The sequence below is a fragment of the Loxodonta africana genome, chromosome 1, assembly GCF_030014295.1.
Source record: "Loxodonta africana isolate mLoxAfr1 chromosome 1, mLoxAfr1.hap2, whole genome shotgun sequence".
NCBI classification, from domain to species: Eukaryota; Metazoa; Chordata; class Mammalia; order Proboscidea; family Elephantidae; genus Loxodonta; species Loxodonta africana.
In genome coordinates, this window is record NC_087342.1 from 152,437,234 (window position 1) to 152,581,412 (window position 144,179).

Sequence of the window (144,179 nt, forward strand, 5' to 3'; positions counted from 1 at the left end):
CACAAACACATGGGTATCCACACACATATTCTATTTGTGCTCACAAAGGGAGGAGTCAGCAAATGTGACCTAAGAAGACCACTAGGTGGCAGTATATCAGACACTCCTAATGTGTTCAGGTGAACGAAGTTTGAGGATTGCCCAAAGTAGGAGCTCCCAAGAAGCCCGGTTGGCGCAACGATTAAGAACTTGGCTGCTAATCGAAAGGACGGTAGTTCAAACCCACCGGCCACTCCTCCGGAGAAAAGACTTGGTGATACGATCTGCTCCTGTAATACAGCCTAAAACCAGTTGCCATCCAGTTGACTCCGACTCATAGCGACCCTATAGGACAGAGCAGAACTGCCCACAGAGTTTCCAAGGAGCACCTGGTGGATTCAAACTGCTGACCGTAGTTCTTAACCATTATACCACCAGGGTTTCCGACTACAGCCTAGGGAACCCCATAGGGCTATAATAGTGTCCTATAGGGTCATTAGGAGCTGAAATTGAACTGATCATATGCAACAACAACAGGGGTTCCCCGATTTTGGTCTATAAAATTTAAAAAAAGAAAAAAAAGTGGAGCGGGGTAGGAGAAAGAGCTTGCCAAGTTTTTCTTTGCCAAGGAAGGTTATTAAGGTACAAATCAACATCCATTTACTATTACCATTGCTTCCAAAGAGGAGCAGCATTTTAACAATAGAGATAAAGGAAGGATAGGATCTCAGAATAAGTGATTGTCTAATAAATGTAGCTTTATGAAAAACTTACTATATTGTCCCTTTGTTCTCATTTTGATGCAGACCACTGAAAGAACCATCATGAAGAAGTGTTTGGGGAATAAATCTAGAGGACGATTTGGACTTCTGAGGTGTGTTTTCACAAGTGAAATTGAGATCCCTGGGCTCACACTATCTCATTTAGTTTTAAGACCTAAGTAGGGTTCAGTCCACAGGAGCCCTGGTGGTAAATGGTTAAGTGCTTGGCTGCTAACTGAAAGGTTGTTGATTTTACTCTGTCACATGGGGTCACTATGAGTCAGAATCGACTTGATGGCATCCAACAACAACAGGGTTCAGCCCAGAAGCACAAAGGGGAGGCAGCGCCTTCCATTTGATAAAACTCACTTGAAAGAAGGTGTGTAGGTAAGAATGCACGAATGTCTGCACGTGTGCTGGCTGCATTCGTTAAGCTACCCGCCCCTTCATCTGGATGGCCTAAGTCTTCTCTGGCTTGTCAGAATCAAAACTGATGATTGCTAAACCTTCCTGGCCTTAGGGATGGACCCATCTACCTGAACATCTGCTGAGCCAGGACTGCGGTAACTTCACGCAGGTCCCAGCCTGGTGGAGAGGACAACAGCAGCCCCAGGCCTCCATCTTGGCATCTCAGCTTGTCATCTACCTTACCAAAGAATTCTGAAGTAGAAAACGGGCCCTCATTTGCATAACTTCTGTGGCAGAGGTAGGGTGAGACATTATGAATTGTTAAAGATAAATGATAAGTTTTCACTTAGATGGACCTGAATTCAAACTAGCACTTGGCCAAGTTGCTTCACCTCACTAATCCTCAGTTTCCTTGTTTAAAAATAGGGATAATAATAACATATGCTTCCTATAGTCATTGTAAGATGAAGTGAGGTAATAGAGTGCTTGGAGCATACTGTTTAATATGTATTAACATTAATGATATTATTAATTTGTGTGCAGGGTGCTCCTTTCTAGAGGCAGCCAGGCTGGGGCACCTCCAAAAGATGCCCTTATTTGTGATGAGAATGTTATACACCATGGTTTGGGAGAAATTTGCTCCCCAGTAAATCCCCACCTCTGGGGCCTGTCTCCTTTTATCATCACTTACTTAGGAGTCCCTAAATGACACAAATGGTTAAGTGCTCAGCTACTAATAAAAGGTTGTCAGTTCAAATTCACCCAGAGGTACCTCAGAAGAAAGGCCTGGTGATCTTCAGAAAGATTAACATCACTGCCCCCCCAAAAACCTGACTCATAGAGACCCTATAGGACAGAATAAAACTACGCCATAGGGTTTCCAGGGAGCGGCTGGTAGATTCAAACTGCTGACCTTTTGGTTAGCAGCTGTAGCTGTTAACCACTGTGGAGCACAATTGAACACTGCATACATGCAGTCACTATGAGTTGGAATCTACTCCACAGCAACTGGGAAAAACAACGACGACAACTCTGTAGCTGGCTACAGCACTGGAAATAAGGACTGGAATGTTATGCTGCCTGAGGACCTGGTTCCGCAGCATAGTGAAAGGAGACCTGGAGCTTCTCCTTCTAGGATCCCAAGAGGCCTTGCTTATTCACAGGGATCAAAATTACTTGGCATTCAGAGATTCCAGCTAAGCTTCTGTAGGTACCTCCCCAGCAAAACTAGTCAGCCTCTAGTGAGGTCAGAGAGCACAGAAAAAAACCCAAGTAACCAAATACACTAAAACTGATACCACGACACTGGAGTTGTGGGATGACTAACCCTCGGCCTGGTTAGGAAACCCCTCGCCTTGGGTAGTCTCGGTTAATGAGTCCTTGAAAGGCTGTGCTTGTACTGCCACCTAGTGGTAAGAAGAGCCAGGTTCGCCCTGGGAAGGATCTTGGGCCCAGCCAGACTAAGCCGTGTAGCTATCCCCACGAAAATTTTATAAAGTGGCCATTTTATTCATACCTCTGCACCTTAATATCCTAATTTAATTTAATAATGCCCTCAATTCACTCAAAAGTTTGTGAGAGTCAAGGCAGGCATGAGAGTCTAAAAGCTCATTTGAGTCACGTACTCACTGTATAAAAAAAATAACTTTGGGGAAGTGGCTTAAAATTTGGTTTTCCCTAAGCAAAATGGAAATTAACAACACTGCGTTTACCTACTCACCACTTGGCTGTGAGATTCGAATGTGAAGCCACCTGGTAAAGTGAGTGTGTTTTTCCTGTTCCTAACATTCTGCCGCCCACGTCACCTGGATTCTGCCTCTCAGGTCCCAACCAACCAGCCAACCTTCTCTTGGCCAGGAAGTGGACGACGGCTTTCCGTTGATAGCACAAAAAATCTAAAAAACAAAAACAAACAAACAAACCAAAAACCAACGACAGAAACAGCGGAAAAGGTCAGGATGTGCACGTGGGGATAGGCTGAGCAGCACTCCACCACTCACAGCTGGGATTAGATAAGAGAAGCTGGACGTCCAGCGGGTCACTTACTAGAACACAACTCCATGCAGAGGACAATGCCTGCCCCGAGGTTAGTGGTCCACAGGCAGGACTTGCTGAACTTTTACCCAGTGATGGCCCTCTAAGCAGAGATCAGTCCTCAGTCCTGGCCCTGGTCCTGGGTGTTCCTGGTGACATCCAGGGGGTGGAAGAGCCTTCAAAATAATTTCCCGCCAGACTCCACCCCTCCTGATCTCTGGAATTCCCCTGGGATCCAAGTTTATGGACACCTGTCCCTGCCTCCCCTGAGCTCAGTATCCCCACTCCTCCTTGACCTTGCTGGCCTGGCCTGCTTCCCCAGCTCCCCTCTAGGGCAGAGGTCTCCAAATTTGCTTGATTGTGCACCCCCATCAGTTAGCACATACCTCACTATGTACATTTACTAAATATAAATAAACCTCAAACCCATTGCCATTGAGCTGATTCCGACTCATAGCAACCCAATAGGACAGAGTAGAACTGCCCCATAGGGTTTCCACGGAGCAGCTGATGGATTCGAACTGCTGACCTTTTGGTTAACAGCCGAGCGATTAACCACTGTACCACCTATTAATGTATTATGTATATTATGAAACATACAAAAATCAACATTTTAGAAAGATGAGAAATTAACATATAGATAGATGTTTTAATGCTTTCTTCCTGTACATTAGCGTATTATTTAGCCCAATTCCTAGAGTTGGGTGTACCCTTTCACAAAGTCTAGTGGCCTGGGGCCTGGATGCTGTCTCCGGCTGTAAGAGCTGCAGCTTGGCATGGGTGGTTGTATCTCAGAAGCTGGGATTAGGTAAGAGAAGGTGGACATACAAAACTGGATTCCTCCTCAAGCTCCTACCTAACAGGATTCTCCTACTGTGCCTCATTCTGGAATTGCATTTTCCTCAGGGATAGCTCAGCCTGGGCATAGCTATGCGAGGTGGAGAGCACTGGGCAGAGGCCTCTAGCTTTCTTGCCTGGTATTATGAGATCTCCTGATTCTCCTGAAAGGACCCTAGTTCTCCAGAACCTGCTTGGTTTTAGGTACAAGCATTACTGTGTTACTGTTTCATTTACATAGACCGTATCATTGTCTCAGTCATCTAGTGCTGCTATAACAGAAATACCACAGCTGGATGGCTTTAACAAAGAGAAATTTATTCTCTCACAGCCCAGTAGGCTAGGAGTCTGAATTCAGGGTGCCAGCTTCAGGGGAAGGGTTTCTCTTTCTGTTGGCTCTGGAGAAAGGTCCTTGTCATCAGGCTTTCCTTGGTCTGGGAGCATCTCAGTGCAGGAACCTTAGGTCCAAAGGACACGCTCTGCACTCGGTGCTGCTTTCTTGGTGATTTGAGGTCCCCCACTCTCTGCTTGCTTCCCTTTCCTTTCTTCTCTTGTAAGATAAAAGGTGGTGCAGGCCACACCCCAGGGAAACTCCCTTTACATTGGATCGGGACGTGACCTGAGCAAGAGTGTTACATCCCACCCTAATCCTTTTTAACTGCAGGCAGAGATTATAACACATAGGAAAATCACAAAAAATGGAGGACAACCACACATGGCCTAACCAAGTTGACATATATTTTGGGGGGACACAATTCAATCCATTACAATCATTTAATCTTCAAAACAATCCTGAGAGATAGGCCAGCTCCCCATTTCATAAGGAAGCTGAAGCTAAGAGAGGTTAAGTAATACCCTTAAGGTCACATAGCTAATAAGAAGTAGAGCCTGACTGTTTCTAAGGCCCCAAACTAATTTTGCAAGTTCACGGTCAGAATAGTCAGCTTTTGATAATGACATTAACAGAAAATCAGTTAATGTTCATGGAGTGCTTGTCCTAAACAGTGCTAAAGGCTTTACAAAGACTTCACGGTTGCATTTGTTCCTCACAAACCCACCATGAATTGATACTATGATTAGCCATTTTATAATTTTTATAAACTCAGGCTTAAGGAGGTTAAGTAATTTGCCCAGAGGTGCCAGTTCTAGATAGTTGTGACTCCACAATTGGAAATTGTAACTTTCACCTCTTTCTCTCGAGTCAACACAGTCCAGGTGTGCTGATTGGGCCTGGTCGATGCAGCATTCAACATGCACTGAAGGGTTCTCCCACACCTGAATGCTGCCTCTGTTGGGAGGGGTTTACATACAAGAGAATTAGTGTATCCGCAGAGTCAGGAGTCCAGTTCATCGTCTCTGTGACTCTCTGAACCTCTGTTTTCTTGCTGTGAAAAGCAGGGTCTGGAGAAGATACTCGCCAAGACCTCATTACCTCTAACTTCTATGGCTCTTATAAGATGGAAAATGGGCATTTTTGTGTGGTGAAGAGAAAAGTCTGAGACCAAAGGTGTGTCCGCTCTTTGACACAGAGTCAATTCTGCCCTTCTCCACCTCTTAAGCACATGCTGTATTTGGTTTTGTTTTTAAATATTACCTAAAAATCAATCCCTCATTTAATTCCTGAATTTCAAATAAATCTTCCTAGCTTCTGAAGAGTCCTTGGTTTCAGAAGGCTGAATCGTTCCCCTGAATCCGCTGCCCTAAGAATATCAAATAGAGCTGGCCTGGCCTTGTTCTCTGTGGGTGGTTTACTCCTTGATGCAACAGCATGAAGTCAGGGCTTCTTTCCAGAATGCGCACAGTCCCTGAGATGCAAAATTCAAGAGTTTATATTGCAGTCTAAATTCAAAATCTTTCCTATGAGTTAATAAGCTGTAAATATAATATTTTTACTGTTCTTACCTGCCATTTAGTCACCCCAACTCATGGCAACTCCAGGCACAATGGAACAGAATGCTGCTTGGTCCTTCATTATCTACGTGATCAGTTGTGGATCTGACCGTTGTGGTCCATGGTGTTTTCTTTGGCTGACTTTCAGAAGTAGATGGCCAGTCCTTTCTTCTTTGTTCATCTTCGTTTGGAAGCTCTGCCGAATCCTTCAGCAAGCCATTCTCAAGCCTCCACTGACTGATGGGTGCTGGGTATGCATGAAGTGCCTTGGCTGGTCTCCCATATGGAAGGTGGAAATTCTACCACTGATCCATCGATCGCCTCTAAATATGATTTTAGCTAATTTTTAAACTTATCAAGTGTTGGGTATCAGTAGGGAATGTTTACAGATAAAAACTTAAGCCTGCTTATAACCTTCCCATCATAGTTTTCTGTATCTAAACTGTAACACAGGTCAGTGAATTCTCACTCATCTACTAGACCATATTCTCCTGGAGGTCAGGGCCACATCTTATACATTTTGTTTTTCTACAGCCACTAGTTCAGTGTTGTATATATTTGTTGAATTGAATGGGTTTTCAGTGAAACGGAACTCACAGCTCTAATAGAAAGTTACTCCCCAGTAGAGCTAAGACATCCTTGCACGTAACCTGTACCTCATAGATAGGCAGAAGTTAGAGGATCTCACAAGTCTTCACTATTAGGGAGCAGGAGGAGACAGTAAGAATACTGGGACCCTGTGCAAACCAAGAGTTGTGGGAACTGGTCCCTGCTAATTCTTGGATATTTTAGCAGATGCCCACATTACACAAGCAATGTGCTGTGGAAATTGGCCAAATACGAATATATAACTGGGTTTCCTTGGCCTCACTATGATTGACAATAGAGAATTTTTTTTTTTTTATACCACCATTTACCTTAAGAGCAAGGAAGTATCCTGCATTTAGTCTCCAGGAAACTGTGGTTTTCCATGTGGTAGGATATGAGGGTCTCACATGTTCCCTCATCTTTTCCACTAACCTTCTGTCATATGAGCTAGAGGCTCTCAGCTTTACACTTTATCTTATTATCAGAACTCTAGTGATGGAAGGTGCTTAAGAGATAATCTACCTGCTTTGTCCAATACAGTAGCCACTAGCCACATGTGGCTATTTAAATTTAAACTAGTTAAAATAAAATTAAAAATATGTTCCTCAGGCACACTAGCCACATTTCTTCCAAGTGTTCCATAGCCAATTGCATGTTTAGCAGTGCAGACCTAGAATATTTCCATCATCACACCAGACTACTTACCATATAGGAGGTGACATATAAAATGTCCCAGGAGGGATTCCTCAGTGACATGCCAGTACACATCATTACAAATGAATAGACAGGATCCTCTAGCCCCTCCCTGGAAGAGGCCAGATCAGGCAGGGTGAAGAGCCAGGGAGGATGAGTCACAGGAGACGATGGTCCATCATGATTCAGAGGATGGAGCAGGCAAGCCCATATCTCATCCATCTCCGTATTCCCAGTGTTGGGCCCTAGAGCTGGGGCTCCGTTATGCTGAAATAAATGACTAGACGAGGGGTAGCACAAGAAGTTGGATACCAAGAAAGGGACTCTTAGAGAAGATTGGAGAACTCTGACCAAGGTCTTAGATAAGAAGTGGGGCATCCTTGTGCCAGCTTGTCTTGTCCTGGTTCTCCAAAATTACGTTCTACCTCCCGGTATGTATGGCATCATTCTGGAGGTGCTAACCTTTGCCTTAGTTCATATACCTACCAGGCTTGGTAGTGAATTTCAATCCACTGTGAAAATGTAGACCAGGGGTGAGTTAAAATTTTTTTGTTTTCAGTAGCTGTAGAGCCATTGAAGGAGTATAGGATAGGAACTCAAAAGGCTGTGGTCTAACCCCCAGCACTCTTTGATCCTGGATACCTCACTTACAATCAGTAGCCTCATCTGTGAAATGGGACCACAATAAGGAAAACTTGTCAAGATTGTTGAGGGGAGATAGTAAGTGAGACAGTTACTTGCAAAGGAGAGAGCTCTGTACAGATGTTAACTAGTTATTATTTTTATTATTGTTCCCTCTTTCGGCTTCCTCTTTCACAGCAATTACAGTACTGAATTCTGGGTGGCCACCATTACCTTAGGTTTACCAGATGTATGTGTTTCCCTCCCTCCTAAGATTTATTTTGTTTAAACAATTGATGGATTTACCTAATATGCTTATTTGAAGATGATGTAGTCATAGCCTCTTTGGTGTTATGAGCCAGCAAAGAATAGCTTAATGGTTCAATTAGCTCCTTGAGGAGATACACAGTACTTGAGATATGCCAAATAAGCAGCATGCAACCTCTGTGGGGAGAAAAGAAGTCAGACGACTTCTTGTGAAGACACAGCTTCCTGCAGAGCCAGATGTAGCTCGCCTTTTTCTCTTGCTTTCCCCCAATAGCAGTGCTCAGGGGGGATAAACTTTACTTAACCTAATTAATTTTAATCACAGCTTTCAAATCTCATACTGTGAAAAGAATTACAAATTGGAATACATTAATAGAAGCCATAGTTTATGCTGCGAGCTAATCATGAAATGTGCGTTTACATTTTCTGCATGAGTTTGCAATTACTATTAAAATAAAATTCTGTTATGTCCTTTTAAATTACCAAAATGTGAAGAGCAGATTGAGCCAGGCCCATTTTTGTGCTAAATGACTAGAAGAGCATGTGAATTTCCAAGAATTAGATGGCTTCCTCCATTTGAGTTACAGTGAGGAATGATTTCCAGCCATCGGCTCCCAGACAATTTCCATTTTTAAATAATAATCTTTTAAACTGATTTTGCAAACATCTTACTCGCTTTAGCAAGCAGTCGTTTGAGTTTAGTAGAGGAGAAATTATAAAAGTATATGATTATATATGCACATGTAAATGTATATATATATATACACACACGTATGTGTGTGTATACATAAGCATACAAAAAGAATTGCTGTTGAGTCCATTTTAATTCATAGCGATCCTATAGGACAGAGTAGAACTGCCCCATAGGGATTCCAAGGAGCAGCAGGTAGATTCGAACTGCTGACCTTTTTGTTAGCTGCTGTAGCTCTTAACCACTGCACCACCAGGGCCCCGTACATAAGCAGATATATATTTTACTTCTAGGTTACATATAGATTTTTATGGGTATATGTATATAAGTACAGGCCATCTCGTTCCTCAAAAGATCTGAGGCAGTTTAGAGGAAACACAGAGTATAACAATAAAAATTTAACATGGAATTAGTTCCTAAATTAGAGCAGAATGACGTGACATCCGTTGAATAAAGATCATGGCTTATACGTTTATAGGATTTGACAGTTTTTACTTCCTTCCACACACATCATCTCACTTGATCCTCACAGTAATGGTCCTGGAAGGTGGGCACTGCAGGTATGATTGTCTCCATTTCACAGGGGAGGAAACTGAGAGCCTGTCAGTGAGCAGCAGAGTGGGTCTTCCACTCTGGTCTGAGACACTTTCTATAGGAAGGGCTCTGACATCTATAAACACAATATTTGAACAAAGATAGCCCAAGCAGGAGTGATAAATAGGCATAAGGAGTGACTGAGTGCTGACGACATCCTGATGTCTGGATGTCAGACATGCAAAATATGAATGAATGATGCATCCTTCATCACACATTACGAAGCTTGGGCTGGCTGGTTAGGCCACTTGGATGAATTCATTCAGATCTTGATTTCTCAGGAAGATTTCATGTCTAGTGATCCCTAGCATATTGATGATTGGGGCTCTCGCAATGCATAGAAATGCAGCCAATAGTAACAACAACAATGTTTTTGCTATTGTTGTTGTTAGGTACCGTCGAGTCAGTTCCAACTCATAGTGATCCTATATACCACAGAAACAAACACTGCCTGGTCCTGAGCCATCCTCACAATTGTTGTTATGGTTGAGCTCATTGTTGCAGCCGCTGTGTCAATCCATCTCATTCAGGGTCTTCTTCTTTTCCGCTGACCCTGTACTTTACAAAGCATGATGTCCTTCTCCAGGGACTGGTCCCTCCTGACAACATGTTCAAAGTATGTAAGATGCAGTCTGGCCATCCTTGCTTCTAAGGATCATTCTGGTTGTACTTCTTCCAAGACAGATTTGTTCGTTCTTTTGGCAGTCCATGGTATATTCAATATTCTTCGCCAACACCACAATTCAAAGGCGTCAATTCTTCTTCAGTCTTCCTTATTCATTGTCCAGCTTTCACAAGCATGTGATGCGATTGAAAATACCATGGCTTGGGTCAGGAGCACCTTAGTTTTCAAGGTGACATCTCTGTTTTTCAACACTTTAATGAGGTTTTTTGCAGCAGATTTGCCCAATGCAATACATCTTTTGATTTCTTGAATGTTGCTTCCATGGGTGTTGATGGTGGATCCAAGTAAAATGAAATCCTTGACAACTTCAACCTTTTCTCCATTTATCATGATGTGGCTAATAGGTCCAGTTGTGAGGATTTTTGTTTTCTTTATGTCGAGGCGTAATCCATACTGAAGGCTGTGGCGTTTGATCTTCGTCAGTAAGTGCTTCAAGTCCTCTTCCCTTTCAGCAAGCAAGGTTTTGTCATTTGCATAACGCAGGTTGTTAATGAGTCTTCCTCCAATCCTGATGCCCCGTTCTTCTTCATATAGTCCAGCTTCTTGGATTATTTGCTGGGCATACAGATTGAAGAGGTGTGGTGAAAGGATATAACCCTGACACAGATCTTTCCTGACTTTAAACCAATCAGTATCCTCTTGTTCTGTCTGAACAACTGCCTCTTGATCTCTGTAAAGGCTCCTCAAGAGCACAATTAATTGTTCTGGAATTCCCATTCTTCACAGTGTTGTCCATAATTTGTTATGATCCACACAGTTGAAAGCCTTTGCATAGTCAATAAAACACAGGTAAATATCCTCCAGGTATTCTCTGCTTTCAGGCAGGATCCATCTGACTTCAACAGTGATAGCCCTGGTACCATGTTCTCTTCTGAATCTGGCCTGAATTTCTGGCAGTTTCCTGTCAATACACTGCTGCACCCACTTTTCAATGACCTTCAGCAAAATTTTGTTTGCCTGTGATATTGATACTGTTCGATAATTTCTGCATTTGGTTGGATCACCTTTCTTCGGAATAGACATAAATATGGATCTCTTCCAGTTGGTTGGCCAGATAGCTGTCTTCCAAATTTCTTGGCATAGATAAGTGAACACTTCCAGTGCCGCATCTGTTTGTTGAAACATTTTAATTGATATTTTGTCAATTCCTGGAGCCTTGTTTTTAGCCAATGCCTTCAGTGCAGCTTGGACTTCTTCCTTCAGTGCTATCAGTTCCTGATCATATGCTACCTCTTGAAAGGTTAAATGTCGACTAATTCTTTTTAGTATAATGACTTTGTGTATTTCTTCCATCTTCTTTTGATGCTTCCTGCATCGTTCAGTATTTTCCTCATAGAATCCTTCACTATTGCGACTCGAGGCTTGAATTTTTTCTTTAGTTCTTTCAGCTTAAGAAATGCCGAGTGTGTTCTTCCCTTTTGGTTTCTTATCTCCAGCTCTTTACACATGTCATTATAATACTTTACCTTGTCTTCTCAAGCTGCCCTTTGAAATCTTCTGTTCAGTTGTTTCACTTCATCATTTCTTCCTTTTCCTTTAGCTGCTCAATGTTTGAGAGCAAGTTTCAGGTCTCCTCTGACATCCATCTTTGTCTTTTCTTTCTTTCCTGTCTTTTCAATGACCTCTTGCTTTTTTCATGTATGATGTCCTTGATGTCATTCCACAACTGGTCTGGTCTTTGGTCATTAGTGCTCAATACGTCAAATATATTCTTGAGATGGCCTCTAAATTCAGGTGGGATATCCTTAAGGTCATACTTTGGCTGTGGAGTTGCTCTGATTTTCTTTAGTTTCATCTTGAACTTGCATATGAGCAATTGTTGGTCTGTTCCACAGTGCCCTGCTGGCCTTATTCTGACTGATGATATTGAGCTTTTCTATCGTCTCTTTCCATACATGTAGTCAATTTGGTTCCTGTGTATTCCATCTGGCAAGGTCCATGTGCATAGCCGCGGTTTATGTTGGTGAAAAAAGGTATTTGCAATGAAGAAGTCATCCATCTTGCAAAATTTATCTTGGGCATTGTTTCTGTCACCAAGGCCACATTTTCCAACTACTGATCCTTCTTCTTTGTTTCTACCTTACTCATTGTAATCACCAGTAATTATCAATGCATCCCGATTGAAATTCGATGAATTTCAGACTGCAGAACCTGATAAAATCTTCACTTTCTTCATCTTTGGCCTTAGTGGTTGGTGTGTAAATTTGAATAATAGTCGTATTAACTGGTCTTCCTTGTAGGCGTATGGATATTTTCCTACCACTGACAGCATTGTACTTCAGGATACATCTTGAAATGTTCTTTTTGATGATGAATGCAACACCATTCCTCTTCAAGTTGTCATTCCCATCATAGTAGACTGTATGATTTTCCAATTCAAAATGGCCAATACCAGTCCATTTCAGCTAGCTAATGCCTAGGATATCAATGTTTATCCATTCCCTTTCATTTTTGATAATTTCCAATTTTCCTAGTTTCATACTTCTTTGTATATTCCAGGTTCTGATTATTAATGGATGGTTGCAGCTGTTTCTTCTCGTTTTGAGTCATGCCACATCAGCAAATGAGGGTCTTGAAAGCTTGACTCCATCCATGACATTAAGGTTGACTCCACTTTGAGGAGGCAGCTCTTCCCCAGTCGTCTTTTGAGTGTCTTCCAACCTGAGGGGCTCATCTTCTGGCACGATATCAGTCAGTGTTCTGCTGCTATTCATAAGGTTTTCGCTGGCTAATTCTTTTCAGAGGTAGACTGCCGGGTCCTTCTTCCTAGTCTATCTTAGTCTGGAAGCTCAGCTGAAACCTGTCCTCCATGGGTGACCCCGCTCTTATCTGAATACAGGTGGCATAGCTTCTCTTGTCCCTTAGTTCTGGTCTTACTTAATTCCTGTCACAGCCATCTGGGCCCATTTTCTGAGCAAGCATCAGGCCCGTCCCACAATTCTTCCTTCCTTCCTTCTCAGTTCCACCTTCCAATTCTAGCTCCAGGAAGCCAGCAGCCCTTGCCTACTAGTCAGTTCTCTGCTTGCTTGGGCTCCTGGTGAAGGTCAGATCTGGACACAGTCCTCCACAGCCTCTGCACTGAGGAGTACTGAGTTGAGGGAGGTGACTTCTCTCCGATCTTTCTCAGTTGGCCTGCAGTCAAGACTGGGGGCAAGGTGATTAGATCCTAGCTACTCAAAGTGTAGTCTGTGCATCAGCAGCGTTGGGATCACCTCGGAGCTTGTTAGACGTTTAGAATCTCGGGGCAATGAATCAGAAGCTGCCTTTTAACAACTCTCTTATGATTCAGATGTACGTCAAAGCTTGAGAAGCCCTGGGTGCGGCCCCCGCAGGGCACCAGAAGCCAGTAGTCCTGGAGTCAATTCCATTTATGGTAACCGCATGTGTATCAGAGTAGAACTGTGCTCCATACGGTTTTCAGTGGCTGATTTTTTTAGAAGGAGATCGCCAACCTTTCTTCTGAAGCACCTCTGGATGGAATCGAATGTCTAACCTTTCGGTTGCAGCTGAGTATGTTAACTGTTTGCACCACCCAGGGACTCCCCCAGAGGGCACAGGGTCCCCAAATCACCTCTACAGAGAACTGCAGACCACCTGAGTTCTTCCCTCCAGAAATCAACGTTGGTATCTGCAGGGCCTCCAACAGGTGTGTGTGTGTATTTGCAACATGTACTAAAGTCAAATCTATTTGTGCAGTATTCATTCTTTTCTTTCTACAGTTTCTAAAGTAAACCTTTGAACCTCTTTCCCTAACACCCACGTGTAATGTAGGCTCCTATCAGTTTGTTGCCTATTAGTTTGCTGGTCCATCATGCCACTCAGTGATGCCCTCAAAGCACAGGACTCAGGTCCCTTCTTATTAAGGACTCAGGTCCCTTCTTACTATGGGAACCCAATTACATACACACACAAGCCATGCTATTTCCTGCCCCTGAGCCTGAGCTTATGTTGTCTCTTCTGCCTGGGATGTCCCCTCCTTTGGCTAAATTTTAGTCATCCTCGAAGTTTCCTTTAAACAGTCAGCTCTACCTGAGCTTCCCCTTTACTCCCCCAAGGCTCTATATAGCATGGTACACAAACACAGAAAAAGGTTGCCATAGGGTTGACTTCAACTCATGGTGATGTTATGGTATCGCTCTCATCACCACATTGCTTTATAATGATGGGTTTATGGCTTGATTATCTACTTGAAACACTGAACACAGCGAGGGCAAGAACCGAGTGGTGTTTATTCACCTTTGTATCTCCAACACCCAGCACTATGTCAGGCACGTTGGAGAAGCCCTGAAAATGCTTATCACATAATGAAGTGGAAAAAACAAAAAGCTTAGCATGTTATGATGGCTTTTCGTTTTGTCGTTTGAAATTCAGTCAGAATGAAATAAAATTACTGCAGACTCAAAGTGTTTGGGGAAATTCCTTTAAAACCTTGCAACCCAAGTAGAAAAAAAAGATCAAAGGAAAATTAGATGGCAATTTGTTAATTTTTTTTTTTTTTTGTAGCGGCATTTTAATTAGAGAATATTCTTCTTGTTGAAATGAGGAGCTCCCAGGGAAATACTTGATATGGTAGCATATCCCTCTTCACATTTTTTCGGCAGTTATTACAGGGTCTGCTGAGTAGCCTTTGTGAAGGAAATCTCCTAGGAGGCTGCACGAGAAAGACACTGAGCACTTACACAGCACTCACACAGCACTCCCACTGTCAACAATTAAGCCTTTCACCCCTCCTCGCCCGGTAGGGGGAGAGGGGAGAAAGCCGGCATTATTGACATGATTTGATGGCTGAAGTAAGAGACTGGAGAATAAGTGACTTGCTCAATTCCGCACGACTGGACTGTCACACACAGAATTCAGTTTTGAATCTTCTTCTCATGGTGAGCATTTCTTTTTTTCCTGCCTCAGAATTTAATCCCTTTTGACAAATATCATACATCAAACCTGAAGACTCTTCATAAGGAAGCAAGCGGGTTGGGCTGGATCTGTGGTTACTGGACTTTGTGGTGTCACACAGATGAGTAAAATTTTTTAAACTAAATTTGGGGGTGATTGTAGAATTACCAGCTTTTAATTTTGCTAATTAGGAATGCTAAGAAAACTTATTAGCAGAATTGTGTCATAAAAGGAAATAAATGTGGATGCAAAAAAATTTTATTCCAGAATAAAATTCACTATTTTACAAATACATTGAATATATTTAGCTTTAGGAAAAAGTCACCATGTTGCTGTTATTTTTCTCATTCCACAGTAGACCAATGGAAACCAGCAATAGTTTGGAGAAGTATTTGTGAACCACTAGCTTTGATGCTCTTTAATATGTGTCAAAGAAAATCACACCAGACAATGTAAAGCCGATAAGGGTGACTTTATTAGAAAGGATTATTGCAAACAAGGAGGAGGGGAGGGGAGACTATTGCAATAGGAAAGAATGACCAGAACTGAGTCTGATCTCAACAATGTTGAAGCAGAGGGTGGGATGGTTTTTAAAGACTGAAGTGAACTGGTGGAACAATACTGAAGTACTGAAGCACCTTCCTGTTGCAGTTGAGTCAATTCTGACTCATAGAGACCCTACAGGACAGAGTAGAACTGCCCCATAGGGCTCCCAAGGAGCGGCTGGTGGGTTCAAACTGCCAACCTTTTGGTTAGCAGATGTAGCTCTTAATTGCTACGCCACCAGGGCTCCACGAAAGGACGTTAGACGGAGGTTAAGCAATGGTATATGTCGATCACATGGGGTTATCTCCTGAACTTACTGTTAAGGTCAGACAAAATATGTCTCATCTGGATTCTGTAAGGGCCAGGGAGCAGGGACATCAGTCATTTTCTGGAGCACAAATGGTGGGAGGATTTTTTCAACCATCTCCGTTTTTCATGATCACGCGGATTAGGTATAATTCAACAATGTCACATGCCAAATCCATGCTTTTTGTTGAAACCCCAAAGCCAAGCTTTTGTAGCAGGATAGGGAGGTCAGGTTCACCTGCTTGCATTTCTCACCCAGGCCAGTTACCTATTTGTATAGGCACAACTCACTTGTGGCATTACTTTTCCAGACTCCGCGTGTTATGTTTCTGCTTTATGTTCATTAAAGAGAGAAGATGGAGGACTAAGAAAGCCTTGACATGATATTTTTAGTGAGTTTTAGGTGGTTATTGTTAGCTGCTGTTGAGTTCAGCCCCCAACTCATGGCTACCCCCCTACACAGCAGAAAGAAACCCTGTCCAGTCCTGTGCCATTCCTATGATCGCTTGCAGATCAGACTGTTATGAGCAATAGTGTTTTCATCGGCTGATTTTCAGAAGTAGATTGCCACACCTTTCTTTCTAGTCCATCTTAGCCTGGAAGCTCCACTGAACCCTGTTTTGCATAATGGCAAAGTGCAATCTTCCAATGACGGACGGGCGGTGCCTGCTCCTGAGGTGCATTGACTGGAATTTGAACCTGGGTCTCCTGCATGGAAGGTGAGAATTCTACCAATGAATCACCACTGCCTTCTCTGAGTTTTAGAAAGGATTAGGCTAAGCAAAATTTTGAGCTGAGGACATTATCCTGTGGTGTGCCCACTCTTACTTTTGCTTTGTCCACACAAGAAAAACAACTTACACTGTAAATTAGGGAAATTATGTGTTAAGGGGTTATAAAAGCACAAAATTCTATGCACACTAGGAAATTATGGAGGGAAAGGCTAAAAATAATTGCTGTGATTGGGTTATGGAGGGGATGGTGGACAGATTTTTCTTTTACATTTCTAAGTCTTGTTACTGTATTTACAGTACTCTTGGAATTTAAAGCAATTTTGCAATTATAAAAAAAAAATGAGAAAAATAGAGGACTTACATTTTTATCTTCTGACCTGTAGGGATGTCAGTGAAATACTGTAAGTGATAAAAGCAAGTTCCAACCAAATGTGTTGTGGCAGATTGTGTTTTCCAAAGATGGCAATAACATTATCTTCCCTCCCACCCGTTCTTCTTATAATGTGATCCTAAAACTCCTCCCACTGAGCTCCACCCCTTGGCCTTTTGTAACTGCTTCAATCAATTGAGCACTGAGAAAAGTGATGGAATGTGAATTCTGAGGCTGTCGTTGTGTGATAGTCAGTTGTGACTCATAATGACCCCATGTGACACAGAACTGCCCCATATGTTCCCTAAACTGTAATCTTTATGGAAGCTGATCACCAGATTTTTCTCCCGTGGAGTCACCAAGTGGGTTCTAACACTAATCTTTTGGTCAGTAGTTGAGCGCTTAACTATTGCCACGCTAGGGGCTGTATGTTGTAAAAATGCCATGTACTTCTGCCCTGCTCTCTTGGGACGCTCACTGCTCGTCCAGTTCAGCTGCTGAGCTCTGAGGAAGTTCAGAGAAGCAGCCCATGTGGGGAGCTCACACGCAGGTGTTCCGGTGGACAGCTCAGGCCCGGGCCCTGCAGACAGCCAGCACCAACTGGCAGAAATGCGAGTCAAGAAACCTCCAGATCATTCTGGCTCCCAACTACTCAGTCACCTCCAGCCTTTGAGTCGTCCCAAAGGAGGCCTCAGAAAAGCGACAAGCTGACCCTTCTATGCCTCGATCCCATTCCTAATCCACAGAATCCCTAATTCGAAACGTAACCAAATGGCTGATTTATACCATTCGGTTTTGGAGTTTGTACATAGGAATATGTGTATAATTCTCTTTTAGTAAAAGTAAGCAAAACCAAAACTGAAACCCAAAAAAAAAAAAAAAAAAAACAAACAGCAGCTGGTATATCTGTACATTTAAAAAAAAAGGTTTTTTTAAAATGTATACATGAACAAAGCACAAGCAGAGAAAAACATCCACTAGGGTATTATGTTAGGGTGCGTGTATTGGCGAAGGAGTCCTATGGTACAATGGTTAAGTGCTCAGCTGCTGAACAAAAGGTTGGAGATTCGAACCCAGCCAGAGGCAAAGACCTGGCCAACTACTCTCGTAAAGATTGCAGCTTAGAAAGCCCTTTAAGGCAGTTCCACACTGTAGTATAGTGTTGCTATGAGTTAAAACTGACTTGTTGACATACAAAAACTTGGGGGATGGAAGAACAGGAAAAGTGATCTGCCTTCACATGTCCTTGCGCTGAAGGCTTCCACTTGTCACTAGCATATGTTACCAATCAAATAAAGAAAAAAAAAAATTATCAGTAAGTTGCCATTGTACTGATCTCAAAATATCTAACTTGGGGTTTTTAATAGTTCAGCTAAGAAAATGAAATCCTTGAGCTCAACCTCCAAGCAGATTTCATTGGTAAAAAGAATTTAATAATGAGAAGAAAACTTCCCTTCATTGTTCTAGTCCCAGATCTGTGGCCTGCCTTCCCCGCCTCCTCCCTTCTGGGAAGAGCTGCGACTAGGAGGGGAGCCTGTCTCTCTGTAAAGAGATTATTTGTTTCCATGGTAACTTGCCTTCTTCATCTTCGGAGTTGTAAATTGGGAAATTCTATTAAAGGGTTATCCAGGCAGTTGCTTTTGAAATGGTGTCTGATACTAGCTGTTTGCTTCATTCACCTTGGACGCCCAGTAATCTTTTGAATTTGGTGTTTTCTGTTTCTACCAAATGAAGCAAGTAAAATCAAGCAATCTGAAGCTGATTATAATCTGTCGGCCTGTTGTGCGCTTTTGACAGAACGTTGTCAGGTATGGTCTCCAGGCTGTCGTGGTGGAGCCCCCTGGTGACCGTGTGATTTGTGCGACCCTGGACGCCCTGTGCTAGTTTCCGGCGTCTGGGCCAGTGGTGCGCTCCTAGGGCAGCAGAGCCGCTTGGAGATGGCCCGTGCGTTGTTCCGTGGGGGAACAAAGAGAAACTAGCTCTGCTGTCAAAAAAAAAAAAAAAAGACGAATTTGATTGTTAATGGATTTCAAGTCTTCTCTACGGTTTTTTTTTTTTTTCCTATGAGATTGTGATTTGGGTACGGTGGAGTTGTTTATACCCCTGCTGTGAAAGCAACTGTAACTCAGACAGGTGCAAATGAAGTAACCATATGACCCGAGGCTGCTTTTAATTTTTCCAGTAGCATCTGTGTTTGTAGAGCTACATTTACTGGCTATTGTAATAAAGGTTTGGGGGATATTTTTGATCAGTGTGGCTGATATGCATGAACGTGTATCAAGTTTTTAATCTCTCCAGACCCTTAACAAATGGCATTGTAATCACAGTTCGTGAACACTGAAAATATCTCTAAAGCATCTTTTGTACTCAGGAAATTCAGCTATTTTATTTCTCTTGAAAGTAACTTAATCTAATTATACTAAAAAAATTTTTTATTAGTTATCGTTTTTTATGACTAATCACTGATCAATACCTGACCTCCAAATTTTTAGCAGATTTTTATGTAAAATATCAGCATTTTAAAATAATATTTAGAAATTTCCAATTGGAAAATAAACATTTCTGCAATTGCTGAAGAAAAGCACATTAAGCAAAAACAATTCTGAGAGTTTTAGGCTCTTAGCTTTATATGAAGTTTTTCTTCTTACACTTAGGTTCTCCCAAGAAAACCCTAAATTACAGTTTAGGATCCTCTGACCTGGGGGATTCCTCAGTCTTAATGGAATGCAGAGACTACAGAACTCGGGTTCACCGCGGTGAGAAACACAGGGACTATCAGGGAGCTGGTGCAGAATACAGACATCTTAGACATGTGATAAATCAGAAAACTGGGCTCACTTTTGCTTTTTCTGAACAAGCTTTGTGTATATTAGTATTTCATCAAAATGAGGGAGTAAACCAAGAAAGACATGAAACCCAGGAGCCAGGAATCCAGCCCAGGAAAAAGGTAAAGGGAAGTCACAGAATGTCAGCTCAGCCCTGGCCCGACAGCATAGGCTCTGGAGGACGGACAGCTGTAGGACAATGTCTCCAGGGGGAGGGAGAGGGGTGGATTGGATGGGAGCTCTGTAACTGTTTGAGAATATGAGAAAAACATTGACAGATGTCTTAGTTACCCAGTGCTGCTACAACAGAAATACCACAAGTGGATGGCTTTAACAAACAGAAGTTTATTCTCTCACAGTCTAGTAGGCTAGGAGTCTGAATCCAGGCTGCCAGCTCCAGGGGAAGGCCTTCTCTCTCTGTCAGCTCTGGAGGAAGGTTCTTGCCATCATACTTCCCCAATCGTAGAGCTTCTCAGTACAGGGACCCCAGGTCCAGAGGACATGCTATTATCCTGGCTCTTGTTTCTTGGTGGTATGAGGTTCCCATGTCTTTCTGCAGGCTTCTTTCAAAAGAGATTGATTTAAAACGTGAATTTCACCTCATTCACATCATAGAGGTAGGATTTACAATACACAGGAAAATCATATCAGATGACAAAATGGACACACAATACTGAGAATCATGGCCTGGACAAATTGACAGATATTTTGGGGGGACAATTCAATCCATAACAATAGGCGTGGGTGATAAATCAGTTGGAGCATTGATTTTAAAAAGTGATAAATCTATAGGCAAATGAAACAGGAGAAACAAATAGTTTTAGGAGAAAATCAATATAATTATAGTAACACATTACTTGGCAGTTCACTCAGCAGTGAACATTAGTTATATAGTCAGAATAATGCAAACATATTGACGGTTGACTTAATCCAAAATTGTGATCTAACTAAATTGGGATGAAAGGGTAGGGGAAATGGGAGAGGTATGTGTAAACAAGCTAAATCCTCTGCTACTACAATAAGAAGTCAGAATTTGGTATGCAAAATTGACAAATCGAGAAATACCAGTGTAAATGTATTGTTAACTGTAGCTGAATTGAGGACCTTATGTCGTCATGGGGAGCTGCATCATTCTCACAATCACCAGTATGTTCAAGTCTATTGTTGGCGGCAAAAAAAAATAAACAAATAAATACATAAATTTTTTTTTATTTTTATTGTGCCGATCCATTCACCGAGGGTCCCTCATGCCCTAGCTGGCCCTCTACCTCACCAAACATGGTGTTTTCTTCTAGCAATTGTTCTCTCCTGATGTCCTTTCCAAAGCAAGCCAGTTGAACAATGTTGTGATACATAGGGTTTTCATTGGCTAATTTAAAGAAGTAGATCACCAGGCCTTACCTCCTAGCCTTAGTCTGTAAGCTCCACTGAAGCCCATCAACCATGGGTGACCCTCTTGGTATTTGAAATACGTGTAGCTTCCAGCTTCACAGCAGCATGCAAGCCACCACAGTACGACCATCTGGGTCGAGTGTAAACATATTATCTGCAACTGTGGGGTAAATATCAGAAGAAATAGGTTGAAAGAGGAGAGTGGGGCAGCAGCTGCTTGTATTGTGGAAGACTTTAAATGCTATTTGACTAGAAAACTATGTGCATGTTTTACTTTAAAAAATTAATCTTTAAAATGCATTCAAAAAATAAGGCAAATTGTTGCTGAAATGTATTCTGCTTCTTTGCTCTGAGGTTCCTTCCCTTCCTCCAGCCTGTGGCCATATCACCAAGGATATACTATAAACTCATGTCTCTTAATGAGCTGACCCAGCAGGCAGCAGTGGAGGATCCAGTCAGCATTTCGGGGCTTGTTTTGCCCTCTCGTTAAACAAGAGCCAAGTTCTGAGGAGTTTTAATTAAGCTCAAATTGGGAATGAAGGAGGGGGAGGAATGGGGAGAAAAGATGAAAACCCCACTCCTTGTTGCAGCATACCTTGTCATCCATTATTGCTTACATAGCAACGATCAGCCCTACTCAGCTACCCCTGGGGAAATTACCATATGTAAATATGAAACTCAGGATTACAAAAGGTCATTGAATTCTCGAAGTGATTACTGTTCAACTTAGTCTTCAGGGATTAGTTATTTACACCAAGTTAATAACTGAAAGAGTATTTCGTAAATGATCCATTTAGTCATAGTGTACATTTAAGGTTTTACAAAAATAATCACTACAATTTATGGTGATTAGAGTATTAAGTTCAATTTCCACTTCTGTTTGGAGGCAGCTGTTTCTCTCCAGTGTCCCTCAGGTTTAATACAGCAGGGTTCATGGGTCATATGTTGTATCTGCGACTGCTACCCTGCCGTTTTAGCCGAGAGACTCTTCCATTGTGCTGACCTCACAAACGGATCCCTCGCACAAGGCTGAGCCCAGCGCTGAGGGCAGTCACTCTTCCCACAGTTCTAGATCCTTCACTGGGAGCTTGACTTTGAAATTTGTTCACAGGATGTTCACTGATTCTTAAATTAAAGCAACATTTTCTTAAGGACTGTGAAAGAAGTTATGTTAATATTGTAGTAATTTGTGGGAGGATTTACAATCTTTTCTGAAAGGAGAAAACAACAAATCCATATAAAATTACATTTTTTAAACATTTTGATACATTTTTCTTTTATCGTCATCAGAAGTACAGTAAAACTTGTGAAAGCTGGAACCTACCTGTGTAAGACGGAAACTTATCAGAGAAGGAAAACTCAAATATTTTCCACTAAAAGGAGAGAGAGAAAAGTAGTAAGACTGTACCTTGTCAAAGGTGGAAAGCTTTCAAGACCCAGAAAAATAGGGCAGTCTGGTGGAGTTCTGGCTTTCACAGAACTGTCACTGTATATGTGACAGAGGAAATGAATTAGCCCTACTGGGGAATGAGTAAGGTTAACAGTACAGAGAGATTATAGAACTGGATCAAAATCATCCCTGTGAATCTGCAGATGAGGAAACTGGGGCTGGGCTTCAGGACTCTCCTAAGACCAAGCAGTGAGGAAGCAAGGCAGTGTCCAACCAGGACCAGAAGGAGGTTCTTCCCAGGTCTTTGCTAGTCCCTCCTACAGTCAGTTCCAATTCTCCAAAGCAAAGCAAAAGCCCAGTTGACAACTGCACCTCCCTCCCTTCATCCTGGTACAATTCTCAGAATCAAGTCTCTTCAGGGTGCAGAGCCACTTGGTCTTTGCAGCTAAGTGTGTAAGTACAAACTTCTTGGGAGGGAGAGAATATCAGAATGTCAGAAAATTTTGTCTATAATACGTGTTTTTACTTAAAAGATTTCCTTTAGCACTTTTGTTCCAAATCCTATTTTTGCTGAATGTTAGGAGCATTCAAACCCACCCAGAGGCACCTCAGAAGACAGGCCTGGTGATCTGCTTCCAAAGGTCCAAACAAAACAAAGCCATTGCCCTCAAGTTGATTCCGACTCATAGCAACCCTATCGGACAGAGTAGAACTGCCTCTTGGGTTTCCAAGGAACGGCTGGTGGATTTGAACTGCTGACCTTTTGATTAGCAGCCCATCTTAAACGATTCACCACCAGGGCTCCTCCTTGAAAACCCTATGGAGAAGTTCTACTCTGCACACATGCAGTGGTCATGAGTTGGAGTCGGCTTTTGACAACTAACAAGGAATGGGGTACTTTATTGTCCATTAAAACGTGACGTATCTACCTCACAAGACTGTCCACTTCAAGCTGATTTTGAGAACATACATTCCTTTAATTTTCTTTGGTAAGTAACCGTCTTTTTTTAATAAAGAAAACAGAGAAAAAGGAAAATCTTAGTAATGGGGAAAAAAGGTCAGACTATTCATTGACAAGACATTGGCAGTTCCTATCATTTGTAATCCCAAGGGAGACATGCCAACTAATGGATGTCATGGTAACAAGTACATTTCTACTTTCTCTTAAGTCAATAGTCTAAAAAATTGCTTTGTTTCCCAGTAACTCCTTGTGTAGAAGTATTTATTTCCAAATACGAGATCTGAGATAATAGAAAACCAAGGGACTAACCTACGAAACACTTCATAGAGAATCTAGGGCACGGTTTTGTCCTAAATGAAGCAGTGAAAGATGATTTTGAAACTATTTCCAAATAATACTTTATTGTGTTTCTGATGGTTTACACAGCAGTTTAGGTTCCCATTCAACAATTTCTATACAAGTTGTTTAGTGACATTGGTTAAATTCTTGACAATGTTGTGGACTTTCTCATTTCCATCCCGGTTGTTCCGTTGAAAACATTTTTTCTTTTTGAAATAATTTTTATTGTGCTTTAAGTGAAAGTTTACAAATCAAGTCAGTCTGTCACATATAAGCTTATATACACCTTACTACATACTCCCATTTACTCTCCTCCAATGAGTCAGCCCACTCCCTTCTTCCAGTCTCTCCTTTGGTCACCGTTTTGCCAGTTTCTAACCCTCTCTACCCTCCTATCTCCCCTCCAGACAGGAGATGCCAATACAGTCTCACGTGTACACCTGATACAAGTAGCTCACTCTTCATCAGCATCTCTTTCCAGCCCATTGTCCAGTCCCTTCCATGTCTGGTAAGTAGTCTTCGGGAATGGTTCCTGTCCTGGGCCAACAGAAGGCTTGGGGACCATGACCACCGGGATTCTTCTAGTCTCAGTCGGACCATTAAGTCTGGTCTTTTTATGAGAATTTGGGGTCTGCATCCCACTGTCCTGCTCCCTCAGGAATTCTCTGTTGTGTTCCCTGTCAGGGCAGTCATCGGTTGTGGCCAGGCACCATCTAGTTCTTCTGGTCTCAGGATGATGTAAGTCTCTGTTTCATGTGGCCCTTTCTGTCTCGGGCTCATAGTTACCGTGTGACCTTGGTGTTCTTCATTCTCCTTTGATCCAGATGGGTTGAGACCAACTGATGCATCTTAGATGGCCGCTTGTTAGCATTTAAGAACCCAGACGCCACACTTCAAAGTGGGATGCAGAATGCTGAAAACACTTTTTAAGTCATGTAAGTCCTTGTAAGCATTTTAATACTTCTAAGTCCCATTTTTTTTGTGTGTGTGTGCGCTAAAATAAGACGCCCCCTTCCACCCTATTGTCAAAGCACCCTCTCCTTTTGAGTTGAGGCATATTTTACCATGTCTGCTTAACTTTGGTGAATAAGACTTGCTTATTTATGGAATAGTCTGCTTAACACAACCTGCTTCAATCCATTGCACTGTGGACCCATCACCCCCGCATTTGTCATTAAGACAAGTTGTTATTTATGTGAAAGGGCAGGTTGTTTAGCTCCTAAAGGAAACTCTAAGGTACAATTACAGCAATGTTAAGACATTTCAGGCAGGAAAACTGGCTCAGGTACTAGCTTAAAAAAAAGAAAAATAAAGCTTGATTTCCTGTATTTTTTGGCTTAAAGATCTACCCAAAGAATGCATGATTTTTGTTGCTTTTAAGATTGAGTCACTTAAGTTACCAGCATGCAGTTTTAACTGTGATTGCTGGTATGGCTAATATTGGGAAGAAGTGGATTTGTCTCAAGTGTGAAAATAAGCTAAATTAGCTTATGAACTAAGGTATCACCCTGCAGTTTTTTCACTGGCCTTCTGTCATGTCCCCTGGTAGGCAATGTCATCTGATGGCAGGGCCTGAACAGGAGCACTGTGGAAAACTTCTCCTTCATCTACTTAAATGAATAAATAAGCAGAGTTAAATGCCGTTTCATTGCTTCTAAAGATAATGCAAGCATGAAGATGACTCAACTCCTTTGGTTTCTTTTACATTCCTGGATCCCATCCTGTCATTCTGAATCATAATTTCCAAGGTGGGGCGGGGAGGGGGGGAGGGGAGCAAAGTGTGTACCTTTTTTAAAGAACTTTTAAAGCCGTGGAAGTTCTTATTTATCACACGGGTACTGTGCTTCATCCTCATCAAATCCATGGGAGTACCTTTGGAATGAACCCGCTTTCAGATCCACCCCTACCTGCAGTGATTGAGGCTGGGGGCCTGTGGCGGGAAGGGAAAGTTCTCTCTCCTGTGGGACGCATGCAAGGGCTTCAATTGCTGTGCCCATGACAAAGGGTACTGAGTTCCTGGCCCACTCAGCTGTCATGCGGGGTGCCTCGTTCTAAGGAAACATAGCTGGAGTGGTGGCTAGAGTTTTCTCCCTTCCTGGTTTTTTTTTTTTTCTTTACTGCACAGATAATAAAAAGAGAGTTTTAAAAGGGAAAAATCACCACAATGCCAACATTTGAAGACATTAACCACTTTCGTTTTTCTATTTTCGTCTATAGTCTTCGTTATAATTATTCCATCCAATGGTATTATTTCTTTCCCATTACGGAACAGGTAGACTTTCGTGAATGGGTTTAGGAACCTAGCTCTCCCTGGCTTTATGATGTCTACAAGTAAATACATTCCAAGTCCTAAACCAAGTAAAAATAAGCTTTTTGTAGGCCCCAAGGCTTAAAAGCCCTGGGTTTGAAACTGAGTCCATCATTTACTAGCTGGGCAAGTTATTTAACACCAGAGTTTTAGTTTATTTCTGAAGCAAGAGTTGTTATTGTTAAGTGCTATCAAGTCCTCCCGGACTCATGGGGACCCTGTCTTAGTTTAAAATCTCCACTGAAACCTGTTCAGCATCAAGGCAACAGGTAAGCCTCCACTGATGAATGGATAGTGGCTTCCCATGAGGTGCACTGGTTGGTAATAGAACCTGGGTCTCCCTCATGGAAGAATTCTATCACTGAACCACCATTACCCCAGAGCAAGGATAAGAAATATCTGAAACATAGTATACATTAATAATGTTTTTTTTTGGGTCTCTTTTCATCATATCCTTACAACACCTCTAAATTTGTTAAAGGCGTTAAAGGTATCTAAGTTTTACCTGATGAATTTTGTTTCCTCTTAATATTTGCTACATCATGATAGAGTGCCTCCACCGAAGTCCCCCACCCTCCCCACCCCAAGGAGCATTGTCTGTTATTGAATATATTATCTCATTTCCAACTTAAAGCATATTTTGAAATTTTATTTTTCCAAGCTGCAGCAATTATAAAGACAGGAAAAGTATGCGTACAACATGTTGGTCAGATTTAAACATTAATGAAAATGTAAGTTGCTTTGTACATTGTGGTTGAGAGGCCAGCTTTTCACGAGACTCCTACTTTTACTATGGAGAACAGGGACAGGGGAAGTTGTGGAGGCAGTGGTCTACTTTTCTTCCCAAGGGACTGTGGCAGAGGCTGTCCTTGTCCCCTAGATCCTATAGACTAAGTGCTGGTCGATGGAACTTGAGTGTAACGTACATCTTCTGGATTGCATGTTAATAGGAAGGTGCAGGTGTTGGCCTTCTCTTTTCTTTCTTCCCTTTGACATTTTATATGAGAAAGAAATAACTGTTATCTTGTTTAAGCCATTATCTTGGGTAGCAGCCACACTTCTATCCTAATGAATACAATGAATGTATATCCTACCAAGATAGCGTACACTGTCTTGCGTACTAAGACTCTGGGATTTTCTGATAAGGGAAGAAAAAACAAAAAAAACAAATGTTCAGCTTAGGCCAAGGAAATCTATAGCAGTCCCAGAAAGCCTCTTATACAGAAAACTGTAACCCTGAACGGGCAAATAGGATTATGTAGTCAGACATGAGTTTTACCAAGATTTTTAAAGAAAGACCGTTGTCCAGTAATGTATTAATGGCTCTAATATACAAAAAAAGATGTTTTATATGCATATAAATTCACCAATTTCATATGCAGCTTAGAGAATAAAAGACATTTCCAATCCTCAAAGAACATCTGTTAAAAGATTCTCATGATAACACTGTAAAACGAACAAGAGTGGTATCAATTTTTGCAAGGAAGAAGATGTTCATCACACTTCGGATGGATATTTAGTCAAGGACCTTTGTAGGAAACTGATTAAAAAGCTAAAAGAGTTCTAGAGAGTGTAACAAGGGAATATCATCATTCTTCAACCACAAAAGAAGTTTCATCCATTTTCAGATGTTCCCAGTCTCTAATTTGAACTTATAAATAGATCAATCAGTGATTAATATAGTCATTCCTGTAGTAACTAAAGAATAAAAAACCAAAGAATAGGTATCCACAAATAAAAGTATTAAGTCTAAAAGGTAACTGCGTTTGGTAAATTACTTTCCTTTTTTCAGAAGATAACTAGCATTTACTCAGTAATGTTCTGCTGCTTTTAAAGCAATTATCCTGCTGCCACATGGCGTCTATATCACTGACCATAAATTACAGGATAAAGAATGCATTTCACTACTTGGAAATTTGGAAGCACCGTAAAACTCAGAGAAGTTAAATAATCATTCATTTTTCAGAAAAGCTTCATTTTGGAAGGTCCAAGTTACACATAATACAGAAGCCACTGATTTTGAAGGCTGCCCTGAAATAACTGACATGAAGGGCAGGTCATTTGAACAGAAGCTGAGTTCTCATGGGACCACATGGTAGGGAACATGAGAAATTGAAAACATCAGTCACTGATGGGAAAGGAGCACAGGTCCTGGTGGTAAGTGGGATATGGTCTGCCAGAGCAATCTCACCCATTTCTAGGTGCACACCTCTACCAGGTAGCACCACTGACAGGATCTGTACGAGAGACCATGCCAAATATAAATATTTTTAAAACTGTGTTCACTGTTACTTAATATACTGTTCTGCATACTTTTCTGTGGTGTAATGATCAACCTAGTCTTAAGATTCTGAACAAGCAGAAAGCTGTAATCTGAAAAAGAATGAAAGGCAGATTTTTTCTCTTTTTTTTCCAAGTTAAACTAATCAACCGTATTAGCTGAAAACTACCATGGACCTACCAATGTGCTACTTGCCATGCTACTTTGGGCAAATCTATCGCACTTCTATCAAGTAAAGCAATACAGATATAAACACACTTACTTTAACATGGATAACCAGTTTAACTTTGTGTGGATCAAATACAAGGGATTTTGTGAGAAAAGTATTAAGGTTCTATAAAAACAAAGCTGATCTTAGAAGTTTTAGAAGATATTACATAGTCAAGCTGACTATACTGAACATGTCTACAGTCTCCTAAAATCTGGTTTCTCACAGACTGTGCTAACAGTGAAAGATTTTCAAGTATTACTAAAAATGGTTTAAAAATTCCTTTCAAGGGAATTTAAAAGTTATTCAAGTGAGGAAAAAAGGCTTAAAAACTAAAGTCTCACAAGAGCATATACTGAATAATCTCATTCATGCAAAATTCTAAAAAATGCAAACTAATCTGTAGTCCTGGAAAGCAGATCAGCGGCTGCCTTGGGTCTGGGGTGAAGGGACAGGTAAGCTGCAAAGGAGCAGAGGGAACTTTTGGGGGTGATAGGAATGTTCAGTATCCTGATTGTGGACACGGTTTCACGAGCGTATATATATCAAAACTCAACGAATTGCACACTTTAAATGGATGCAGTTTATTGTATATAAATTATACCTCAATTTAAAAAACAAAGAATATATACATACATTGAAATATTACTCAGCCATAAAAAGGAATGAAGCTTTGATACATGCCACAACATGGCTGAATCCTGAAAACATTATGCTAAGTGAGAAGTCAGACACAAAAGGTCACTTATTGTATGATTGCATATATACGGAATATTCAGAACAGATAAATCCAGAGAGACAGGAGGCAGATCAGTGGTTGCCACAGGCTGTGGGGAGGGGGATGTTAAGACACTGCGTAATGGCTATGGGTTTTCCTTTTGGGGTGATGAAAAATGCTTCTGAACTAAATGGTGGTGTTTGTGTAACACTGTGAATGTAGTAAATGCTACGGAATTGTTCACTTTAAGACAGTTAATTTTAGGTTATGTGAATTTCACTTTAATAAAAAAGAAAAAATACAAAGACAAAAACTCAAACAAAACAAACCCCCAAAACCCCCAAACAAACCAAGCCCCCATCCCCCCCAAACAAAACCCAAAGCTAAGCCTCACTTTCCTGTAGAGTGGAGAACAAGTCTTCCAGACCAAGCCTGACAATACCATTATTTGTATTTTCACTCTTGGCACACATCTTTCAGCTGGGGGGGAGAGGGATGGACGAATGAAATGCTCCTCCTCCTCAAATAAAGGGATGAGAAAGCTGAAGGCACCTCAGAACTTGGTGAGCATTTAAAAATGCAGTACAGCAAAGTTGTTTAGAGCATAGACTTGGGTTTAAAAGACACACATGTGGGTTTCAATTCTGGCTTTGTCGCCATCTATGGACTGGTCACAAAGCTCCTGTGCCTGCTAGTTAGAAGTCACTTCAGTTAGAAGTTACTTCATGTTCCCCTTCCTTTGTCTGTCATTCGATTTAAAATTTTTCTTCATGTGCTGACAGTAGCCAGAGTCCTCATGCATGAGATTCTACCTAAAACAGATATGAAGGAAAAGCAGATTCAGGCACACGTCTCTTAATCTGTTTTCCCAATTGTAAAATGGGAATACCATCTAACTACTATGGGACTGAAATGGACATATAGCTCAGCATCAGCCACAGAAGCATGGCTTATGGCAGGTGCCCAGTAAATATCTGTTAATGAGTGAATAAGTGGATGGGATTATGAAGGTAGAGATGATGAAGGTAGAATGTGTGCATATGTATGGGCTGAGAGAGTGTAAGTTGACAAAGGAGTGAAGTACTTAGTACAACCTAGAAATGCTATAAGCATTTGCGGGTAGAGAAAATATCAGTTTTCTAATGAGAAGAATCATTTAGCAATGTATACCATACTGCAATTCATACATGTCAGATTTACAGAAATTATGAAGAGCACCCATTTAACCAAAAAATTTGAATTGGGAGGAGATAATGTGTTAACTGGCCAATCACCCAGCCTCTCAAAAAGCATGATTATGCTGAGTATTACAAGAATACATTTCATTTTTTATTAGATTTTATGTAAGGTAAACATACTGCTTAAGCACAACGCCTCACAGCTTCTCTGACATAAATCATTTATCATTTTTACGTACAAATTCTGAATTACAATCTGAATTTTATTAAAAACAAATATAAACCTAAAAAAGCTTCCTTCAAGTACACATTATGCATAATTTCTGCATTACATCTTACATAAAATGTTCTGAATGATTAAGTAGGACCTATTACCCTTTGAAGCAAAGAGTGGGGCTGGTGGCTGAAAACCACATACATATAACAGAAAGAGACAAACGTGCAGATGAGGAGGAAAGGCCTGTGATCTCTGGCTACAGGCAAAACCAAACCAAACCAAACCCGCTGCCGTCGAGTCGATTCCGACTCATAGGAACCCTATAGGGCAGAGTAGAACTGCCCCATAGAGCTTCCAAGGAGTGCCTGGTGGATTCGAACTGCTGACCTTTTAAGAGTTGAAACCAGGAACACAAAAGAAACTTGGAGAAAAAGACATTCAATACTCTACTTCAGCAGAAACAGTCAAACATTTGTAAACAACTTTTAAACAAACCTCTTCAATATGCTGTGTTGCTATATGGTAAATATTCTTAACTGATTTTTATTTGACTCAAAAAAGCTACTTTCACTGCTGAGGAGTGAGTACTTGCCCCTTAGATTTGGTAAAAGCTTTGCTTTCTTTCCTTGGAGGTAAGAATAAAATGTAATTAGTGCTTGTTCAGGGGTTGTTTATGAATTTCCTAGGCTAGGGTCTCTGGCCACTTGGTTTGCTTGTTTGCTATTTCCACCCAAAAATAGGTTTAAAATAAACTGTACAGCCAGAATTAATTAAAAGATGTGGCTCCTTGTTGACATCACTCTTTGAAAGTCTGACAGGCGAGGACACTGGTGATACTGGCTGTGGATTTTAATTATCCCTAGTATCCTTTTCCCAGGATTTAAAAAGTATGAGAATGGCAATGGCAACTACTTAAAAAGAGTAAGGCTGAATTGCACTTAATGTCCAGGACAACTACAGTACTAAAAATCCCAAGGAAACTGTAAACAAGCAAGCAACTGTTCAACAGCCTTTTGCATTTGGTACCATTACGTAAAGCTACTATTTTCTTCCATTTACTTCTTCAGATATTTTTATGAAGTGACTGCATGTAACAGTAACACAAGAATGAATTTTCCCTTTAAGTGTTATGATACAGCAAAAACACATTAATGGCTAGAAACAAAATCTGAAATCTCTAACGCTAAATCCTAATGGAAAAGTCAAGCCTTACAAATCCACACTTGGACACCTCATGCTCTGAGACAGAAGAAAAGCCTCTGAAACTGGCTAGGGCCCTTCTGGTGGAGTGACACACGTACATGCAAGCAGCAATGCTCTGGATGAGTTACGCTCCCCCTTAGTCTACAGTTTTCTGCAAATTTTATTTTACTATTATTATGTTGAGCCCAGTATCAGTTTCAGCTAGGTCATCAAATTATTTGGGAATCATAAACATTTTATTTAAGCAAAGTGACAGAAGACATTTAGTTCCCAGAAGCTTTCTAATAATAGATTTTGAAGAAGCTAAAAATGACACAGTTTAGTACAAACTGTCCTTTACCTTTATTGCTTGTATATATAAGGAATACATTATAAAACTCAGGGGGAGGGGGAAAAATAATGGAAAAAAAAAAAGGTTACCTGCTTTAGCATTTTTAAGAACAGTTTTGGTAACTTCTTAGACCAACTTGCTTATCTGAAATAGAGCAAAACTACAACACAATCGTAATTCTATTTATCACAGCCATTATGCTTTCACTTTTTATTTTCTCTTCATAAAATATTAATGCTATAAAAATGAGGTCAATGACATTCTTATTTAAAAGACACCTTGTATTGGTATCAAAATGTGATTGATTTAATGCCAACTGAAAAAATACAGCTTCTATAATCTATTATTTCAATGAAGTTTTATTATTATACTTTAAAGTTATTTTCAAGTTGGTAGCAAAGTTACTGTTAACAATATAAATTTTCTCTTTATAAGTGTTGAAATGTTCTCTTAAGTGTTGAAAGGCAGCAGGCGCTCTTGGAGGGCTTGCAAGGAAAATGAATTATCCAAATATCTAGGATAAGTAGGATACTTGATGAATTTATATCTACTTCTTTGACTTCCTCACTAGCTTTTCATGATTTGCCACGTTTATTCCTCCTTGGTATTGTGAAGAGAAATCGAAGCCCAAGTCTTTTACTGGAGCAAGTATTTCCATTTTCCACTATTTCACTTTCGTTATTCAAATACACAGTAAAACAATAATCACTGCAGGAAGGAATGATTATTTAAGCTGGATGACGTTCATTTCCCTTTTAATTTCATTTAAGAGATTAGTATTAGTCATAAAAGCTTTACAATTTCAACACACATCCACACAATCACAGAATCACAAATCTTTACCCCTTAAAAAAGACTTCCATTTTGTTCAATGTTATCGTAAGCTGATTTTAGTCTAATGAAATGAGGTAAAACTGCTTTCATTAAATACAACAGCCACCACTTACCTTTAAAGATTTTACAGGTAGAACTACGTTCAGTACTGATCCAAGGATGCTGGCATCAAGACCCTCACTTTGAATTATCCCTAAAAGTTTTATATCTCTATGATGTACCACCAATTATTCTAGAATTACAATACCCTGTCTTTAACTTGGCATATACTATTATTTTGGGAAAAAAAATATTAATGTTTTGAGATGAGATACAAGAACATTATTCTTGAGGTTCCACCTCTAATATGGAAAAAAAAAAAAAAAAGACAATGTTTGCACATAGCAGCTAGTTTGACATCCCCTGTTGCTGTTAGCCTAGCCTTCACACAACGAGCATGCATATACAGCCACGGTTCACTGCATGTGTTCTGACGTTCGTAAGTACTGCTGCTTATTCAAGTCACAGATGCCCCCGTGTTATGCAATGAGACAGCTGAGTTGCATGTCCACCATGAGAATAGGAAAATAAACGATGAAACAAATGCAGCAAATAGAGGCGGCTGGCATTCAGAACACGCCAAAAAAGCGAACACTCATGAACTGTCATTAAAAGGGCTTTTCTTTCCTTAAAAAAAAAAACCAAAAAAAAACCCCAATAGTCTTTCTTTGCATATTTTTAAAATTTAAGGGTCCCAGAGAATCATGAAGTGCCTTGTCGTTTTTGCTGCTGACTTCTGATGACTTCTAGTTGTTTTTTGCATTGCTGGTAGTAAGTAGAAAGACTTTTGTTTTCATCTAAAAGCTTTTTATGTTCCTGTACCAGACGAGATGTATTTTGCTGGTCCTTTTCATCCTGGTCCAGTTCTGCAACTAGTTCCTGCCTAAAAGAAATATCACATAATAAAATATTACACATGATGAAAAAATTCATACCTTATTAGCTGATGATGGAAGCTCAATTAGAACTTTTATTCTGAGTCTACCATGCATCTTAGGTAAGCTACTCACCTTTAATTAGGGGTGACATGGAAACTATCATCCACTCTCTAGTATAATCACACAAATATCATAATACTTCTAATAAGGAACTGTACTTAGACAATTAATGAAACAGATTAAATGGTACAATAAAAGTTTCAGAAATTTTCAATTGGTACCCTTTCATGCCAGGTAGAGGAAAAGGCTGGGAAAGGCTCCAGTGGGCTACAGGAAAACAACGTTTGAAGTTTTTATCATTCACTTTCTACTTGTATACTCATATTCTGAAGTCACAATCCTAATTACAGTGCAAAGTTGTAGCTAACAAAACATTTGCAAACTAATTAAAATAGATGCTATCCAACTTAAGTCTCTTTCCTATTTTAAAACAGTAAGAACAATCCAAAGTACTGCTTTTTAAGGCACTCACTTTCGTAAACATTTTTTAAAAAGACCCAATCAGAATCTTTTATAGTCTGGTGAACTTCTTTAATTCCTTATTATTTGGGGGATATGAAGTACTGGCTCTTAAAGTGAGCATACTGGATATAACTGAATCCTCAAATAAAATGACTTCTTAGTTAACAGTCCTCATTTAAAATGGATTCAAACTGTCATCATTTTCACATTCCGTCCTCTACCTCGCCATTTATTTTTTCTCCAATATAGGACTCCTGGTTAAATGATTCAAGTATGAAAAACAGTATAGGTTAAGAATGTGAAATAAGAAATACAGTCTATTTTTAGCATGAAGTGTCAGCAGTTCCATAATTAGTTCTATAATTTCTAGACATGAGCATTTCATTTCCTATCTAGTCTTATCTTTAAGTTACAAAGTTGAATTCATTTAAATTGTTATATCATTAAATTGGGCTATAGCTATTCTTTGTATTTTTTTAAAGCACAAAAAGAAACATTTTACAAATTAATTCATAAAACAAGTGTTTCCATTTATTTAAAGTTAAAAGAGGGAATTCTACTACTATATGTACATGTAGTTTCATGTTTTTCTCCTGTAACACTTCATTTTAATTAACACCATAAATCAGCTTCATATGTATAAAATTTCATGAGGGTTGTGCTTAAGAAAATTGACCACTTAAAAAAAAAACCAAACAAAAAGACCTGTGAAGGAGTGTGGAAACTGGGCTGTATTTTGTGAAAAAAAAAAAGGAGCAGGAGGCTGTTTCTGGACACTCAGAAAAAGCACTTGCGGGCATAAAGCTCTCCGGGAAAACACTCGGAGGGTGTGAAACAGAATCCCCTACTAAGGTAATTCTGCTCTTCCAAACACACGCCCGGAAAGACTGTATCTACAAAAATGTTTCTAAAATAAAGCACAACTGGAGATTAGTAAATCAAATTATCTTCCTACGTCCAAAGAAACAAAAAATCTTTACACAATAAATCTAAATAGCTTTTAACTTTAAAATTCTGAGAACATAAAACACATGGTTATATACAATCAGTTTATCTTCCTTAGAACTAACATAATATGATATAGTCAAAAGAGTCGAGCTCATGAAAAACAGCCAAAGGGTGTTCAAAACAAACATGAACATACATAAGATCTCCAGGCTGGAAATATACTTTACGACTGATTCTATGAATTATAAAATTTTCACATTTTCAAACAAAGTCACACTGTACTTTAATATATTTCAAACTCTAAATACTAATGTGTTTTTATTTTTATTCATAAAAACAACTTACTTTCTCTGTAATAACAATGCAATTTCTGTTTGAACTTTCATATATTCTTGTGCCATTTTACAATGCTGTTCAAACACTGCCATAGATTCTTTGGAGTTTGGGCATGGTGCTAGAGGCTGAAAATAAATCAAGAATGTTAAAACGTAATTAAATCAAATTCAATATCTAGCTAAGAGTAAGGCAGACTGTAATATTAATTTCTGTAGTACTAAAGTAGTGATCTTTTAAAAATAAACGTTAAACCATGCCCTAGAAGATCTCAGTGTCCTCTTGTCAGAGTTAACTCAGAACTCAATTTACACTTGCTGTTTTAACACTTTTGCTGTCATCGAGAATCACGATTAGAGTACTCCCTTAGCCTTTGGTAGTACATTTCAGGTGGCCAAACTGTTTGTATTACACCAAAAGATGTTTATGGCTCTCATAATCATGAGGAGGCCTGAAGTGTATTACTTATATTTTAAGTCACTATGAACATGAGAATGTATCACAAAATGTATTAAATAGGAAAAAGCTTATTTTTTTTTTTGAGTTTTATATTTTAATACACAAAAATAAAAGAGTGAAAACGCTATGGTTAGCAGTCATGAACAAAGATACAGCAGAGTAATTTGACTATTAGGATAAGAAGGAAACTCTGGTGGTACAGTGGCTAAGAGCTACGGCTGTTAACCAAAAGATCGGCAGTTCGAATCCACCAGTTGCTCCTTGGAAACCATATGGGTCAGTTCTACTCAGTCCTGTAGGGTCACTCTTAGTAGGAATCGACTTGACAGCAACAGGTTTTCTGATTATTAGGATAAGAACATATGATTTTGCCAATTTTAAAGGTGATTAACCTAGTTGAAAAAATAATTTGTTTTAACTAGGTTTTAAAAAGTTCAACAAGGCCAGTGAAAAGCATAAATGAAAATACAATGACAGATAGAATTCAATTGTCAGTTTTAAAGATAAACTCTCTAAAAAGGAAAAGTGAACATTTACTAAGGAAGCGCTCCTTTACCTGTAGTTGGTGATCCAGTGTAAGATAAGCCATTGGTATGGAGTTATCTGACCCATTCGTATCTGGAATTGAAGCATGTATTATATTTATTTTCTGTCATAAATAATTATAAACAAAAAGCAAAAAAGTATGCATCAAATTTGGTATATTTTCCTAAAGTAAGTAACATGGAGACTATAAGTTATTTTACTGGTAATGAAAAAAGTCTATTTTGAATTCTAAAGGTAAACAAAGGACAGTCAATGACCAGATAATTACAATGTAATCATACCTACAAACTGAGTTGGCTATAAACTGAATGGAGCCCTGGTGGCACTGTGGTGAAGAGCTTGGCTGTTAACCAAAAGGTCGGCAGTTCAAATCCACCAGCTGCTCCTTGTAAATAAACCTTACGGGGCAGTTCTACTCTGTCCTATAGGGTCACTAGGAGTTGGAATCGACTTGAAGGCAACAGGTTTTTTTTTAAATAAACTGAATAGAATCTAATATATTAAAATAGGGAAAGGGAGAAAGCAAGAGACACTTGGTCTTCCAATGAATCATTTTCAATTTATATAGAGTCTAACGTGACAATGCCCTCCATCCCACCTGTCCCAATAAGAGTCACCGCAGAAAATGAGTGGTGTTACAGATGAGAGCATATTACACATACGAACAGTATAGAAACAAATAAGGGATTGTTTACAACTGACATTCAATGGGGCTAATTCAAATAAGTAGCCAATCTTATCAAACTATTTGAACAGAAACCTTTGTATTTCAAAAGAGGAAAGATTGCCAAAACAACCATCACCAGAAGCATGGGATGGGCCTGTCTTAACAGTAATGCTTCTGTGGAACAGCTTCAGAAATAAACTGTGAAAACAATATTAACCAAAATTAAACCTGTTACCATCAAGTCGATTCCGACTCATGGTGACCTCGTGTGTTTGTAGGGTTTTCTTGGTTATACTCTTTATGGAAGCAGATCACCAGGTCCTTCTTCCATGGTGCTGCTGGGTGGGTTCAAATTGCCAATCTTTAGGTTAATAGCCAAGTGCAGCCAAATAAACTGTCTGTGCTGCCCAGGGGCCTTATATAGACAGACCACTCTATTTTAGTAGTTGCTTCCCCATTGTTAGTAGAGAATAAATGAGTGAGTCGTCCAGCACTTTTTCTGACAAGCAATTCCTTTATGGAGTGGTACTGAAAAAGGCAATGTCAGGAGGGGCACTACATTCAATCCAATAAAAACCTGAGAGAGTCTGATTGTTCAGTAACCTTATTTACTGTTGGCTGATTTTTTTTTTTTTTTAAGCCAAAGAAAATGTGCTTGCAAATAACTCCAAAACTAAGCTAAATCAGATCAAATGAGATAATGCATTAAGAAACACCATGCAGAGCTGACCAATCTTAAGCATTCAACTCGTGATTGTGGTGATGATTACTGTTATTATTGTTAATACTAAATGGAGAATCAGGAAGAAGGAAGGACAGTTTTAAAGTCAGGTTTTTGTATTTCGGATTGAAAAAGTAATGTTTATTAAATACTAGAGTGAAACAATAATAAAGTATTGCCTAGTAGAGTCTTAAGGTACTTAAATAAAATCATATTCTAACACAAATGCTTTTCTGAAATGACTAAGCAAGAAATATATTTAATTTGTTCTCTCTCTGACCAAATCTCTCTCAACTCCCAACAGTAGTCTTGAACTGTGCTCCCATAGAACACAGCTTTCCATAAACTAACACTGATTAAAAATGATTTCCCTCTGACTTTATAGTAATTAAGTGACTTGAAAGATTTTCCTCAATCTAATGCTTTCATTCCTATCTCTTTCTTAAATTTTTTGATACTTAATTTATATTATTATATCACCACCCTGTATGTGATACGTATTTGAGCAAAAAGTTTATCAATGTTTCATAGTATTTTGATGGCTGAAAAAATCCAAGGATTCTGCTATTCCAACAATTAGAGCCCCTCCATGGTGAGGAACTTAAGGTCCTTTATTGAGTTTCATCCTGTCTCTAAATCCAAGAAGTAGATTTCACTTTCTCACTTACAGTTTTCTAGAATGAAATTTAGCTTTTATCCCTAACAGCAATAATTGGTCCTAAGATAACAAAGTTATTCCATGAACGTTTATTTTCTTTTTTAATGTTTCAATTGCTGCTGTAATTTAGTTTTTTCCTCTGAATGTCAAGACTCACACTGGTTTGGTTAAATTAGGTGAAATATCTTTTTTTTGGCACACGAAACACAATGCTTACCATGATTGCAGACTTATACGTTCTGTTCCCACAGAATGCCTTTTTCTCCCTTCTGATTTATGATGAAATTTCCATCAATGTATTACAAAAAAGTCAGGGACTATGCAAGGTCTTATTTTATTGATTTCTCTTTTAACTATTAAAACACTCAGCTTGTACGGCAAATTTATTATATAACATGATGAGGTTATTTTTAATGGGTCAGTATTATTACTCTAATAGGACTGCAAGCAATAAGCCATGTCTTATAATTCCACCTTTGTAAAGTACTAAGCACAGGAAACTCTTATGAGCTCTTTTCCTCTCTGTAGCTCCCTCTACTGGGTCTAAGTATCTTTCTTACTATATCTTCTTAGATATGTATGTCATTCTTTATCCTCATTATGTTATAAATTGAAACTAAAGAGCATTTATTATCTGCTGATTATTACAGAGCCCTGGTGGCTCAGTGGTTAAGAGCTTGGCTGCTAACCAAAAGGTCAGTAATTTGAATCCACCAGCTGCTCCCTGGAAACCCTATGGGGCAGTTCTACTTTGCTCTATAGGGTCACTATAAGTCCGAATCAACTTGGTGGCAATGGTTTTGGATTTAGGTGTTTTAACTTCTACATGTACTCAACTTTTTTCTGGGTCAGTGGGCCTTCAAAGAAAAAGCCTTTACCTCTTTCTTCCTATGATTTATTCTACTGCTTGATTATCAGCACTCTTCTTAGAAATAGTACAAAACTGAACTTAATTAATTGTAAACATAAACCCAAGTCTTAATGATTAAAATTGAATCCAAAATTATTTAAAAGGATAACCATCCATTTATGACATATTTCAACGTAAAGACAAAATTTAGTTGATGGTACTGCAACTGAGGCTTAGGTAAGATTTCTAGTTACTGATATTTTGTGTACTGGAAAAGAAGAAAAATAAGAGGAGTTGGAAGGGTAGGAGAACACATGAAGTGGAAAGCCAGCAGTTAAGTGAGAGTACTTCACAGAAGTCTGACTTTATCATCATCATGAACCCCTCACCTGCCACATGGTGACCGGCATCCTGATTAGTCTAAATCGAGGTTAGGAAGTTCTGCCAAACTGAGAGACAGATTCCAGAAAATGCTGTTAATGTTAGGAGAGTACTCCTCACTGGAAGTTTAGGAACCAAACAGAGCTGATATCACCTGAAAGTTAATGACGAAATGTGGCAAGAGCATTTCCCTGTCTACCAAAGGGGAGAAGTACATCTATGATGAATTTTGCATATGTGCTGAGTGGTGAATGTCCTGGACAATCCTTGGCTGGACTGTGCTGGGATGAAACTTAGGAGTTTTGGCCACCACTAAATTTAAACTTAATAAAACTAGACAGCACACCCCTGGCTAAACTTAGTTCTATCTTATGTGACATAGAGAAAAGCCACTCAGTTAATTTTTTAAATTAGAAACTTGACTAAACCGTGTCAAAAATCTATAAATACATGGAAGCAGTACTTTGGTAAAAGCAAAAAGCTTTTGAATTTCAATTGCCATTATTAATAACATAGCTGATCTATGTTATTAAAAAAAACCCATATGGTTTCACTTTCTAAGGTCTAAGAGATCATCTTTCCCTCATCTAACTTAATTAGCACACCAAAAAATAGCTTTTATAGAAGTATACTGCTGGGTGTTTATCAAGGTATTCTTTAATACCAAGGAAAGTTAATTCCACATGGCATGTCATTCTCCTGTTGGCCTATAATAAATATCCCATTACTACCTTCAGACAGGTAGATTTTAATACCAATATTGTGACCAGTTACTATTTATGTTTGGGAGTTTCAGTAACTCTTAACAGGCTTTTTATAATCTATTCAAAAGAATATGTCACTGAAATGAAGCCCTCCTATCAGTTAGAAATGATTCAAAGGACTCAATGGTCAGCAATTTTTTTCTCATTAAGGTATATGATTAACTTGTGTCTTTAAAATAAACAGAGATGACGATATATGATGATAATTTTTACCATTCTGCTGATTTTAGCATTTTAACAGATAATGACTTTTTACTACTATCATTCAGTAGGATATATTATAGTAGGAAAATCACAAACCGAATTATCAAGCATACATATTTCCTAACTGGAAAAAACCTACAACTAACTAACTTCAAAAGACATGCTTAGAATCTGGAAAAAATGCAAAAACCAAGGCAGTCTCTGTCTGTCTCAGTATTCAAAAAGGCATTTTAAAATTTATTGCTAAATGTTTGGCCATAATAATATGAAGACCTAAATTACTATATAATGTCTGCCTTTGTAAAGATTATAGCAATGACATGACTAAATGAATATAAATATGATTAGTTCAACTACTTCATAATTAGAATGACAAAATAAACTGGTCACCTGTGGAATCGTCAGGTGTCCATGGATGACTTCGAGCTGGTTTTTCTGAGGTTGGTCCTGAGGTAGTGATCATTCTGACGCTAGGACTGGATGACCTACTGTTCACCTGTAGGAATAGGAAAAAATGTAATTACTGATTAAAAAAAATGAAAAGAGAAAATTTCTATTAAAAGGCAAAGGAGACGCTTCCATTTCTAGCAACAGAAGTCCAGAAACATTCTTGCAGAAAACCAGACCAAAGTTCTAAGAATACAATATATATACCTATGTATACGTAAACACACACAAAAATGTATAATTAAAAAAAATTGTAGGCACTCACACACATAATACCTCCTAAAAACTGATGAGTTTGCAAGAAAATAAATACTGAGACCAGAAACATATCAGGATCAGGAGTCTGGTGAGTACTTCAGCTGTGACTCCTGGGGATTTAAAGTAATCACCAATAGCCTAGAGCTTTCGTTTTGACTGCCTGCTGCGCTCTGAGGAACTGGAGATAAAGGCTTGAACCTTTGTAGGATGGGGAGTAAGACCAGATAATACCCTCCTGCTTAAAGCTAAAACACAGGGAAGGCTTCACCCTTAGGGAAAGAATGAACTAGGAAAAAAATCTACCCCACAGAAGCAGGCAGCAAGTAAATTTGTATTGGTCTTAATATTTTTTAACTCTAGGTGGAGGGGAAAGATGTCTCCACTGTGAATCCATAAAAACATTCCCAGAATTGATGGAAAATACAACAGGTCCTAAACATAACAAATCCCACATAGGAAAAATAAGAGAAAACCCACATATGAAACACATTATAGTCAAATTCTAGAAAACAAAAACAAATAAAAGATGCAAGAGAGGAAGGATAAGACAGATCACCCACTAAGGAATATCAATTGGTGGGAGGTGAAAGAAAGTTTTATGGACTCTGGAGAAAAACCACAGTATACCGGCAACAGAGAGAGGTGTTGGTTGCACATGACTGATGTAACTGGTGTCACTGAATTATACATGTGAAAGATGTTTGAATCAGCAAATGTTATATTATCTGTATTTTTAAAACAACAACAAAAAATATCAGTTAGGCTTTCAAAGGCAAGAAGGGAAGCTAGGAGAAAGCAGAATGGTATCTTCACAGTACTGAAAGACAACTGCCAATCTAGAATTGTTTAGCCAACAAAAATTTGAAGAACTAGGTAAAAATAACATTCTCAGATGAGCAAAAACTGAGTTTACCATCCACAGACCCTCACTACAGAAATTTCTAAACCAGGTACCTTAGGAAGAAGAAAACACTTTCCAGTGGAAGAACTACGATGCAATCATGAATACCAATAAAAATGGGGATAAATCTACACAATGACAATATTAAACAGTGACTAATTTATAGAGTTATCAAACAAATTAACTAGATAGCACTAAAATTCTGAATAACAGCAGCATGTAAGCAAGAACAATATTTTAAAATCCTGTATTGTTCAGGATGAAGGTAAAGATATTAACTTTAAACTTTATTAAGTTGTGTATGAGTGTTAAGATTTCAAAGGTAAAAGAACAGAAGCACAATATGTAACTCCCAAACCCAAGATACAATTGGAATGAGAAATATATTTATTCAATTTAAAAGAAGGTGAGAAAGGAAGGAAAAAAGAATAAAGCGAACAAAAGAAAACATAAGAGAATGCAAATTCCTCTGAAATCCCAATACATGTAAATAGATTACACTCTCCAGTTAAAATATCTTTAAAACAAACAAACACCCCATGATGTCAGTCTGGATTAAATGCTGGATTATTTTTATAAGAAACATAGCTAATTTGCAAAGACAGTGAAAATAATGTTAAGGGCTGAAAAAAGATAATGAAGCAAAAGCTATCCAAAAGAAAGTCATGCAGCTACGTTAATATTAGAGAGAATAGATTTTAGGGCCAAAAAAAAAAAAAAAAAAATTTATAGAGCTATAATGGTAAGTGGTTCAATTCAGAATTTATCAGTTCAACTTCATATGCTATACCTATTAACCACATCTTCAAAGTAGGTTAAGCAATAGAACTGCAAGAAGAAAGGGACATACCAATCATCACAGTGGGATATTTTAATACTCCTCTCTGTTAATGATAGACAAAAGCAGACCAAAACAAAACAAAATCATACCATATAACTTGAGCTTGATTAAAAACAACTTGGATTTAAACATATGTATGAATCCTATGCCTAACGTTCTTTTAAAGTACCTATGGAACATTTATGAAAACTGAACAGAAAGCATAAGGCCATAAAGCAAATCCGAAGGAAGTCTTTAAAAGTTGTTGTTGTTAGCTGCCATCGAGTCAGAGACCTTACGCACAACAGAAAGAAACACTGCCCGGTCCTGCGCCATCCTTACAATTGTTATGCTTGAGCTCATTGTTGCAGCCACTTGTGTCAATCCACCTCGTTGAAGGTCTTCCTCTTTTCTGCTGACCCTGTACTCTGCCAAGCATGTCGTCCTTCTCCAGGGACTGATCCCTCCTGAAAACATGTCCAAAGTATATAAGACGCATTTTCACCATCCTTGCTTCTAAGGAGCATTCTGGTTGTACTTCTTCTAAGACAGATTTGTTCGTTCTTTTGCCAGTCCATGGTACATTCAATATTCTTCGCCAACACCACAATTCAAAGGCGTTAATTCTTCTTTGGTCTTCCTTATTCATTGTCCAGCTTTCACATGCATATGATGTGATTGAAAATACCATGGCTTGGGTTAGGCGCATCTTAGTCTTCAAGGTGACATCTTTGTTCTTCAACACTTTGAAGAGGTCCTTTGCAGCAGATTTACCCAAAGCAATGTGTCTTTTGATTTCTTGACTGCTGCTTCCATGCCTGCTGATTGTGGATCCAAGTAAAATGAAATCCTTGACACCTTCAATCTTTTCTCTGTTTATCATGATGTTGTTTATTGGTCCAGTTGTGAGGATTTTTGTTTTCTGTATGCTGAGGTGCAATCCATACTGAAGGCTGTTGTCTTTGATCTTCATTAGTAAGTGCTTCAAGTCCTCTTCACTTTCAGCAAGCAAGGTTGTGTCATCTGCATAATGCAGGTTGTTAATGAGTCTTCCCCCAATCCTGATGCCCTGTTCTTCTTCATATAGTCCAGCTTTTCAGATTATTTGCTCAGCCTACAGACTGAATAGGTATGGTGAAAGAATACAACCCTGATGCACACCTTTCCTGACTTTAAACCAATCGGTATCCCCTTGTTCTAACAACTGCCTCTTGATCTATATAAAGGTTCCTCATGAGCACAACATAAGTGTTCTGGAATTCCCATTCTTCGCAATGTTATCCATGATTTGTTATGATCCACACAGTCTAATGCTTTTGCATAGTCAATAAAACACAGGTAAACATTCTTCTGGTATTCTCTGCTTTCAGCCAGGATCCATCTGACATCAGCAACGATATCCCTGGTTTCACGTCCTCTTCTGAAACTGGCCTGAATTTCTGGCAGTTCCCTGTCAATATACTGCTGCAGCCGTTTTGGAATGATCTTCAGTAAAATTTTGCATGTGTGTGATTTTGCTTTAAAAATTAGGACCATATAAACTACATAGCAATGATTTTTTTTTTTTACAGATTTCAAAATTAATTTCAACACTTCTAAATAAAAATTCATTGGTCAAAAAAGAAAACAAAATGGAAATAGGAAAATACTTCTAACCAAATTTTAACATGAATTACACTAAAACTCACGAGATGCAACTGAAGAAGCACTTATAGGAAAATATTTAATTCTAAATATTCATATGAAAAAACCCAGAACAGTGACAATTTATAAGGTAGACGTCTAATGTACACAGAAAAAGAACCAAAAAATAAGCTCCCCCCCCGCCAAAAGAAAATATTTGAAAACTGATACATGCCTGGCAAGAGAGATCAAGAGAGTGAAAGGGACATTCTAAAAAACAGGTAAGAAAAGAAAAAGTGAACAAAACTTCAGACACTGAGGAGATGAAATAAAAGAATATTATGAACCAATCCTGTGCCTAGTTAAAAAAAAAAAAACCTTAAAGTAAAATTGACAAATTTCAAAAAAAAAAAAAGTATGTAAATTACCAACACTGAATAAACATGCAGCAGCAGCCCTATACATTAGAGAAAACCAAGACTTTGAGCCAGTTCAGAATGGTTCAGTCATGGCCATTGGAAAAAGGGGAAGCACACACATGGCACAGCAACCATACTCTCACCCTCAGATTTTGACACGAGTAGGAAACAGTCAGTGGTGCCCTGCTCAAAGAGGGTGGCTGACACAGCACGGCCTTAAATGTGTGTCACTCTCCACAGCCCTGCCAATAATCCAATCTCCTGCATGTTGTTGTTGGGTGCCGTCGAGTTGGTTCCAACTCACAGTGACCCATGTACAACAGAAGGAAACACTGCCTGGTCCTGCACCATCCTCACAATCGTGCTTATACTTAAGCCCATTGTTGCAGCCACTGTGTCAAACCATCTCATCGAGCATTCTCCTCTTTTTTGCTGACCCTCAGCTTTACTAAGCATGATGTCCTTCTCCAGGGATTGATCCCTCCTGATAACTTGTCCAAAGTATGTGACACATAGTCTCACCATCCTTGCTTCTAAGAAGCATTATGGTTGTACTTCTTCTAAGACAGATTTGTTCGTTCTTTTGCTTGTCCATGGGGGTATATTCAATATTCTTCGCCAACACCACAATTCAAAGCTGTCGATTCTTCTTCGGTCTTCCTTATTCACCGTCCAGCTTCCCATGCATATGAGGCAATTGAAAACATCATGGCTTGGGTCAGGGGCACCTTAGTCTTCAAGATAACATCCTTGCTTTTCAACATTTTAAAGAGATCTTTTGCAGCAGATTTGCCCAATGCAATGCATCTTTTGATTTCCTGACTACTGCTTCCATGGGTGTTGATTGTAGATCCAAGTAAAATGAAATCCTTGACAATGTCAATCTTTTCTCCATTTATCACGATGTTGCTTACTGGTCCAGCTGTGAGGGTTTTTGTTTTATGTTGAGGTGTAATCCACACTGAAGGCTGTGGTCTTTGATCTTCATCAGTAAGTGCTTCAGGTCCTCTTCACTTTCAGCAAGCAAGGTTGTGTCTTCTGCATAACTCAGGCTGTTAATGAGTCTTCCTCCAATCCTGAAGGCCCGTTCTTCTTCATGTAGTGTAGCTTCTCGGATTATTTATTCAGCATGAAGACTGAAGAGGTATGGTGAAAGGAAACAACCGTGATGCACTTTAAACCACGCAGTATCCCCTTGTTCTGTCTGAACGATTGCAGTACTGCAGTCATCTGTATCTCCTGCATGAGGTGCCTGAAACTTTCCGCTCATATACTGCAAAAGTTTCAGGAGCCTGATATGGGGCACTGGGTTATTGGCGACACGACTGTGGAGAGCAACACCTTCAAAGCTATGTGGTTGGTCGCCATGATTGGGCATGACACCACTGCCTGTTTCCCACTCAGGTCAAAATGCTACAGGGGAGATATTTGGTTGCTATGCGAAACCCTGGTGGCATAGTGGTAAAGTGCTATGGCTGCTAACCAAAGGGTCAGCAGTTCAAATCCACCAGGGGCTCCTTGGAAACTCTATGGGGCAGTTCTACTCTGTCCTATAGGGTCGCTATGAGTCGGAATCGACTCAACGGCATTGGGGTTGGCTTTTTTTGGGTTTATGCAATGCATATGCTGCCCTTCTTTTCATAGGCTACGACTGAACCATTTTGAAGCCCTTTAGAAAATACCAACCCCAAAAGGTTTTACAAGTGAGTTCTAGCAAGCATTCAAGAAAGACATTTCCAGTCTAAATTATTCTAGAAAAGAGAAAAAGAAGAAACATTTCTTTATATGGAAGACAATAAAATCTGAACAATAAGGACTACATGAGAAAGGAAAATTACTAGCCAACCTGGCTTATGAAAACAGATAAAAAATCCTAAAAAAAAAAAAAAAATATTAGCAAATGTAAAAAGCAATAACAAATCAATTAAGAAGTTGAGTTTACCCTAAGAATGCAAGGGCTGCTTAACACTTCTATCAATGCAATTCACCAAAATCACAGATTAAACAAGAAAAGCCTCATCAGATGCATAAAAAAACATTGACAAAATCTAGTATCTATTTAGGAAAAAAATATATTCAGCAAACTTAAATTTCATGTAAGAGAAGATAATTTCTTGATGAGATGAAGAGTATTTATAAAAAGTCTGTAAACATGACATGTGGACTAGTGGGAGGATGATGGGGGGCCACAGGGAGGAACACACAGGGTTTAGTAATGTCCTATTTTATAAGCTGGGAGGTGGGTTCATGAGTGTTCATTTTATTATCAGGTTTCATATTACATATATTTTTGTCTATGTATATTTCATATATGAAAAACTCTCAAAGAGGATGTATAAGCTAAAATGGGTTTCATAAGAATTTCTTTTTTAAAAAGATCTTATTTCTTGAAGTGCCGTATAGGATACTAAAAAAAAGTATGAAGTTATATAAAACATAATAAAATAAATATTCATAAAGAACCTATGTCCAGTTTCTATGTAAACATAGAAACAATTTTAAGACTATGTCAATTAAAATGTGAGGCAATATAAAGTACCCTTGAGTAGAAATCAGCAGAATTGAGTTCTAATGACAGTGTAATATCTGTTTTATGTCACTTCAACAAGTCTCAGTTTCTTTGTCTGGAGAGAGAATGTTGTTGTGTGCTATGAGGTCATTTCTGACTCATAGCGACCCCATATGACAGAGTAGAACTGTCCCATAGGGTTTCCTAGGCTTTAATCTTTACGGGAGCAGGTGGCCAGATCTTTCTCTCAGAGAGCTGCTGGGTGGGTTCGAACTGCTGATCTTTCAATGTAGCAGCCAAGCACTTAACCATCAAGGGACCAGGGGTGATGGAGTGGGTTAAGGATGTGACAACTTCCAATGTCCCATCCAATGTTAAAATTCTATGATTTTAAGCCTTGAAAACTCATATTGGATTAAGGAGATTAAAGGGTTTTGGACTTAACATTACCATTAAGATAGTAAAATTAGTGGAAGGTACTTTTACAGCAATTTCAGATATATAATAATAAAACAATTTTGAAGAAAAGTAAAACTAATACTATTTTCATCTTTGATACCTACTGAAATTGTTTCAGAAAATCTAAAAGCTTTTCTCTAAATAATTTTAAACACTCCATCGGAATGATCTTTCCAAAACCCTAGGTTCATTCATGTCTCTTACACAGGTCCCCCGTTTCTCATGATGCTCATTTTGTTTTCTTCTCTCACTAACTTCTCCGTATCCTGTAAAGCCTAACTCAGGTTCCCTTGGTCATTACAGCTCATTCTTGCAACCCCTCTGGTTCTTTGTGCACAAAACTAGACCCTGTGCTCGAGGACAGGGAGTACCTATCAGTGGTGCAGAACACAAAAAGCTCATTTATTGGTGATTATTGGATCAACCCTGAAATTCTCATGAGATTCAACGCCCTCCATTAGCAGGTATACCTTAACTGTCCAGACTTTCTCTCCCCTGACAATTCCTATGACCTTGTTTCCCTCCTTGCCTTTAATCCTGCTCCCAGATTCACTCAAAAGATAGTATGTTTAGTGCAAAGAGTATATGTGAAACTGAACAATATAAAACTACTGTTTTTCTAAGTCAAAAACAGTCAAATATTAGCCATTTCACATGGCTTGGTCTAACATTTTGAAGACCCTGGTTCAAATCTCTGTTCTGTCACTTACAGTGATGTGAACTTGTATGAGTAATTCAGCCTCTATGAGCTTTAGACCCCTCACCTACAAATTGTAGATGAGAAAACCAAAAACCCACTGCCATCAAGTTGATTCTGACTCGTAGTGACCCTACAGGATACAGCAGGACTGCCTCATAGGTTTCCAAGACTGTAAATCTTTATAGAAGCAGATTGCCATATCTTTCTCCCATGGAGTTCAAATCGCTGACCTTTTGGTTAGTAGCTGAGTGCTTTACCCACTGTACCACCAGGGGTCCTTGTAAGATGAAAGTGGTAGTAATAGTTCAGAACTCAGGTCCTGGAGACAAGACAGGCCAGGGTTTGAGGTTCAGGTAAGTTATTTAACCTCTAAGCCTCAGCAATAAAATGAGAACAGTATTATCCACCCCATCGGGTTGTAAGGATCAAATGAAATAATGTACATGAAGTGTATGACACAAGAAGAAAGCTCACTAAATGGCAGATAATGAGGCTGTTGTAGCAGCTGACAATTCCTTTTCTAATTCAAATCCTCATTATTTTATAAAACATATTCAATGACTAAACCCCATTACAAAAATTTTTTCTTCTCTGAATTTCAGCTGCATGTGTAGTCAGTTCCTATATAAACCTGAACCTGAAATGATTTACATTCCTCTCAAAGTCTGTGATTCCTCAAGTGTATTATAATCTTCTGAGGGCAGACCATGTATACTTTTACATTGCATTTCCCCAGGATTTAGGGAATTGTTGATGAATATACATAGCCACCTAATAAATACTTACTAAGTAACAGCACAGGCTGGTGGCACTCAGATCTAACACTGACACTTAAGCTTACATATCTCTGGTATATAAGAATGAGAATATTCATGAAAGAGAACCAGGGATGAAATATATTACTCTTATTTTAATGACACTGTTATACTTGGTAAAACAAGTACAGCTGTTATGAAATTGTTCCAGAGTCCTTTTAACCTTTTCTGAATAACAGTAAGTCTTGATTTAAAAAGAGTATACTAATTTGATCATAGTTTTAATTTCTATTGTAAATCAAGAGAAATTTTTCTTTATAGTGCTGGCAGAAGAAATTCAAACAACTGAACGTTTCAGAGTCAGCCTAATGTTATGTTAAAATTCTTATTTTAATATCTGAAATGGAAAAAAAAAGTATTTGTGACATGTGAGACTAAATACCAGTTATAAGAACTTAAACATGATAATGTATAAGAATTAAGGTTATAAAATATAAGAATGAATTTTGTATATCTTTTAAAAAAGGCTGTTGAATAAGTATATCTGAATCTAATATAAATTACAATAATCATTAAGCTTAAATTTTTCCCAAGATAATTCTTTGCTAAATATTTATTTTTCTCCCTTCTACTTTCCAAGAAATTCTAAGATAGCACCTCTTTTGCACAGCCAATTGTTCTACTTGAGATTTCCTACAGCCATGGAATTTAGAAAGAAGACTATGTTTTTAGTTCCAGTTTGAAAGCTACAAAAAATGTAATTATGAGTTACATTTAAATCCATAAAATAGCAAAATGAGTCTCTGTGTTTCAAGGGGCATGTATCTCAATGAATGACATAATATGCAAATGTGTCTGTAATAAAAATATTAAACACTTAAAAACAAGCCATAATTGTATTTTTGGATATGTGAAGAATGCAAGGTATAAATAAGAGGAACAAATTTTTCTTTTGGGACTGAAAGGGCCACATAAACTAGAGACTACATCAACCTGAGACCAGAAGAACTAGATGGTGCCCGGATACAACCAATGACAGCCCTGACAGGGAACACAATAGAGAATCCCTGATGGAGCCGGATGTTGTTGTCCTTAAGTGCCATCGAGCTGGTTCTGACTCATAGTGACCTTATGCACAACAGAAGGAAAACTGCCCGGTCCTACGCCATCCTTCCAATCATTGTTACGCCTGAGCTCATTGTTGCTGCCCCTGTGTCAATCCACCTCGTTGAAGGTCTTCCTCTTTTCCGCTGACCCTGTACTCTGCCAAGCATGATGTACTTCTCCAGGGACTGGTCCCTCCTGAAAACATGTCCAAAGTACGTAAGATGCAGTCTTGCCATCCTTGCTTCTAAGGAGCATTCTAGTTGTACTTCTTCTAAGACAGATTTGTTCGTTCTTTTGCCAGTCCATGGTACATTCAATATTCTTTGCTAACACCACAGTTCAAAGGCATCAATTCTTTGGTCTTCCTTATTCATTGTCCAGCTTTCACATGCATATGATGTGATTGAAAATACCATGGCTTGGGTTAGGCACACCTTAGTCTTCAAGGTGACATCTTTGTTCTTCAACACTTTGAAGAGGTCCTTTGCAGCAGATTTACCCAAAGCAACGCGTCTTTTGATTTCTTGACTGCTGCTTCCATGCCTGCTGATTGTGGATCCAAGTAAAATGAAATCCTTGACACCTTCAATCTTTTCTCTGTTTATCATGATGTTGTTTATTGGTCCAGTTGTGAGGATTTTTGTTTTCTGTATGCTGAGGTGCAATCCATACTGAGGCTGTGGTCTTTGATCTTCATTAGTAAGTGCTTCAAGTCCTCTTTACTTTCAGCAAGCAAGGTTGTGTCATCTGCATAATGCAGGTGGTTAATGAGTCTTCCTCCAAATCTGACGCCCCATTCTTCTTCATATAGTCCAGCTTCTCGGGTTATTTGTTCATTATACAGATTAAATAGGTACGGTGAAAGAATACAACCCTAACACGTACCTTTCCTGACTTTAAACCAATCATTATCCCCTTGTTCTGTACGAACAACCGCCTCTTGATCTATGTAAAGGTTCCCCATGAGTACAATTAAGTGTTCTGGAATTCCCATTCTTCGCAATGTTATCCATAGTTTGTTATGATCCACGCAGTCGAATGCCTTTGCATAGCCAATAAAACACAGGTAAACATCCTTCTGGTATTCTCTGCTTTCAGCTAGGATCCATCTGACAGCAGCGATATCCCTGGTTCCACGTCCTCTTCTGAAACCAGCCTCAATTTCTGGCAGTTCCCTGTTGATATACTGCTGCAGCCGTTTTTGAATGATCTTCAGCAAAATTTTGCTTGCGTGCAATATTAATGACATTGTTCTATAATTTCCACATTCAGCTGGATCACCTTTTTTGGGAATAGGGATAAATATGGATCTCTTCCAGTCAGTTGGCCAGGAAGCTGTCTTCCATATTTCTTGGCATAGATGAGTGAGCACCTCCACCACTACATCTGTTTGTTGAAACATCTCAATTGATATTCCATCAATTCCTGGAGCCATTTCGCCAATGCCTTCAGAGCAGCTAGGACTTCTTCCTTCAGTACCATCGGTTCCTGATCATATGCCACCTCTTGAAATGGTTGAACATCAACTAATTCTTTTTGGTATAATGACTCTGTGTATTCCTTCCATCTTCTTTTGATTCTTTCTGCGTTGTTTAATATTTTCCCCATGGAATCCTTCACTATTGCAACTCGGGGCTTGAAGTTTTTCTTCAATTCTTTCAGCTTGAGAAATGCTGAGCGTGTTCTTCCCTTTTGGTTTTCCATCTCCAGCTCTTTGCACGTCATTATAATACTTTGTCTTCTTGAGATGCCCTTTGAAATCTTCTGTTCAGTTCTTTTACTTCATCAATGCCTCCTTTTGTTTTAGCTGCTCAATGTTCGAGAGCAAGTTTCAGAGTCTCCTCTGACATCCATCTTGGTCTTTTCTTTCTTTTCTGTCTTTTCAATGACCTCTTTCTTTCTTCATGTATGATGTACTTGATGTCATTCCACAACTCGTCTGGTCTTCGGTCACTAGTGTTCAGCGCGTCAAATCTATTCTTCAGATGGTCTCTAAATTCAGGTGGGATATACTCAAGGTCATATTTTGGCTCTTGTGGACTTGCTCTGATTTTCTCCAGTTCCAGCCTGAACTTGCACATGAGCAATTGATGGTTTGTTCCCCAGTCGGCCCCTGGCCTTGTTCTGACTGATGATATTGAGCTTTTCCATCGTCTCTTTCCATAGATGTAGTCAATTTGATTTCTGTGTGTTCCATCTGGAGAGGTCCATGTGTATAGTTGCCGTTTATGTTGGTGAAAGAAGGTATTTGCAATGAAGAAGTCGTTGGTCTTGCAAAATTCTATCATTCGATCTCCGGCATCGTTTCTATCACCAAGGCCATATTTTCCAACTACTGACCCTTCTTCCGTTTCCAACTTTCACGTTCCAATGGCCAGTAATTATCAATGCATCTTGACTGCAAGTTCGATCAATTTCAGATTGCAGCAGCAATGGGATGCAGACCTCAAATTCTTATAAAAGGACCAGACTTAATGGTCTGACTGAGACTAAAAGGGTCCCCAGAGGTCATGGTCCCCGCGACCTTCGTTAGCCCAATATTGGAACCATTCCCGAAGCCAACTCTTCAGACAGAGATTGGACTGAACTATAAGACAGAAAATGATAGTGGTGAGGAGTGAGCTTCTTGGCTCAAGTAGACACAGGAGACTATGTGGGCAGCTCCTGTCTGGAGGTGAAATGAGAAGGCAGAGGAAGACAGGAGCTGGCTGAATGGACATGGGGATTGCAGGGTGGAGAGGAGGAGTATGCTGCCTTATTGGGGGGAGAGTAGCTGGAGTACATGGCAAGGTGTATGTAGGTTCTTGAACAACAGACTGACTTGATTTGTGGACTTACACTGGGGCACAATAAAAAAAATTTTTTTTGGTTTGTTTGAAAAATCAAAATAGTTTGTAGCTTAAATTTGCATTACTGCTTGCAACTAACTATGGAAGAAATCTTATTTTATAGGGGCAATTTTTTAAATAAAATCACTGGTAAAATTCTTCTGATGGTTACAATGCTCTCCAACTATTAAAATCCATTTGGGTTGCTCCTTTAAAGATATTACAATTACTTTATTCTGTTCCTATACTTCAATTTAAGATAGATGAACTTCACTTACCACAGGATTGTACATGAAAGTGATTACAAAAGTACAGAAACACAACACAGCAATTTAAGGCAGCAAAAGAATACTAAGCCAAATTTAAACCCCAGGGGCAAATTACCGTGAGTAGACATGAATTACAATTGGACACTCACCAGAACTTTATCCCTACACTTATAAAAAGGAATTAGGAGTTACTTTACAGACAAAAATAAGACTTTGCTTTTTATGTCTCACCTGAAAGACTAGGAAAATATTTTCATAAGTCAAGAATTTACGGCTAGTGCTATGATTTAGACTGACATTTAAAAGCTATTTAAAACCCTTAGAAATCCTCTGCTAAAATTACATGAGCACAAAAGAAAGATTAAATGCTGATTTACTGCTGACATTCTTGCTGAAATAACACTTTAAGGTAAATATTTTTTTTAAAAAAGAGAATAAATGGTAATGTGGATTTACATGAGTACTTTTCCATTATGGCAGTTACATATAATTTAAATCTATACATGACAGGTGTATCTAAAACTTACTTTCTAATCCAAAGGCACAGGCTAAACCTAATCCTGGTTTCACTCGTTCTTTGTATGGAAATTTTTGAATTTGATTATTCTTATGTTCTTTAAATTCTCTAATAGAAAGGTACACTATGAACCAGGAATTATTTAAACCAATTACAGAAGTTTCTGATTTAGAGCTTTATCAAAACTTCATACTAAAGGAGGTGAAGATTGAGGGGGGACAAAGGGAGCAGTAGTATACTAATTTTTTTTTTTTTTAGTATACTAAACTGTATCTGTCAATAACAATATATAATGATATATCTTTTAATATGTCATAAAAAGCCTTAAGACAAATACTTACCATGATCCCTGACAGATGTCTTTCTATGATACAGAAGGAACAGAATGCAGTCGGGTTCTACATCTTTCCAAGTGCTATTTTCATTTATTTCTGGATAGTAATACACTATTTGTGAGAGCCCAGGGAGGCACACTATGGGGAGGCAGGCACCCAGCTGTAGTAAGCATCTACTGTGTAACTGGTACTTTCACCTGTTATAAGAACCCTGAGAGGTGAGTGTTATGGTCCCCATCTGCAGATAAAATTTCTGATGTTCAGGGAAATTAAGGAACTTGTCCAAAGTCACACACTGACTAGTAAAAGTGGATTCTGAAGTCCACATAGAAGTGTAGTATATCCAATTCTCTAAATAACCATAATTGTATCATTTTATTTTCACCGACTACAGCATTTGCCATAAGAAATTTTAAAATAGATCCATATTGGATACAATTCCAGAAGGCATATTCAGGCATTCATGAGAATGTATAATTTTAGTGAAACATAGAAAGGCTCACTCAGATGTATAAAAAATGTGTGCACTCTGTGGAAATTTATTATCAAGGTGGGTTGGTTAGCCTTGCTCAATGATATGATACAGCTAAAATTCATCATCACTGACAGCTATTTAAATAAATTTAAATTTAAATTAAAGGCAGCCTATCAGATGCCAAATATTTAAAATTTAAGAGCTATAGGATTACCTTAGCATGCACTGTATCCAGTTTAATACGCAAGATAGAATGAGACAGTATATCTTGAATGGAGTTCCTAGGTGGTAGAAATGCTTAAACACTTGACTACTAGCCAGAAGGTTGGTGGTTCAAACCCACCCAGAGGTGCCTCGGAAGACAGGCCTGGCAATCTGCTTCTGAAAGGTCATAGTCTTGGAAATCATATGGAGCAGTTCTACTCTGCACACACGGTGTCTTCAAGAGTCAGGACAGACTCGAGGGCAACTAATAACAACAGTTTGAATGCTCTGGAATCATACAGAGCTAGACTGAAAACTTGGTTATTCACTGGCAGAGTAAGGGAAGTAAGAGGCTTGGGAAAGTTTCTCTAACCTTTAGTTCACTTATCTGCAAAATGAGGAAAATAAAAAGTGCCAACTTTTTAGGGTTAAGATTTAAATAATGTTTATCAAGGGCTAGCCTGGCACACAGTTGGTACATAATAAATGGCAGTTGTTATTACTGTAGTTCTTTCATTGATCTGTGCATAAATCTTATCTACCCATAAAAGCTCCTTGAGGACTGAGGCTTACTGGTACTGTCAATGCCCTCCAGCCAAAGACCACCAGGAACATACCTGTAAGTGGCACAAGTTGGGTTTATTATCCATTTCAGCCAGGATGAACGCTCACCATGAGGAGGTGTGGCGTGTCTTAGTAACAGGATCTTAGAGAGAACCTAGTACAGGATTTGGGCTTCCGTTGAGTGATTTTGGGGGAGGGTAAAAGGAAGCAGGGGCTTGCTTTAGTCTGGTTGTTACCAGAAAGCAGGTGGAATTCTGTAAGGAGGGCAGAATATAAGATAAAGCTGTAATTGGTAAAGCAGCAGCAATCACTCATATTAGCTGGGGCGGGGGTGATGCTTGGTATTTTGTGGTGGCAGTGACCTTATTTTTGTGTGTGCTTAGACATTATGAACTGGTCTTGTATTATTTTATTGTGGTCTCAGTGTAACCCTGTCAGACGTTGATGTTCTGTGAGATTGTTGACGTCCAGGAGGAGAATGGAGCCCTGGTGGCACCGTGGCTAAGAGTTTGGCTGCTAACCAAAAGGCCGGCAGTTTGAATCTACCAAATACTTCTTGGAAACCCTACGGGGCAGTTCTGCTCTGTCCTATACAGTAGCTATGAGTTGGAGTCTACTTGCCGGCAATGAGTTGATGGCTGTACTGGGTGGGCCAAATTCTTCTCCTTATGCTCTTTCAATTTCTGTGGGCAAAAGAAGAGCTGCACATCTATTTAATCACTACTAAGGCAGACTTCAAAAAGAACTATACCTTCAAATTTTGAAAATCCATATTGTGAATACTTTTGTTCTTCAAATAAATATTTCCTCATGAACAATTAAAAGGATTTTAGGATTATTTATCACAACATTTTCAGGGGAAAGTTTTCATAGTACATTGAGATTACTGTATTTCATCATCACTCAAAACTCAACATCAGGTATTTTAATGTCATAAATACTTAATTTTGAAACAGTGGGTTAATTTTAAAAACTGGCTGTATACTGGCAACATATCATCTATTTTAGAATGGGTTTTATTACTTCCCACATCAATTTATGACAATTCATTCAAGCAGACTCTCCCCTAATCATACTCTAACTCAGTTGTTGTGTTTTACTAGCAGAAGGTACTGCAAATTAAAAAGGATAACAACTACAATGCCAAGTAATACAGAACTTTGAGGAAATAGGTAAGGCTCAGTGTGGAGATATGGAAGTGGGGAAATCAGTCCTGAATTACAACAATGCCGTTATTCTAGATTATACAGAAAAGCACTGGCACCAGCAGATATTTTGGAAGTGTTTTAGGGCAAGCCCCTCATTCCTACTCAAAGGGAGAACACTTGGCTAACGGTTCTCTTAACTGGAATATCAATGTCAATTGTAAACACAGTTTAAAAGGCTGAGCTCATCAAGCCTGTAAGGAATCCAAGTAAATGCCGGATGTCACATTGTTTGTTACTAAACGGGCTGATTAAACCTTAAAATATCTGAGGGGGAGAAAAACGGAAAACTTCAGTCAAAAGGTCTGGGGTCTCACAAAATTAGATATACTAAAAAAACTGTTAAATAGGTGAAATCGAGGCTTAGAGTCACTACTATGTTAAAAAACATACAAATTAATGTATATTTGTGTGTGTATAGGCACTATGGGCTATGAAATAAAAATGTTTCCAGATATACATGAAGATCAAGGATATTTATCACTTAAATATCTCAAGTGGTTTTTATTAGGTAAGTTGATGACTTATAAAGGGCTTCCAAATTTTTATTAATGACTACAAAGAATTCCAAAATTTAAAGTATGTTATAAAAGTGACATAATAATAAACACCTTTCTAGGATGTAAAGTGCTAATATATAGTACCATAAATTAAATCACTTTATAATATATAATTTAAAAATTTTATATTAATATGGATCATGATGCAGTATTTATATTACTTCAGATGCATGCTATGCTTATAAAACTTATTTCAGCACAACTGAAAATAAAGCAATAACAAAAAAAAAAACCCCAAATTAGTCCTCATTCGTTTTATAGAATACGATATGAATTATTCACAAAAATATAATTACAATGGATACACCAAATTAAAAGATCTTAAGAGTTCTCCAGGTATGCCAATGTCCTATGTGACCCCAGGGGAGAACATCTTATTGGGGAAACACTTATTCCTCTCATTAGTGGAAAGGAGACAACACTAATAATTCATTTTATAGGACAATGACCAAGTTGTAAATTACAAAACTGATAACTTCTTTATTAAAGCATACATAAAATGACATAATAGACATAAAGCATTGATGAAGAATTTACTTTCCATGAAGTCTGATCAGTCTATCCATTGCCTTCGAGTCGATTCCGACTCATAGCGACCCTGATCAGCCTACCTTCGTAAATTACCCTTCCAGTTAAATTAATAATGGCATCTATAATTTTTTCCTAAGTATTTAAGTTCAAGTGCCAATTAACTCCTCTATCACAATTTTAGGTCAAAGTTACTTCAACTCATAGAACTAACTGTTCAGAGTATATAATAGTTCATTCTCAATTTCTACGCATTATTAGTCTTCAAAGATAGAGAATTTGAATGCTAAGCCTTACCTGACCAGGTTCTGTCCCAGTAACAGTCAAGTCTTGGATGGATCTACGCCTTGGCTGTCCGTTGCCTTTAAAAAAAAAAAAAAAAAAGTAAAATACTGAAATCTACTCAGACAGACAGTAAGTGTGTAACTGTAGTAGGAAGTTGCAATTTGTTGCTCCTTGGATCTACACAAACCATTGGTGGGAAAAAGATTAAGTGAGTTTGTTGTAATAAAAAGAGTTGTGAAAGATGCAGGAAAAGAGAGAGACAGCTGCAATATTTTAACTCAAAAGTTGCTGGCCTACAACAAAGTATGTCCTAATCCAATAACCACTCCTACCACATGAAGAGCTGCTGAACTCTCTTCCACCATCTTCTGTCATGTATTTAAATAGACGAATGCCTGGGGACTGGGGCTGATGACGGCATCTATTTCAAGGGCCTTACGTTATAGTTTCTACAGCAAGATAGCAGGAGGTTGTAAGGTATTACTGAGTTACAAGCAGTACTTGTTCATTTCTGGGCCTGAAAGGACGTTTAGGCTTAAATTTACACCCAGTCACAACTCACTCAATGCCAATAGTTTCCGTCAAATCTAGTAAATTATTTGTGAACAACTCTAAACTTTCTATTGGACATGAATGACTCATTCCTTTCTCAAATACACAGCTTGTTGAAATAGGCTACTGTGATAACCTGTTTTCAGAATTTCTATGCCAAGAATAATTGAATAAAAAAAATCAGTTTATGAAATAATGCTACAAATGTTAAGTCTTCAGCAAAATGAAATGAATCAAGCAACCGCTTCACTCAGCACTGTTATTTGGGAATAGGGCGTTTATACAGTATCTTCTAAGATGAGAGATCAGCTGTCTAAAAGGAAACACCAAGATACTATGAGTAACAGCTGACATAATGCTCAAAATTCCTTTGACTTTGAAAGCTGTATTAGGTAATTTCTCAACTATTAGAACACGCTCAGAACAGAGACTCTAATGCAACACTATTAGCAGGCAGAATTCATTTGTACAATTCTGTATTTCCATAATCTTACATATTTTATGCTAAACTAATCTGTAATATAATTTAACATCTTAATCCATGTGACCCACTATTACTTTACACATAAACTAAAAGGATGTTACAAAAGAGTAAGAGTGCTTAATGCAATATGTATGCTGCTGCTGTTGCTGGCTGCCAATATGCGTAGTGAATATAAAAAATCAAATTTATAACCACCCTTCAAAGTGTAAGACATCATCATTCATTTCTACTTTAGGCTATGTTTTAGAATTCTTTACATAATCTTAATTCAAATTTACTTCAAATTTTTTTTTATTTCAAAAAGTTTCAACTTTCTATTACAAATGAAAGTAACAGATATTAATGGTGCTTTTGTTAGTACCTTTAATTAACCCTGTTTCCTGAGGTTAAAAGGATCCCTACCACCATGACTAACGAGCAATTGTAGGCACATTTCATTCAACATGCCCATAAGCTTAGATGAGACAGGCTTATGAAACTGTCTGGAATTCTCTTTTCAGTTTAGCAGCATTTGTGAATCAGAGGAACCACCCAGCACATGTGTCTATAAACCATTACATCATCATTGCAGTAACAACAAAAACAAACTGAAATAAAGGTAGCGGGTAGGAGGAAGAAGGAGTAAACACTCTGATGGAAGTAGGGTAAAGAAGAGCTGACAGTTAACAAATGCCATAAAATGAGAAATCTTCACGCTACAGCATGGGCGGAATCGAGCATTAGGCAATGCATTTTAATTAGCATAACCATAGCAGAAATCATCTGACAGTTCAGACAAAGCAAAAAAGGATTGCAATCAACGAATACTTGTTGCTCCAATATTAAGCTTTAAGTCATAATTTAGAAATCTGAATATAAAAAAAATCAATCTCCTATTACTATAAATGAAAATTACTGTGTAGATTCTCAGTAAATTTGGGCTGATTCTGAATTTTTGGGGGGGAACGGAATGCTAATTTAGAAACTCACGCATTTTCCTTTTTTTGCATGGTTCTTTGAGATGTACATACCTACATTACACATGGTAGGAAAGACGGAAACAAGGGGCAAGATGATGTACAGAGATGCCTGATTAAGGAATCTGAAACTTGCAAGTGATGTCCTGAATATATCACTCTGCAATGAGTTCTAGAATTTTCATGACTTACCATAGAACAAATAACATTTTTTAGAACATTTCAAGGTTAGAGCAACAAGAGGAACACAACACATCTTCAGCCCATTTCTCTCTCCCCACCAAAAAATAGAAAGGGGGTCAGAATAGTAGATTATAGGTCAATTCAGTTCTTTTTACAGTAACTTTATAAAGACAGAATCCGCCTTTCAAAAAAGCTACTCTTTTAAATACAACTGATTTCCTGAGATGGCATTTGAAAGTCATCACAGAGTTCCTCCAAGGGCTGAGATCCCAAACACTTACTCCTTGGTTTCTCTTTTCAGTTTATATAAGCTCATACATAGCTTTCTTTACCTTAACTACCCTTCTTTTCCTGTTTCCTCATCTTCCTAAAAAATCTCTTCTCCATGTAAAGATCAATACTACATTTTCCTGGAGAAACTTCTTATCCAAAATATTGGAAATTTTGAGATTTAGAAGTCTTGAATATTAAAATATTTGCTGGACACTGTTCGCAGATAAAATACAAGATTAAATAAAATAAAATCTGTACAGCATTATACAGTCGTCCCTCGGTATTCGCGGTGGCCTAGTTCCAGGACCCCTGCAGATACTAAAATCCAAGGATACTCAAATCCCTTATATAAAATGGCATAGTGTATCTGCATGTGACTTACAAACATCCTCCCACATACTTTAAATCATCTCTAGATTGCTTATAATACCTAATGCAACTAAATGCTATGCAGTTGTTTCACCACAATTGAAGCCTTGCTCTGAAGGTACCCTTTCTCTTCTGAGTTTCTCCAGCTCTTCCGGGACGGCTGACACTGGCTTGGCATCAGCTGATGCTGATTCTCCCATGATCTTGAAGTTCTCAAGGCTGTAGCGCTTCACGTAGCCAGCCAGCCATCCCTTACTAGCCTGAAACTCCTTCCTCTCCTTCGCCTCAACCCCCTCATACTTAGCCTTTGGGGGACTGCTCTGCCCACTTCATTGTTTTTTAGGAGTCACGAAACAAACGGTACACACAACACGTTAGCAAAGGAAGGAGATATGAGACCAACAATGCTCAAACTAGTGCTGGAGGGAGACTGAGGATCTCAGCGAAACGGCGGGAGGCTACACAGTGTACGCTCACACTTCACTTTATTCACGTGGATTCAGCACAGTGCAAGGTGTGCAGCAAATTCAAGTTCTGCTTTTCGGAACTTCCTTTTCCCCCCCAAATATTTTCTATCCGAGGCTGGCTGAATCCATGGATGCTGAACCCGTGAATATGGAGGGCTGGCTATACTCAGCAGTATTATATAACTGTTTCATTATGAACTAAAGCTGTTATTTTAAAATATGTCTTCTCATTTAGACTGCCCCAGACTGCATTTTCTTTTACTAATTTCAACACATTCAGGCTCTTGCCTTACAAAGGCCCTTCAGGTGTGGTTTTCTTTATCCTATTAAAGGGAAGCAATGTCACTGATCAGTTTTACTTCCTAATAAATCAGCTTCATTAGATCTGATTTCAATTTTTTAGACTGAAAGCTGAATTCTATCTTACTTCCTCTTCATATTAGAGCTGATGCCACTATTTTAGCAGAATAATTACACTAATAATTGACTTCCTTCCAATTAAAGGAATGTTTATAAACATTAGTATCTGATGGTTCCTGAACCAAATACAGTATCAGAAAGGTTATATTACCATCCTGGTGGAAAAAGTGAAATAGCACCCAGGTGTCCCTAAATGGTATTAACAGGATTCTGCCCAAGGCTGTCCGGCACTCTGCAAGGTCCCCAGCCTTGCTTTTGACAAAATAACCCTATATGCAATATTTAAAGATATTTGAAATGAAAGAGGATAACACATCAATATCAAAAATCTAACTACCCATTTACTTTTGTTAAATGTTTCCATATTCTACTTAACTACTTATCATACTTAGTAAATGGGCGAGATACAATAACACTAAATGTCCTTCCTTAATGAAAAGTATTTATTAAATTTTTCTCAGTTAAGAGATCTAAATATACTTGATAATCATATGGCCAACTAAAGGTTCTTTTCAGTTTTAAGAATAATTTTACAAATAATAAATATCAAATAAATTCTTCAGAGAACTGGGCAAAAATATTTTATGTATTTTAATAAGACTGATTAAAAAACATTTGTACATAGTCTTTATCATATCCTTGAGAACAGTATGTAAGACAGGAAACCTTCTTTGGTCAAGGCATCATAATACGTTATTTCAGGCTTAGAAATAACAAGTTATAATAAAATGCTACTGTTCAAGGTTTTAAAGAGAAGCACTATAAAGCAACACTTATCTATAGAATGGATAAGAGAATTTTCAAGTGCTTAAAATGAAATCAGGCAATATAATCTAGTCTGAACTAACAAATTCAAAATTACTGGTTATGATATTACAGTGGGATTAATAAAAACTCTTTAAATATAAATATTCTATAAAACTTTTCAATTCAGTTAATTTTCTCAAGATATACTTATAATATATTACAATTATAATACTGATACAATATCAGTATTTGGAAAGATTCACTTCACAAATCACATTTTCGAAATTCATTTTATAACAGCAATCTGGTATAAAATATGTACAATGAATTTTATATTAGAGTGGGAGGAAGTGCAGAAGACTAATGCTTCAACTAAACCTTTTACAGCAAAAGTATATGGCAGTACTTTTTCCCAACGGATTTCAAAATGCATTATAATCACAGTTGATTTCCTTAAGTGCTGTAACTACTTACACAAGGACTCCTGAGAAGATGTGCGGATCTGCCTTGATCACTGATGCTAGAACCATGAACAAAATTCACTTCCTTAACTACTCAGTCTCTTAGCAGATGCTTTAAGTTAGAAAAAGCTGCTACTCCGTTTTTGTAACTTTTAGGTATTTTGCCTGTTCATCCTTGACTTTTGGACTTTGAAAAGAAATATAAAAATTTAGGCATTCTTTTAGCAACAGATCAGTTGTTATTATTAGAATGTGTTATATAGTTTCTCAATCATAATTCCTATTTTATTTGCATATTTGAGATGAAGGCAGGAAAATAAACAGAGATCCCTGAAAGCTTAAGCTTCGATAGTAACAAAAACAAAACGTGGGGAAAAGCAAGAAAATCTAAGTAAAATAACCACAAAAACAAAGATCTGTGTTCTTATTGGTCTCATTAAAGTCAGAAAAACCTAAAGTGATGTAATAATTTGTAGTTTTAAGAATGATTTTAAAATAATACCAAAGGTCATCAATCCTTAAAAAAAAAAAAAACTGAAATGTACTAGCTGAAAAGGAGAAAGGGTTATGCTCTTGAGACTTCACATTTTAATGAAAAACATTTAAGAAAGCCATTTCCTTTTCTTAAAGTCCATTCCAATTTATCAGCTTACAATATGTCCAATAAGCAAAAGTATTAGACAATTGCAGGTCAAATGATCTAAATCCTGAGCAAGAAACATTACTTTGCTTAGGCAGAACAGAGCTACCTGGCAGGATCTTCTCCAAGTTAGCAAAATGTCATACCTGATTGGTGATTTGTTCTCAAAAGTGTGTCTCAGCTGGTAATGAGACAGATAGATCTCACTCTTTTAGGACAAGAGGGAAGTGGGAAGTAAGAGAAAGGGTTATTTATACTAGAGTTTCTCAATACTTCTTCAGAGACAGGAATAATCTAGACAAGGTATAAAAAATTGTATAATTTGATCCACGGGAAGTCTTTAGGTATTAAAAATCAATTTTCTATATGCCTGAAAGATACTAAACTGAGGAATATTGCTATTAGCCATAGGCTACGTTTTCATTTGATTGACAGCATAGTATACAACAGTGCTGAATAGCAAGCAAAAACCAAGATTACATTAGGGCCTTTGCATTTGTTTATCCATGTCTAGGTAAGGCATTTTAGCCAATATAAAGAGGTATTGAAAAAAAATCCTTAGAGTAACAGTGTGCATGCGCGTGTTTAATTTTAAAACTTGGCAAGTTTTTAAAAAACGCATTTTAGAAAAAGATACATTTGTTCACTGCCCATAAGTATGCATAAAAATTTTTGAGATGCATAAAAGAATGATCTTAGTAAGACAGGCAGTTCATTCTAAGAAGTACATCAGATTTCATTTGGCCAAAAGAAAGTAATATTGAAACTATCTGTAACAGATAAAAAATAAAGCTTACGACTGCGTTCCAACGCTAACTAATACCAGTTTGGATATATCAGGAAGTATCTGGTAATACCACAGAACTTCTGGGAACACACTTTGATAAAAGAAAAATACTAGAAGGTACCAAGGAATTTGGGGGATTAAGTATCATCCCCCTTTATGATTAAAATGGCCAAATAAAATATCTGACATTCCCAAAGGGTGGGTTATATTTTTATACTTAATTTTAAAATATGATCTAGGAACAAATTAGTGTTTAGCTTTTACATCCATCAATTTCATTTCAAGTACCTGCATTCTTTTATTAAATAAAGTGAATGAAACTGATTGTTTGGATGGCTGGGGAAAAAACCCAATAAGAATATTTAATAAAATGTTTTACTAAATATTTTCATTTAAACAGCATGTTGCTCTGGCAATTAGCAGAACTAAGGTTTTGTGACTCCATAAGGACTCAATGTCAAAAAGGTTTCCCCAGTGGAAGAGCTCTCCTTATCTGAATACCAGAGAGGAGCAGAATTACCCTATCTTCTATAACTCAAACAAGAGCGTGGAAAACAGATGTGATCTGCAGTCAGAAGGTCTAGGCTGGAGTCTCGGCTGTGTTACTCTGGGCAAACCACTCAACGTCATCAGATCTAAGTTCTTCATCTGTAAAATGGTTATAATTTCATCTGATAACTTAGTTACAATGCTGTCATGAAGATCAATTAAGATGATGTACTTTAAACTACTTTGTAGACAACACAATATCTAACAAAGGTTTCTTAGCCTTGGCACTGTTGACATTTTGAGATGGATAGTTCTTGGCTTGGGTGGGGAGGGTGTCCTATACACTGCAATATGTTTAGCAGCATCTCTGCTCTCTGCCCACTAGATGCCAGTAACACCTGCCAGCTGTGACAACCAAAAATGTTTCTAGACTTTGTCAAATATCCTCTGGGGGGACAAACTCACTCCTGGTCCATAATAATTCTTTCCTCTCTCCTCCCTGCCCTAATATCTGGAACAGTATTGACTATATAGTCTACTATAAAAAAATTACTCTGTGAATTGATAATACATATATTTGTTTTTAATGTTTACTCATAAGACCTGGATTAAGATTATACTGCATTTGCTTAAATTTTTTAATTTCCTCAAACACGTAAGATAATCTCATCTTAGCAGTATGTAAGCTTAAATGTTGTCATTTCTTTTGTCAGGATATTATTCCCTTAGACCTAGTACCTTTTCAGAATGGTGGTAAAATGACCTCAGGTACTTCGTTAATTTTTAAAGCAGTCCATGACTCAATAAATTAAAATTACTATGTGAGAGATAGGGTAACTCTTTTCTTTTGAACAGTAGTGACAATGTCAGAAAATAAGATAAACTGCTTTGATAATCAGCCTCAAAATTAATTATTCTAATACAAAACACTTTTATACAGACAAAAAGTCCCAAAGAACTGTATATTTTATATTTTTGTATCCTAGTTCCTGGACAATGGAGATGCTCAGTAATGGTCTGTCCATTTATTTACCAGCCACATATTTATTAAACACTGTGTGTGAGGCAAGGAGCGAGCCCTGGTGGCTCAGTGGATAAAGCACTTGGCTACTAACCAAAAGGTCAGCAATTTGAACCCACCAGCCACTCCATGGGAGAAAGATGTGGCAGTCTGCTTCTGTAAAGGTTTACAACCTTGGAAACCCTATGGGGCAATTCTACTCTGCCTTATAGGGTCGCTATGAGTTGGAATCAGCTGGACAGCGGTGTTTTTTTTTTTTTTTGTATGTGTGAGGCACTGAGCCAGATGCTGCTGATACAATCAACTGTAAACAAGAATGACACGGTCTCTATCCTCACAGAGTTTTCGCTTTAGCAGAGGAGAAAAGAAGCATTAGGCACTGAACTACAGATACAACACTATGCTAAAAGCCCAATGCCAGGCAAAGTACAGAGTGTTAAAGAATTCATCCAAATCACACATGAATGTATGTGGGAAAAATTGTGTATTTCCTTATCAAAATTTAGAAGCAAAAGATGGAGGAAAGCCTAGAGTAGAGGGATAAACATAGTTATATGATAATATATATTAGCTGGTATCAAATGTCACATATGCCATTTAAGTTTCAATAAAAAAATGATTTAGGTTCATCTATGAAATGGTCACCATTAGAAATAAAAGCAGTTTATCTACTCGAGACATTGAAGTACCTACCATGTGTGAATTAGGTATAAAAACCCTTAACCTCAATATGTAAAAAGATCTTGATAATAAACAAGAATCAGAATTGACCATTAATTTTACATAATTCTTTGGCAAGATACCCTGCAAAACAGCAAATCTCACGTAGTTTTACTTTGTTTTTGTTTTCTAGGTTAAGGCAGAATGGTATTTAGAAACTCTATTCTCTACATTTCACTTGCAACGAACAGAAAGAGACTGGGATGGAGCCAAAAAGTAGTCACTGTGGAAGGAAAGGAGCCAAGGAAAACAAAAGAAATGTAAATAATCTTTTGCTTTTTCTGCTGGGTGCAAAGACCGTTTGGGTTCAGCTCATCTGCTCATTTAAGAGAGGAAGTTGGCAGAATCCTGGGCTAGCATCTTCCCTTCTGTGAAAAGGTTTACTTTCCCTTCTATTTCATCCTCATTACTGGAGACTTGAGGTATTTTTTCAAGGCCACTTTAGTATAAATAAATGTGTAAAATTTCAATCTGTCTCCATAATCACCGCAGGCAAGGTATCTATGTTCATGTCCTATACAAATTGGAGCAAGAAGCATTTTAAAAGTACCAGGGATCATTATTCTGGTTTCACAGCTATTAGACCAGCTCAGGTGGTCTATGATACCTGATATGACGATCTCAGGGACATCCAGAATGTTGCCAAATGAAGCAGTTTTACGGTGGCCTCGTTTAGGCTTGGAATATGCTGCAAAAACACATATATACAGTATACATGCAAAAAACCACAAATAGGAACACAGAAAATGACTAACTATAAAAACCGAATAATCTTCAAATAGTTAATAACATGTCATGCAGAACAGCATGCAGAACTATCTAACTTTTCATCCATGCTTAGGCGTGATTAAAAAGCAAACAATTGCCATTACAAGACTTCTGACGCACTAGTTTTAATTAGCAAAATAAAACAAAAAGGACAGAGACAAACAAAGCTGCAGGATGATGAGGCAGCTAAATTTCAAATGTGTTCACAGGAACAATCCACCTAAGTGAAACCACTGATATATAAGGAGAGGTTAGATGAAGAAGGGAAGGAAGAGAGGTGTTAAAAAGAAATAAGCTAATATTTCTGCTTTAGTTACCTTATTTTATGCAAATAATGTGCACCTTCTACATTTGTTTGTCAACCATGCCCCTCAAGGTATTTCTGTAAGTGTGCTATGCTTTTTTTTTCTTAACAGCAACACGCAGAAAGAAACTGGCATAGTGATGCTTACAAAAATACCTGGGGAGGGTGGCAGGGTTGGCAAATGATCATAGAAGGTACACATTATTTGCTTAAAAATGCAGTATACAAACACAGGAATACATATTCAAATTAGATGTTTCTTGAAGTGTTATACAGTAAAATTCAGTGATTAAATGAAAATTATTGAATTAATGTAAGAAATGCTTACGCTTTCGTAATTATAAATACTTACTTCTAGTAAACTGAGTAGTCCCTAGAGTTTTCAGAGTTAGGGTACACTCCCGCTAAACACAATCGGTGTTAAAGGTCTGGGAGAGTATGAATCTTTCAGGGTAAGGTATTTCACGAAAAAATCTGGATTGCGTAAAATTCTAAGAATGCACAGTGACACTTTTTCTACACTTGGGCACAAAAAAGAAGAGAGTAATTTTAAAGAGTGTGGTTACGCTTAATCTAGTGAAATATCATTTCTGTAAATAATAAACCAGTGCCTGACTAGAAAAATGATACTAGAAAAGACATAAAACTATTATTATGATACCATTTGCTGTAAACTTTAGGGCAGCAATCAGAATCTGGCAGGTCTATCTTGAATGACATCTGTGACATAAAAAAGGTTCCTAGAGTATGAGCGTATGGCCTTCTGTGCACCATTCATCTGACATTACACAGAGACAACCCTGATTCACAGTAATGCTTGTGTCTCATGGAAAAGGATGGCTTGTTGGTGGTTGGTTCTGAAGATCCATTCATGGGGTAGAGACTGCTAGTTCCCTGCCAATCTCTTATTTTTCTCTCCTTGATTTTACCTAGATAAGAGACTACTGATCTCCTCTGCCCTTGAAGCTATGTGTAGACAAGTGACCACACAACTTTGGCCAAAGACAGCTAGGTGGAAGTTGTTAGGTAGGGCTTTTGGAAAAGCCACCTGAAACAGCTTGGGTATGTGCCTTTTTGCCCTCCTCCTACTTCTTCCTTGTTGCTGCCTGGAATGTGGATGTGATGAACGGAACTATAGCAGCCATCCTGGAACACAAGGTAACCTTGACGATGGAAGCTATACAACAGGAACTGTGGCCACAGGGAGATAGAAGGAGCCCAGTTCCCTAATGATCATGGAGCCTACGTCCAGACTTGCTTATGTGTGAAAAATAAATCTTATGTATTACAGGCTCTGTTATTTTGGATATTCTATTGTATCTAACTGATTCTGACACTACCTGAAATTCAATAACCACGATTAGGTGAAGATAAGTATAGCATGATGATGCATAAGTACCACTGAGAATAGTATTATGGTGAGACTCAAGTGTGATATTTCCAAAAACGGTATTTTTAACGAGAGCTTTTTTTTTTTTTTTTATTAAAAATAAAGTCAATCTTGGAAATAACCAAGCCTGGACAACTTTTCTTTTGAAAAGAGCTCCACGCAAAATGAGATCATTCTATTTAGAAAAAAAAAAAAAAAAGACCTAAAAAAATAACACTTGGTTAGCTAAGTTAAAAAAAAAAAAATGGAAATATACATGTACACACATATATAGTTAAAAGACTGGAGATCATACATAAAAATGTTAAGTGTTTATCTCTTGGTGGGATAACTACGGAAAGTTTTTATTTGCTTGTTTACAATTCCACATACCTACATCAGAAACGTATTTACTTTTATAATCAGCTCTCCCCTCTACCTCTGGGAGAAGGTCAACAACAACAAAAAACCTCAAATTAAACCAGCATTACTAAAATGAAACTTGGTTTGAAAAGAAGGTTAACAGTTCACTCAGGTAACAAAACATGTAATTGTTTTTGTGCTGACCAGTTCTTTCAAGATTAATCATTTTAAGAACTGACAAAAATGAACTTAAATACTAGCTTTTTCAAGATCCAATAAAATTACTACAAACTTTTATTTTACATTAAAAGAACTAACCTCAACCACTTTAACTCTTTGTGCCACTGGGAGGAAAGAGGAGCAGATAGCAAGGCAGGTCAAATTATATTTAGATCTGGAGCACACTTTTCTATTAGTTTCAAAACAAGATATTTGCTATTATTTGAGTCCAGCACAAAATTCTAGTAGAATCACTCAAAATCCTTCAAAGGCAACCAACATTTTGTTTGTAGCAAAATTTGAATTTCTCAACTCAGACTTCCAGCACACATTTGAGCTAAAAGAGTTACATCTGATAGAAATTGTGATTAGGAAGTTGTATTTTATGATCCAAATAATTTTTATGAATCACACCTTCCTTTGAGATAAACTATTGCTAGAAGCTTTAAAGTATACTGTAAACCTACTTCCTGCTTTAAAAGAGACACAGAAAAATCCTGATATCCTGACTATTAAAAGAAACTACCACGCCAAAAACAAATTACATACTTTTTCAGCCCTATTGAGACCTTTAGTTCCTTTTTACCTGTGGATGCAGCTATCCTTGCTTCTATTTCAGACATGTCAGCACTCATCCTCTTGCCCTCGGAGGTTGGGGGTAGGCTCTCCACACTGCTCCCACGGGAAGCTCCCAGGCTTAAACGTCCAGATTCACTCTGTTAAAATTACAGGCCAATTTGAATTAATGAAGGTCTTTAGAGTTATGAATTCTGAGCAGCCTAGGAGGAGGAAGGTGCCAACTGGGATTCTTATGCATCTTGTTCTGCTCTGAAAGAAAAGGAAAGTTTGTAGGGATAGGGAACTACAGAGTAAGGCAGTAGCTGATGATATGGCCATTATAAAATGGCAACCACTGGAGTTGAAGGTTAAATGCCCCAATTATTAGTCCCAGGTCAGAAAAATGAAAGCACTTCTTAAAATATTTTTAAACCAACAATGGGAAAAAATAATAAATTTGAACAGCATGAAATGATAGCTTTAGGACAATTCCCTTAGCTGGGTAGCTGTGTAGCCAAAAAATATCCATTTTACATTTTAAACATCTACCATTAAAGCTGGGATGATCACAGGAAGGGAGTAATGAAAGATGGTGCATAATTTCAGTTAGTACAATGTTATGACTACTGGTAAGGTTACCATATGATTTTACTTTTAAGAACATCACAAACCTGCTGCTTCGCCTGATTTTTCAACAATTTTGATTCTAAGCGCTTAATAGTATCATTTGTGGCAGGAACTTGCTCCATATTAGTGTCACTTTTATTACTGGTATTTGTAGAAGCGATGTCCATGAATGAGCCTAGGAAAGCAGAAATATTTATGACTACAGGTTGGGAATAACACAAAACGATTCACTCAGTGATAGACCAAAACCAAAACCACTGCCATTGAGTTGATTCTGACTTATAGCGACACTACAGGACAGAGTAGAACTGCCCTATAGGGTTTCTAAGGTGGAGCTGATGGATTTGAGCTGTTGACCTTTTGGTTAGCAGCCGAGCTTTTAACATCTGTGCCACCGGGGCTCCCACTCAGTGATATATAACACAAATTCCATTCTAAATGTAGCAAGGTATGAATAGAAATAAGATTTTTCAAGACAGATGAGAAATTAACCATAGAAAATAATACATTTATAAAAGCTAATGAAGATACTCTAACAAATCCATTTTAAATTGAACTTAAAGATGGCATAAAAAGAGAGCCAAAACGCCTGAATAGTCCTCAGAGTCAAATATATAATACTGCTTTCAAGGATGAAGGGAGAGATATGAAGGAGAGGAACAGGGCATTCACTCATTCAAAAAATATTTATTAAGGATGCACACTGTACGGCAGTTATGATAAAGCAGTGAATCAAACAGACAAAAGACCCTGACCTCATGGAGCTAACATTTTAGTTGGAAAGACAGACAATAAATAAGTGGAATATACAGTATGTTACATAATCATGAAGGGTTAAAAAAAAGGGAGGGTGGAGAAAGGAGTGGATTATTGCAATTTTACATAGGGTAGTCAAGGAGGGGCTTGCTGAGAAGGTGAAGCTTCCTTCTCTGCAAGAAATGAGGCGCCCATCATATGGATCTCTGGGGGAAGAGCAATGATATCAGAAGGAACAACATATGTACAAGTGTCAAAGAAGGGCTATGTGTAGCATGTTTCAGGAACCAAGAAGCCTGTGTGGCTGAAATGGTCTGGATGGGGTGGGTGGTGGGTGAGCTGTGGTAAACAATAGTCAGTGACTTGAACAGTGGAAATTGTGAGAAGAATTTGGATTTTGGAATAGATTTTGAAAGTAGACATTAATAGGATTTGTTGAGAGGTTCGAAGTGAGATGTTAGAAAAAAAGAAGAGTCAGAATGACTTCAAGGTTTTTTCCAAAAGCTAATAACTGAACACATCCAAACACTTCGAGGGACAGAGTAGCAGGGGTGGGGGTTTGGGGACCATGGTTTTGGGAGACACCTAGGTCAATCGGCATAACAAAGTTTATTAAGAAAATGCTCTGCATCCTACTTTGGTGAGTGGCATCTGGGGTCTTAAAAGCTTGCAAGTGGCCATCTAAGATGTGTCAATTGGTCCCAACCCACCTGGAGCAAAGGAATGAAGAACACTAAAGACACAAGGAAAACCTTAGCCTAAGAGACAAAAAAAAAAAAACAAAAAACCTCATTGCCGTTGAGTTGATTCCAACTCATACAAAATGGCCACAAAAACCAGAGACTCCATCAGCCTGAGAGCAGAAAAACTAGATGGTGCCTGGCTACCACAAATGACCGCCCTGACAGGGAATGCAACAGAGAGTCCCTTACAGAGCATGAGAAAAGCTTGGTGTAGAACTCAAATTCACATAAATAGATCAGACTTAATGCTTTAACTGAGACTAGAGGAACCCCAGAAGACACGCCCTTCGGACTCTGTTAACGCAGAAACAGAACTATTCCCGAAGCCAACTCTTCAGACAAAGATTAGACTGGACTATAAAACATAAAATACTCATGAAGAGTATGCTTCTTAGTTCAAGTAGCTACACAAGACTAAATGGGCAGCTCCTGTCTGGAGGCGGGATGAGAAGGCAGAAAGGGATAGGAACTGGTTGAACAGAAACGGGAAACTTGGGGTGGAAAGGGGGAGTGTGCTATTCCATTATAGGGACTGCAACTGGGGTCACATAATAATATGTGTATAAATTTTTGTAAGAGAAACTAACTTGAGCTATAAATTTTCACCTAAACACAATATTAAAAAAAAAAAAAAGGACTTCAAGGTTTTTAGCCTGAGCAGGTGGAACAACTGGGTGCCTATTGATTGAAATGGGAAAGATCATGGGAGGAGTGACTTTGAAGGGAGTATCGGGAGCTCAGGCTGAAAAATGTAAAGCTTGAGATATTCATTAGATATCAAGTAGGCAATTGGATATATTAATGGGAGTTCAGGTCTGGGATTGGGAAAAAATCTTCAGCAAACAGACAGTATATAAAATCATATTACTGGATGAGATCACCAAGGAAATGAGTGTAGATAAATAAGTGAAAAGGTCAAAGGACTGAGCCCTGGGTGCTAAGCATTTAGAGGTGGAGATGATAAGACATAACCAGCAAAGGAAACTGAGAATAAGGGGCAGGGATATAAGATGAAATCTAGGCAAGTATGGTTTCCTGGAGATCAAGTGAAGAAAGTGCTCTAAGGAGAGAGTAATGAATTGTGTTAATTAAGATGAGAAGTGAAAACCACCCATTAGATTTAGTAAAGTGGAGATCACTGGTAACTTGACAAGAGTAATCCTGGAATAGTGGTGTGAGAAAAATCTGATTGGAATGGGCTCCGGAGAGAATGGCAACAGAGAAGCTAGAGATTGTTATACAGAGTATATATGCTGTAGAAACAATCCCAGTAGAAAGGCTAAAACCGATGATGCAGGAGAGAGGGGAGAATTGCTAGGAAGAGCAGATGGGACTCACTTCACAAGCAGAAGCATCGGTTTTTGGCTAGGAGCATGGGTGGTTCAGCCATAGTACCAGGAGAGACCACAGATGAGGTGGGCACAGATGCAGCTGGCTGGGCATATGCAGCGGGGGACCTTGCAGAAGGCCACTTCTGATTACTTAGATTTTCTCAAAGAAATAGCAAGTAAGGTCAGCTGAGAGTGAAGAAAGGAGAGGAGGTATTTGAAATTTGAGGACAAAGTCTAAAGTATAAAATAAGTCCCTGAGAGAGGAGAGGGTGGATGAACTAAGAGGTAGTACAATTTCCATCGGAACTAGACACTCACTTGGGGAGAAACAGCATGTACGATTCCAGCCTCTTTCAGTTGAACTGGTATAGGCATGGAGTGAGCTGGGTGTTGGATATAATTAGGCTTGTGGTTTTTATTTGTGGTTTTTTAGCTAAGCAAGTTTGAGAGAGGGGCTAGAAAGCAAGGATTGTGCCAAAGGAATTATAATAACTGATGGTGGAATTACGTAAGTGGAGTGAAGAAGGAAAAACTTGAGAGTACTGAGGATCACTGCAAAGGTGAAAGGATGAAAGCACAAAAGGTCACAGTATGGGAACAGAGAGAGGGTTTGGAGGTAGAGGCAGAAGCAAGCCCTGGAATTTTAGAGTTCACTTTAGAATTCAAGGATGGAAACCTTGGTGGCATAGTGGTTAAGTGCTACGGCTGCGAACCAAAAGGTCGGTAGTTCAAATGCGCCAGACGCTCCTTGGAAACTCTACAGGGCAGATATACTCTGCCCTATAGGGTTGCTATGAGTTGGAACCAACTCGACGGCACCAGGTTTGGTTTTTGGTTTTAGAATTCAAAGCAAGTCAAAAGATTTTCAGTAAAATCAGAATTTGAGAATAACTAGCTAAGTAGTAAACCAGCCGTAAAATAATAATTCTTGAGGTGGTGGTGGGAAAACAGACTAGGAAAAATATTTGCCAGTAAAAATAAAATTTCTAATTTTAAAAAATTTTATGTGTAAGAAAAACATGATGTAAAACATACCATATAAATTTTATTAAATATAATAATAAAATGCATAAAAATGTTACATATTTTGAGAAGTACAATTTTTCTACTATTTTTTTTTGTTGTTGTTGTTAGTTGTGGTTGAGTCAATCTGGACTCATGGTAACCTTGTCTGTGCAGAGCAGAACTACTCCACAGGGTTTTCAAGGCTGTGACCTTTTAAAATCAATTCTCCAGGCCATTCTACTATCCTTTTTTTGATGATCACAGCTACAGACCCCACCATTACTTCATATAAAAAAAAACTGAAGAACTTTTAACTAAAATACAGCTTATTAAATAAGACTCCCTGTAGAAGAGAACCAAAATATATGGTATTCACGATGAAGAAATGTGTTTCATTATATACATTTAAAATAATTTTCTAATACTATATATGATTTAGTTGTATATACTATAAACTATTTTTCAAATTAAGAATAGAGTTAAAAGCAATATAATATCCTATCTTTTTATACATAATGATGCCAGAATTCCAAGACTTGGAAGCAGATCTTTAACAACTCTAATCTGGGTACCTTCATGAAGAATGATGTACCTGAAAACTCAAATTATACTCAATTACATGAAATGAAGGAGTTAAAATGCAAACGGGGACATCATTCATTGTTTCTTAGTTATAATTTCACGGAAATTGAAGACCTCTCCCCCAAAAATCAGATTATTACTCTTCCAATCTCCATTTACCTGTACTGGTGGCAGAGTTGCTCTGTCCTTCATCTGAATACTGACAAGGATACTGTAAAGGCTCATCTGCTCCTGGAAAGTACTATATATAAAAAAGCAAATCACAATTAAAATTTTCTTTAATATAAATCATATCTTCCTAAAATTAACTTGAAGAGTACATCAGTTATTTTCTTGTCATGAATCTAACTGTGGCAAAGATGTTGTTTTATTTTCCCTAAGGCATACACTAAATTTGCAGAAACCCTAAGTTTTTCATTTTACAAAGATGATGATAATGTTGTCTCTTTTGAATTTTAACTGTGACCGATGCCATGTACCTACCTAAGCATCTAGTTTACATGGAGCCTAGATGATCTTGAAGAAAACAGCAAATATTTTTCTAGAGGAACATACGAAATAGAATAATAGTATCACTCCTCATAACTATAGGAAACACATTTATGTTCTCATAACAATGATATAAGCTTCCAGGTTGCTGCAATGATTGTTACAGTCTGACAACTGAAACTGGTATACCATAGGATAATCGTTAGGACTAATTTTTAGAATATGATGAAGATAGATTACGGATGTCCCTCTATGACTTAGAGACGTATATTAGAAATATCTGCTGGACCAAAAAAAAAAAAAATTAAGGGAAAAAAGAAATGTGTTTTTCTCAAATTAGATAAAGGCTATATAAGCACAATTACAGTCTGAACAATTTATACATCCCAAAGCTCTAAGTTATCTGATTTTAGAGACTAAGCTGTGTTCTTATATACATATCTTTAGACTCTAGGGTTCTATGTATAGCTAGTACACAATTATTACCTATGCTGTTTTCAACACACTGAACCAAACTAAATCTCTGGCCATGTGGTAAATCACAGTAACAGTGTATCTTAAGATCCAAGGGTTAAATCCTGGTTAGTCTACATTTAAGGGGAATGAAAGGTTCTCCTTCTGAACAAATTGCTCTGGAATTCAGGCACTTTCATAAACGTGAACTTTTTAATGCGACAGTGCCACATGGCAGATTTTGTTAGTGCACTAAACTCTAGAGGCCTAGAATATTTCAAATAATTCTAAATTATTAGACAAGTCAATTCTAATAATCATTTTAAAAGGCTTCATTTAAGTTCAAAAATTCAATAAATCCTAGAATAAAGTTTAACATTTTAATCGCAGATGAAAATATGCAAGGGAAAACATACAGTTGATTCTTGTTATTTGTGGTAGTTATGGCCTATAAAGCAAATACTGAACCATACTGCTCCCGGGGCAATTACTTTAAGCTGCCGGTCACGGCATTTTCATCAGCCGGTCAATACATGACCTTGTTTTATGTGTTTTTCTGTTTAAAGACACCTTGTTTAGTCATTAACACTGAACACATACCTGAATGAAGCTTATCTAACCCATTTTCTCCACAAGGCATATTACAGCCTTCTTGACTGTAGGAACACTAGACAGCACTTCACCACTATACTCTGGGGTCATTTTAAGCAGTGAGATCCCCCCAAAAAGGGAAAAAATGCACAAATGATGGCATTAAGCAGGCTGTTAAAAGGACACTTGTTTACAGTATGAGAGCTGAAACAAGAAGACATAGCATCGCCTTGTTCTGCCTCTTGAGATGTGTGCACTAAGCGAGTCAAATTTTTTTCCCTCCAAGCATGTCTGTGAATGACTGGGAAAGCACTATAAGTATTAATTTTGGGGCTAAAAGTAAGTTTTACTGGGTAGGTGAATTCACAAATATAGAATCCACAAACAACAAGGACTGACTATATTTCTAAAAAGTAAAAAAGATGACTTATAAATGTGTCTAAGAATGTGACCTCTCTACTGCTCTACACAAATGACTGAATGTTTGAAGATACGTACTAAAAGAATTTTAAAATTTAAACTAGTATTATATTAGACTCAGAAGATGCCTAAATCCTCTAGTTTTAGAGATCATCTAATTCAGCTTCTCTCACACTACTGATGAGGCAACAGGCCCAGAAACAAAAACACTGGTCCGCTAATGTCTGTCTAGAGTAAAAAAGAAGTCCAGAAACCTAGTCTAGCCATCTTTTCATTATAAAGAACTTTTTTTTTTTTCAAACAATGTTTCCTCCTCTGATTATGAGTAATTCATGCCCATTCTAACTTGGAAAATACAGAAAAGTATAAGGCAAAAAATAGCAATAATGTCCCCTTTATTTTAAAACCTCATTAAAACTCAGTATGTATCAAATTCCCCTAAACTCAAAGCCCCTCAAAAGAAGGATTATACCCGCATCAAGTGAGTCATTATTTTCACAATTTCCTCCATAGATGGGCGTTGAGAAGGATCTTTAGACCAACAACGAGTCATCAGGCTCTCAATGGGCTTAGGTAAATTTTTGATCAGTGGTGGTCTAGTACCTATAATTGAAAATTAGAGAAGAATGTATTTACCCAAAAAAATGGTATAAATTTTTTGTATGTAGTTTTAAAGCAGTATTTATTTTACAGATCTTATAAGATCCACATTCTGGAGTAATAAAAGTTTTTTTTAAATCTCTTAGGTCAACATTTATTCCATCTATGTATATTTTCATAAAGGGGAAGCTATACCTTTTTAAAAGTTAAAAATTTTAGAACGTACTATAGTAAGACTGAGATTTAACAATATTTCATTTGTCATAAACATTCTTTCAACAAACTAAAAAATCTTACCTGAACCAGTGCTTTCAGATTCACTGCAAAAATTTCAAACCTGTTTGAAAAACTCATCTTCTGTACCTACAAATGTAGTCAGCTATGGTATTATGGAAACCCTGGTGGCATAGTGGTTAAGAGCTACAGCTGCTAACCAAAAGGTCAGCAGTTTGAATCCACCAGGCACTCCTTGGAAACACTATGGGGCAACTCTACTCCGTCCTACATGGTTGCTTTGAGTCGCAATCAACTCGACAGCAACGGGTTTGGTTTTTTTTGTATGGTATTATACTTGCTAATTTACCTTTGTGGGAGGTAGATCTTTTGGCCGCTATGAGTCAATCATTTCACAAACTGAAAACTGTCAACTTTTGTGTAATTACTAAGACTGTAATATTATTAGCAAGGTCCTACTTATGGTCTCAAATATACCGAGATCTTCGCATATACTCAGTTCACTAGTTCTTTTATTCTTTACTTCACTGATATTCGATTATTTACTGATAATCAACAGAGAGAAAAAGAAGGCAATCCATCTTGGTCAATGCTCTAGCATTCTCTACAGTAACATTAAAGGTAGTACCGGAAACTGCTAAAAGTGCTACGATTCCTCAGATGATATTACTGTCTGATGAGTCTATAAAAGACCTAAGTAGCTAGGCAAATGTTTGTTTTTTATCATTTGTGGGACAGTATATAAAAATGCCACCAACCAGGATGACTATAATCAACTGACAGAAATTAAATAACAGGAAACGTTAGGAAGGTTAAGTAATTATCTTTTATGAAAAAAATCTATTTTCCCAAAGCAAATGTGAAATAACTCGATTAATGCAGAGGATGGACACATTCCAATATCACGTGTGGTTAGAAATATTATTACCAGATCTAGAAAAGGAGCAGGAAGGATGAAGGCCACTGAGTCCATAAATCAATTTAACTTAAAAATACCAGTATTAGACCACAAAAGATCTGGATTTGAATTCCAGTTCTAAAATTTACTAATTTTGTGACCTTGGGTAAGTTACTAATCCTCTCCAGATCTCAGTTTCTAATTCTGTAAAATGAAGCAATAATGAGAATGAGTGAGAAGATAAAAAAGAATGGATACATGAAGTACATTGTGTTATGCCTTTATGAGTATAAATGACAGCTTTTATTATTATTCTTTGTTTTCTCTCCTTGGTGAGACCCTTGCTCCCAAAATCTCAAGATAAAAAAGCTACTGTGCCCAAATTATCTTAACCATGTGAGAGAGTACAGATTTTTATTTTTTCCACACAGTACAGTCCGCTGTTTCGCCATCAGTCAGAGAGGGCCAACCTAAGCAGTTGGCTCTGGTTTGTCTACAGAGTCAGCACCATCTCCTCAGTCCCAAACACTGACTCAGTGCAACAGAGGCAGGACCATGCCCAGCCTTGCCATACCTCGCCTATCTTTGTTTAAGTGGGTAGGGTGTAGGAAGGGATGGGTTAACGGGCAATATTCAGCTAACAAAAAATTGTTCATTTTAATGTGAGAATGAATGATCTTCCTTGGGAGAAGGGAACGGGAGTAGTTTTGCAAATATGAAAAAATACAAAAAACATTTAAAGAAAGTTTCTTTCACGAACCGTTGTGAACAGCCCACATGATACGGAAAGCGGGGCCACCAATTTCATCAAAAGGTTTCCGACGTGTTATTACTTCCCAAAGGATAATACCCCAGCTGAAGACGTCACATTTTTCACTGTAATTGCTACCTAGAAAAAAAAAAAAGTATAATTTTAAGACTTTTTTCCCCACATAAAGAACTGTTTTCATAATTTTAAAAAATGGGCATTTTGTAGAAATACAAGAAGCTTCTAAACATAGAATTAAGAAATTACTCTTTCTAAAGTATCTTCTGTCTTTTCAATAAACACATACTTCTTAATGCATTAAGCAGCAATGATGCACCAAAAAAAAAAATTTTTTTTTTCACTTTAGAAAGTCAATTTTTTATCTTCTCATCAAGAGGCATGGGGCTTGTCTTTATTTAATTTGGACTGATACTTTTTCTGGGGCAGAGTATAAAACATTTGTACTTTCTGTCATTTTTTAACTTTAACCTTTCTGTATCCATCTTTCTTGATGAATAGCATTGCTCCATATCACTGAAAAAGAATTTTCTAATTTAGTGTTAAGATTTTTTTCCCCCTCAGTATCTGGTGGGATAAAATTCTTAATTTGCAAACTTAAAAAAATTAGTTGTAAATAATGAAAATCATAGGTAAATGTATAATAAACAGATTTATGCAGCAAAATTTATAGGAGTACTAAGTTGATAGGTGAATTATCACAAGAAACAGCAAAAAAATGAAAAAATTTTATAGCGATAACTACACACGTTACACAGTACACGATAATGTAGCAACACAATGAGATTAAAATGTAATTTGGGCTATAGGCGCCATTTTTCCCAAATGAAGAAATAATCTAAGCTTTGTTTTATACCTCCGGATCTCATTCAAGTTCTTAAAGAAAGGTCCATAAATTTTATACTAGATTTCTTCATAAAAATAACAAACTATACATGTAAAGGAAACCCTGGTAGTGTAGTGGTTAAATGCTATGGCTGCTAGCCAAAAAGTCAGCAGCTCGAATCTACCAGGTACTCCTTGGAAACTCTGAGGCAGTTCTCTTTCCCACAGGGACGCTAGGAGTCGGAATTGACTCAACTGCAGTGGGTTTTGGTTTCATACATGTAAAACATCTATACATAAAAAAATTTATGAACAACGGGCCAAAATATGTATTCTGTATATTAACTTAAAAACAGGAGGTATTACTTAGTTTTGTATAAATCAATATTTGTTTGTCCACCAACTTTTTATTAGAATTTAAGGGCAAAATGGCTCTAGTCAAATGACTAGCTACATAGCAAATTTCTCTTTTTCTGGGGTGCCTAAAAACAAGTAAAGAATTGAAAAACATTAAATTAATCAAAAATAAAAGAAATAAGCCATAACCGGAATCTGATTACTGAAAACATCTGAATCATACTACTTATATATCTGCAGTTCAACTTCTCTCACTGAAAAGATAATCTGATGTTTTTATACAGAAATTTTTTATAAAGGTTAACACCACTCTTTAAGAACTTGAGTAAAATATGGAGATGTAGAAGAAAGTAAACATAAGCTTGCCCTGTATTTGTAGTTCTGAATATCATATTTCTGCCCAATTTTCCCAAGGCATGCTAATTTAAACTTCAGTACTGCCAATTTTTAATCTCTAGGAAACATTACAAAAGTACACAATGTTTGAACCTGTATAGAAGGTGCAAGACAACTTAAATCTTCCTTTAAGATCTAAAATCTAAGGCTGTATTTATTTAATATACCCTTAAGACTCTAGTATACACCTTAAATGAAGTCTCTAGGTGGTGCAAACGGTTAAATGGTTGACCAGTAGCCAAAAGGTTGGCGGTCTGAACCTCAGAAGGTACCTCAGATGACAGGCCTGGCGATTTGCTTCTGAAAGGTCACAGTCCTGAGAACCCTATGGAGCAGTTCTCCTCTGCTTACGTGGGGTTGTCATGAGTGGAAACCAATTAGACGGCAACAATAAATTTACCTTATAATTATGTACTACACTGAAATAAAACCATAGAAATGGGGTACATTATCAATTGCATCATGCTCTTCCACTTACCTTCAAAAACTTCAGGTGCCATCCATGCAGCACTCCCCTTGTTATTGGTCATATGTGTCTGAATGTCACAGGCTGTACCAAAATCACAGATTTTTAGAACTGTCCCCCCTGCAACCAGCAATAAGCTGTAAAAAAAAATAAATCAAAGGTTGCAAGACTAATACTTAATTCTATGATAAAAGAAGAAACATTTGTGGAAACAGAAAGGGTTATGCAAACTATTACCAGTTAACTTCTGTGAAAAGTTACCTGGTCACTACAATAGCCTAATCAGTTTAGGGGATAACGACCAAAAGTAACTGACCTTAGCCTAGCTCTCACAGAAGCACTGCTAGACTCACATTTTCATGTCTCCAGCTCTACCTCCAAAATCTTTCCTGACCATATTTCTCTCTGGGCCAACATAAAAAACATGGGATTTAAAGAAAATCAACATTATGGTGACCTGAAACGGGGTGAATGGATATCAAATACTTTCATAAATCACTGCCCCCTGTACTTAATCTACTTATTCCGGTGCTTTTCAAGCTGAAGGCAGAAACCTAATAATGCTCATAAAAACAATTTAGTAGGCCAAGACAGCATTAAAAAAAAAAAAAGGTAGAAAAGAATTGAAAATATCATAATGCATCACAACTACTTAGTTTTGAGAAACTTGTTTTAGTTTTGTACATGTAAACATGCACACACATGTGCTGGATTGTTAAGTATTACTGCAAACATGGTCAAAAAGTTTACAAACCTGCTTTGGTCTTACTAATCACATGGTGAACAAAAATGAGAGCCATTAGTGGAGCCTAATGAAGCAAGATGGGTCCCTGGGTAGTGCACCCAGTTAACACTCTTGGCTACAAAGAGAAAGGTTAGAGGTTCGAGTCCAACCAGAGGTGCCTTGAAAGAAGGGTCTGGTAATCTACTTTTTGAAAAAATTAGTCAATGAAAGTCCTGTGGAGCACAGTTCTATTCTGACACACATGGGGTCACCATGAGTCACAACTGACTTGATAACTTTTTGGTTAGTTTTATGTAGCAAGACTGATTAGCTGTTCACTGACCCTATTTCCTTCCTGTTCCTCCAGGGCACACTACTAGATTACACTTCCCAGCCTCCTGTACAACTAGATGTGGCTATATGCTATATGACCATTCTGGCCAATGGAATGTGGGTGGAAGCCATGTACTTCACTTCTGAGCCTGGTCCATAAAAATTTCTGACATGTAATACTTTTTTTTTTCTTTCCCTATCTGCCAGCTGAATGCAGAGGATTCTGAGCTACAAGATGGAAAGAGCCAGGGATCCTTAATCACCATGTGAAAAGCTGCCCATCAGTCAGGAACATCCATTTTGGACTTCATGAATGGAAAATAAACTTGTCCTACACTAAGATATTGAAATTTCAGTACTTATTACTTATTGCTACTTTAACCAATATAAGAAATTGGCATCAAAGTGGGTGCCATAACAAAAATCTAATATATTTGGTATTGGCTTAGCAGTAGGTTGCAAAGACACTGAAACTGAAGACTGGACAAACGAAGACCCGTGCAATGCTGTGGCAAGATACTTGGTAAAACCTGTCTCCTGTGTCAATCTATGGTTTCAAAGGGCTTGGAAAACTGACTGCTTCTAGACTCCGAATAGTAGGAGTTAAGACTGAAAAAGGCCCGTTACGACAGCCATCAAGCAAAGAACAGATTAAGTACTTCCCACCTAAACTTGATTGTCTCAAGATACCTTTGATAGGTTGAGAAAAGAGCATTGGGGTCAGGGATCAAATCAGGCTGAAGAAATTGCCTAATAAAGAATTCTGGTTATAGTTACAGACAAAATGGAACTGACTGGCACCAGAGAAATCAAGTCTACTTTGAGCAAGTTATATCGTCAAAGAAACCACAAGCCTAGAATAGAGAAGTCTTTGAATCTTACAACAATCCTCAGGACCCCAGCTCTGCTTAAGCAGGGAGCAGGCTGTGAAAGCTGTACAGCTTCAGAGGAGGGATACACCACAACACCCACTCCAGATACGGCTGTGGAGAATAACAGACAAGGAAAAGCCTGCAAAGGGGAGAAGCCAGGAGTCATGAAGAACGAGGTGTAAGGAAGCTCCTTCCGAAGGACAGAATCAGGGTCTAATCAGAAACCTTGCACACTACCAGGGCAGACGGACCAAACACAGGGTGTCATCCCTACAGAACAATAACTGCAGTACATCGCCATTCTCCCCATTTCCGAGTAAGGTCTTTAATCACCCTCTCTTCTGCCAGTGTGTGTGTGTTTGGGGGTGCGTGGTGGGAGAGACAAATAACTAGTCTTTCTAGTTCATGTGCTGCCAGAGCCACATCTGTTGTGGACTGCTGGAGAGGACAGCACATCATCTGGAGATGGTGCTCTGTAAGCTGGATGGTGACTAGAAGAGCCTTTGGAATATTTCCCTGGTGGGGGGGAGGGGGTGGAGTGGGTCATTCTACATGTGGTCAAAGATCTTTGGAGACCAGAAAGGCAGACTGTGGACGGCTGGCCAGTTGCTGATCAAATCCATTTCCTCTTCCTCTTGAGCATCCAAAGCTAGATTTCCCAACTTCTCTTGCAGTTAGTTAGGTGTGGCAACAATTGAGATGTAGCCAATGAAAGTGGTACAAGTGACGTATGTCACTTCTAGGTCTGGTTCAAAAAACATGGTTCTCCATTCTCTTTTTTCATGTGCTGGCTAAATGAAGAAGTTTCCAAAGCCTGACAGATGGCAGAACCACAAGATGGAGGGAGGGTAATAAGGACCCTGAATGAAATGTCACCAGCCAAATAGGAGCACCTGTTTTTGATTTCACGAGAAAATTTCTATTGTGTTAAACTGCTTACTGGTTACAGTAGTTAGTGTTAAACCAACTACTATACCCAGCTATTAAGATTCCCTTAAAAAACTGATACTCATAGCTTTAGGCTTTTCATATCCCAATGCAACTTGTTAATTCTCTAAGAATTAAAATGTATAAAGTATTCTGAAAGTGTAAAAAAACTATGCAAGTAAAAGATAATTTTTATTAGTTTAAGTTTATTACTCATGACTCCTGGCTTCTCCCCTTTGCAGGCTTTTCCTTGTCCATTACTCTCCACAGCCGTATCTGGAGTGGGCGTTATGGTGTATCCCTCTTTGGAAGCTGTATGGCCTTCACAGCTTGCTCCCTGCTTATGCAGATCTGTAGTCCTGAGGGTTGTTGCAAGATTTAAAGCCTTTTTTGTTCTAGACTTGTGATCTGACAATTTGCTCTTTACATCATTACTGAAGAGGTTTACAGACGTAGGTTATTCCACAAATGGGTAGAAACTCCTCTTTATATTCCTCCCAACCATCTCTTCATACATGCAAAAAAGATATTACTGTTTTATATAGCCGATGTTTATTTTTATGTACGTTTACTGATTTTTCCCCGTTCTTCAATCTTGGACTTGCCTTCCATAATGGTTTTCTTTATCCCTGAAGTACATGTTTTAGAAAGGCCTTTTTTTTTAGTGGAGGTCTCTTTGTAGTGGGCTACTCTCAGGGTTTGTTTCAGAATGTTTTTATTTATTTTTAAAGAGTAATTGAGAAACAGCCAACCCCAAAGCACTCTGAACCTGCCTGGTTGGGGTTTTCTTGATTGTGCACATAGGGTAAGTTAAGCCTACAGTAGCATGAGGGCAGACTCTCGGCAGACAATTGTAAGTTTGCCTAGTCAGAGGATAGATTTTCTACTGCACACTTTCCAAGGGTCTTGAATTTATGCAAAGGTCCCAGTTCTGACACCTCACCTTGAACAGAACAAAGGCCTGTCTCCAGTTACAGAGGAGTCATTAGAACCAGGGGCTCTGCATTCTTGCTATTGGCAGAGGCTCACAGGAGAGCCCTTGACTTCCATGCTTGTTTCCCATCAGGGTTCAACTCTCTGTATCTTTGCTCTGATGTGTTCCCTTATTTTCTTGTAAGATCACCTATACACGTAAAAGGATGTTTCTTGTAACATGCAGCATTTCTGGGTGTTTGTTGTGAGATGCTCTTCCAGTTTATCGTTAAGAGTTAAAATTCTTTTTATCATGTACTCGAAGAATCAAAAGCCATATTTCTATACAATCTTTATGAGCAAACACAGAGTGTTAGAAGACAAATGTGTAAATATCATGGCTTAAACTTTACTGTGCTTCTCAAACTAGGATATGAAACCTTGCCTGTATATCAGCATATGCCGGGGTAAGCGGCAGAGTGCCTAGGAAGCCCCAGGTTAAAGCTAATGCATCTTCCTGGAACATCACTTTTATTCAGTTGTAAGTATTTTAACATTCTAATAAATGTGTTTTAATTTTATTGTGATAAAATTTACATAACAGTAAGTTGGCCATTTTAACCATTCTTAAGTGTACAATTCAGTGACATTAACTATATTCACCATATTGTGCTACCATCACCACTACCCACTCCCCAAACTAACATTTATTTTAAAACAAATTGCATATTACATGAAGTTATAATATAAAAATCTTATGCAACTTTTCTTAAGAAGGCTTCTTTGGCCTCTGCACCTATCCTCAGAACTACCAGGGTTATACAATCTAACTTTTTTCTGAGGGGTGGGAAAGTTTGAGAAGTACCAATTTAGGGCATTTAAAATTACAGAATCTCAAAATGTCAAGTGACTCAGTACTACTGTATTTGCTAAAAGCAGCTACAAATCAAGTCTTCAAAGTCTAAGATTGCTCATAAGGCCAAGAATAGTTTCTACTTCAAGTATTCACTCTACTCAAGAGGGAATAAAGGAGTATTATTTATCTATTTAAAAAAAAAAAGAGGTAAATATCCCTTCCCTACATACTGATATAAACAGATATCCATGTAAGCAAACAAAACAAAACAAAAAACCAACATCATATATAATATAATCCATGTATGCTTTAGAAAAATATATAGTGGTTACCTTTGGGGAGTGGAATTGGAAGGCAAGAAAACCACCAAAACCAAAGCTGTTGCTGTCAAATTGATTTTGACTCCTATACTTTATATTTTTCTATGTGATTTAACTATGTTTTTAAATCATGAGCATGTATTATTTCTAAAACAACAATTTAATTAAAGAAAATAGAGTACACCAATATAGAAGAAAAAAATCAACAGCAGTATATGAAGATTAATTTGAATTACGAATTTTATAAACTTTTTGTATATAATTTTGTACTTAAATTCTAACTACAGAGGTCATTTAAGAAATTAATTCCCTTTTAGTCCAATGTGTCTAAAATAAGCCAGATAAACTACTATTCACATCTCTATACTACCAAAAACACTCTCATGATAATTCAAGTGGGAAGAATGTTAACTGCAACTTATCTCTATATATACTTCAACAAAAAAATTTTCTTGTTGAAGGTCTTACTACTCTTTATCAAGGTGATTATAAAACTCTGTAAATGGTTTCCTTGTTTCATTCTGGCAGATTCAAGATACTGCAATAATTTTTCTGAATCATGACTTTTATGTTAGTACTCCTCTATTCATAAGGCTTCAACAGTTCACCAGGCCTTGGCATAGCATTCAAGGCTCACTGAAATCTGAACCTAAATTATCTCTTAAGCCTTACTTTTACACAGTTAAGACCAAAAACACATTTTTATTTCTCATGTACATGTGAAAGAATTTCCAAACGATAAAATCAGGGCACAAGTACAACTTGACATTGTAATAAAACACCTCATCAAATCATCAGGTGCCTTCTTATACATATCATTCTGAGAACTCTTCCTGACCACAGAATCCTGACAATAAGATGTTAACATGCGTGTCTGTACGCTTACATAAGAAAGCATAGCCATTACAAAGAATTTTCTTTTCCCTAGTACCTTCTAGTCAATTCTAAAATTCAATTTTAATTCTAAAGCCAACCAACACTGGGTACCCCAGAGAAAATTTACAATACAGAAGTATGAGTTCATATAGTTGAGGAATGAATGACCCAGGCTAGACTGCTTGTAAATACAGTAATGATATTTACTGGTAAAAGGAGAGTTTCTAGCTATGAAATGATTTTAGTAGGATATATCGATCTGTCTAATTTAAGGTTCTCAAATAAACCTGAAATGTATGGACTTATCAGGCATCATTAGATGGAGAATGGTGATAGCTGCTTAAACTGCGTTAATTTACAGAATACAAAATGGAGATGAATCAGAATCGACTCGACGGCAGTGGGTTTTTAAAATGGAGATGTTAGAAAACTGAAGTGACTTCCTTTTGTGAACAATGTCTCCACATATATTATTCAGTAACTAGTCAGTTATTCCAAAACCAAAACATATCCTAATGTGGAATAAAAGGACATTTTGGGGAGCTGCATCTGATGGTTTCAGGCTCTTCCAGGAAAAGAATGCACTGTCTATGCTTGATGCTTGCTGCATGCTTTGAATCATAAGTTAATTTTGTGCTAGGTTAAGATCTATGCTTCTCATGAGTTTGCTTTGATAATATACTCTGACACCAGCAGAAAAAAAAAAAAGGAAATGAACATCCATAACCAGGAAAAAAGAGTAAGTGATTTTTTCTTCACTAACCAAGGCAGGGTAGCTAAGACAACAGCCTCAGGAGTCAAGTTAAAAACATAAAAGTACCATCTGGGCCTTAAACGTTATTTTACAAGGACCTAGGGAAACAGAAATCCATTCACACCTGGGAACAGAAATAAAGCACACTACCAAGAACAGTGATTTCAAGAGTTGAAACCTATGCAGACTGCATCAAATTAGACATGAGAGTGACATGGTACACCCAGAAGGAGGATTTAATGCTTTCAGCCAGTATGAAGAGAATGAAGTAACTTGGGACTATACTTGTAACTGATTTCGTAGGGGAAACCTCTGAGGACTGATATGGTGTGGGAGCAAAAATATGTCGGGACAGTTTTAATCCGTCACGGGAGGATAAATAAGAAAAAACAATCAGAGGAAAGAAATCAGAGAAAAGGGGACGATACGTATCACATATACGTTTCCTTTAACTGAGTGCCTATACAAATATGCAAACCCTGGTTGGCACAGTGGCTAAGTGCTATGGCTGCTAACTGAAGGATCAGCAGTTCCAATCCACCAGGTGCTCCTTGGAAACTCTACAGGGCAGTTCTACTCTATGAATCGACTCGAAAGCTAACTGGTTTGGTTTGGTTTAGTATACAATTATAAACAAACAAACAAAAGTTTTAGCTCTTTAAGATGTTTAAGGAAAAAGGTCCCACAATTCTCAATATGGAGAAATCCAGAGTATTTTAAATTTCTACCTAGATAACAAAGGTGCCTTTTTGCTTCCCTCTGAAAGAGCAGGTAATAACCACTCTGCAAATTTTGTAGAATGTCTACTACCTATGAACATCGTGCTAACTGTTGGGGATATAGCAGGTAACAAGATAGACTTATCCTCGTTCTCATGAGCAAATAACTCTAGAGGCGATATTATATACTACAGACACAAACTGAGATTTGCGGGCTAAAAGATTCTAGAATTATGCTAATTTAAGATAGGAGTTATTACGAATAAAAATTCCACTAAAGACAACACTCTAAAATGCAAGCTTAAATTCCTAAATGATGAAGGTGAGTTAAAAATAAACTCATTTGAGCAAGCCAAAAGGGTAGAGAAGAGAGAAATTTATGTGTAACAATCAGTTTGAATTCGGGAGTATGGGGAGGTGGGGAAACCCTGGCGGCGTAGTGGTTAAGTGCTACGGCTGCTAACCAAAAAGTTGGCAGTTTGAATCCACCAGGCGCTCCTTGGAAACTCTACGGGGCAGTTCTACTCTGTCCTATAGGGTCGCTGTGAGTCAGAATTAACTCGACGGCAGTGGGTGGGTGGATGGGAGGGTGGTGAGGAAGAGGTCACATTATTAGAACTTACTTTGGTGGTTTCAGGTCCCTGTGAATTAGAGCTTTGGGTTGCATGCTGTGAAGATAAGCCACTCCTTGGGAACACTGTAAACACCAACTCATTGCATGGGCAGCAGTGTAATATGGCAATGGTTCAGCACCATGCAGCACTGCAAAAGAAAGGCACAAACTAAAAAGAACTTTATTGCATATAACAAAAGACACTAGGTGAATGCAAGCACTATCAGAACACATGACTGGGTTTTCTTCTACGCATGCTCTCATCAGTCCTGCTTTTAATTCTTTTCTAGATAAAGACTGAAGTATTTATAATTTTGAGTGGGTAAATGCCACAAACTACCTATTATTTAATAGTGCTACTATTAATGTTATTCATACATTCAAGTAAAATTAATATACATTACTATATTCTTTCAAATTGACAGACACAGTCTTTCACACAGTAACATAAAATATAAGCAATCTGATAGCATACTACGAGAAATATTACAAATGGCAACAAAATAATTCCTATCAACATGTTTAAATTATGCTTTCTATAATAGCTAAAAAGTAGAAAGAGTTCAACCAAATAAACAAGGGAGTATTAGATATCCAGTAACAATGACAAAAACACATGGACAGTCAATATAAGTCAAAGTTTGTATAAAACTGGTGCTAGAAAAGGTAATACATTTATATATACAGTTGTTTTTCGGGTAGAAGAGTTAGCTTTATTCTGTAAGCTGACGAATGATACACAGAGTTTTCTTCCATTATTAAAATTAAAATGTTCTGTTAACTCAGTGTTCACGATTTCATTTTGAAAAGAAAACAAAGCAAAGTGAAACAGAAATACGATTAAGGAGTTTTAAAATGAGAAGACTCAAAGCTAAAGAGGGCAAAAACAAAAATTAAAAGCCTGAACATATTTTAAAATCTATTTAAAAAGCAAATTTTACCTCACTTAAATGTTTCAAACATTATGATCAGCATAATCAATTTAAAAAATTGATAGATTTCTACCAAAGAGGACATTAAAATGGCTACTAAACACATGAAAAGATGCTCAGCATCATTAGCCATCACAGAGATATAAATCATAAACACAGTAAGATACCATTTCACTGCCACTAGGATGGCTAAGATTAAAACAAAGAAACCCAGAAAATAACAAATGTTGGTGAGGACATGGGGGAAATCGGAACCTTTATCCATTGCTGGTGGGAGTTCAAAATGGTACAGCCATTGTTGAAAACAGCGTGGCTGTGCCTCAAAACACTACAATAGAACTACTATAACCCCACCCCCCCAAAAAAACCCAAACCTGTTGCTGTTGAGTCACTTCCGACTCAGTGATCCTATACAACAGAGTAGAACTGCTCCATAGGGTTTCCAAGGTGTGGCTAGTAGATTTGAACTGCCAACCTTTTGGTTAGCAGCCAAGCTCTTAACCACTGTGCTACCAGGGCTCCTGTATGACCCAGCAATTCCACTCTTTGGTACATACCCAAAAGACTTGAAAGCAGACTCAAAAAGAGACTCGTACACCAGTGCTCACTGCAGCACTATTCATAATATCCAAGAAGTGGGAACAACCTAAATGCCCATCAACACATGAACGGGTAAGCAAAATGAGGTACATACATACAATGGAATACTACCTAGCCAACAGGAGAAATGAAGTCTTGACAAATGCTACAGTATGGATGGAGCCTGAAGGCAGCATTCTGAGTGAAATAAGTCAATCACAAAGGGGCAAATACTGTATGACCTCACTTATATAAAAAGATAAGAAAAGGCAAACGTATACAGGCCAAAGTTTATTAGTGCTTACCAGGGGCAGGAGGGATAGGGAAAAGGGAGGTTAACGGTGATGGAAAAATTGCATTGATTAAGGGGAGGCCTGCACAGCTGATTACTGTATCTGCTGTCAATAAGTTGTACACCGATAAAAAGCCGAATTGGCAAAAGTTGTATGAGAGATACATTTATAACAAAGACAAAAAAAAAACTGCTCCCTTTGCCATGAGACTAGAAGAACTGGCTGGTACCTAGCTACCGTTACTGAACATTTTGATCAAAGATTCCATAGGAGAATCCCAATCAAAAGGGGTGATACATAGAACAGAATTTCAAATTCTTACGGACTCAAGACCTCCTGGAGCCATGAAGGGTGGCTGCACCCTTAAACTACTGCTTTGAGATAATCTTTAAACCTTAAACCAAAAATATCCCAAAGTCATTTTAAAATCAAACAACAGTTTAACTTAACTAGTAAAAAAAGGTCTGCCTTGAGCATTATGCTCTTTTAACAACCATCTTTAAAAAAAAAAAAAACAAACCTGTTGCTGTTGAGTTGATTCCAACTCATAGTGACCCTACAGGACAGAGTAGAATTGCCCCCACTGGGTTTCCAAGGGGTGCCTGGTGAATTCAAACTGCTGACTTTTTGGTTAGCAGCTGTAGCTCTTAACTACTACGCGACTAGGGTTTCTAAGGATCATCTATATAGGATCAAATTACAACAGCCAACTCGAAAGATTAGATAGGAACCTTAGGGGGCAGTGATTTTATGTTAACAAGGGATGAACAACTCAGAAAATGAGGGTGAAAATGACTGCACAACTCGAAGAATGTAATCTATGTCACTAAATCGTACATGTAGAAACTACAGAATTGGTGTGTGTTTTGCTGTATATATTCGACAACAAAAAATGATAATTTCTAAAGCTGTAATACCTTTTCATTTTTCATCTTTAGCAGATTTTACAAAATTATCTTCTTCTGATACTCTGATGATAAATTGTGAAGAACATTAAATAATTTAACACAGTTTTTATTAAAAGCTTTTCAATTATTTTAACTGACTAGATAAAGACAGGTATAATGACACTCACCATTATATAAAGAGCCCCCTTCAGCATATTCCATCACAAGACACACCTAAAGGAAACATGCCAGAAGAATTAATCCCTGAACTACAGTATTTTAGGGGACTTGAGAGATAATTTAGTTTAACTCCCCAATTTTACAGATGTATTAAAAACATTCTTTCAGCTCCTACTATATGAATGGCACTAGAGGGAGAAAAAAAAAAAAATCTATGATTTAAGACCTTTTCTTCTAAGAGTCCCCTGTCTAAGAGGGGGTATGTAAAAAAAAAAAACACCGTCACAAGATCTTTTGTGCTGCATAAGTGCTATCACAGGATAAACAAAAGCCTCATATGAGATCACCGGATAAGACCACCTAAGACAACTCCTCTAATATAATGCGTTGTAAAGGGCCAGAAACAACCAACTGAATAATGGTGCAACTTGTTTTTTTCAGAAATACATCTAAGATAGTAAGTCTAGATATCTTCATAAACTAAAGCCTACACACATTTCCCATGTCATTTTTTTTACAGACATCTGCTAATAAAAAAGTGACAAACTTACCGGATTCAAGCAAGCTCCATATAGCTTTACAATATTAGGATGGTTCACCCGGGATAACTGGCGAAGCTGTAACAAATTAAGATTTCTTTAAAAAAGTGATACTTTTTGAGGTATTGATGTCACAGAATCATTAAAATCTTAGGGCTGTACAAAGCATTTGTTCAATCATTCAACGATTACTGTCTAGCATGTAGCAGATACTATGGTCATAGGCATGGGGAATACCAAGATGAATGGCACAGATCCTCTGCCCCCCAGGTCTCACAGTTTAGTTGGGGAGACACACATGTAAACAAATAATGTGCAAAGTACTATAACAGGAATTATGAATAAGGCAGAATGAGTACAAAGCAGAAAAAAATAACCCTGAGATAAAATGTCAGGAAACCATCCCAGAGAAGACAATGAGCTGAGTTATCCCAACAGAGGAAGGCTTGTCATTGTTGTCATCATCATTTTCATGGCTATGGCTGAATAGTGCACTTTATGTACCAGGCCCTTGTAGGCACTTCATAGACATTATAAAATACTCACAAGTCTGCAAGGGAGGTGTTATCATTTTCATTTTAAAGATGGCAGCTTTAAAGAACTGAAGCTCAGAGAGTTAAGTGAGCTGCTAAACATCCTACAGCTAGGAAGTGGCACAGTCAGGGTTTGAACCTCAACACGTCAGACTTAAAAAATCTGCACTCTTTCCACACATTTCAGCTATGCCCTCTACTCCATTCTCCCACCTCCTGAATTAACTCCCTCCTCTCCATTCCCACTGCTGTTACCTTGGTAATTCTAACATGAACCACTGCAGTTAAGTAGTACAGTCTTTCAGTTGGTCTCCTTACTTTCAGTTTTAATTTTCTCCAATCCAATTTTCATGCTATAGCCAGTGAGGAGCTTGGCTGTACTTACTTTCCCTTGTTCTAGACCTCAGTCTTCTATTAATGTATTCTCCATAACTGCTTCTTGCTCTTTCTTTTCTCCTTTTGTCTTCTCTTTTCTGCCCTCCCCCCTTCTTCTTCCTCTCTTTCACTACTCCTACATTACACTGCTGGCTCATATGAAGTCTACTAAGATCTATAAATTTTACTATAAGCTACTAAAAAGCTGGGTCTCTCTTCAGGCAATACTTGTGAATTTTGGGACCTAAAAAAAATTATTATCACTATTACATTTCATCTTACTGTTAAGATTCAGAACTGAGCTTCTGGTAGCAGAGTGATTTCAAGCATTTATTTTTGTTCTCTCACCAATCTTCACTAAAACAGTAAAGGAATGTTTTAAATGCATGAACTCAGAAGGTTGAAGAGAATGTGAAATGAGAAAACATTTTTTGCAAACTGGAAAGCAAATGACATGCAACAATTGACCCTGCAGAGCTGAAAGAGCTGAATCCTAAAATGACAGTAAGAAAAAATGAGAAGAAGCCAGACTTATCATACAAAATGCTCAAAAGGATGGGGAATAGAGATGCTACTAGGAACCCCTGCAAATGAGCTAATAAAAGATAGAAAGGATTAGTTGAAAGACCCAAAGACTCCCTCCCAGAATTCAAGCAGCCAGTGATTGCCTCTTTATCATTCCAGCGAAGGCTGGAGGTTTACTCCTTAGAGAAGGTGTAACAGAAAGTTTCTGGATTGGAGGACATCAAACACAACTGAAGGGGTGGGTACCCAGATAAAACCAGAGGAGATTAAAGTTTACATATTAAATGTTGGGACCCTTTGCCTTCTTCTCACACTTGGCTTTCAAAATACCAAGGTGTATACCCTCCAGGCAGAAGATGGGAATTCAATTTGTCCAAGAGACAAAATATAAAAATGTAGACACTGAGGTTTTTCTCATTAAACATCCCAACCATACCGTCTTCAAATGACCGTGCATGTGTGCATGCACACAAACACACACATACTCCTTCCAATCAGTTTTTTTAGTATCTCTTACATGTGAGTGGAAAGTTAAGGATCATGAAGCATTTGACGAAAGCTTCTAATATAAAACAGACAAAAGGAAAAAAGCACCTTGGTAGCAAGAGATATCAATCAGGAGAAAGAAAACAAAATTTGGTACCTTCAAAGATAGGATAATATGTCCATAAAATACAAAGAGAATATTATAAATAAATAAGAATGTAGAAATTTAAAATACAAAACATTTAAAACTCACTTGAAGTGTGTAAGAAAATCTTACTGAAAGTAGAGCAAAAAGACAGAAAGAAGAGAGTAAAAAATTACAGAACCAGTCCAGGAAGTCTAATATCTGTTGTTTTTGCTGTTAGGTGCCGTCAAGTCCGTTCCAGCTCATAGTGACTCTATGTACTTCAGAATGAAAACACTGCCCTGTACTGTGCCATCCTCACAATTGTTGCTACGTTTAAGCCCGCTGTTGCAGTCACCGTGTCAATCCATCTCATTAAAGGTCTTCCTCTTTTTCGCTAACCCTCTACTTTACCAAGCATGATGTCCTTCTCCAGTGTCTGGTCGCTCCTGATAACATGTCCAAAGTATGTGAAGCGAAGTCTCACCATCCTTGCTTCTAAGGAGCATTCTGGCTGTACTTCTTCCGAGACAGATTTGTCCATTCTTCTGGCAGCCCATGGTATATTCAATATTCTTTGCCAAGACCATAATTCAAAGGCGTCAATTCTTCTTCTGTCTTCCTTATTCACTGTCCAGCCTTAGATGCATATGAGGCAATTGAAAATACCATGGCTTGGGTCAGGTGCACCTTAGTTGTCAAAGTGACATCTTTGCTTTTTAACACGTTAAAGAGATTTTTTTGCAGCAAATGTGCCCAATGTCCAATCTAGCTTCGCAGCAATATGCAAGCCAACACAGTATGACAAACTGACAAAGAAGTAACGAAGCTATCTCTAGGAAGTGGAAAATTTGGTAGGAGGTATAAAGGACTGAAATTTTTTGGCAAGAACCCTTGAAAAACATTTCGACTCTTTAAATTATATGGATGCATAGCCTTGATTAAAAACATTTTTTTCCAAGCCATTATGATCTTTTGTCTTCCTACATCTAACACATATGCGATTTCACCCAGGTTTATGAAACTGCCAATGTATCAGTACATGATTGATGACCCTATCTAAATCACAAACAAAAATGCTGAGTAAGTATGGCTGAGGCCAGACTCTGGGCACACTATCAGACACTATCTTTCTTTATGATGACATCAAACCATTCACGGTATTTCTCAACTCATTCAACCAATTATAAATTCATTTGATCCTATTAAATAAATAAGTTTTCATTTCTCCATATCACACACAAAAAGCCATGAAATATATTTTGAAATTATTATGAAATGAAAACATAGGTACAAATTCTAAATGTTTATAAGGTAAAGGCCAATTATTCATTGGTCAAAAAGGTTAAAATGTGGCCAAAATATTGATTTAATCACATATGGTAATCCAATGTAAAAATAACAAAGTTAATTAAGGAATAAATCTGATAATACAATAATATCACGATTACTGAATTTTCCTTCGTAATCAAATGAGAAAGAGAACAAAGTTGTAAATTTTCATGCTAAATGAGAAAAACCAAAGTTCTTAAAATAATCTTATTTAAATTTCTAAAAATAGTTAGAAATAAATGCATAAAATTTCTTAATTTTAGATAATGGGAGAGACTACCATTTCTTTTCTACTTAAAAACAAAAATTCTAGGCCTTGAAATAAATTTGAATTATATGGATGAGATTTTAATTCAGGGATGAATTCACTTATGTAGTTAAGTCTTCTTTTTTCTAGTTTTTAATTAGAACTAAGAGTGTGAATGAGAAAATGTTACAGTGGCATTACCTTTGGTTCATTCAAATTGTTGATATTCAAGTAGAGAGATGAATGACAACTGGAAAACAATCTTCTTAAAAATATTCCATTCACAGAGTAACTTATGAGAAGAACTACTAAAAATGGCATTTCAACTTACCTCTACAATAAAAGCTTTCCTCTCAGACTCACTTTCAATTTGTTTAATAGCAACATCTTTTGCTCTCCATTTAGCTTTGCAGACTACTCCAAAGGCTCCTCTTCCAACAACCTGAGTTTAAAAATACCATGAGAATCAGAAACAAATATATCAGCCCAACATATAATATTAAGGCCAATCTGAAACATTTACCAAAAAAAATTTTAGAAATTATCAATATCTGGATTTGTCACTGAGAATGTACAAATTTTCAACACAGTAAGATGATGACAAAATGCACACTACACCTACCCCTCACTTATCGACTATCTTGTTACCTGACTTTTCCCATTTATGACAAAAAAACACTATCTGACTATTCTGCACATTAACAACGCACATCTGGCAATAACGAATGCTGAGGTGTAAGGTGACAGTAATGCTGGCTGTGATAAAGGCTATGGGTCAGTTTGGCTGGGCCATGATTCTCAGTGATTTGGCAGTTATACAATGATGTAATTTGGCAGTCATATCATGATGTAGCCATCCTCCATTTTGTAGTCCAACGTGGTCATCCTCCATTTTTGCATAATGCCGATTTTCACATAATGACCTGGTCTTTGGAACCTAATCATGTTGATAAGTGAGGAGTATGTAGTCTCTATCCTCGAAAATTTATGGTCTAGACACCTCCTCATTCTCAACCAAAACTATAAAAAGCAAAGAAAAAAGACTCATCGAGGAATAAACACAGTAATGCAATTTGTTAAATGCAGAAAACGGGTAACATGAATGAGAAGATGCTTTAGAAAAATAAAAATAAAAAGCAGGAAAATACGTTTCATGCTATCATATCTAAGAAATTAAAAACGGCTTTTGAATAATTTGGTATGGGCAAGGGTTGGAAGCGAAAGCATAAAAATGCAGATAAAAAAAGGTTGGCTACGGTGAAGGACAGATAAAATGCGGTATGTTTATACAATGGAATCTTATTCAGCAAAAAAAAAAGCGAACTATGGACACATGCTACACCCTGGGTGAACCTCAAAAATATTATGCTAAGAAGTCAGACACAAGAAGCCATATATATTGCATGATTCCATTTGCATAAAATGTACAGAAAAGGTAAATTTTGAGACATAATTTTTGTCTATACAGACAAAAAATATATCATGGTTGCTGGGGGCTGAGGGCAGTAAAAATCCCAGCAAACCAGTTGAAAAACCAGTTGCCATCAAGAAAATACTCAAGAGCTTGTTCATGATAAAGGCTACACAACTTGGAAAATCTGCTAAAAATCACTGAATTGGACACTTCAAATGAGTGAATTTTATGATACATAAAATATATCTCAATAAAGCTATAAAAAAAATTGGTCATTTATTGTACTATTGTTGAAGTTAACTGATGGGTACATGCTGTTGTTGCCATATGCCGCTGATTCCACTCCGACTCACAGTGATCACACTGGACAGAGTAGAACTGCCCCATACAGTTTCCTAGGCTGTAATTAAAAGGAGTAGACTACCAGGTCTTTTCTCCCAAGAAGCCACTTTCGGTTAGCAGTCAAGTACTTAACCATTGTGTCACCAGGACTCCTTGATGGGTATACATGGAGCTTCATTACGACTCTACTTTCACAAACATTTTAAATTTTCCATAACATAAACAAGGTAAAAACAAAGAATAGCTCTTGATACCTGTTACAACAAAGTCATCAGTTAAGTAAGTACCCTTTACTCCAATCTCTCGACTTCCAATATATCTAAACACTCTGTGTCAAAGCCTTTTCCTTGACAGAGGTGTCAAGTGAAAAATCTACCCCATAAGGTTTCAAAGGCTGTAATCTTTATGGAAGCAGATCACCAGGTCTTTCACTCATTGGAGCCGCTGCATGGGTTCGAACCCAACCTTTCAGTTTGCAGCCCAGCTCTTAACCGTCACGCCAACAGGGCTCTGTTTACCTCTCACTTATTATGTACTTTTATGTAGCAAACGCTGAGCTAAGTGCTTTACATACTTCATTTACACAGCCTTAGGAGGCAGGTATAATACTATCCTCATTCTATGGATGAAGCACCTAGCTTTAAAGAAGTAAAATAACTTGCCCAAGGCCAGACAGCTAGTAAGTGGTGGAGCGAGGTTTGATGCCAGGCAGTGTAACACCAGAATGTTAGCGATCCCAGTTCCCAACACATATAACGTTCTTCATATATAAGAAAGTAGCAGTTATGTCTTCCCTTGGAGGAGTGTTCAGTTTAAATAAACTGACATGAATAAATCCCTGGCATAAAACTCTTCTATAATAAAGCTGGAGATAGCTAGGGTGATCAAATAATTTATTATCTAAAGCAGGACACTTTGGAGAGTTAAGAAGGGATGCTAGTAATAACTATGTCAAGACAGTAGTCACAAATTGGGAAGTATGGTGCCTCTAGCCACAGCTCACATTCCACTTCAAAAATCACACATAGTACTATGGACATTTCTCAAATTCCTCAATCCATAAAGCCATCCAAAAGGCTAACATTTATTGAATGCTTATTATGTGCTAGGCACTGTTCTATGTGCTTTTCATGTATTAACACATTTAATCCTCCCCATTTTAAAGGTGAGGAAACTCAGGCACACAATTATAACTCACTCAAGATCCCACATCCTGTAAGCATTCAGGGAACCCAGGTTTGAAGCCTAGGAGTATGTAATGACCATAAGATTTCTACATTCAGCTTCTTTCTGTCTGTCCTTGACTAAAAGGAAACTGGGCTTGCCCTAGGAAAAACTGCAAGGTAGGCCAAAATCTCTGGTAGCTAATCTTTCCTTTGGTGACTTTCCTTTTTACCCTACCTATCTCTGAGTGCCGAGGGTCCTCCTGCTGTTTAGGCTTCTGCTCTCCTCCACACCTCTCATAAGAGAAAAGGAACCAACATCAGTTACTTGTACTTGTCAATCAGTTACCTGTCAACCTGTATCATGAAGAGGTATTGGCATTAGGATAATGCAAAGAACTGCATATCCAGGTTTAGCCAATAGACTTGAGTTTGAATGTAGGGTCTGTCTACCTATTAGATCTTAATGCTGGGTACGTTAAATGTCTTTGAGCTTCAGTTTTCTGAAAATCAGTTATAAAGGCGATAATCACATTTTTCTCAGTGAATATCTATAGGGCTCACAGATTAATACTAAGCATTTTCTTATATGCTATAAGAGAACAATAAGTGCTCGGAGTTGGCTATGAATTAGTGTAAGGAGCTGTGGTATTCATCTCTCTCAAGGTGAACTAAAATGAACTGCAAATAGACCCCGAAACAAGATTCAAGTTTATGTCAACATTAGGCTAAGGAGGTAAGCGTGGAGACTAACCTACTTGTTGATATTACTATTAGCTATGAAAAAAAGATTATGAAATAATTTGGATATATTCTTCAAGTGTGTATTTACAAATACATCAAAATAACTGATACTTAGAAGGATTTCTCTTGTTTCACTTACCTATTCTCAGGTATATTGATTTTCAAATGTCCATGCAGGGATTGCAAATATCTATATTTGTGGATCATGCACTTGTAACAAAAATTGTGACTGTTCGTGACGCACAAGTGCCATCTAGTGATGAAGTGATGGCTGACACTGAGCCTTCTACTTAAAACCACAGGGACAAAACATGGGCCTGTAAGGATATGATAAACTTTCACCCTTTTGCTTAATGAAGCAATTTTGAGGAACATCCTGAAATATAAAACAAGCACATTCTTGTAAGATAAGTGCCCGTGGCCTCAGGAAGCCTCCACTTGCCTTAAAGCCATGCAATATTTCACGTGTGCGGTGAAACAACACAATATAAAATGATAATAAAGGCCAAGATAAGATGTCCAAGGCTGCACACATAAACTGAAATACACAATAGGAATCATAATTGCTTGAATTCCAAGGAGAATGATGTTATATAAGCATAGAGCCAATGCATAAAGAATTAAATTTTGGGGTATGGACAAATTACTTTGCATTTTCATGGCATAAATGTAGAGATATTAGGGGCAAAAAGAAAAAATATATATATAAAGAATTGACTCCTGCCTTCACAGGATGAAAGTAGAGAAGAAATTTAAGACTAAATAACTGTACTTATTTAAATGCTCACCAGCTACAGGGTAAAGAAGGCCCTGATCTACTTGAAGTGTACTTTCTAGTGTGTGTGAGGTGTGGGTGGAGGGTGGGGGAGGGAAGGCAGGGCAAAAGATAAGACACCATGAATAGATGGATCAAAAATAATAATAGCATGTTGCTTTAAAAAAAAAAAAAAAAGCCCAGTAGGATGATATGAAAAAGAGAAGGAAAAGAACGAAAGATGAGAATCCATGATGGAGGCTATAGAATCTCCCTCAAGTGGAATTCAAAGGCAGAAAGGACTTCTACAACCCATCTCTCACCTAGAACCCCAAGAGGAGGCAGCCTTACAGAATGTGCTGTGCCAACATGGGAGCCGCAAAAGAGTAAGAATAATGGCAAGGAAGACAGACAGAGGGAGGCTCTATCCCAGGCTCTCTCAGCCCCAGCTGAGGAAGAATTCTTGCCAAGGAAATTAAAGAGTCTTCTGACAGGAAAGAGGCTGCTGCAGGGCAGGGTGTTGACAGCCCAAATACAGGAAGCTGAATGGAGAGCACAGTTGAGTTTCAGAGGATCAACGAAAGCCAAGGGGACGGCCTAGTCAGTAAGCCGGGAGAAATGTGTAAGGAAGGAGAAATCGGTCTCCTGCCTTCAGGGCTGAAACTGATGCTTATGCCAAGAGAATGATGAGTTTTATATGTTAAGTCATTAAACTAATAATTCTTGAGTGCCTACTATATCTAGCTACTGTTCAGGATACCAGAGATAAACAGTAAACAAAAAGAAGGCCCTGATCTACCTGGAATGTACTTTCTAGTTTTTTTTTTTTGAGGGGGGTGGGGGGGAGTAGAGGGAGGAGAAGAGACCACGAATAGACAGACTGAAAGGAGAAAAAGAAAAGAATCAGATTGTTATAAAAAAAAAAAAAAAAAAAGCCCAATAGGATGATATGAAAAAGACTGGTGGTAACTTGAGGCTGAGTAGTAGTATAGGAAGGCTATCTGAGAGGTAAGTAACCTGATATCTGAATGAAAGGAGAAGCCAACCAAAAGTTAGGGAAAAGAAACAATCAATGTAAAAAAAAAAGCCTTTACAGAAAACTAAAAACAAAACAAAACCCCTGATTTCTTTTTTAAAACAGTATTCGAGTCACATCTATGGGCTAGGCGCTGTTCTGTGCACTCGAGGTGTATCAGTGAACAAGAGAGACCAAAAACCTCGCTCTAATTGATTACATTCTCACGGAGAGAGACAAATAAATAAGATATATAAGAAAAAACATATATTTTAGAAAATGATATACATACTAAAAGCGAGCATAATTGTGTGTGTGTGTGTACACACACTCTCCCACCCTACACACAATTTAGACAGGGTAAAAAAAAAAATTTTTTTTTTTTTTTTAGTCAGGAGGGCCTCACTGAGAAAGGTGACAGTTTAGTGATGAACTAGAGAAACACCTGGAGAGCTTGCTGTGGCTGGTGCAGTGGGAAAAGGGAAGAATGATGCAAGATGAGGCTGGAGAGACAGAGGCCAGGTCCTGAAGAGTACGCACCAATGAAGAGTGTAGACTGCAGTCTAAGTGCAACGGGAAACAATTTTTAAGGAAGTTTTAAGGGAAGTTTTGGGTTTTAAGGAGGAAAGATGTGATGTGATTTACATTAAAAAAAAAATTCTAGCTCTTAAGAATGGATTGTAGAGCGGCTAGAGTATACAAATAGGGAGATCAGTTAGGAAATAATAGCTGTAAGGACAAGGTCGATGGTTGTTGTTCTTAGTTGCCATGGAGTTGATTCTGACCCATAGTGACTCCTTGTGCACAGGGTAGAATAATTAATGAAGCAACAGGCAAACCAGGAAGAGTGTCACAGAAGACAAAAGGAAGTTTTTCAAGAAGAAAGTATATCACTAAATTACATACCTGAAAAATGGTGAGCTGACAAATGTCAGGTAACATATTTTTGCAAGAAAAAAAAAAAAAGAAAGTTGATGTAAGAACTGAAAAGCATTAAGACAATGGCTCTCAAAGGTGGTCCTTAGGTGAGAAGCGTCAGCGTAACCTGGGAACTTGTGAGAAATGAAAATTCTCATTCTCCAACCAGAATTACCGAGTCTGGGGTGGGGCCAGCAATTTGTGTTTTAAAAGCCTTCCAGGTGATTCTGATGTTTGATTTGTGGCAAGATTAAATAATTTTCTCTACTGAGCTGAAGGAGCCCTGGTGGTGCAGTGGTTAAAAGCTCAGCTGCTAACCAAAAGATCGGCAGTTTAAATCCACCAGCTGCTCCCAGGAAACCCTATGGGGCAGTTCTACCCTGTCCTATTGGGTCACTATGAGTCGGAATCGACTGATGGCAACGCGTTTACTTATTTCAGTTGCTGAGTTGAAAGGCGAGAGGATTCATAAGCAAGCTGCCATCAGTTATAGAAAAATTGTTACCTTTTGGAGCAACCTCCAAAAATAAATAGGGAAATACAGACATAGAGTTACGTACGTAAATAAATATATGCGTATGTCCATGCTGGACTGGGTAAAAGAATAATTAGATGATATATTGATGGGAAAGTTTTTTCATGTTGTATTTTGCTCTCACCCTCTGACTACTCTCCACCCTAGGAATTTTGATACAACTTTCCCTATGGGAGCATGTTGGAATGGGATTTAGGGTTCACAGAGGTACTATATAGAATGAAAAAGAGTACCCCTGGGCATTCCAATATCCTCCCCACACCTTGCTTCAAGAAATAACATGTTAAAGAAGTACAATTTTATTTTTTCTATATAATAACAACACAATTTAATGTTTAACAATATATTACTACTTTTTTATGAAGAATTTTTATAAACATGACAAAGTTTAAGTCTCATCAAAACTCTGTGAATATATAAGATTTTTTACCCCCATTTTACAGAGGAGAAAACTAAAGCTCCTACAATTGAAGTTATCTATCCAAGAACACGTAACTAGTAAATCAGAGTCTGTTTTCAGATATGTCCACAGGTGCTAACAAAACAGAGGCCCTACTAAAAGGCTTGTTTTAATGAATAGATACAGCACTTGGTCCAATGCTTTGTACATAGGAAGCATTAGAAAATACTCAGTAGTATGGTAAAATTGCCAAATATCTTCTCAAATTGGCTCAAAATTTCAATAGTTTATATTCAAATTAGACTTCTAATTCCTTAGAAAGGATTAAAAAGACCTAATAGCCATTGGCTGCTGATCAAAAGGTTGGCAGTCTGAATTCACCAGTCACTCCTCGGAAACCCTATGGGGCAGCTCTACTCTGTCCTATAGGGTCACTATGAGTTGGAATTCACTCAATGGCAACGGGTTTGGTTTTTGGTTAATATTTTTTATGAAATAAGAGTGAACTGAGTCAGCAAATGGTTTACGGTAGATAGTTTCCAAAGGTGACCGCCATCAATTGCTTTTCTGTCTGTCTGTGCATACCATTCTCCCATTGAGAAGTGGAGCTTACTTCACTTTCCCTTGAATTGGGCTAACCCATGACTGCTTTGAACAGCAGCACTGTTTTGGGACTTCCAAAACCAGGCCTCAGGAAGCCTAGCAGTTTTCTCCTCCTTCTCCTTGGAACTCAGCCACCACACTACAAGAAGCCCAAGAAACAGGGAAAAACCATATAGAAGACAACTGAACATTTGGTTGAGAGCCCTAATAAGCTTTAACAGTCAGCAAGCACCACCTTGCCAGACATGAGTGGGTCATCTAGAATGTTCCAGCTCAACTAGGCCCCCCAGATGACTGCAGCCCCACTGACACCATACAGAACAGAAGAAGCTTCTAGCTCAACCCAGAACCATTTCAAAACAGGATGATGGACTATTTAATAAAAAAAATGTTGGACTATATGCCTGACCATTTGAAGAAAACAAAAACAAATTAACTTACACAGAAAAATTTCAAGTGAATTATTTAAATGCAATACCTAAAACCATGAAAATTCAAGAAAAATACTGGTAACTATTGTTACAATCAAGGAGCCCTGGTGGTGCAACGGTTAAGCACTTGGCTGTGAACTGAAAGGTTAGCAGTTTGAATCCACCAGCGGCTCCACAGGAAAAAAGACCTGGTGATCTGCTCCTGTAAGGATTACAACCTAGGAAATTCTCTGGGGGCAGTTCTACTCTGACATATAGGGTTACTATGAGTGGGAATTGACTTGACAGCCCACAACAACTGTTATAACCAGGGGTAGGAAAGGATTTTCTAAGCTTGACACAAAAGACAGAAGTTAAAGGAAAGAAGTTCAGATTTAATTACATAACAATGTAAAGTTTTTCTATGAAACCCATATTTCAAAATAGAAATTCAAAGGACAAGCAATAGAAAATATTTGAAACCATGTTAAGTTATTACATAAAGAGGTCTAACAAATCAATAAAAGCAAAGAAAGGAAGGAAAAAAAGGCCAAGCCCAAAAAGTACACAAAAAGATGAATCATAAAAGAAATACAAACAACCAATAGGTATACGAAAGATGGTTACCCCTCAATATTCAAAGAAATGGCAATTAAAATAATAACATTATTTTCCAGTGAGATGCAAGGAAATTTTAAATTTCAGTGTAATTTGGCAATCGGTATCTAGGTAAGTCTTAAACATGTGAATTCATTATGATCCAGCAATACTACTTCTAGGAATTTATTCTATGCACTAATCAGACAGGTATGAAAAGACTGCTCATATAAGTTTATATCAAGAGTAACAAATCATGAGAAACAACCAGAATGCCATTAACAGAGAACTGATTAAGAAACAATTCCATCTCAGCCTCCTTCACTGCCCTTCTTCCTCTGTCCAAACCTTAGATGCTGATGCTTCCTAGGGTTCTATCCTTGGTATTCTTCTTTCTCCACATGTTCTCATCTGTCTTCTCATAGCTTCATACTCTTAAATCTTTCTCCCGTCCCCCCAGCTCAAGACATTTAAAACTGCATTTTCCCCTTGGATGGTCTACAGTCACCTCATGTCCAACGTCAAATGCTGACCCCATTATCTGTACCTTACTTTCAGCATATTGCAGTTTGCCTGACTTTGGTTAAGACGTTTTACAGATAATATTATCACATTTAATTACAAGCAATCACTGGATTACAAACGAGTTCCATTCCTGAATCTGCCTTTAAGTCGAATTTGTATGTAAATTGGAACAGTTAGGTGAGGTCCATATCTAACATCAGTTAGTCAAATGTTTGTCTTAGTATATACTGGCAGTCCCAGGTTAGGAACATCAGACTTAGGGACAATTGGTACTTTCCCTTCAATGTTATGTAAATTTGCCCTCACTTTGAAACAACTGAACCAACCCCCACTTGCAACACATTCTTCATCACAATCACCTTCACTTGCTGCATGTGCAGCGTTTAAATCACTGAAAAGACTGACCACTTTCTTGCACTTAAGTAAGGCTAAGTAAGAACCATATGCACCAGTTCCAACTTACCTACAATCTGACTTAAAGACAGAGTTGGGAACAGATCTCTTTTGTAGCCTGGGGTCTGCCTGTTAATAGGCTTTATGGGGTTGGTTCGTAACTACAGGGTGTACGTAAATTGGGTGTTCGTAACCCAGGGACTGCCTGTAAACCAGTCCTCACAGTATGGAAAGCGGCATTACAAGATTTTTAGAAGAAACTGCAATAATGAAGGTAAAAGTAACAATGAAAGCACATGTTAACAAGAAAATGGCAGGCTTTATTCTTCTATTTGCAGAATTAACTCTTTGTCAACAGCCATACTGTGAGTTAAAAACAACAAGCTAATCAGATCTAAGATGTCATCCTAAAAAATCCAAAATTATCAAGAAAGGTAACTGGAAATATGGTTTTACATTTACTGTCATTAGCAACGAATCTTGATGCAAGTAGTTACCGTACCTTAAGCCATGATCAAATGATAGCATGGAGCTATAACTTAAGTTTTGCTGTTACTTCATCACCTACAATTTTAAAATATCTATTTTTGTGTGTTTTATAATGCACATAAGGTATTATATACACACACCAAAACCATGAGTATACAAAACACAGTGCTGAGAGACAGACGATCAAAAAAAAAAAAAAAAACAACAGTGGAGGCCACAACCTTACAGGGCTCACTGGTGAAGAAGGTACACTATTACCTGCTCCCTAGCTCTCTCAGGCTGGCAGCGTTAAGATAATCCTCTGCTGATGGGGAAAACTATTACCAGCATATGGTTTACTCGCATATGGATCATTTTTAGTATCATATGTACTTTTAAGAAAATGTTTATAAGATAAAGAGCCTGATAACAAATTTATTCTTTGCATTAATCAAGAATATAAAACAGTGGGGAAGATCACGTAGGGAGTAACTAGCATGGCTGGACTTTGAAGGCCAAGCCTAAACACGTAAGGAGACTGTATACATGATCAGAAAAAGAATAAAGCAAGTTACAAGCTACAGAAAGTAACCCAGCATTTTTCTTGACACATGGTAGATTTGTATGAACTGAGGTTAACAATGAAAAACTAATATTTAAACTGCAAAAAACAGGCATAAAAAAGCTACTTTTTACTTAAAACCAAATTTCTAATTCAAGTTCACAAATCAAATATGCTTTCTTGACTGCATTCATATCTGAATAATATAATACAGTTTTTGACACATTATCATTTAACAATTATTTTAAAAAACCGTTTTCCCTAAAGATCAATTTTCACCAATAGCATAAGAAAGGGCATACATCCAAGTTACAAGCATTGCCCTCCATCAAACACACCCACCTAATATGGTGAACACAGAAATAAATATTTCAGATATTCTTCACTGTCACTCATCCGTAAAAATAGAAGAACTGAGGATAGCGAAGGTGGCTTTGCTTTTAAAAGATAAAAAGGTCAATTTAAGAAATATTTGCTTCTAAATTTATGAATGCTTTCAGGTTAGTTTCTTTTTGTTATGCACCCTCCCACATCATTATCATCATTATTTTTCCCCCCAATGGTTTAACCTTCTTGATTTTGCATCTATAATTTAAGTCCCTAATACAGAAAAACAGATTTAAATATAATATCTTAATTAAAAATGTAACAAAAATTATGAGAGGTGTTGAATATTTCCACATGATTTGTACTGAACAGCAGAGAAACCAAAATCAAAATTTGTTTTCTGGCTTTTAAAAAAAAATTATTTCAATGGAAATAATTCTTTTAAATATTGATTTCCTTAGATGGAGGACTAATCCAATTTCTTCATTCAAATCAGGTTACTTAAAAACAAACAAAAAACTAATGTACACTAAATGGAAGATGATACATATCCTTGTGCTCTTTTAATTTACTATTAAATAATAATTCTTAATTATCCCCAATTCATGTTATTTTTAGTTCAGTAACTCTAGCTGGCAGTTTGGCATGGCCCTGTTCTCTGGACTAAGTGAATGGACCCTGGCTACGGTGCCATTGCTCCAGCTAGAAATTTGGAACATGACAGAACAAGCAGAGATCTTACATTTATTAGTTAGGACCTGGGGCCTCCAACTATTTCAGAACTTCAATATCTATTAATAAACTGTGGCAGAGTGGAACTGCCATCTGCTGACAAGACAGACTTGATAACACAAAAGTATAGCTTAGATTATTTGAACCTTCCTTCTAATTTTTCATGTAGTTTTTTAAAGCTTGCCATAGACATCTGACTAATAGATGTTTCTTTAAAATACTATGCTCATGCTATCTTTTAAGCTACACATGTATAACATAAAAGTTATCTTATGGCTACCTCTTCCTTTGCAATAAACATTGCAGATTTCTACTGAAACCAATGGTCACTAAGGATCACATAAAGAGTTTGATAGTTTGAATATCCAAAACTAAATACCGACTCACAAATCTATGGATGTGTTTATTCTGCCCACTACGAATTAGGTTTTTTCTACTATAAGTTGACCAGATATTTATAACCTAAACCTACAAAATATATATAACTGCCAAAGTTTTTTTTTTTTTTTTTTTTAATGTATTTTAGGGAAACCCTGGTGGCATAGTGGTTAAGTGCTAAGGCTGCGAACCAAAGGGTAAGCAGTTCGAATCCTCCAGGTGCTCCTTGGAAACTCTATGGGGCAGTTCTACCCTGTCCTATAGGGTCGCTATGAGTCGGAATCGACTCCATGGCACTGGGTTTGGTTTGGTTTAGTGTATTTTAGCCTCTAAATAAAAACCTTTCCATAACGGAGCTTAAGAACATATACAAAGGCTGCCATGATTAAATGTGTCCGATACTATGACCTTGGTCATAAGCAATATTTGAGGTCAGCACTGTGGGACCCCTTTTTAAAAAACAACCATGGCAAATAAGGTCTTTTTAGTACGCTGGTAAAGGTCCACAATGCTTGGCTGACTCACAGCACCTGGCCTTTGTAGCATTTTTTACCCCTGAGTTGGAATCGCTCGATGGCAACAGGTTTAGGTTTTTTTTTTTTTGGATTACACAAAAGTATTTGCAAAGTATATTGAAGTGTAATGGAAATCAACAATGAAATGAGAACCAGATCTTGTTTCTACTGTAAATGCTGCCTTAACCCAATCACATAGCTTATCTCAACTCCTCTGGTAATATAAGAGAAACAGATGGACACTACATTTTCATGATTATGCTATGATAACATCATTTATTCATTCAAAAAATACAGAGAAACTTTTAGGTGCTAAGCATTGGGTTACAGCTGTGAATGAAGCATCTTACATTCTACTAGAAAGGTACATAAGACACGTTTAGTCACTGGGAAGCACCATGAAGGATAAAGAACTGACAAAGATCTAGGTTGCTCAGGGAAATCCACCCTAAGGAAGTGACATTTGAGGTGGGACTTGAAAGGTGTGAAGGAGCCAATCACGTGAAGTTCTGGAAGAAGAGCATTTTAAGCCAGTGCTTCGATTTGACAGAGTCTGGTTTAACCCCCTGCTGATAATTTTTTCCATAACCCAGGTATACTGAATCAGAATCTGTATTTTAATAAGATCCCCAGGTGATTCTTAGGCACGATAAATTTTGAGAACCACTGCTCTACTAGTGGTTCTCAGAGCTGATCCCTAATCAGCAGAATTAGCATCGCCTGAGAACTTGCTGAAAAACAAATTTGCAGCAGGGGGTCGAATCGAAACCCCTTCCAAGTCCTGTTTTAGGCAGAGGAACAACTACAAAGACTGATTCATCTGAACCTTTTCCCAACCTATAATGCTCACTTTATCCAAAATCTAGTTTAAAACTCTTGCCCACTCAACGGAGCCTTCTCTAACTAACCCTACTTTCAAGTTATGACTTAAATACTCAATATACAATATTCATAATTTTAAATTTGTAGTTCTAAACATGGAATTATTACCTGTTTTGTGTTTGTTCTGCTGTCACAAAAAGCCAAATATTTTAAAGGAGAGAATTCTAGGATTCTTCTATTCATCTTCTACAGTATCTTAACAGTACTGTGCAAAGAGGAGGAAGTTCATTAAATGCTCAGACCAAATACTATCAAGAAAACCAATATTTTTGTTTCATCATTCCCAGAAAAAAGCCTGGTTACAGAGTACTTCAGAAAGAACTAAAGTAACATCGTAAATCTGGTGGAAAGAGCAACTGACTAAAAAGTAAAAAATCTCAAATCCAATACCCAGATCTACTATTTACTTAGGCACGTGGCTTGTGACAAATCCAATTCTATGACCACCACTCACATCTGTAAATTGGGGTATCATTTGTCCTGTCTGCCCAGGATTAATTGGTCACCAGCTACATTCCATGGGAGATCATAATTGTCCTCAAAGAACTTCTAAGCTTACTGTGGAAACAACACACAACACTGGAAACAATGATCGGATTTTCATTTTAGAACTGGAAGAGACCTTAAATGATCTTATTCAATTTTTACATGAGAAATCAGAGGCCCAGGAAAACGAGGTGACTTGCTCAATGTTATAGAAATACTGTGTCAGAATCAGTACAGCACCTAAATTTTCTAAGTACCAAGTCCAAAATACTTTTCCCTACACCACACGGCCTTTACTTCTTGCAACCTGGTCCACAATGTACATCCCTCACAATTTATTCTAACATTTTCTACACCCAGATCCAGAATGATAAAAACTAAATCACTAAAAAAAGGTAGATTTCTAAGGCTGAGAATGTACATAATGTGACAACAGAACTGCATTTAAGAAATGCCGAACTGAAATTTCTGAGTCACAACATTAGGAATCTAAGGATTAAAATTAGCTGATGCCTTAGAAATATGCATCTACTAAATGGCTGCATACCTGGTCTATGGTTCGAGTTATTTTTTATGTACTTTCTAGTTCTGGTCATATAATGCTGATTCAATTACACTGTTATCTGAGAAATACAGGATATGATTTTCTTTAAATGGGAATAAAATACTTTTTGTTTCTGATCATCCTCTATTATAATGATTTTAATCTAGAAATGGAATCTAAATTCAGAAATAGTTATTGAGCACCTATGGTGCACCCTGGATTATATCAAACACTTTTAATGTGTGCAAATGAAGAATATGATGGAACTTATGTAATGGCCTCAACATAAGAAAGGTCCTAATTCAATCTTTCATATGAAAACAAACTGGGTATTAAAAAATCAAAACTAAACGACCGCCTAATGTTAGAAAGAACTTTTTATCAAAAAGCAAAAGTCTACGCCCCAGGATATCCTAAATACACCAAAGGAAGGCTGAAGCACTATCTAAATTGAAGGAAAGGTTTTGGAAACATAAACACCTAATCAGAAGTGAAATGGCTTTGGGGGAAGAGCAGCAAAATGAAAAATGTCTCAGTAACTTCCTTTCTTCCATAAAGCAAGAAGGCAAAAAGCTTTACAAAGTAATGTGCAAAAACTAAGTTTGCTGTTGAAATCAAATGAAAATAAGCCTCTGAAAGAATCTGGTAGACCATAAAGTACAAGTTATTATTACATAACAATTTGTAGTCTACAAGCATAGCCAATTTACCGCAGAGTAGACAGAGTAGACGTAAATGCTTATTTAAAAACTGCAATTCTTGTATACTGACTCACTGAATTTTTATTCTTAAAAAAGAATGTTAGCCATGAAAGCTGGATCAACTATCCACTTCTGGAAAAGGAATTTATCATAGCCTCAATCGGAAAAAAAAAAAAAAAAAAAGCACACACACAAAATTCTCCTCTCTTTTCAAAACACAGATCTTCTTTTAGCCCTGTGACCTTAAGGCAGGTCACTATTCCTCTCTGGAACTCAGTTTCCTAGTAATACGTGTCAGGCATCGTGTTGGGTGTTTCACATACACTGCCTAATAAGACTGTTATACAGATAAAATTAAATAGAAATTATTATCCTTGTTTTACAGTTAAGAAAACTAAAGTTCAAAGGGGTTAGTTAGGAAATGTGCCCTAAACCACATAGCTAACGTGGCACATCTCACATACTGAACTTTCCTCTTAAGTCAAAAGATCCTGTTTTTCCCATTGTGCTACCTTGTAAAAAAAAAAAAAATGAAGGTTGTTCTTAATGATCTCTAGGTTGTTTCAAGTAATAAAAATGTATGATTTAGTAATTCATTATTCTTCCAAAACATGAATAGGGAAAAGATATATTTATTTGGTGAACATTAATTATCTCACTAATTTTAGCTTGCTGTAACCTAAAAGTAATTTTAGATTTTTACAGTAGAGATAACGCTGAGATTTCATAACATGTCCACAGGACATGCTGAGTTCTTTATAGTATAGGTAAGAGAAAATCACTACATTTTTAAAAGGATAAATAAATGGTAACTATTTGATACATCCCATTTTCAACCAGTTTTTAAAAACACATTCTAAAGTGTCTTTAAAATATATACACACACTTTTACTTTCCCAAATTTCACAGTCCTTATTACCAATCGCCCCTCTATGAATGTGAACAGAAGTAACGTACTAAAGGCACACTAAAATATCTCGCTCTAAAATATCTTAAATTATTGAAGAATACAGAATGGATTCAGGTCTTCTAACAGCAATTTCTAATCTGGTGATACATTCTAGCTGTCGCCGAGATCATGAGTTCTCTCTCCAGAACACGCTACTTAAAACATCTTTTCATTATAACAGACCAGCGTGCATTACTAATGGCGAATTCATCTAAATTACCCAACTGAAGGCAGAACATTTAATATTACGAGTACTGCTCTATGATATCAGCGAAACAGAATCATTCGGTACCTGCGGAAACACTTTGACTTCATCTACTATTTTAATAAGCATTTATTGAGCGCCCACTATGTGCCAGGCACTGAGCTGTAAATCGAATATAGTATAATCCTTGGCCTTTAAAAACACAACATGTAGAGAATTGAAACGGCCACGGTCTTTGCTGAATTTACTACTTACAGAAATGAGAACTGGTGGACCACACTTTCTCACCAGCTCATCCTCCTATTTGAAGTGACCCAAATCCAGACACCGGAGTATCAAATCCAAACTCGAGTGTCGAAGTGAGGAAAAAAGAGAGCTACCTCAGAGCAGCTGAGCGCGAAGAGTCCCCCCACACCCAGTCTCCGAGGGGTTGTGGGGAATCTCGGCTCGACCCCGCCGGGGAGGCGCCTTCAGAGCCAGGATCCGGCAGAAGCGGGGGCGAGCCGGAGACGGCGCTCTGTGCCGGGCCTCGCTCACCTCTTCCACCTCGATCTCCTTGTAGTCGATCTCTTCAAAATTGAGGACCTGGGAGGGGGCTTCGATCATCTCACCGGCCGAAGACGAGGAGGAGGAGGAGGCGGCAGAGGCTGTAGACATGATCCCTCGCCGCGCCCGAGGGGCCCGGAGAGTCTGCCACCCAGACACTCCGGGGCAGACCCGCGCCCACCCGCCTCCGGACCGACCTTCAGTCTGGAGCCGCACAGCCCGGCCAGCCGGCGATCCGTGGCGGGGGCAGGAACAGCGGCCACAGCCGTGTCCCGGCTCCGGCTCCGCTGCGTTTTCCGCCGCCGGGCCCCGCCCACCTGACTTCCGGTTCCGGTCTAAAATCGGAAACAGGAGGGGGGCAGCAGGTTCGTGGGAGGGGAGGGGAGAATTTCGTGACGGGGAAAGAGAAAGGAAGGGCAGGCTGGGGTAGGGTGAAGGCGCAGGGGCGGGGGGCGGGCGGGTGAGAGCCTGTCTTGAACCTGTAAAACAAATTTCGCGAGATCTTTGCTAAAGAGACTCAGGAGACGGATGTTACCGCGAGAGTTGATGCGCTGACATAATTAAAATGCGCGAGCGGAAGTGACGCAAGCCTGATGGCCAATGAGTGCCGTTGGTCTTTTAGGAACCAGCGGGAAAGATAAAAACTATGGTTCCCACTGTTTGTGAGTTGCGTCATGGCTCCACTCCATCTTCTTTTAGCGGCCTGCAGACGGGCAGAGCAGTATAGGACCGAGTTTTTACGACAAAGCCCACTTTTCGTTTTAAACCGAAGCTAAACTAAACTGTATCTTTAAGAAGCCTCGCAAAACGTGTTTTCCTCAACGTGGAGGGAGCGGTTGGCTATTATTTAAACCAGTCCCTGATACCAAGAGAGAGTCTGAAGTTAATAGTACAGAGCTGGTCAGCGTATTCAACATAAGTAACGCTCTGGAGGCTGAGTGCTCACGAAAAGAAGATGACATATTGGTGTAACAAAGTTAACACATTTAGATAAGGTAGATATTTATAATTTGGCATAATTTGACATGTTCATCTCGCGTTTTAGATTGTATTAATAGCATTTATCGAGTGCAGAGCACTATGTTAGATTCATTATATTTATAATTTTATCGTTACAATGGCCATGACAAGTTAAATATTTTTTCATCATTTACAGGACATGAGAAAATAAATTCAGAGAGATTAAAAGAATTTCTGATCCAAAACCTATGCAATCTGTCTCTAAGGCAAATGGTATTGTCTACGTTGTGCTAAAACTCGAATAGCATTGTCTATGTTGGGTTAAAACCCATTGCTGTCCAATGGATTCCAACTCATAGTGACCTAATAGGACAGACTAGAACTGCCCCATAGGATTTCCAAGGCTATAAATCTTTATGGAAGCAGACTGCCATGCAGCTAGTGAGTTTGAACCACCACCATTTCAGCAGCCAGGTGCCTAACTACTGTGTCACCAGCGTACTTTACGTTGTGTTACCAAAAAATATTAAACTAAGCTGTTAAAACTTTATTACTTTGACTTGAAGCCTAAGTGTGGAATTTTGGAGTTAGAGACTTAAAAATGATAATTATATATGGTGGTTGAAGCAGTGGGTTTGGATGAACTTACCTAGGAACAGGTCTCTGGGTGGGATAAATCTGTGTTTGACTATTAACCAAAGGGTTGGTGCGTGGAACCCACGCAGCAGTGCCAGGGAAGAAAAGCCTAGTGATCTGCTTTCCTGTGATTAAAAAAATAAGCAACTGTTGCCATTGAGTCAATTCCAGCTCATGTGACCACATGCCCCTGGGTGGTACAAATGGTTTATGCTGAACTACTAAACGCAGGCAGTTCAAACTCACTCAGTAGTACCGCAGTAGAAAGGCCTGGTGGTATGGTTCTGTCAAGATTACAGCCAAGAAAACCTTATGGAACTGTTCTTCCCTGTAACGTGGGCGAGCCATGAGTTGGAATGAAGGCAACGGGCTTGGTTTTTCTTTTTTTCTTTCACCTAGGAGCACTGTGTTAAAAAAAAAAAACCAAGACGGAACCCTGTGAATGTCAAATTCTAAGCCTCAGAAACAGAAAAGGAATGGTTTGAAAAAGCAAAATGACTGGAGTGGTGACCTGGATGGCATAGGAGGAGAGCTGTTCAATTAAGGAGTAGTAAACCAAATAAATGCTGTAAGTAAAAAAAAAAAAAAAAACCAAACCCATTGCCTTCAAGTCAATTCCAACTCATAGTGACCCTATAGGACAGAGAACAACCCCATAGAGTTCCCAAGGAGTGCCTGGTGGATTCGAACTGCTGCCCTTTTGATTAGCAGGCATAACTCTTAACCAAGGTGCCACCAGAGCCTTAGTTGTAAGCAAATAAGTAAGTTAAGCACATTTCTGATTATAAATAGGTGATTGGATTTAGCAATCAGGAAGCTATGAACTAGAAAGCATTCTGTCATTTCCAATTTGTAGTTCTAGTGACACTTAATGATAGTTTGGTGAATGGATAAAAGGATGAAAGAAGAAATAATTTCTTCTCTGTGTATATACTCTCTGGATGATCTTACCCAGGGTCTTGGTTTCTCATACCATTTTTGTAATGACTTTCATTACCTAGCTCAGATTTTTTTCTGAATTCTGAACCTGTTGGATATTTTTATTTAGGTGCAACAAACACCTTAATTTCAAGATGTCAAAGCTAATTCAGAATCCATCCGCCAATACAGATATGTTCTTCCGATGCATTTCCTGTCTCAGTTAAGGATCCCGTTACCCACTCAGTTGTCCAAGTGAGAAATCAGGATGTTATTTCTACATATGAAATGATGCTCCAAAACAACAACAACAAAACCAAACCTACCCCATTGCCATCCGGTCAATTCCAACTCATAGCAACTCTATAGAATAGAGTAGGACTGCCCCATAGAGTTTCCAAGGCTGTAACCTTTATAGGAGCAGATTGCTAGGTCTTTGTCCCAAGTAGCAACTGGTGGATTCAAATACCCCAAATACCCGACCTTTCAGTTAGCAGCTGAGCACTTACCCATTGCACACCAGGGCTGCTGAAATGATGCTCAGTATACTAATGATCAAATAGAAGCAGATAAATCGATGGAATAATCTGTCTTGAAAAAATTATGTTACAGGAGACAGGAGTGAAAGGAAACAGGCACATCCTTCACTTTTGTTGAGAAAAAGGCAAAGATTGTTTCTATTGTTTATAACAGGCAGAAAGTAGAATCAAGTCCTCAATCAACAGAGGATTATATGTAGACTAGTACTTCTCTTGACTGCTTTGAGTCAGTTTTTCATATATCAGCCAATATCATGTTTTAAAGTCTCCAGCATGATCATATCACTCTCCTGCTTAAAACTCTGTGACATTTTGTGCCTGGAATTTACGGTGCAATGAATTACTTAATATGGCCCTTCTAGCCTTGGCCTTTGTGACTCACACACAATTATTGAATGGGACTATGCAAATAAGGTGTATGGAACCTGTGACGGTTAGGGTTATGTGTTGACTTGTCTGGGCCATGGTTCCTGGTATTGTGTGGTTGTCCTCCATTTTATGTGTTGTGGATCCTGATCTCTACATGTTAATAAGGCAGAATTGGTGGAAGGTGTGTCTTGGGTCACAATCTTGTGTCTCAAGTCCCACCCTTACTAAAGTTACACCCTTTCCTGGGGTGTGGGCTGCATCTGAGACCTATGTGTGTGTCCTTGTGAGGCTCTCTTTCTCCCTGCATCTGGATCCCCTGTCTAGTTTGTGATCAGCTGACCTCCCCAGAAGCCTGCTGTATGACCTACCAATTCTGGGATTCGAAGGCCTCCCCAGCCACTTGGGCCAGCGGCCTATTGTACAACATGATTCACCACCTTTTGCAACCTTGTGAGCCAACAGCCTGTGGTCTGAACTGCCAATTTGGGTTCATCAGCTCCTGCAGCCACGTGGGTCAGGAGAAGCCTATGCCTGACCCACAATTTGGGACTTGCCAGCCTCCACAACTTCGTGAGCCATTTCCTTTATATGGTTGGGGAGTTCTGTGAGGCATTGCAGTGAATTAGGGACCCCAAAGATGGGAGGGAGAGTACTGAGGGGAGAGGGAGTAGTTGATGTTAGAGATGATGGAGTGGTATAGCAGCTTGGAAAAGTTGGACATTTGGGACATCTTTAACCTCCACCTCATAGTTACCAGCTTTGTACTAATTGTTATAAAAGAAATTATTTGTTTAGAGTTGAAAAAATACTCAGCTCCTGCCTGCCTCTCCCTGGCATGTTAAGGTCCAGTCACACAGGCTTCTTTTCAGTTTCTAGAATAAGCCAAACTCTTTACCACCTCTGGACTTTTGCAACACTATTTCTTCTGCCTGGAATACTTTCCTATCCTGCTTTTGGAGTACCTGGATCCTTATCATTTTTCAGGCTTTACATTAAAATTCACCTCTTAGGCCTTCTCTGACTATTCCAGATACTTTGATTATTTTTGTTCATTTCCTTCATAGCATATATCACAATTTGTAATTTGTTTTCTTTACATATTTATTGTCTGAATCATTATTAACCTGTGTATACCTTCATAACCACTTAATAAATATTTATTGAATGAACAAATGCAATAAAAATCTATGCAGCTACTAAAATAATGCGTTAGCTCTATATGTACAGATATGGAAAGAAAAAATACTATTTTCAAATTAAATAAAATTTTAAAAACAGCATGTAGAGTAGGATCCTATTTCATTATACATATACAACTTATATATGCATGGTAGAAAGTCTGTTGTTGTTGTTGTTAGGTGCCATTGAGTCAGTTCCGATTCATAATGACCCTATATACAACAGAACGAAACACTGCCCGGTCCTGTACCATCCTCACAATTGTTATTATGCTCGAGCCCCACTCTGTCAGTCCGTCTCCTTGACGGTCTCCATCTTTTTTGCTGACCGTCTGCTTTACCAAGCATGCTGTCCTTCTCCAGGGACTAATCCCTCCTGATAACATGTACAGAGTATGTGAGATGTAGTCTCACCATTCTTGCTTCTAAGGAGCATTCTGGTTGTACTTCTTGTAAGACAGATTGGTTCATTCTTTTGGCAGTCCATGGTATATTCAATATATAAATGAAACTATGAGTCAGAATCGACTTGATGGCAATGTTTTTTTTTTTTTTTTTATCAATAGTGGTTACCTCTACAGTAGTTTCTTAGGAAGATGGATGGGGGCGTATGTGTAGGAACTTCTGTTCTTTATAGCTTTCACTATACAGTTCTTAACATTTGAAATTTTCATAACAAGATGTATCCAAATAAGTTAAGCATGTAGCAGAAAACAGGCCTATTTGGGAATTTTGCAGGTTATCTCATTCATTTTATTGCCCTAAACTAGTGTAATCCATCATGTATTTCCACCTAAGGACAAAATGCAGGTTATACTAACTTCATTAACTATCTTTTTTGATGTTTAACCATTGTAATGAGAGGAACTGCCTCCCTCCTTCCAGCATCATATAATATGTGCGTAATTAATGTTCCAATACAAGTATCTAATCCTAAAATATGGTTATTTTTTGACCTAAACCCAAAACCAAACCAAACCCATTGCCATCGAGTTGATTCCAACTCATAGTGACCCTATAGGGCAGAGTAGAACTGCCCCATAGAGTTTCCAGGGAGTACCTGGTGGATTCGAGCTGCCAACCCTTTGGTTCACAGCTGTAGCACTTAACCACTATGCCACCAGGGTTTCCATTTTTTTGACCTAGTGAAGATAAATCTGTGTTTTTATATAGACAGCGATATCTTACCTAAAACATAAGGTTATTCACAGGCTGAGTACCTGGGGAAAAGTATGCTAACTCCTTGGAACTGGGATGGAGAGCTTAGCTGTTCTATAGAGTGGGATCTGGCTCTCTTAGCCTTGACCAAGATATACAGTTGCTGATAAACACTTACATTGTCTCTTTCTTTTATAACTTTATGTATGTTCTTCCCTTTGCGTGGAATGCCCTTCCTTCATTCCGTATCTTCCTGGTTAACTTCTCATCTTTAAGACTTCCTCCCTCTACCCTGTCATTCCTCCACTCATATTACCCAACAAGGATTATCCCCTCTTACTTTCTCCTATCACTCTGTAGGTCCAGATCTGATTCGTCTTTAATACCCTGATGTTAGTACAGTGGATGCCACCAAGTAGGACTCAAGAGATGTTTGTTATGTGTTCTGGACAAGTGAATAGTTTTTGCCAGTCTTCCATTTCCGTAGAGTGTAAGATCTGTTTCCTATACCTTCAGTTTAGGACTAGAACCAGCTGACAAAGGGCTAATCACTACAGCCATGATGCTGTTAACCTGCTTGATTTTTTTTCTGACAACATTTTACATGAACACCTGTATATTCACCACCAAGATTCTACTATTAATATTTTATTATATTTGCTTTATCATATATCTATCCATCCATCCACCTATCCATCTTTTTTTTTTGTTGTTAGTTGTATTTCAAAGTGAATTTCTTGCGGCGATGTCACTAGTGAGGTCCAGAGTGGTGGAGACTGTACTGAGTGACACTGTCAGAAGAGGCTATACCAAAATGACTGTCTATAAAATTTTTGTGTAGCGTTTCAACAGAAATGTATTATTTTTTTAAATAAAAATACCCCCCGTAGTTAGTTATAACAACAAAAACATTTTTTGTAAGCCCAGCTTACATATATCAATATATATATAAGACTAAAAATCCAGGCTAATTTATTCTTTGAACCTTCTGATGTGCTTTGTAAGAGCTGTCCTTATTACCCAATTACAGTGATGCTTAGAATCATGTGGTTTTGTCTGCATGCACTACAGGCACGCACTGTTGTTTTTGTTGCTGCTGGTATTTGCTGATTTTGTCAGATTTTCTGGTGTTTTAGCTACAATATTGTGGCAATTAGTTTTTGTGAACCTATACCAATAACTTTTGAGAATGAAGTAGTAATTAAAGGAAAAGAAGGGGTGATATACATGCATTAGGATTTATGAGTAACGTTTGTACAAAAAACATTACTAAGGATTTTGTATAGTCTGCTAGGGGAGGAGGTCTTTGGGAGGGGGTGATACCGTGAGTTACTGCACTGAGTGACACCAACCCTAGTGACGCCACTGATTTCTTGCATGATTTTGAACATCGTCTACCCTAATACTTTTGCCTCTGTGCTTTATCTACTGATATGGCCTTCTGATATTAATACTAGTCTGAAATCAGTCCTTATTCTATTTGCTTTCAGACCGTTCCTCTGACTGGGTCCTCTAACTGGGTCAGTGCCTCTAGTCCTCCTTTCCCCACTGGCACTTGTTACTAAGTTTTAGCATGTCTGTACATTAAACCTATCCAAGTTATGATATTTATGTTTTATTTCACATTAGAAAAGCTCAATATATGATTGACAAACTATCTTTAGAAAACTCGCTATATAAAGTCCCCCTTATAAAGCTGCTATTGCATTTTCGTTTTGGTGAATCGTATTTGGTTTACGATACACTGAATCAGTGTTTTTTACCCTAATGGTATATTAGACTTGCCTGGGGCTTTATAAAAATACAGATCCCCGAAGCTTACGTACAGAGATTCTGATGTAAATGGTTAGTGTGAAGCCTAGCATATGTGTATTTTTAAAGTTCCCCCTTTAGAATTCTAAGGTAACTTTTAAAAAGGTACAGATCAGTTTGATTCAAAAATGGAATTTTTGTTAATTTTGTGTTGCCTAAATGAATAATACGGAAACTCTGGCCTGGATATCTCTATCCTTGGTCCAGAATATAAGAAAAAAAACCCTTCCCTTATGTTAGGTATCTTTACCCTAGGATATCTATTTTCTTGAGAGACTGCTATCTTTTAACACTGTTTGACACCTTAACTTTTATTCAGTGCTAATAGATAAAAAATAACAGGTGGGAAAACATGCTTTTTAAAAACTTGTGCCTGTGCAAATAGATGTATAAACGGTCTCAGATAAAAATGCTTCCAGACCTTAGCGAAGAAACAAGAAAACCACTGTGTAGACAATCACTTCAGTTTTAGAGAAAATGTCAGGTCTTGATTGAGATAATGAATTAAAAAAAAAATTTTCCTGGCACCTTTTCCCTAATTTCTGATAATAAATCATAGCCCTGTTTATATGATAGACACCATAAACTATGTTGGGCCAATCACTGTACCTGACACACATGTCTTCAGTTTTGGCCCAAGAATGGGCATTAGATCTAAACCAGACCGATCAAAATCTTTCCCCCAAATTTTTCTAATGGGAGCTCTTAGTGAAGGGTTTTCTTTCTTTCACTCAAGGCTTGGGATGTAATCTGGGAATTAGTTGTATATGACTATATCCCTCACTGTGTAAAGAAACCCTGGTTGTTTGGGAGGGAATGAGGTTTGCATCCAGAAAGGTCAGGATATGTTCATGTCTCTGGAATCAATTATCTCCAAGGCCAAATCCACCTCTCCATTCTGTGATTTGGTTGTGTTAGCCACTACATACCCATTTTTTTTTTTTCATTTCAACTGATTAAAGATATATTCTTGTCACTTGCAACCAAGGAATCCTAAGTAATATGGTTTGAATCTAGAGAAATGAGGGCACGGAGTTGAACCCATATTACTTAGCCTCAGTTTTGAATCAGCATTTGCCTTTAACCTGCTCACTTCTCATAAGTTAAGGATGGAAGCTGGACTTCACAATTTCATGTCTTAACTTTAGTCACCTGTAACGTTGTAGCTCCACAAATTCTCAGAGGTGCATAGCAAGCATTTAGGTGGCCTTCTTAAAGTCCTTCTCTCCCATTTTGAGTACCCTCCACCATTCACGCTAATGTCAGCCCCCTAATAACTACTCTTTAGTCCCTGGGTGGTACAAACAGATAACACACTTGACCACTAACCAAAATATTGGTGGTTTGAGTCCACCAGAGGCACCAGGGTAGAAAAGCTTACCAAGCTACTTCCGAAAAACCAGCCATTGAAAACCATATGGAGCATAGCTCTACTCTGACATTCAAGGGGTTGCCATGAGTTGGAATCGACTCAACAGCAGTTGGTATCTGACATGGATTGAATTATGTACCCCCAAAAATGTGTGTATCAGCTTGGTTAGGCCATGAATCTCAGTATTCTGTGGTTATCCTCCATTTTGTGATTGTAATTTTATGTTAAAGAGGATTAAGGTAGGATTGTAACACCCTTACCAGGTCACATCCCTGTAAAGCGAGTTTCACTGGGGTGTGGCCTGTACCACATTTTATCTTACAAGAGATGAAAGGAAAAGGAAGCAAGCAGAGAGTTGGGAACCTCGTACCACCAAGAAAGAAGCACTGGGAGCAGAGCATGTCCTTTGGACCCAGGGTTCCTGTGCAGAAATGCTCCCAGACCAAAGGAAGACTGATGTCAAAGACCTTCCTCCAGAGCGGACAGAGAGAGAAAGCCTTCCCCTGGACCTGGCGCCCTGAATTTGGACTTCTAGCCTACTTGACTGTGAAAGAATAAACTTCTGTTTGTTAAAGCCATCGACCTGTGGTATTTGTTATAGCAGCACTAGATAACCAAGACAGTATCTAATCTTCAACCCTGTCTTCAATTTTAACCCTCTTATACTCTTCAGGAGATGAGGGACCAAGGGTTTCAAAATATATTTCCGTGTTCTAGTGGGATTCTTATCTTACTTTGCTAATTTTGGAATGGGAGTATGTGGCACCAATATTCGTGGAGCCTTAGCAGAAACTGAGATTAATGTAGCTCTGTTTTAATGCCTGTTGCACCAGCATGTATTTCAGAAAAAGAGGTCTATATTTTATCAGTTAATAAGATTTTTGTTATAAGTAATGGGAAACCCAATGCCAAATGGCTTAAGCAAAAAAGGGGATTTATTGGTTTGGTTTAGCAGAAAGTCAAGAGCTAATACAGGTTTCTAGTTTCTTTTGATTCGTAAGCTTAATTATAGTAACAATAATTGACTTTCCATTACTTTCTGTCTTTTGTGGTGTTTGCCATTGCTCTAAAACAGTGTTTCTCAACCTTCTTCTTTTTTTTTTCTCTGTTATTGCCCCCATATGGAGCCTTTTAGATATTTTTTTCTTAATGCCCCTCAATAAAATTTTAATATCACAGGTATATTGTGTATCTGTTCATGTACTGTATGTATACCTTTTTACATAAAAAGGTTAAGATTTTTTTCTCTCCTTAAAATATAATTTTCACTCCCTTGGAGGTAATATCACCCCATTGACAATGCATGCTTTAGAAGTTCCGTTGTTCACATGACATACCACACTCCACAGTACAACAAATTAGGGCACTTCTATTGAACTGGGTGGGATTGAAAGCTATCTCAGAAAAGCAGGAAGCTTCTGTTTCAAAGCTCTTGGGAACTGTAAGAGAAGTGGTGAAGGGGAGGTTTGAAGATGCAAATATCTTGTTTAGCTTAGATCCAGGCCTCACAGAATCTTATGGACTTTGAGAAGAAGGAGCTACTAACTTAATGAAAAGTCTGAATACTCTTAGGAGGGGCAGAGTAGGGAAGGATTGTTGAGTATGCAAACCAACAAATGTTCACTATTGATATGTTTATTCAGGTTGAACTCCATTCCTAAGAAGTGCAGTCTCTATTGCTTCTCCAAGAACCATGCCCAATCAAATATTGGAAGCTCATAAATATCAAATGATGTATTGCACTGGGAAAATCTGCTGCAAAAGACCTCTTTAAAGTGTTAAAAAGCAAAGATGTCATGTTGATGACTGTCTTAGTTATCTAGTGCTGCTACAAAAGAAATACCACAAGTGAATGGCTTTAACGCCAGCTCCAGGGGAAGGCTTTCTCTCATCAATCTTCCCCTGGTCTAAGAGCTTCTCAGCACAGACACTTTCTGTCCAAAGGATGCATTCCCTTCCTGGTTCTTCATTCTTGGTAGTTTGAAGTCCCTCTCTCTCTCTCTGCTTGCTACTCTCTTTTATATCTCAAAAGAGATTGACTCAAGATAAAATATAATCCTGTAGATTGAGTCCTACCTCATTAACATAACTGCCTCTAATCCTGCCTCATTAACATCATAGAGGTTAAGATTTACCACACACTGGATAATCACAGATCACAATATGGTGGACAACCACACAATACTGGAAATCATGGCCTACCCAAGTTGATACAGATTTTTGGGAGATGTCATAGATTATATCCCCCCAAAAATCTGTGTATCAACTTGTTTAAGCCATGTATGGTTGTCCTCCGTTTTGGGATTGTGCTTTTATGTTAAGAAGATTAGGGTGGGATTGTATCACCACCCTTACTCAGGTCACCTCCCTGATCCAATGTAAGGGGAGTTTCCCTGGGGTGTGACCTGCACCACCTTTTATCTCTCAAGAGATAAAGGAAAGGGAAGCAAGCAGAGAGTGGTGGACCTCATAAAACCAAGAAAGCAGCGGTAGGAGCAGAGTGTGTCCTTTGGACTGAGGTCCCTGCAGCTAACAAGCATCTTGACCATCAGAAGATTGAGGACAAGGACCTTCTTCGAGAGCCAACAGAGACAGAAAGGCTTCGCCTTGAGCTGACACCTCAAATTAGGACTTTTAGCCTACTTTACTGTGAGGAAATAAATTTCTGTTTGTTAAAGCCATCCACTTGTGGTGTTTCTGTTATGGCGGTACTAGATGACTAAGACAGAAAACACAATTCAATCCATTGCAATGACTAAGATGTGCCTGATCCAAGCCATGGTCTTTTGAATCACCTCATATGTATGTGAAGCTGGACAATTAATAAGGAAGACTGATGGAGAATTAATGCATTTGTATCATGGTGTGGTGAAGAATATTGAATATGCTCTGAACTACTAGAAAAACAAGAAAATCATTCTGGAGGAAGTACAGCCAGAATGCTCCTTAAAAGCAAGAATGGTGAGACTTCACCTTGCTTACTTTGGACACATCATCAGAAAAGACCAATCAGTGGAGGAGGACATCATGTTTGATAAAGTCGAGGGTCAGCAAAAACAAAGGAAACGCTACACAAAATGGATTGACATGGTGGCTGCAAAAATGGGCTTAAGTATAACAACAACATGAATAGTTTTCTGCTGTATTATACCCAAATCTGGAGTAGGCAAAGGCTAGACCACCCCTTAGCATTTCAGTGACACTGCTGGAAAATTGCTCCCTCCCCTCTGCATTTCTTTGGTATCTGGTTTTATTCCATATTTTCTACTCCCCATGTCTTCGTCCTGGGTGCTGCAAATTTTTTTTCCAACAAAACTAGCTACAAATACTGCTTTGATATGGTGCCTGTGTGTTTTGTGGATACAATCTCCATACATTGGTCTTAAAATAGTTTACATAAAAAGGTTGAACTGATCTCAAAATTCATTCATAATTATTATAAATTTCAACATTACATTTGCCAATTAAAGAAAAAGAATAATTTTTAATTCTTTAATTTCAACTGTTTCAAATTTTGAAAGTCTTGTAAAAATATTTTAATTTTTTTCATTTACTTGTAGGAACACAGTTTCTCTTTGATGCTGACTATCAATAATTTGAATGATCACCCTTAAAAAGTCTTGACCAGAAATTGATTGTACCCATTTCAAGTATAAAATCTTACATTAAAAATCACATTAATGAAGGAAAGCTTATGAAAATTCTTATTAAAATGGTTGAAAAATATATTTCAAGTTTTATACAAATCCAGTGTTTAACATTCTCTAATACTTTGTATTTTTTATTTTTCATAGTTATGCAGTGTGTAGCCAAAACAATCTTGAAAAAAAACAAACAAAAATAACCTGAGTTCTAGAACCACTACATTATACTGTTCAAATATTTCAACAACAACAAATCATGAGACAGATAGAGAAATAGGGAAGGATGGCCCATTCAAAGAAACTGTATAAAGTAACAGAAACATCCCTAAAGAAGACCAGACATCGGACCTTCTAGATACAGGTTTTAATACAACTGTTTTTATCTCTGAAACCCTGGTGGCATAGTGGTTAAGTGCTACAGCTGCTAACCAAAAGGTTGGCAGTTCGAATCCACCAGGCACTCCTTGGAAACTCTATGGGGCAGTTCTATTCTGGCCTATAGGGTCGCTATGAGTTGGAATCGACTCGACGGCAATGGGTTTGGTTTTGGTTTTGGGGCTTTTAGCTCAAAAGCTAAAGGAAAACGTGGACAAAGAAATAAAGGAAATCAAGAAAACAGTGTATGAGCAAAATGAGAAAATTAACAAAGAGATAAAAATTATAAAAAGAAACCAAACAAATTCTGGAGATAAAAAGTACAATAACAAATTAAAATTTCACCAGAGGGTTTCAACAGAGGATCTGAGCTGGCAGAAAAAAAATTAGTGAATTTGAAGATAGACCAATTGAAATGATCCAGTCTGAGGAAAAGAAAGAAAAAAGAATAAAGAAAAATGAATAGCGCATAAGATACCTGTGGGACACAATTAAGTGGACCAATATATATGTGTTATGGGAGTCTCTGAAGGAAAGAAGACAAAAGAACAGAAAGAATATTTGAAGAAATAATGGCCAAAATTTTCCAATTTTTACAAAATACATGAATTTGTACATACAAGAATCTCGAAGAAGTCCAGCTAGGATAAACCCAAGGATCCATGCTGAGACATATTATAATCAAATTTTCAAATATCAAAGCTCGAGAATCTTGAAAACAGCAAAAATTAAAAAAACGAACAGTCATGTACAAGGGAGCCACGATAAGAGTGTGTCTATTTTTCCTCAGAAACCATTGAGGCTAGAAGGCAGTGAGAATAAAGTAGTGGAAAAAAGAAAGAAAGAAAAAAAAACTGTCATCAAAGAATCCTGTGCCTAACAAAACTTCTCTTCAAAAATGAGAGTGAAATTAAGACATCACCAGATAAACGAAAGCTGAGGAAGTTTGTTGCTGCCAGCCAATCCACTGCTGTCGAGTCGATTCCAAGTCATAGTGACCCTATAGGACAGAGTAGAACTGCCCCCATAGAGTTTCCAAGGAATGCCTGGTGGATTCGAACTGTCAACCTTTTGGTTAGCAGCCATAGTTCTTAACCACTACGCCACCAGGGTTTCCGACAAACTACCTTAAAAGAAATGCTAAAAGGAATCTTCCTGTTTGAAAGGTAAGGACAGTTTGTAAATTGAAGCTACATGAAGAAATAAAGACCTTTGCGAAAGGTAATTTCAAAGACAAATATAAAAGCCAGCTTTGCTGTATTTTTGGTTTATAACTATATTTACTATGTTTTACGTGATATAAATCAAGAAATCAAATGACATATTGCATTGGGCAAATCTGGAAAACACCTCATCATAGTGTTAAAAAGCAAAGATGCCACTTTGAGGAGTAAGGTGTGCCCCACCCAAGCCATCATATTTTCGATCGCCTCATATGCCTACAAAAGCTGGACAATGAATAAGGAAGACTGAAGATTTGATGCCTTTGAATTATGGTGTTGATGAAGTATATTGAATATATATCATGGACTGCCAGAAGAATGAACAAATCTGTTTTGGAAGAAGTACAGCCAGAATGCTCCTTAGAAGCAAGGATGGTGAAACTTCTTGCAGACCTTTGGACATGTTATTAGGAGGGACCAGTCGCTGGAGAAGGACATCATGCTTGATAAAGCGGAGGGTCAACTTTTGAAAAAGGAAAACCCTCAGTGAGATGAATCAACGCAGTGGCTGCAACAATGGGCTCAAATACAGCAACAATTGTGAGGATGGCACAGGACCAGGCAGTGTTTTGTTCTGTTGGATGTAGAGTTGCTATGAGTTGGAGCCAACTCGACAAAGCCTGACAACAACATGATGTGAAAACAAAAGTATAAATAATATATAGTCCTGGTTACATAAGGCCGAAAGATATAATTTGTGGCACCACCAACATAAAGGGGCAGGTAGAAGTGATACAGGTGCAGTTTTTGTATGTTATTGAAGTTAAGTTGATATCAGTCTCAACTAGGTTGCTATAAATTTATGATGGTGAATATAATCCCCATGGTAACCATAACGAAAATTTCTAAAAAAAAAAAACATATGCAAAAGGAAACGAGAAGGGAATCAAAATGACTCACCACAAAAAAACAACTAACCCCCCCCAAAAGCGCAGTATTTGAGGAAATAAAGGACAAAAAAGATATAAACACAAAACAAATAGCAAAATGGCAGCAGTAAATCTTTCTATATTGGCAGTTGCTTTAAATGTGAATGGATTGAACTTTTCCATCAAAAGGCACAGATTGCCAGAATGGATAAGAAAACAAGATGCAACTATATGCTACCTACAAGAGAGTCATTTTAAAGTGAAAGACACAAATGAGTGGAAAGTGAAAGGATGGAAAAAATGTTTGGTGCAAATAGATATCAAAAGAGAGCTGGGGTAGTGTCTTCTTTTTTTTAATTTATTGTGCTTTAGGTGAAAGTTTACAGCTCAATTTAATGTCTCATACAAAAATTTATACACATGTTATTATGTGGCCCTAGTTGCAATCCCTATAAGGTGACAGCACACTTCCCCTTTCCACCCTGGGTTTCCTGTGTCCGTTCAATCAGCTCCTATTCCTTTCTGTCTTCTTATCTCGCCTCCTGACAGGAGCTGCCCATTTTGTCTCATGTATCTACTTGAACTAAGAAGCACGCTCTTCACGAGTATTATTTTATGTTTTATAGTCCAGCCTAGTCTTTGAAGAGTTGGCTTCAGGAATGGTTTTAGTTCTGGGTTAACAAAGAGTCCAGGGGCCATGTCTTCAGGGGTTCCTCTAGTCTCAGTCAGACCTTTAAGTCTAGTCTTTTTACATGAATTTTGAGTTCTGCACCACAATTCTCCTGCTCCCTCAGGGACTCTGTTGTGTTCCCTGTCAGTTGGTCATTGGTGGTAGCCAGGCACCATCTAGTTCTTCTGGTCTCAGGTGATGGGGTCTCTGGTTTATGTGGCCTTTTTGTCTCTTGGGCTAATATTTTCTTTGTGTCTTTGGTGTTCTTCATTCTTTTTTGCTCCAGGTGGGTTGGGACCTATTGATACATCTTAGATGGCTGCTCGAAAGCTTTTAAGACCTCAGACACCACTCACCAAAGTGGGATGCAGAAAATTTTCTTAATAAACTTTGTTATGCCAATTGACCATTAGTGCTGCTGTAACAGAAATGCCACAAGTGGGTAGCTTTAACAAAGTTATTTTCTCACAGTTTAAGAGGCTAAAAGTCTAAATTAAGGGTGCCAGCTCTCGGAGAAGTTTCTCTGTATCTGCTCTGGAGAAAAGTCCTTGTAGTTTATCTAGCATTCTTCTGGGTGTTCTTTGGAGAACTCCATGTGACATGTTTCTTCCCCCTTTTGTGCTTGCTTGCTTCTGTGCCTAATCTGCTCTTTTATATCTCAGAAGTGATTGGCGTAAGACACACCCTACACTGATAAAAAGCCTCATTAACATAACAAAGAAAACCCTATTCCCAAATGAGATTACATCCACAGGTATATACATTGCTATGGAGTCAATTCTGACTCATAGTGACCCTACAGGACAGCACAGAACTGCTCCATAGGGTTTCTAAGGAGTGGTTGGTGGATTCGAACTGCCAACATTTGGTTAGCAGCCACCAGGGCTTCTCTACACTTATAGGGGTTAGGATTTACAACAGATTTTTTGGGAGGACACAACGCAATCTATAACATGTGGTTTTTTAACATCAGACAAAATAGACTTCAAGTCAAAAAGTGTTATGAAAAGCAAAGAAAGATATTACATAGAAATAAAAGGATCAATTATTTATCAAGAAGAAATAGTAATTATTAATACAGTCATGTGCTGTATAAAGTCTGTTCAGGCAACATCCAACTGTATATACATCCGTGGTGGTCCCATAAGCTTATAATAGAGTTGAGTAATCCTGACTGGAGAATGGGACACAGCAGACATAACTGGACATAGTATTTATAACAGCTTCTTGCATGCAACACGTGTGTCTCATGTCTCTTGTATACAGCATGATTGTGCTGCCAGGCGTACATGCATAAACTATAATGCATATGTCTTGAGAGTCGTAATAAACACCTATGTTACTGGCTTATGTATGTACCGTACTGTACTTTCTATCATCCCCAGGTTTTGAACGTGCAGCTTAAATGTACGGCCTATAGTTACGAACCAACCCCTGTATAACTTATAAATATTTAGACATACAGTATATGGGTCTCCATTGGTACTCTTGCCCTAACCCACTACTGTCGAGTTGATTCCGATTCATAGTGACCCTACAGGACAGGGTAGAACTGCCCCATAGAATTTCCAAGGAGCGCCTGGTGGATTCGAAATGCTGGCCTTTTGGTTAGCAGCTGTAGCTCTTAACTGCTGTACCACGAAGGTTTCCAATCTTGCCCTGGGCCCCACAAATATTATATATGTTATATTTCTGTTCCTATATTCTTAGGATTTATTGGTATGGAAATTTGGGATTTGCCATTTCTCAAATTTCTCGTGGATGACTCCATCTTACCACTTATCATAGCCTTAGCGCCGTTGCTGCCTCCTCGGTTAGTGATATTACCTCCCACCTTGCAGCTCTCCATCCGTTCACTTTCTATGCCATCACCCAGTTTTATTTTATCTATAGCCGGTTACTTTTCTGATATTATCTTACTTCATTTTTTGCTTCCTTGTTTATTTTCTATGTTCCTACTCCCTCCCACCCTACCCACTGGATGTTAACTCTTCTGGAGCTTAACTATTTTGTTCACCACTCTCCTCAGTGGAGCCCTGGTGGTACAGTGGTTAAGAGCTGCCCTAGTAACCAAAAGGTTGGTAGTTCAAACCTGCCAGCTGCTCTTTGGAAACCCTATGAGGCAGTTACCCTGTTTTATGGGGTTGCTATGAGTTGTTCTCCAGAGTTATGGGTTTAGTTTTTTTTGTGTTTGTTCTCCTCAGTATTTAGAACAATGCCTGAAATGTAGTAGACAATAATTTTTTAAATCGTAAATGAACATATACAGTTCTAAGTAAATGCCATTTATTTCAGGTAAAAGGAATGGGCTAACCAAATATTTTCTATGTGTAGGATCATTGGGTGAAGATTTAATGAATAGCTAAATTGATATACAATTAGCATACCAATTATTTGTAATGGAGATTTCTTAAGTATTTGAAGGTTTTGAAAGTTCTTTGTTCCACTTGTCAATTTAAATCTCTCTCCATTCTTAATATTAGTAATTTTGGGATACTTTCTGTTCCTAGGACAAACTTTCGTTCCTCTTCTTTCCAAATACCCACTATTTAATTCATTTGAATTGTTTGTTGAATTTTAATAAGAAGATTTTATTATGACATTAGTAATGGCTTTTAGAAATAACTAATATTTTAATTAAAGATATGTAAAATAAGATAGAATAGACAAAGTTTCATTTACAGTGCTTATGAGGCAAGCTTAAACATCGTGGTATAGCTCAGCATCTGTTTTTAAAAGCAGAAACTTAATGAGATAAGAACATTTTCAGAAATAAAAATAACCTTTGTAGAAAGGTGCTCTTCACTACAAAAGTGCATTCATTAAATGTTTTATTTCACAGGCTAATATGTCAAATGAGTGTTCTTGGATGGTCTTTCTCAGAAGAAATTCCAGAAGCAATTTGACTTCATTTACGGGAATGAATAAGGGTGTTTCATTTCACACAGCCTCGGGGAATCACAAATTAAAACTTTCCACTAAAATGGATGCCATCTACTATTCATTATTTCGACAAACAAACCACTCCACTCTGCTGAAGTTGCAATCAGGATAAGGGATTTGTAGTACTTGAAACCTGCAATTCTGAGAGGGCCTACTCTGCATTCTTATTTGTAAGCAGCCCATTTCACATCTTCCTCTGCATACCCCAGCACCCCACAGAGCTACTCTCAGTGGCGCAAAGCTCCATTAAGTAAATAGAGGCTCCGTATTTTTTTTTTATTTACAAGCCATCTCTGGGAATTCGCAGAGCTCTGAGAGGGAAATTGGTACTATCAAGATTAAGGTATTAATGAAAAGTTCTGTTGGGATGCTAATTAATCTTGCAAAAATTGTTAATCAATTCAATTATGTAACACACTTAAACTTTAACACATGGTACAGGAAAAGTAACAGGGTCTTTTAATTATGCCCAAAGGCATTCAGAAAGTTAAGGGAAATAGCGTAAATGGGAAATCATCCCCAAATGGTGTTTTAGTTTGATTTTCAATATTCACTTGTATCACATTTGACAAATTTGGGAAATCAAAACTGAGTGGTCAGATATTTGAAGTATTAGAAGAAATTCAGGAAGTGGAATTATGACAACTATTCCTTAGCGGCATCTCCTACCTGAAGGGCAGAAGACAACATCACAACGATTATTAAACCCATAGTGGTAGCTTTGGAAACCCTGGTGGCTTAGTGGTTAAGTGCTACGGCTGCTAACCAAAGGGTCGGCAGTTCGAATTCGCCAGGCGCTCCTTGGAAACTCTACGGGGCAGTTCTACTCTGTCCTATAGGGTCGCTGAGTCGGAATCGACTCGAGGGCACTAGGTATGGTTTGGTTTTTGGTTTGGTAGCTTTAGCCTAAATTGCTAAATGAAGAAATAATCCTTATAAACTTTTACTCCTTGGAGCCTGACTAACATGCTAACTGTTAAGTACTGAGCTACATAAGCTATGCTGTATTCCTATCAATATTAAAATAGCTTGCCATGTTAATAGGAATTTGAATCACGTCATTTTTGTCTAGTATTCAAATACCAATCCATCTGTAAATCTTTTAAAGATTAATTAATGAATATGCAAATGGTATACAAAAGTGTATAGTGCCCACCAAAACCCACTGCCTAGAAAACACTTGGTTTTTAAAAGTGTTAATATGAAGGAAATACTATAAAAAGGAAAGAAAATAGATGACATGAAGCAATAACAAAAGTTAGCCACAGCTTATGATCAGGCAATGAGTATTACACTTGAAGATTCTGATCCAGTAGGTCTCTGATGTGACTGAGGGAGCCTTAGTTTCTATTTCATAGCCCAGTTGGAGTTGAAAACCATTAAGTTTAGATATAGGCAACAAGATTTTCTTTGGTAAAGAATTTTAATAATTCATTTTGTAGAACTAAAAATTATTGATTAGATTTTAATCTTGGGCCCGTTTTCCTATTGCTTAAAAGAAGAACATTGGTGTTAGTGATTTTGTTCTGATTTATAGTATATTCTTTAGACTAAGCTAGACTATTTCCAGTAGGTTTCCATGGGACCATTTTATACCTTGGTGGGGATACCTGATATTGGTTGTAATCTTTGATTTTGTAAGTTCAGTAACTCAGCTTTATCAGTTCACCCAAAGGATGACTAGGCTTTTGGCAGTTGATTCCTGCTTGTGAAAACCAAAAGGGATCATATGAACTAAAAATCAATACCATATACCAGTCTTTCTGAGTGAGGGACCGGAAGATGGGAGATCAGTTAGGCAGGGGATGGTTATAATACAGTCCGTGAACAAAAGAAATGGTATTTGAGAGATACTGGTACAGCCGTGATGAGCTCATTTAATGTCCTAGAAAATTGTTTTATCAACTTGCTCTGAGCATTGTTTGAAAAGACAGCAACTAATTTTGTAACCATAGGAAGATGTTTAATTTTAATGGGCCCTAGGGAGTCCCTAAGGAGCCCTGGTGGTGCAGTGGTTAAGGTGCTCAGCTGCTAACTGGAAAGTCAGCGGTTCAAACCCACCAGTCACTCTCTCAGTGGAGAAAGATATGGTAGTTTGCTTCCGTAAAAAGTAGTCTTGGAAACGCTGTAAGACAATTCTACTTTGTCCTACAGGGTCACTAAAAGTCGGAAGCAACTTAACAGCAATGGGTAGGGAGTTCCTGAAAGATCCCTGGATTGTGCAGATTGTTTGTGCTCAACTGCTAACCTAAAGATTGGTGCTTTGAACCCATCCAGCTCTACTGTGGAAGAAAAGGCCTGGTGATCTGGATTCCTAAAGATTATAGCCAAGAAAACCCTATGGAGCAGTTCTATTCTCTAGCACATGGAGTTGCCATGAGTCGGAATCAACTTGATGGAAATTAACAATAACAACAACAGGGGAGTCCCTGGGTGGTGCAGATGGTTAAGGTGCTTGGCTGCTAACTCGAAAGTTGGAGGTTCAAGCCTACCCAGAGGCAGTGGCGTCACTAGGGCTGGTGTTACCCAGTGTGGTAACTCATGGTGTCACTCCCTGTCCCCAGACACACAGACCTCCGTACCAGACCATACAGAATCCTTAGTAATGTTTTTTGTACTAACATTACTCGTAAATTGTAATTCATGGGTATCACTCCTTCTTTTCCTTTAATTACTAGTTCATTCTCAAAAAAGCTATTGATACAGATTCACAAATACTAATATTCACAATATTGTAGCTAAAACACCAGGAAATTTGACAAAATTAGTGACTATAAACATACTGGCAGCAACGAAAATAACAGTGTACCCTTGTAGCTCGTGGAGATGAAACCATGTGAATCGAAGCATCATTGTAATAGGCTAATAATGACAGCTGTGACCGGAGTGCATTAAACCCAAAAACCTGTTGCTCTCGAGTCGATTCTGATGCATAGCGACCCTATAGGACAGAGTAGAACTTCCCCATAGGGTTTCCAAGGAGCAGCTGGTGGATTTGAACTGCCCACCTTTTGGTTAGCAGCCAACCTCTTCTTAACCACTGTGCCATTAGAAGGTTCAAAAATTATATTAGCACAGAGTTTTAGCCTTGTAGATATATTGATACATATAAGCTGGGCTTACGAAAAATGTTTTTCTTGTTATAACTAACTACAGGGGTATTTTAATAAAAAATAATAAATTTCTGCTGAAACACTGCACAAAAATTTTATAGACAGTCTTTTTGGTGTCATCCCCTTGTCAGTGTCACCCAGTATGTTCTGCACCCCCTGTACCACGTTAGTGATGCCACTGCCTAGAGGTACCTTGGAATAAAGGCCTTGTGATCTACTTCTGAAAAATTAGCCACTGAATACCCTATGGAGCACAGTTCTACTCTGACACACATGGGGTCGCCATAAGTCAAAAGCGATTTGAGGGCAACTGGTAAACTGGTAAAGGCTCCTTATAGAATCACCAAAGCCTACTTGCCTGGAGGCTTAGAGTTAGACTTCCAGTTGTGGCTTTTATTGTACTATGAGAAGATCAAATTGCTTTTGGGCATATTGTAGTCCTTTAAGACAAATGATTAATCGTAGCCTTCTTTGTTTGACGAATATAGACCTTCCCTGGAAAAAAATATGAGGACTGTACTGTTTGCCTATTTGTTGAGATAATTCTACTTTAGGGTTATATCACCATGGTTTTCATAATTGAAAAGCCCCACTGCCTTCAATTTGGTTCCAACTCATAGTGACCCTATAGCATTCATAATAAAAAAGCATTCCCTTTATTTTCTTATCTGATCATTTACTATTGATTTAAGGTCAACTATGCTTAAAACTTGGGTTGAGGGGTAGTGAGACCTTTTGGTTTTAGGGAGAAGAAATTAAAGTTGAAATTTAAGCAAGATAAAACATTTTAAAGAGTACAAGTTCAATTAGTTCTTAGGAATTAATCCTTAGGGGGTGTTTAGGAATGTAGTCAGTACTGCAATGAGTGCACCAAATGTAATGTTATTATAGTGCATGGCTAATTAGGTAGAAATAGTTAATTTCAGGGGGACAAAATATAGAAAATATCATTCAGTTGATGTCAGGGTTTTAAATCTCTAAATTTCTTTAAATTTTCTAGTAAACACTTCTGGTTTCCTTGATAAGTTACAATTGCTTGAGGTTAGTATGTCATTATCCTGATCCAAACTGGATGAAATTTTTAGCCTAAAGGAAAATTTCATTCTGATATTATATTAAGGAATTCTTGATCAGTCTAAATGAGAGTAAGTTCCACACCCCCTCAAATATCCAGACAATTCAGAAGTTTATTAATCCATATACACCATCTTCTTTAATTGACATATGGTGTTTATTAAATGACAAAAATTTGAGTCATTTTTGGTTTCAGTTTCATACAATATTGCTTACCTTAACTCTGCTCTTAGAATTGATTTCTACCTTTTTCTAAAGGACTCATTATCAACTTTAATAAGCCTCAGATTGATCCCCTTTGGAAAACAAAGAATACAATATTTCCTAGGTCTCTAGCTTAAATTATAAAAAATAGATATTATATGAATTGATAATTCATCTCCAATTGAAGCATATTAAACTGGCATACAAGTGATTTCTGAAAGCAACAAAATTTAGCTGCAGGACTGAAATAAAATGTGAAATCTGGATTAAAAATTTAGCCTTGAGATGCCACTGGATCTAGAAAAGAATGTGGAGATTTAGTGTATGTAGAGAACAAAGAGTTAGATGATTGTGGAATACAAGATTTTTTTTATTATAGGCTTCTAATTGAGTATATAATTGTGTTTATATTAAGGAAAATGTTAGGGTTTAATCTATTTTTACTCTTAGATTTTTATGGCTAAAAACAGAGAGCACTTGACTGACTCTTAACGGGAGAAAAAGTTCCGAATCAAAGCTATCCCCTCTTAGCTAGGTTGTCAAAAGTGAACTTTTAGAAAATAAATTCAACATCGAGCTCAGTGCAAGTGGGCTGTAATGGCTGTATGTGGTATTCCGGTGCTTTTGAACCTAGACAGTCCAGTCCTAACTCATTTATTCATTCTTTCATTAAGCAACAGTGATTGGTTGATTGTAGACAGCTAAATAGCCTAGAGCTAAGGAGGAAGTGCAGTTATATTTGCAAATCCTCTCTTATTACTCTAGGGTTTCTTCTGCTTGCATACCAATTGCCCTTACTTGCCTGGTGAACAAGAAGCTGTCTTAGGCTGGATTCTCTAGAGAAGCAAAACCGGTGAAGCATACACACACGCATACACCCACTCGTAGACAGAGATTTATCTCAAGGAAATGGCTCACGTGGTTGTAGAATCTGGCAAGTCCCAAGTCTGTGGGTCAGTTGTCTTCGTGACTCACATAGCTGCAGCCTGTCAGCAGGCTGCTGGCTAACAGGCTGTGGATGCTGATGAATCTAATATTGGCAAGTAAGATGACAGGCTGCTGGCTCACAGGCTGTGGAGGTCAGTGAATACCAATATTGGCGGGCAATACAGCAGGCCTTTGGCTCAAGTCCCAGGAACCAGAGGTCAGATAATGATGTGTCGTATACAGGATCCAGAGTGAGCAAAAGCCAACAATCTTTGCCAGAATGGCCATACATATTGGATGCAGGCCACACCCCTGAGGAAACTCCCCTTACAACTGATTGGCTGATCACAGCCAATCACATCATGGAAGTGATTACATTATATCACAAAATAGAGGATAACTACATCATTACATAACTGCCAAACTACATCATTACATAACTGCCAAGCCACTGAGAATCATGGCGCAGCGAATTTGATGCACAACCTTAACCATCACAGAAGCCATGGGTGCACCACCCGTATCCCCTCAGATTCTTTTACCATTTCACACATACCAGCTTGACTTCCAGGGACCAGTAACTAATCTTTGCTGGGGGTTTATCCTTGGGCTGCCAGAGCCCACTTCACATATGTGAATGGGCAGATTGAAAATTTGTGAGAATTAATATTCCTCCAGGCATGGCCCTTAACCCAACGACCTGTGGTACAAGAGTTTAAATACTCTGACATTAACTCCTTTTGCTAAAATAATTCTAGAGCTTCTCCTGTGGTGTTTGCAGTAGTTGGCTTAATAGTGCACCCTGTATTGGCTATCTTTCCCTCTCTATATTATCTCCCCATTCTCCTTTCAAGGTCACTGTCCCAGATAGATCATATGCACTCAATCCTTGTTCCTGGGTTTGCTTTTGAGAGAAACCCAACTAAGAGCTTGGCATTCTCCAAACAGTCCAGGAAGAATCTTTGTTTTTGCATGCAAGTCTACGAAATAGAGAAGTGGGGTAGGCCTGAAAACTTACATACTCCAACACATGACTGGCCGAATCTTAATGGGTATATTCGATTACAGATTTGTATTAGAAAAAAATGTTGTATTGAATTAATTTGTTTCACTTTGAAATCAACAAATGATCCTCCAAATTGTTCATTCTAAGTAATGGAAATAACTGGGTGAAGTGATTATTATTCTTTCCGTGAACAAAATTTATTGAACATCTACTAGGTGTTAGGTACTACACTAGGCTTTAGAGATAAAGTCATAAATAAGACAAATGATTGCTGCCCTCTTGGAGGCTTAATGTTGAGGTTATTTTGGTGTTTTTAGCTGTATTTGGCATAAAGTATGCTATTCTTGCAAACCTTAGTAGTTGTTAGTAGTAAGTTATTGGTATATTTCAATGTTTTTAATTCTTTTCCCTACTATTTTCATTGCAAAATTCAGAGTTACAAAACGTTTCCTTTGCTGTGCTCTTCTGTGTTGATGGCAGCTTACGACACATCTGGTACGTCTGTCTACTAAATTAGTTATATTATTATTGTTTGCTTTTTATCATTCTTTTTCAAGAATGACTTTTTTATTTTTCTAAAATTTTATTTGTTTTAGGGTCCACCTTGGAAACTCTATGGGGCAGTTCTTCTCTGTCCTATAGGGTCACTATGAGTCAGAATTGAGTTAACGGCAATTTTTTTTTTTTTTTTTATATTACTCTATTCTTGTCTCAATGAAATTGGCACTACTTGAAGTTCTCATATTTAGTTCAGCTGTATTTACACTTAAAATTTTATGCTTTTAATTTAGTATAAAAATGCTGAAAACTAAAGACTTATTTTGACTAAGTAAATTCCAAAACACAAATAATTCTTACTGTTATGCATTAACAGTATATATAAGTTTGAAGTAAATGTCACATTTGGCTTTAGACATTATAGCAATTTTCAGCTTAGATTAAACAACATTAAGTTAATGTCTCCTTAACAAAAAAAAAACCAAACCCACTGCCATCGAGTCAATTCTGACTCATAGCGACCCCATAGGACAGAGTAGAACACCTGGCGGATTTGAACTGCCGACCTCTTGGTTAGCAGCTGTAGCACTTAACCACTATGCCACCAGGGTTTCCAAATGCCTCCTTAGAAATCATAAAATTCTTATAAATGGTTGCTGCCTTCATGTCACATGTCAGAATAAACATATAGAAGCTAATTGGTATGGTTTCATCATGATCACTGGATTCTTGTATATGCATTGATGGAGTGCTCTTGTGTGGTGGAAACTTGAGGAAACATAACAGCAAGTTTATATACATAGAGTCCATTATTTGAAGGGTTGGAGCTATAGAAATGTGCACTCCATTAGAAAAAGCAATTGTTTATTAGTCATTCTCTGCTTTTAATATTTTTTTGCACATAGAAATGATGCTTAACACTCTCTAGCTGACTTTTTATTTGTCTAATATTTGCTTCCCCTTCTGGCTTTAGCATTTTGGCTTTCCTTTGGAGAATGACCTTACTCAGACTTGGGTTTTAGGTGAGACTGACTACTCTTCTTCAGTGGTGAGAACATCATCTAAGTGTGGCCAGTGAGAATAGTACATCCCTTTGGCCACAGCAATTGGCGAGAACTATGGCAAAGAGGTGATGCATTGGTTAAGCATTCAGCTGCTAACCAAAAGGTTGGCAGTTCAAATCCACCAGCTGCTCCTTGGAAACCCTATAGGGCAGTTCTGTTCTGTCCTGTAGGGTCTCTGTGAGTCGGAAATGACTCAACAGCAACAGGTTTGGTATGGCAAAGAGGTGTTCTCTCTCTGCTAGGGTTGCTAGGCTGCTAGTCTATATGCCTTGATCTGCTAGTCACCATCTCTGTGACCATTTGGGAAGAGCTTGCTTGCAAACAAAGTCTGAAAAGGGAATGGAGCATGTATGAAGAGAGACAGAATCCTCATGACAATGCCTGAGCACCTGGATCCAGTGGTGATCGGAGATCCACCCCTGAACTCTTACTCACAGGAACTATTAAGCTACAACTATTCCACTAATATCACCCCTTACCCCTTTATAGTTTGCGTGTTTTTTTTCCTCACTCGCAACTGAAGTTTTCCTAATATTTACTATACAGACTATGTGAAACCATCATTCTCCCTCCCCTTCAAGACTTCCCTAATCAACACACCAAATAAATAGGCATCTCTGATTTAAGAGCCCTTGGCTGTTGGAATGTGTGCTGGAGAGTTAAGCTTTTCCTCACCGTAAAGCAATGAGAAGTGCCTGTGGTGCTAAAAAAGCCATGGTTAAATGCTTAAAGGATAGCAGAGCCATTAAAATTCTGAGTATGACCTAAATCTATAATCATAAAGAAAATCCACTATCCTTAGAGATACAGTGTTTATCCAAGAAATGTTTACTGAGTTCCTGCTATTTTAGGCCCTTGGGGATAGAGCAGTGAACAATAAAAATAAAAATCCCTGGCCTCTTGGGGAGCTAACATTCTTATATTATTCCAGAGGGCTTGGTGCCAAGAACTGGAGACATATTTGGGGCAGGTGGCACTCAGGAAGACTTCTTTCCTCTGTCTAAAACCTTTCAATGATTTACTGTTGTACCTAAATAAAATCCAAAGGCTTTGAAATGGTTTACCAGGCCTCGTGATCTGGCACTTGCTCACTTGTCCAAAATCTTACCCTAGGACTTACTCCTTTGCTTATGCTGCTAGTCACAGCAGCTTCCTTCCCTTTCCTCCAACATTAATCTGTCTCGGAACGTTCCATATCTTCTGCCCCATGTCTTAACTACCTAGCCCCTGACACTTCACATAGTCACAGCCAGGGATGAATTAGCCAGTAAGCAAGGTATGCACAGGCTTATAGTAAGCAGGGTACACACAGGCTTACTTGTATTTACTTACTGATCTGTAGTGCACAATTTCACATGGGTTTCACCACATCAAAGAAAAACAGGTGAAATTGTGCCCATGCATACCTTGCTTATTGGGTAATCCATCTCTTGTCACAGCTTAAATGGAAATTCTTCAGAAAGACCTTCCCTACTTATCTAGTCTAAAGTGGGTGCCTTCAATATTCTCCCAAAGAACCTGCTTTTTTTCTTTCATACTACTTACAATAAATTATTATTATTAATATAAAAATTATTATTATACATGAGTATTTATTTATTTATTTGTATGTATTTGTGTTTTTAGTGTTTATTTACTACCTCTCCCATTACTGTAAGCTCCATGAAGTCAGAGGCTATATCTGTTTTGTTCGCCACTGGATTACTCAGTGTCTGGCATGGGGCCTAGCACATTGTAAAGACTTAAATATATTGTCGAATAACTATGTGGCTTGACCTCAGGCTCTTTAGAAGTAGTCTCTACTGTTTCAACCCTGCTCTGAGCCTCATACCTTCCAAGTCAAGGACCCCTTCTAGCCCTCTTCTTTAGCTGCCTATCTCAGAGGTCAGTCTGGTACAATAGTCATCATCTATTTATGTGATAGCTGGGTCTCAGGCACCAAACTGGGAAAGTGACCACAGAAATTTGATGAGATAACAGGAACCAAAACAGAAACTCAGCCTTTACAACTATAGCTCCCAGAGCTGGAATTGAAAGGGGCTGGGTAATCCCAAGACCCCAGTGGTCATCACTGAAGCACTCAATTCCAAGCCTGAGAGTGGGCAGAAGAGGCTCAAGGAGCAACAGGGAAGCCAGTGATGAGAGTGGGGATATGGGCAAGTCTCAGCTTCTAAGCTTGCTTGTTTGGAGTATAAGTGTGTGAGTGGGGGCTGGTTTACGTACTGACTGCCTAACACAAGGGATGGCTGGATAGCTAAGGAATAACTGATGCTTCAGGTGGGTGAATCAATATAACGAGTTGTAGAGTGCTGGGGGAGTCAGAGATAGGGGAAATGAGGTGAGCTGACATTATGACCTTGCCTATTACCATCCTCCTGGCTCTTTGTTGTTTTTTAAAAGGAATGTAAACCAAGATGCCCATCAACGGATGAATGGATGAATAAATTATGGTATATTCACATAATGGAATACTATGCACTGATAAAGAACAATGATGAATCCGTGAAACATTTCATAACATGGAGGAATCTGGAAGGCATTATGCTGAGTGAAATTACTCAGTTGCAAAAGGACAAATATTGTATGAGACCACTATTATAAGAACTCAAGAAATAGCTTAAACAGAGAAGAAAATATTCTTTGATGGTTACGAGAGTGGGGAGGGAGGGAGGGAGGGAGAGGGGCATTTATTAATTAAATAGTAGACAAGAACTATTTTAGGTGAAGGGAAAGACAACACAATATAGGAGAGGTCAGCACAACTGGACTAAACCAAAAGCAAAGAAGTTTCCTGAATAAACTGAATGCTTCAAAGGCCAGTGTAGCAGGGGTGGGGGCTTGGGGACCTTGGTTTCAGGGGACATCTAGGTCAATTGGCATAATAAAATCTGTTAAGAAAACGTGCTGCATCCCACTTTGGAGAGTGGCTTCTGGGGTCTTAAACGCTAGCAAGTGGCCATCTAAGATGCATCAATTGGTCCCAACCCACCTGGAGCAAAGGAAAATGAAGAACCCCAAAGACACAAGGTAATTATGAGCCCAAGAGACAGAAAGGGCCACGTCGACCAGAGA

The 144,179-nt window shown here is 38.1% G+C and overlaps 1 protein-coding gene and 2 long non-coding RNA genes across 10 annotated transcripts; 1 reads left to right on the plus strand and 2 right to left on the minus strand.

The window, feature by feature from the left end:
- Positions 1-20,021: 20,021 nt before the first annotated feature.
- On the minus strand, positions 20,022-26,689 carry LOC135231864 (uncharacterized). Its single transcript, XR_010322533.1, has 3 exons — positions 22,523-26,689; positions 21,124-21,274; positions 20,022-20,285 (listed from the first exon to the last, which is right to left on the minus strand). It is a non-coding gene; the product is annotated as an uncharacterized LOC135231864 (long non-coding RNA).
- On the plus strand, positions 22,287-67,870 carry LOC135231867 (uncharacterized). The gene is made up of 4 exons (XR_010322534.1): positions 22,287-22,957; positions 24,212-24,312; positions 24,629-24,739; positions 67,523-67,870. It is a non-coding gene; the product is annotated as an uncharacterized LOC135231867 (long non-coding RNA).
- Positions 33,729-114,849, minus strand: MAP3K7 (mitogen-activated protein kinase kinase kinase 7). Of its 8 annotated transcripts, none has more exons than XM_064289030.1 (18): positions 114,547-114,661; positions 111,233-111,329; positions 97,779-97,889; positions 93,838-93,903; positions 93,295-93,340; positions 90,426-90,564; positions 82,522-82,646; positions 80,460-80,588; positions 78,440-78,570; positions 76,174-76,255; positions 71,642-71,772; positions 70,999-71,128; positions 67,997-68,077; positions 58,833-58,897; positions 41,443-41,548; positions 36,818-36,879; positions 35,815-35,930; positions 33,729-34,004 (listed from the first exon to the last, which is right to left on the minus strand). In XM_064289030.1, exons 2-18 carry the CDS (start codon positions 111,305-111,307, stop codon positions 33,824-33,826), a joined length of 1,776 nt encoding a protein of 591 aa, XP_064145100.1. In that variant the 5' UTR covers positions 111,308-111,329; positions 114,547-114,661; the 3' UTR covers positions 33,729-33,823. The 8 variants fall into 8 exon arrangements, with proteins under 8 accessions (XP_064145100.1, XP_064145104.1, XP_064145103.1 ...); XM_064289034.1 differs by lacking the exon at positions 114,547-114,661 and adding an exon at positions 114,390-114,540; XM_064289033.1 differs by lacking the exon at positions 114,547-114,661 and adding an exon at positions 114,265-114,377.
- Positions 114,850-144,179: the final 29,330 nt, after the last annotated feature.

What these genes read in the sequence shown, in the direction of transcription:
- MAP3K7 (XM_064289027.1), bottom strand. Translation starts at nt 114,666, where the DNA reads ATGTCTACAGCCTCTGCCGCCTCCTCCTCCTCCTCGTCTTCGGCCGGT. An exon ending in AGGAGATCGAGGTGGAAGAG is followed by an intron (nt 97,890 to 114,546) that starts GTGAGCGAGGCC and finishes TTTTAAACTCAG; the next exon opens with GTTGTTGGAAGAGGAGCCTT. An exon ending in GCATTGTTATTACAGAGAAA is followed by an intron (nt 34,005 to 35,814) that starts GTAAGTTGTTTT and finishes TATTTCTTTTAG; the next exon opens with GCAGGAACTAGTTGCAGAAC.